We start from the raw sequence: 144,179 nt of genomic DNA on the forward strand, positions 1-144,179 counted from the left end.
ACCCAAGAGAAAGAGGATGCTGGATTTAAGACGACCCCGCCCAACCAATTTCTAATACCAAACAAGGGGGAGGGTGGGTGGGAGAGAGACTAGTATTGGATTCAGGTAAATACAGTATATTTCCCAAGACTTTATTCCCCCGCCCATGTCATCCACACAGCTGAGGGGCTTTGAGAGAGCCTTTTGGTTTAATAAATATAAAGGTAATTTGTCGGCAGGTTGGAGATAGTGGCAGAAACTTCTCTCAATAGAAAAGGTTTTCGATTACTTTCCTCCCGTTCACTCCCTGAAAACACAAACTTTCAGGGAGTGAACAGGCAGTTAACACGTTGCCCCTATCCAGAGAAAAATAGGCATGATCAATCCCAATGAAATTGTGTGAAACCAATGAAAATGTGGCTAAATCGGAGTCTGTGTGTCTGTATACAAAATTTCCTAAGGTTGCAATCCTTGAAACCAGTAGGACGGACTTCTGAGTAAACATGGCTAGGTTCGGCGTACGGAAGAGGTGTTCACTCCTGTTACTGTGTGTTGACTATGTTAGTGTGCCAATGTGAGCATAAACATGTTGGCTTGTTATGCCAAACTCTGTATAGGTAAGAAATTAGTTTAAAAGTAATTTAAATAATTTAAGAGGAAACGGGAATATACATCTTCAAGAAGTACTGTTTCGCCATGTTGGGACTTTCCCTATTCTGAACACAAGAAAGAGAAAACCTTGGAGAAGCCGCTGCTGTACTGAGCTAGATAGACCAATGGTCTGACTCAGTATATGGCAGCTTCCTATGTTCCTAAAGAAGGAAGGATCATACACAGATACGTCTCCGTTTTCTCTTGTGGGCAAATAACAGCTTCGGGGCAGGAGGAGTTAAATGGCGAAATCCCAGCGGGAGAAAAGGCGTCAATCCCCCTCGCAAACCCACGTAGAGGGAAAATAAAAACCCCTAACCTACAGGAAATCCGATCCTATTAATTTCGTTTTATCTTATCTACTAATTTATACGAGGGCAGCTGCTCGACTCGTTTGCAAGCAAATGCGGCCAAAATCGCAGGGGCTTCTCCCCAAAATACACAAGACAAAACAAGGCTGCAGTCCTTAAGATCCTGCGCGTTGTTAGTCTGGTTACTCTTGAGTAAACGGCATGAGAGCCGCTGTCTCAGTCGCTTGCAGCTCAATGTTCTGGACTCAGCTTTCTGTGGAAAGTGGTCTTTGGGGATGGGGCCGGAGCTCAGCCTACTTTGTACGCAGAAGGTCCCAGGTTCAAACCTTCATAGCATCTCCAGCTGGTATGGGAAAGACAAAGACTCCTGCCTGAAACCTTGGACATCAGCTGCTGTGTAGGAGGTAATACTAAGCTAGATCATCAAAATACAACCTTAAGTGTAGGAGGTAATACTAAGCTAGATCAACCAATGATCTGACTCGGAATAAGACAACTTTCTGTGTTCTCACCATACACTCCTAGAACCGTTTTTCCAAACACAGCAGGGTGAAAATGTCTAACCCAGCCTTCTACCTGCTCTGCTAGTTTTTTACCCACAGAGAGCGTTGGGGTGGTTTTTGTTTGTTTGTTTGGTTTTGGTTTTTAATGTAAGGAAGCGATCGAAATATTACATTCATTCTGCGGTAGTTTGAAGCGATACAGACACAGTCCATTTTTATCCTCTCAATCCCTTGCGAGTGTACCGGATTCGGGCGATTCGCCATCGTTCGGCCAAGTCCAGAAAGACTCTGCAAAGTTGCTGTTACTCTGATTCACCACGAAACGGCCGTCCTTTATACATCTTTTCCAAGGAACTCTGAATGTGCCAACTTTGATCACAGTATCACATCACCAACACGTTATTTTGTCACGATATTGGTTTTATGTAAATTGCTAGTCACCACGAAAATTTGAGAGTCATAGTTTTTAGTGAAGTAATCAGTAAAAATATGTATATATATATTTGAGCTCAAACTGGGCTCAAAATCTAAAAAGAAGCGCAAGGGAGACACCAGAAAATAGTTACCGGAGATAAATAGATCTTTAAGACGGTACTTGAACAGATACCATTAACAGCAATTACAGTTCATAACAGTCACCGGAGACATAGGGCTGGGGCTGATTTTTATGGACAGTTGCTCTTCCCCTGCTAAATAGAAGAAATCCAGCCCTTGAAAAGATGCCAGATCGCACAGACTGACTACAAACAAAGGCATGACAAAGTAGCAGGGAACAGCTGCAAAAAATACAAACTACCTGTAGCCAAAAAATTGGTGGGACCATAAAATTGAAAAAGTTGTCGAAAATGAAGATGCAAAAATATTATGGGACTTTCAACTACAAATATCTGCAACACAATACATCAGATATAACTGTAGTCGAGAAGAAAGAAAAACAAGTCAAAATAATCCACATAGCAATACCAGGGGACAGCAGAATAGAAGAAAAAGAAATAGAAAAAAATAACAAAAAACAAAGATCTACAAATTGAAATTGAAAGGCTGTGACAGAAGAAGACCAATAATCCCAGTAGTAATTGGTGCCCTAGGTGCAACTCCAAAACCACTTGAAGAGCACCTCAACACCATAGGGGCCACAGAAATCACCATCAGCCAATTACAAAGGACAACTTTACTGGGAACAGCCTATATTTTGTGACAATATCTATTATAATAACAACAATATTGATAATGAAATTCAGCCATCCCAGGTCCTTGGGAAGGACTCGATGTCTGGATAAAACAAACCAGTCAATAACACCTGTCTGACTGTGTAAACAAGATGATGATGATGATGATGATACAGGTTTATGGATTTCCAGTCTGCGAATCAAAAGCTTCTTGAATCTTGAACGGTCTGAATATATTCCCTGGTTTTTACTGTTAATTTAAAATATTTTAACGCAGCAGACATTTATTTATTTATTATTTATTTATTACTTCACTTCTTTAGGGCCCCTCTCACAATCAGGAAGGTTAGTGGCGAGAAGGAGGTTGCAGTAGAAGTTTGGGGATTCTAAACGGTGTGGTTAGAACTAGAGCGATGATGAGTGCAAATCACAAGGGCGTGCTCTCACGCCTGTGGCACACTAATAATCATCCCTTTCAAAAGTATAAGCTTGGAGTTTCCTCTGTCTTTCCGTTAGCAGATATAGTACGGATCCTTGTGCGGCAATCAGTGTTCCCTCTAATTTTTTTTCATCCAGACGTGAAATGAGTTTTGTTCCGGACAGCAGTGTCAAGGCAGTGTATGTGCACCTGCATTCCGGATGGGCCTTCCTGATTCCACGTGAGCGGGATCTAAAATCAACTGAGCAGGCATCAAAAAACGCAGGAGCTGCAATCCTATCTATGCCCAATGATTCTGGAGAAAGTACTATGGAAATAAGTGGGACTCCCCCGGGACATAGAAAGCTGCTTTTTAATGGTTGACAGACTATTACTCATGAAAGTTACTCATGAGTAGTCCCATTGAAATTAACAGGCTAAATTAGTCACGTGACTAGCCCTATTCAATTTACCATGTAAAGGTTCCAGCAACAGGCAGCTGCGCTCTGCAAGCATTTGACCGTGTACCGCACGTGGAATTGCAAAGGGCGTTAGTGATCGCCGAGTGAGCTCACATTTTAAGGTTGCACGCGGCGCCGGAGGGACTTCTCGCCTTTGCTGGGGGGAGTCGGGAGGCAGCCGTGCAACAGGTCAGTGAGTGGTCCGTAAGAGGCGTTTGGTTTCCTTCGTTCGCCTGTTAGAGGCAAGCTCAGCTGCAGTCTGTGTAGTCTTATGCACGCATCTGAGCGTTAAGTGCATGTCTGTGTAATCCTATGCACGCATCTGAGCGTTAAGCCCCTTAACATCTGTTTATTCCTGGATAAGCAATTGCCTGAGCGGCCATGTAACTCCAATCCCAGGCGTGCTTACTTGCAGGCATGGGATTACTTGGGAGTGAGCCCTGGAGCAATCGTGTTCGGATTGACTTGCAAACATTTACGCGCAAACGCTTTTGATTTGCGAACATTTACGTGCAAATGCTTTCTAGGCACCGGTTGCTGAGGGACTTTGTGTGGGACCTAAATTTAGTCCTCTTGTTTATTTCGAAGATTTAGACTCCTAACTCTCGAAAGCGATTTACGACTGCAAAGACCAGAAAATACCAGGCAAAAAGGTCCCGTTGATTTTGCCTATCTATAGGCCACTTTCGGGCTAAAATACGGAGCAGCCATTTTTAAAGGATCGTTGGGCGGAAGTGAGAGCACACCTCTCGCTAGAGGACTCGATGGTTTTGATAACTGCTGTGAGTAGGCACCAGCATGTTGCTGCTTCTTTTCCAACAAAAAGCGCCTGCAAAGGGAGGAGTCCCTGCTCTTTCTGATTTGATTTTAATTTTGTGTGGAAAACTTAAGGGTTTTGAGTTCTAAAACATTTAAAAACCACTCTGCAAACGCAAATTCCACAGGTGTTCAGTGTTCTACTTTTATCCCCAAGCCTGACCCCTTGCCAAGTGTTAGCTTATGACAACTCTAGATAGTGGACTCTTAGAAGTGGGGCTGAGGCTGATTTTGATTTCCAGTCACAATACCCCTCAGATTGCACTGTAGTGAAGATCAGTCTACTTAAGTGATCCCCACCCCCACCCTGCAAATCCTGTTATTAACTGCATGTAGAAATCTTGCCCTCTTGATTTGCTTGGATGGAATTGCATTGCACTTTTAAATTTATTTAAAAAAATTAAAAAGAGACTTAGTTATATAACCACATTTACCACACAAAATAGGCCCATGTTAGAAAGAACAAGGACTTGTCTCTCTGCTGACTGATGAAACATTTCCTTTTTGGATGGACACCTGCTGCCCAATCACACCTGTGGTTTAAAAACATACCCACCCTGGATTTCTCTATTAATTTCTATGGGCAGTTCTCACTTCTTCCCCAGGTCTACAGAAAACTGTGATTACAAATCTATGATTGCTGTGTGCTTACAAATTAAGCTAGTGATTACAAATCTTATGACTGCAGTGCAGCAGATTACAAAAAACTACTCAGCAGCTTTTGTTCTGCTGACTGTCTGTGGACACAAGGGTGTCCTTCCCATTGCTTCTGCAGTCCCAGGGCAACTTGCAAGCTCTCTGTGGGGGCTTGTTCTCTGGCCCTTGACTGGGGCCAGGCTTGGCTTTCCTTCGCTATCAGGAAGTCTTTCACATGGGGCTGTTAAAGCCCTTTGACTCTCGTTTCCTCTGGAATGGAGGTGTTGCGTTCACATATTGGCCAGATTTGCCTTGAAGTTCCTGCAAATTATCGGGGAGCTGTTCACACACTGCATGTTTTTCACTGCACGTTAAGGGTAGCTCGATTTATATCCGGGGTAAAAATATGCCCTATTTGCATCGGTTTTTGGGGACAACTTCAAGTTCACAGTAAACTCCCGGTAAAGCCTGCTGTATGTAAAAGTCCCAGGTAATTCTGGCCACTCTCATGCAGTGTTCCCTCTAGGTGTGCACGCGTTCACAAGTTTTTGGATGTCCGCTCAGTTAATTTTAGATCCTGCTCAGGTTGAATTAGGAAGGCCCCACTGAATGTATGTGCACACACACACACACACACACTGCTTTGATACTGCCACCCAGAACAAAACTCATTTCGCACACAGATGAAAACAATTAGAGAGAACACTGCTCTCGTGTCCATTGTTTTTACTTTTCTCGCCTTGAGATTAAGAGGAGTTCCCTACTCCCCTGCTTTTGTGACAGGCAGAGGAGGAAGCCGCTTAGTTTGAATATGGCCAAGAAAGGACCAGTATCTTCTTTCAGTGTCTTAGCTCTCCCTCTTTGGTTCTAAGCTGGTGTTTCTTGATTGCACTGAAAAGAACAATCTAGAATGGTGTGTATCCCCTTCTCTTCTCTCCTCCCCTTCTGCCCCCCCCTCTCTTTCCCTCTATCTATCCTTTCTTTTCCCACCTCCTCCCAACCAGCACAGCACTCAAAGACTGGTCAGGCTCAGGGCAGGGAGAAAGGATGGGGGTGGGGGGTGGGGAAAGATGTATGTAAAATACATAATGTCAAATAAACATTAAACAGAAAGAAAGAAAGAAAAATGTAGAAGAGACTGGGTTATTTTGCCGGTTGCATTTAAAAGATACAGATTCAAATGATATGCTGGGGACTTCAGGACTGAAATGACTGATTTTCATTTTTTCTTATCTAAAGGAAGAAGAGAGTCAAGAGGAGGAGATTAAAATGCCAGATAGAACCGAATACTATGTAAATGTGCACTAAATTTAGTCACTTTAAGAAAAGATATTTGTTTTGTTCTTTAAGAGATTACTATATTCTTTATATAGATTACTATGTAAGAGAGCCAGCATGGTGTAGTGGTTAGAGTGCTGGACTAGGACCGGGGAGACCTGAGTTCAAATCCCCATTCAGCCATGATTTTAGCTAGGTGACTCTGGGCCAGTCACTTCTCTCTCTGCCTAACCTACTTCACAGGGTTGTTGTGAGGAGAAACTTTAGTACACCACTCTGGTCTCCTTGGAGGAAGAGCGGGATATAAATGTAGAAATTATATATATTTCATCCAACATATTCAGGAGCCTTAGTTTCCAAAGTCTCTTCAGATACAAGTGTGGAAATTCTGTCTTGAAATGTTACCGCACTATTGTTACTGTATATTCCTGAATCCAAGACTAGGTCCCCCTGCCACTTTGATGTTATAAATATGGAATATTTAGGAACCGTAAATAACCTTCGGGCCACTCCTGGAAAGAATCCAAGTGCTTGGGCTCCTGGGTCAGTGGAAGAAGAAACATAAAGGATAGATAACATTACCTTTATATCCTGCCCTTTCTCCAGGAGCAACATACAGGATTCTTCTCCCCCCCCCGCCCCCCACATGCTTTCATCCTCAAAATGTTTGGCTGAGAGAGTGTGACTGGCTCAAGGTCACCAGTTTCATGGCTGAGTGAGAATTTGAACCCAGGCCTTCCTAGTCATAGTCACTCTTAGCAATGCAACACATTGAGGCTGTTCACACAGGCAGCCCTACCCAGGCTTGGGCACTCCTACCTGAGTAGAGCTGCTCCTGTGAACAGCCTCAATGTGTTACATTGCTAAGAGTGACTATGACTAGGAAGGCCTGGATTCAAATCCTGGTGCTGCGTTCCTGGGTAGCCTGGGATCTTTACCTGTCCTTTTGCCTGGGTAAAAGGCTCTGAACATACCCTGTTACCCAGGTACAGGGTCATGTGTATGCTCAGGCTGCAGACAAAGAGCTGGGTGCCTAGAGCGTCTGGCTTGAGAGGAAATCCCTCAAAGCACCACACTCCTCACACAGTTCGTTTGGGGATACCTGGAGGCTGGTCTTCATTTTCCCGGCCTCCGGGGGAATCTGCACTGCTCAGAGCAGCGCGGATTGTGTGGGCATGTAAGCCACATACCACACAGAAGATGACCTGGGGGGGAATGTAAGTTCAACCCAGCCTCCCCCTGCCCGTCCTCCCCACACCAGTGATGGTTGTGAGCTATGAATATAGTATCTCATCAAGACAAAAAAGGGTCAATCCCACCTTTCTAAAAAGGGCCAAAATTAATATGCAAGCCCACACTTGTAAAAATGGGTTAATTAACGATGCAGTGCAGGAGTTCCCCACACAAATGGGAGCTCCAGTGTACACATGAACTCCTACAGTATGCCAGTCATGTTCCTGTTAACGTATGATCGGGACAACTCCATATATTCGTGCCAACTGAGTGCTAAAACTCTGCCTGAGACTCTATCGGAAATAAATTTCACTGGAATCAGCTGAAGTTGGGTTGTGCAAATGTCATGATGTCCTTTGATTGACTGACTTTCATTTTTTCTTATCTAAAGGACGAAGAGAGTGAAGAGGAGGAGATTGAAATGCCAGATGGATCCGAACACTATGTAAATGTACACTAAATTTAGTCAATTTTAGAACAGATATTTGTTTTGTTCTTTAAGAGATTACTATATTTCATCCAACATATTCAGGAGCTTTAGTTTCCAAAGTCTCTTCAGATACAAGTGTGGACATTCTGTCTTGAAATGTTACCGCACTAATGTTACTGTATATTCCTGAATATATACTAGGTCCCCCCACCACTTTGATGTTATAAACTTGGTCCTTTGATGTTCTAAATATGGGCGGGGGTGTCATCTTAAATGTACAATCCTGTTCCTTTTGGGTAAATGCAGATATTAAATCTGTATTAAATCTCTATCTTTTTAAGGGAGTCACTTTAAATACAGAATCTTCTTTTTGGGTAAATACACTATATCTATGTTAGGCTTCATGTCTAGCTAATTGTCAACAATTGGTCTCGCTTTAAAAGTTGCAAATTTTTTTTGCAACCAGGATTTGTAAAGATATGGGTTGTTTAACCGAAGCTTAAGCTTGTTAATGCAGACATCAGAGGTAATGCTTATAACATTAAAAATACTGCTTTTAAGCACTCAGTTTCATATGTACTCTGCCAGAAACAGTGACTGAATACAAGGTGAGTGTGTGTATGTTGATTTACTCCCTAAATACTTTAGTGATGTATGCTTGTCTACTGATTCTTGTCCTCCTTTAACTTAGGATCACTTTGTATGTGTGTCTCACTTCCATGGGCATTGCTTTTGGGTAGGCAAGATTGGGTAGTACATACACACTCATGTGGGAAAACACAGAAGCTATTATCACGAGCAGCGAAAACCGGGCTAGGGAAGCCCAGCCTGGTTTCCCTGCGTGTGAAAGCCGCTGGGAGCTGTGCGGCTCTCAGCGGCAGCATGGGGGCAAGCCCTCTTAAGTAGCCTGCCGCTTAACCCGGGTTTTGGGCGTGAGTGCACCCCAAAACGAGGCTAAGTGGTGGGCACACTCGGGGGGTGGTGCTCCCATTAATATACCACACACTTGCACGGTGCATTATTGGGGCTCTGGGGGGTGGGATGCTACACAGCGGTACTTCCATGGGCCTGACCCCTGGAGCGCCTGAGCGAGGTGTGGGAGCGCTGCAGGGAAGCCACCACTCATTTGAGCAGGCAATCTGCCCGCCCAGAAACTAATAGAGGATTGTCTGCGGGGAAGGGGAGGTTAACCCTCCTTCCCTGCAGTTAGACCCAAAGTTCTCCTCACTGATAATGAGAAGAGCTTCGTAGAATATCTGTTGCTCTGTGTATACATCATTGGAAGTGTGGTCAGTTACGACTACTTCCCATGCATGTGTTTGCTTCACACATGATGTGTATGTTTCTTCATGAAAGCGATATTGGTATTAGAAGAGCCATTGTGTGAGGTGGTGTATTTATTTATTTATATCTATGTAGACAGCTTTGAGAACTTTGGTTGAAGAGTGGTATATTAATATTTGTTGTTGTAGTAGTGTAACCGACAAAGCCTCCTAGTACGTACTTTAGGAGCTCTAATGAAATGTTTGGGGTTGGCATTGTGGAGCCCATACTTAACTCAAAGGGAAGGTAGGCAAGTCATTTAAATATATGGTAGCATCCACCGTGGTACACAGAAGTGAGTTTTTGTGGTTGCAGCGCTCTACAAAGTTGTGCTGTGATGGGTAAAAGTGAAATCACCCAAATGCATGTTGCACAAGGAGTTTCCCACTTGCACATATTTGGGTTTGTACAAGAGGTTGTGCAGAAAGATTGCACTCAGGATGTGCACAAACAGTTTGTGCACTCCTCAGGGCAGTGGGGGTGGTGCCTTTAAAAGAGCAGGTAAGGAGATGGGGGTGGCGGGCAGAATAAAGGTTATGTAAATCTTGTTTCACTGCAGAACACTAAATCTGTAAACCCTTTATGGGAAATGTAATCTGTTAATAACTGAAGGCTAATCTTAAAGCAGCAGCAATATAGGAAGATGCTGAAAGGCATCATCTCATACTGCACGGGAGGAGGCAATGGTAAACCCCTCCTGTATTCTACCAAAGAAAACCACAAGGCTCTGTGGGCGCCAGGAGTCAACACTGACTGACTTGACGGCACACTAATCTTAAAGTGTTGCTTTTGCATTTTTTATTATAGCTTGAGTCCTTATTAAGTGAAACCTTTGAGGGGAAGGGCTTTGAGAAGATAGATGAAATGTTACAAGAGAGGGATATTTATCCACCTCAGAAGTACAGCAAACTACTACTAAACCAACTGGACAGAGTTCTAAAAAAGGCAAGAAGGAAACCTTCTGTTGTCTGTTCTCTTAAAATTCAAATCAGTTGCATTGTTTGCTTAGGCAGTAATCTATGTGGGGATTTTTTCCCCCTAGGAATTGGACAAAAATGAGTTTCCAAATGTTTCCTTGTTACTGAAGTGTATTCAGATGTACTGTAAAAGTGATCCTCAAGAAAGTGTAAGCTTGCTTCTTCAGCAAGGATTGATATCAAAGATAAGTATCCCTGTACATGTATGCCATGTAATTGATCTGCCAAACAATCTTCCTGCCATACAAACTGTAGTAATACTCTGTTAACAGACCAGACCTGGTTTGTTATGAAAACTTATTGAACTTGTCCTGTAGTCGAGAGGGAACCAAAACAATATTTTCTGCTTGCTTCAGCTGAGGATTGATTCTCAAGTCACTTTGACCTCACTGTGCTACTTGTGAGCAATCATTCCAGGTTTTATTTTTGCAGCATATGGTATGAGGTTCTACAGTCTGATAGTTGATACAAGCAATTCTTTTTTTCCACAGAGGTACACCTAGGTAATTTTGGAGTCTGAGCCAAAAGGCCTTTTGGGCCCCCGGCGCCCCACCCCACCAGATAAGCTGTAATGCACTAATTTTTTTTTATACCAGAACATGCTCAGGGAAAGCTGGACACTTTAAAAAAATTATTATTATTATTAGAAGAGATTGTGAATAAGTTACTTCCCATTGACTTGCAGAGAGATGCCACACTTTGCATGGACAATCCTGTCTCTTAAAGTTGCTGAATGCACTACTTGATACACCAGAATATGATCAGGGAAAGCTAGGATTTTATTGTATTTTTAGAAGGAATTCTGAGCAAGAAACTTCCCACTGACTTGTGCTGCACATACCACATTTTTGCATGGGGGAGAAACACAGTAAAGAAACTCTTTAGAAGGCAAGGGCAACAGGAGAGGAAAATACACTGGAGGTGGCAGGAACCAGCTTACAAGGCAGCAAATCTTCTTCCAAATCTTCTGGCTATATTGGGCAGGCCAGGCAGCACTGCAGCCACCCCTCACTGCCTTGCTGGCCGTCACTTGTGCAAGCCACTCAGCATTTGGAGGCCTCCCAGGCTAGCATTTGGAGGGCCCCTACAGGCATGTGGGGGACCTCTACCCGGAAGTCCAGTCCAAAGTGCACCACTGAATAAGCAGCATAAAGCCCACAGGCAAGCAGAAGGCTAGGTCTCTTCTCTCCCAGAGTACCTGGGAGCACTTACACAGTAACAGCTCAGTTTAACATTTGAAGTGATAGGGAGGAAAACCTTGATGGGGTGGGTTTAGGCCTAATATTGCCGATGCCTCCTAAATAGTAGTGTGCACGGAACCAGCACCCTTCGATCCGATGGTGGTAATGGGATAGTTTTATGCATGGGGGAGGGTGCTCTCCTCCCCACCCCCCGCCCAGCTGCACTTCCCCTTCTGGTGCTCTGTGTAAAAATAGTCTGATGGGGCATACCTCCTTTCTGCCCCATTGATCCCCGACTGGAAGTGGCCAGAAGTGGCCAGTGCGTGCACAATGCGGGTCTATGTGACGCCAGTCTATCGAACCAGTTTGGAGGCCTATAAAAGGGCCTCCGAACTGTTTTGTGCACATCCCTACTCCTAAATAATGGGGGAAAGCCAGAGACTTGGCTCCTTTCCAGATTGCAGGAAAACATAGGCGCTTTGAAGTATCCACACTATTTTCTCATTCCAGGCACTACTGTAGGCCTGCAGAGGCTGTTGTGCTCTGCTGTACTGACCACAAACCGTGTGCAGTTTTTGCTGTACCACCTGCTGGCTTGCAAACCCATCCCTTAAAGAGATTGGTTTGCAAGTGCTAGCCAGCAGATCCTCCTCTTCCTCAGTTACTATACAATGGCTGCAGTGGGTTCACCTAGTGACTCACTTCACCAGCCAGCTGCTTGGGGTGTATGGGAAAGGGAGGGTTAAAGGAGGGAATATCTCTTTTTTTACTTTGCTCTTCTCTTCTGCTGCAAAGAATTTGTCCTGAGCTGTGTTCCCTGTAATAAGGATTCCCAGATGTTCTTGACTATAACCTCCATCATCCCCAGCAAAAGGCCATTGGATCTGGGGATGGTGGATTGTAGTCAACATTATTTGGGAATCCCATGACTAGTGTTCCTGTAAAAGGGTCAAGACACATTAAATAATTGCCTTTTATTACTCTGTTGTGACTGTTTACAAAATTAGCTTTAAATATTCATTTTAATTTGCTTGTGTATTTTGTGTTTACATGGTCACTTGGTTTGAAAGGGCAAGAGAATTTCTGAGCGTGATAGAACCAAAAGAAAATAGATCCTTAGTACGTCTTGTTGAAGACTTCTTAGACACAGCATTGGTAAGTGCATGAAAACAAAGATGTGTTCACTCTATTGGATTTTATTGCGGTGATGAGCCACCCAAATCCCCAATAGCCAGCTTTTGACCTCTAAAAAGAATTCTGTAGACACCGAAGAATCCTCATAGGCCATGAAAGAGGCTAACTTATTGTGGCTGCACTGGTGTTTCTAGCAGCAAAGACATTGAAAGGGCATGTACTTATTCCTAAACATGCAGTGGAAATACAGCAAGAAGCTGTGAACAACTAGAGCTCCTTGTTGTGTACTCCTAAGCATACACATAGCAAAGAGAAGTATGGTGTGGTTCTTGGATGAATTAAGAGGATACTCCTTGTGTATTTATAACAACCTGGTTGGGGGCAGCTTTGCATACTACCGAAAGAGGAAATATGTGAGTTGTGCTTCCTCTTCTGGTGCCTCACAGCAATGTGGAAAACCATCCGGAGAATCTGTTCAGACGCAGTATTGTATCAGCCAAGGGCTGATGGGTACATATCCAGAGAGCCAGTGTGGTGTAGTGGTTAGCGTGCTGGACGAGGACCGGGGAGACCCGAGTTCAAATCCCCATTCAGCCATGATTTTAGCTAGGTGACTCTGGGCCAGTCACTTCTCTCTCAGCCTAACCTACTTCACAGGGTTGTTGTGAGGAGAAACACCGCTCTGGGCTCCTTGGAGGAAGAGTGGGATATAAAATGTAAATAATAATAATAATTAATATCCCACCAGCATGTTTGCCACTGAATGTCTAGGGCAGGGCAGCATTCCCCAACTGGTGTAGAGGAATGCTCTCTCAACTTGGAGAGAGTCAGCAGGGAGTTGAAGCTCCCCACTTTTTGAGGCAACTAACTCCCCTCCCTTATCACTTGGAGGGGTGGCTCCTTCTGTATCATGGGGTGAGTTGCCTCCAAAAGCAAGGAACATGCATCCCGACATTTGGAGGTGACTCACCTCATAATGCACCCAGAAGAACCTGTCCCTCCTGGTGCATAATAAATGATAATTGTAATGAAAAACTACAGCAGCTTTACTATTGCAAAAGGGGGAAAGGGATGTGTTTGTGTTGTGGGGGCAGTATGTCCCTATTTTTCTCTGTGTGTGTGTGCGCGCTCATGCGGGGAAACACTTATAGAGGACAGTGCACCAAATATTTGCAAGGACATCTCCATTAGCTTCCCATGTGGTTCAGTTGAAGACTGTCTGGTGAGTATTCATGCTGGTTTCACCAGGCCACACAGACATGCAGCACTACCACAGTAAATGTCCATGACATCTGGGTAACCTGTGTGAGAAGTGGGTGAGTGGGAATTGGCCCTAGGTCATAGCACCCAGTAGCTGTCTTTCACAAGTCTGTATGGAAAGGCAGACATATTATCTGAGATAATGAGGCTCTTCTCATGAGCAGGCTGGGCTGGGCTGCGCATGTGGAGCGTGGGGAGCCACACAGATCCTGGTGCTTTTAAGCCTGGCGCTTAGCTGAGGTTACGGGAGTGAAGGCTCCCTTAACCTGGCTGCCAGGATCATGCGTCTCCTTGGGCTGCATGGAAACACAGACATGCCTGTCTGATGGGGGAATCTCCCCATGAATTGTGCTTGGCATGCAGTGCGTTGTGGGATACCCGGAGGCCAGGATGGCCTCCGGAGCCCTGTGTTGCCTGGTGCAGTGCTGCTTGTCTGGGAGTACGGTCCATTCTCCCAGCAACATTTGAAGGATTGTCTGGGGGAAAGGTAAGGTTTTGTAGCTCCCCCCACCTTCCCTGTGTCACGAACAGTCGTGTGAATAGCTCCAGTGGATGTTAAATGCTTTGAATACTTGGAATGTATAAATAAGTAATATATTAATAATAATTCAGGATGTGTGAGTCTGCTTGAAATAGTTTCTAACAGTTTTATTGAAGAGCAACTTGTTCCATTGAGACTCAATGTATTATGGCTAAGTATAGTTTAAAATGTTATGTTTTTAGGGATGGTTGGTTGGTAAGGTAGCTTAATTAATTGGGCAGTGTTTTGTAAGTTCTACTTGTTTAATGTATGTGGTGTATTAACAGGATATCTCAATTTCACTCTTCCTTTTCCTCTCCCAACATCTTGCCTTCAGGCCATTGGCAAAAGCAATGCTGAAGGTCAGTCAAATACCCTTCTATATATGTAATGATTTAAAATAAAGTCGCTTTTGTGGCTGCTTAATGGGTCTGCTTTATAAATCTTGGACTTGTTTGTAGGCTGCCTTAAACTCTTGAGAAACGGGATAGAAATTAGGGCTGCATGTTTTAATTGGTCTTAATAATTAACTAAAGTTTTAGGGCCAAGTTGCACGTCATGTTGAATAATGCTACTTTGCTTTTGGAGTATTACAGTAGCAGGGATGGAAAACTATTATGGGGCTTCCTTCTACAGTCTCGCTCTTCAGTATCTCAAAAGGTGCACACATTTTGCTTATGTACAAATATTTTCATTTATTTAAAATGCATTTGGATCCTTTGCTTAACAGCCCTAGTAAAATTCAATAAATTAAATATCCTTTATTTTAAAAGAATATTATGGAAAGCAGATGTCTTGTGCAATCTTATTTAAAAAATTTCCAGATTGATTTAGATCAAATCATTGCGGGTTTGTAGGATAGCAGAGGCCAAAATACATGTTATGCTAATCGAGTGAGTGGCCCTGACATGCTTGCTTTTTGTTTGATAAATAGCAGCCACCTGGTGATGCAATCAAGACCGTGATGGAGAGTGAGGGTTTAACCTTTTGCTCTGCCATCTTATCCAATTCAGATTCCCCTACCTCCACAGCTGCTGTTCACTGATTTAAAAAAAAAACACCAAGCACAGGAGGCAAGTAATATAATTAAGGTGATATGCAGTTTGTCCTCTAGTGCTGTCCTGCAAACTCTAATTGGTTTGTGATCCACCCAAATCAAGCTAATTGTGTCATTCACCCAATGTGGCTGCTTGGAACAGGAGCCTTGTAGGGATGTTCAGGTCTTGGACAGGGAGGGAAGTTTCAGGAGGGGGAAAGGGCATCCCCCCCTTTCTCCTTCACAGTTCCATTGGAGCCTCTCTCTGTTGTGCTGTGTAGTTCTGGGGGTCAGTTTTCAGGCTGCTTGATCAGTGCTGTCTTCCCCTGCTCCCACTTCTTGTTCAAGGGAAGAAGCAATTGCTAGAATCCTTCTTGCCATATATGGGACATCTGGCTACTGAGTCACATGTGAACTGTGCTCTTCGTCAGGAGGTTAGTCTTGGACAAAGTGGTGTGTGTAGAGCAAATCCTAAGAACCTGTCCCCTAATTCTATGTAAAGTGCCATATATTTGTATGGTGCTGCAATATATTGATGACCTGATGCTTTTTTCTGCATTTCTTCCAAACACTGCAACAAAGGCACTGAGGACATTAAACACACTGTTGAACGATGTAACACGAGAGGAAAAAATTAAGTTGGCTGTGTCTGAAGAGATGCGTTTGCTTACGTAAGTGGGCTAGTGATATGAGATGTTTAGACGCCTCCCTCTTAATGCCCTCTCTGCTAGTGGGCTATGGGGAAGTTTTCTGTGCCTTGTCTTGTGTAGAATGTCTTGTTCCAGCCAGAAACTTGAGGTCCTGTTGGAAGTACCACCAAGGGGTGGTTAAACAGAAGGCTGCCTTATTTGCAGCAGCTGTTGCAAAACTTGGAGGAAAGTGTAATAGATTATGCCCGCTATTGATATTTCTCTGTGTAAACCACCCTGAGCCATTTTTGGAAGGGCGGTATAGAAATCGAATTAACAATAATAATAATGTGCTGATTCTTGTATGCAATCGCTATATTGCTCTATCTTTATGCATTTGGGGTTATAGATTTGTAGGACTGTTATGGCAATAACAAAGTTTACTGAGTTTGTAACATAAGGGGAAAGGATGTCATGGTTCTTGTGGCTCTGAACTGGGTGTTCCCCTCAACAGTTTACACAGATCAATATTGGCAGTTCATTCTATTTATGTTTTGTTTGATTTTTGATTTTAGCCCTAAACGTTAACTACTTATCTTGCAATTAACCAACACATACTTAATCCTAAATAATTTTTTTTTCTTTCTCAAGGCATAATGCTCACTAATGGGTTGTATTGTTTCAGGAAAGATCTCGCAAAATCAATTCTGGATGTTGGTGGTAAGACATACTTTCATAATTTACCCTAGGCAAATGTCCTGTCTGCCTTTGCCCTTCAGCTGCAATGTAGCAATAATACTGGCCTACGTTGTTGTTAATTTTTAGAAGATAATATATGTGAAATGCTTTGAGCATTTTGGAAAAACATCACACTTCTAGTATTCTAGAGAGAAATCTCAACTTTCAGTTTTCAAGGGGAAAGCTTCTAATACTGTTCATGGAAGTAAACATGGCCTAATTTATCTTAAAGCTTGTTAAAAATTCTGAGATTAGGGATCTGGGAAGTGCTTCCAATAGCCAGGGCAGTTTTCATTCTTCAGGGCTCCCCTGTCTGCATCCTTTGCTGCTAACAACCGCCCCAAGGCTTTGGAATGTGCTCTTTGCCAAAATGAAAACCTCTCCATCACTGACAGCTTTCAAAAAGACCCTCAAGACAGCTTTATTCATCCATGCTTTTAACTAGATTTGTAGAACTGTGGATTTGTCTTGAACATTTTAAACGTTTTAATTCCTGTTTTAAATATGCAACATTGGTTGTAAACTGCCTAGAGACATAAGTTTGGTGCCATATACTAAATAATATTTCATGTACTCCATTGTTCTTCTTTTTGTTGGTATTTCCATTTCATTTGAAATTACTGACATGCCAGAGTTTACAATGGGGATGGGGTTGTTTCTGACAATTTCTTCTTTCCTCTGTAGCAAACTATGCCTCCTGCAACTATATCCTTGAGGGTTCCCTGATGCTCAGGGAGATGGTTTCAGGAGGTATAGGAAGCTGTGGAGGAAAGGGGAGATAGCTGAAAACCACCCCTCCTCCCATCACACAACAGAAAATCTTGGTGCATCAATGTACAGTTAGTCTGGATGTTGGCTGCTGTTTGTAATTGGAACACTCTCAGTATTAAAGCATTTTTAGCTTTCTATTGTTTTGAGATCTTTCTTAGCCATAGTATTTATTTAAAAATTGTATCCTGCCCTTCCAGTGCGATACGACTTGGGGTGGCTTATACACAATACAACTAAGTATTACATGTTTTCCTGGTTTTTCCCCTCCTTTTGGAAGAACAGCATCTCCAAACACTCATGGCATTCAGATGTATAACCTAACTGCAATGTGATGTTATGAGAGCAAGCAGGCATGAGCTTCTTTCTGACTTGTGTTCACTCTTCCTCCTCCCATCTTGGAGGGTCTTAGTTTGCATAGAAGCACATACCATAGCTGGCCTGTTTGGATGAAACTGCAAACCACATGTTTTGGAGCAAATTGGGATTGGAAATAAAACAACGGTTTCATGTGGAAGAGGGAGCACATGATCCCAAGGCTCATTGTTGTAACACCAAACACTGATTTGGCATTGCATCTCAACATAGCCACTACCTAATAGACTTTGGCAAAGACTGATTAGAATAGAGCATTTCTTCGTCTAAACTTGCGGTGCTGCAAAGGAGTCTCTTAATGTCTGGGTGGTGGGGGAGTGTATGTCTTCAAACAAAAGACGTTAGAGTTCTTCTTTGTATCTCTCTTCTGCAGACTATGACATACAGGTTGCTATTGTGGAAGCCCTGTTCAGGATCATGCGGAAAAAGTGGCGAGACGATCTTGTTCACATTTGGTTTGAAGATCAACACCTTGCTAAGGCTTTCAAAGAAATCAAGGATGGAGATTTTGAGACAGTAAGAGCTCTTGTTCTCAGTGGCCAAACTCCTGAAAGCTTTCTACCAGAGTGTGTCATGATTGCCAAGCATAAAATGTATGACAACATTGGGAAGTGTATATTTAATGTTCCTGTCAGTTATTTTCTGCTGTTCATTGAATTACACATGCTAAAAGATTGTATTCATTGTGTTTTGAGTGGGGGGTGGGGGCAGGGAAATGTGTTGGTAACACCTGTGGTTAAGATATATAAATACTGAGATATAACATGTGCAGGTGATCTACAGTTCTGATTAGTGGTGGCCAGTCAGTAAGGGCAGGAGGGGCTGTGCCCCCCGCCCCCAAGAACAAACAAGCTAGTAAAAGATGAGGCTTACCAGCAGCCAAGGAAACCTTCAGAGAGGGAGTTTCATCCAGCCCCTCCCCCCCACCTATAAGCTTTTGTTTTGTTCTTACTGGCTAGAGCTGCTACTGAAGCTGTTCCAGCCAATCTGATTCTTAGGGGGCTCCTCTTAGCACTGCCCCCAGGAATCATGGGTAAAAATGCACTTCCTGGTTGCTTCATGGAGTATATTATAAATACATTTTTCCCTTCTTCCTAGGGGCAGTGCCAGGAGGAGCCCTCTAGGAACCAGATTGGTTGGGGCAGCTTGAGTAGAGCTGTAAGACCAAAAGAGGAAGTTTCAGGCAGGGAAGGAGGGGCTGGAGGAAGTGTCTTGCTCTGGAAGAACCTCTGGCTGCTGGCAGAGTCTGAACTTTTATTAGTTTGTGTCTTTTTGAGAGGGGAGGATGTAATTCCTGCTTCTGTTGCTCTTTCTGCCTTTTGTGTCTCTTTCAGGCTGGCTTTTCTGCTTTCTCCCTTTCTCCCTGCTTCTTGCCCTGGCTTTTCTGCTTTCTGCCTTCTTCCCCTACCCCCAAACTTCCATTTTCTGCTTTTTGCCCTGGCTTTTCTGCTTCCCCTCCCTTTCTGTTTTCCTCCATGCTGGCAGGCTTGGGTAAATACCCAAGCCTGCTGGTGTGGAGGAAAGCGGGGTGGGGTCCTGCCTCGGTGACCAAGTCCTTCCCTGCCCTCCCCCCATTCCAATGCCCAACAGCCACTACTGGTCTTATGATCTGTTGTACTAAGCTGAAACTTTCTGAAGACAATTTGCTTTATGTTTGTGCATTACCTTGGGTGGAGTGTGTGTTATAAATATCACAGACAAAATAACTCTTGCATTAATACAGGGACTGTCTTTTGAAAATTGTTTTCTTCTCTCCCTCGCCCACCCCCAAAGGATTGTAGGAATTTTCTTAATGAGCTAAATGAAAAACTTGGGGACAAAAGCAGGTAAGGTCTTGGCTTGTCCTGAAATTGCTCATTTGAAAGTGTGTAAATATCCAGAGACTGGAAAGTTCTGACTACAAATTATTATACTGAGCTTGTCCACAGAAGTAATGAGCTGCTAGAAGACCTCTAAACAGCTGTTTCTTTCCCAGTGGAGGTGAAGGGAAGGGCATACTAGGTGTCCAGGGTCTATAAACTTCACTTTGTAGCCCTTCCAGCCTCTTACATTATTTGTTCCTTTTTGGGCCAGGAATGCTACTCAAACCTCCAGGCATATGGGATTACATTTGAGTGTGCAGAGTTGCATCAGTTTACTCTAGAATGTTTAACTTGGATATATAGAGCCTGAACAAAGCTTAATGGGACACCAGGGTTTCCCTTTATGGGAGCACCTGAGTCCTCCCTATGCCATGCTCAAATTTTGCTTCTTTTGCAGAGTCTGTTCAATTCCATGTAAAGCTGCTCAGGCAGACATGAATGAGGTAACCCTTTTCCTCCATACAGTGTGAGATGGTTAGATGGTCTATTACATCTTCTAAATATATAACATTGCTTTATTGTGGCAGTTTGCCCCCTGTGCACTACCTTCTGAAGAATCAGCTGTACAGCAAAGCATTGGCAGAGTCTTATTTTAAATAGCAAGCTACTCCCAGGGACAAACTAAAGCACTGAGGTCATTCACAGAATCAAAACTTGTGTTCTACCTGGGTTGGGAGCTGTATGTGCTCCCAGTTTTTGGTTGTGTGGAAGCAAGGTAGGAGGAAAAGCTACCCAGGTTATCCTCCTCCTTGCTTCCACACAATCTGTTCTACCTAGGTTTTCCTCTTACCTTGCTTTCACACAACCGGAAATTGGGAGCACACACATCTCCCAAACCTGAGTAGAAGACAAGTTTTTGATAGTGTGAATGACCTCATTGTCTCTCTCACTGACCAAATAAAATTAGATATTCACAAGTAACTTCAATTCTTTAGATACTTTCTCTCTCTTAGCTTTGGCACTGAGGAAATATGTCAGCCTTAGTGAGAGCTTGCACAAGGGCACTGGCGTTGGAGGGTGCTTTAGAAATTTCTTGTTAAGAGCTCTTTAGAACTGTATCACAAGATGTGTGTGTCACTATTTATCATCAGGAGGAATGATTTGTATTGGAGAACAAAAGTCTTTAACCCTCCTCTTGCCCATTTCTCCAACTGGTGTCTGGAACCCTGTGGCCAATAAAACTGAGGCAGCCCTCCTGAAGGCACTTGGCAAGAGAGATAGTTGGAGCTTTACTAAACATAGCTGCAGTGTAATGTGTAGCTTGCCCTTGGGTTGTCTAATTGGTAAGCAGGATATTTACAGATTAGCATGCTGTTGTTTTTTGGAAACAAATGGAAAAGATTGATTTTAGTTCCTTGTCTTTGCAAGTTAAAGAAACCAGCTGATGACAAATTAGAGGAGTTCTGGATTAACTTCAATTTTGGAAGTGAGAGTGTGACCTTCTTCTTAGAAAGTTCAGAGGTAAAAGAAATCTTTGGTATAGCTAAGAGAAAAGCTATAATGGAAGGGAACATATTTGACTCTTATGTATTCCTTTCAGAGTGCTCTTTGGGATTCAGTGAGATTACCAAAGGAAGACATCAGCAGTTTCTATGTGGAAGGTAAGACACTGCAGTAGTCACTGGCTGACAATACCAAGCAGGGTTAAGACTAACATAACAGGAGTAGCACCTGTGGGAGACTTCGCAACAGAGCTCAGCCTAGTATGTTGCTGAGTAGGCAAACACGGGCAGGGTTTTTTAATTTTTTTGCTGCTTTCTACTTCCTCCAAAAGTACTCTTGGACTTGAGAAATATGTCCTTGAGGGCTGCCCTCTGGGACATATTTCTCAAGTCCAAGAGTACTTTTGGAGGAAGGAGAAAAAAGCAAAGCAAAACAAAAACAAAACCCCAACAAAACGCTACCCTCTCCCCTCTGCTTGTGTTAGCTTGCTCAGCAATACACTGGGCCGTGAGCTCTATTGCAGAGTCGTCTGTGGACATAAATCCTCTTAGGTACTTCTAACATTACTTGGAATGTCAGCAGTGTTAAATCATATTTACCCTCAAGAAAAACATATATTTAAATTGAGCTTTCATTATCTTTTGCCTGTGTTGCAGTTGTCAGGAAATTGATACTTGCTCTGTTAAGCCAGATAGGAAATAAGTTTCAGAGTTTCTAAAGTATCTTGTGAACCATGAGGAGTGGAGTCCAAAAGAACCTTTGTCTTGAACCTTTATCTTGAATCTAGCTCTTTCTAATTATCCATATTGGGTGACTCCTACAGTGACACTTGCAGAAGGTGTTTTGGTGGTAGCAATGTTCTGCACTGTTGCATAACTGCTAGTGGAAGTGGAAGAGCAGTTGTACAACTGCTAGTGGTGGAATCGGTTGTGAAAGAGAATGAAATATGTTCTGCAATATTGTTTCCTAATGCAAACAATATTCTGGAACAGAGGATCTGGATAGTGAGGCCTCAACAGTCATAAAAATGGGTTCGGGGCCTGCGCAGGACAGTTTCGGGTAGTATTGATTAGCTCCCCGCGACACCTTTTAACTGCCTCTGCACGAGCCATGCAGTACCTATACTGGCAGTTAGGCATCTGTTGCTCAGTTTCTTTCTGACCACTGACGCGTTCGGACCTCGGATACTTTGTTGATCCTCGGAAAGTAATTTGTTTAGCTCAGAATACGACCTTAGGACAGCCCACGACCATTCTTTGCTTACCCCTAAACGGAAAAGTATATATTTAGCTTTAACGGACAAACGGAGTAACCACGGAATGGCAACAACAAACGGCAAAGTCTAACATTTCCACCTCTGTCCCTTATTTGTCTATAAACTGTGACCCTGAACTGTGTACCAACTTCCCCTTATCACAACAAGGACAAGTGTTAACATATAGGAGAGGAAGCCAAGCAGCTGCTGGTTCCTTTGCCCATGAGTGCGCCTATGAAAGAGAAGCCTTGAGTTTAAGGCTAAACTCCCATCAACAGACGGCCATCAGCTTTGTCTCCTCTGCCTTGGAGAGGAACACTCCACTCTTTTCTAGACATACTCTGAAGAATAGGGCTGCACGGCTGAAGGTTTCCTTAATGGAGGGCGCGCTTCGCCCATGTACCTCGTCTTCCCTGCCGAGGGCTGCTCACACACAGTCTAAACCCTCGGTGTCTGTGTCCACCCTTCTGCCTTCGAGCACAGCTCGCAGTACCATGGGCACCTCCTTTAAGGCTTCGAAGTTGAGTCTATTTAAAGAGCCCTCGGTGCCGATGAGCAGCAGCCCGAAGCGCCGGTGCTCTTCGCCATCGACACACACGGCAGCGAAGAAGCATAAAGCTGCTTCGGCTACAAGGCATACTTCCCCATCGGGGCTGCAAACTGAACTGATGAGGGGCAGGGCGAAGTTATTGTCTCCTGCCCCAACCCCTTGGCAATCACCTTCCACCCCGAGCTCGATGCCGAGCGATGGAGCACCTACTCGACATTGGGAGGGTGCCGGCAAGGGGAGAGACTGGAACTCATTGAAAAAGAAAGAAAAAGGTGCTGCTTTGGCACGGAAGCCACCTTTGACATCGACAGCCCTTCCTCCATCGACTTCTGCTCGGAACCCAACCTTGATGTTGAAAGCTGCCTCTCCGTTAATGTCGAGAATCAATCAGAATGAGAATGAGCCATCTGCAGCAAGCGCTGAACAAGAAATCCTGGATGAAGAAATGCAGGTTGAGGTTACTCCAGCAGATGGAGGGATAGAGGTGGACCCTGATCTCCTGCTACTCCTTCAGTCTGGAAACACAACCCCTTCCACCTCTACTTTCCAGGAGTTTATTTCCCAGGGTTTAGATGTTGTTGTTGTTGATGATGATGATGATAGTGGTAGTCTCTTCCTCCTCCGAAGATACCTTCTCTCACTCCTGCTCAGAGGACACCAATTGGTTTATGTCCAGTGGGAGGCTGGGGTGATGCTGGCATCACTCTATCTCCTGAGGAATTTGTGTTATTTAGAGAGGCTAGGGAGACCCCATCTCCCAGACCTCTCTGTTGCTGTTACGACGCAGACTATACCGTGTGTCCTACCTCGCACTTCAATTTCAGTTCAGACTACCACTCCTTTAACTGACGTGCCCAAAGGCATAAATACTGCAGTTCAAACCTTAAATCCTCATCCAAGCAAGCCACCTGTGAGAGATTCCTCTGTGCAAGCCACGATCCCACTGACTTGCCCTATCAGAACAGTATCTATTCAGACCTCTTTGCCACCACTGTCAACACCTACCACCCAGAGGTTGCGTGTCAGTCATAAGGAGTCCTTCCCTTCGGAACCAACAGACTTGTCAGATGATGTACCTTCCTCCTCTGAAGAAGAGTACCCTTCTGACTCCTCGAGGGATGACCCCAAGGACGACTCAGATGACCAGCTACCACAAGACCCCAGTCCAGATGTTGTAGCTCTTCCTTCTGATTCACCTCCGGAAGAAAATCAGCAGATAGCAGAAATGGCTGAAGTGCTGGGTCTCGATCTCACTCAGAAAACAGAATTGGAAGACCCTGTATATAATTTCTTAAAGAAATCATCTGGCTCACAACCAGTTTATCTACCAATGCTCCCAGTGATTACAAAGGCAGCTAAATCAGCGTGGGAGACCTTGCAAACTTCAATGGCTACCTCAAAGCATCTGGAATCTCTTTACAGAATAGAAGAGCAAGGCAATGAATATCTGATTAAACACCCAGTGCCTAATTCACTGGTTATTGACTGTGCCTCTTCGGCAAAATCAGGGAGGAGCATACCACACCAGCAGACAAGGAGGGCAGGAAGCTTGATGTACTTGCTAGAAAACCACGACAGCTACTCACCAGCAATTGGCGAATGCCAAACACTTGGCAAAGTCTGAGTCACACACTCTCACGACTGTGGTGATGTTGCAACGCCATGCATGGCTGCAATCGACCACATTGATGCAGGATATGCGTGATCATATAGAGTCATTGCAATTTGGTGGGAAAGGACTGTTTGCAGAGCAAACAGATGATACTATGGAGCACTTAAAGAAATCAAAGATAACAGCCAAGACGTTCGCGGCGCAATGTTTTATTAATAATAAGCTTCAGCCATATCAGCAGAGACAAGGCTCCTACAGGAGGAATGAGCGAAGGGAGTATAAGAGACCCTTTAATCTCTACAATCATAGAAATTACACTTAAAGAACCAAGCCAGAACAGCAGGGACGCAACAAAGCTGCACAACAATCAAAGCAACATCTTTGATTGTCCCCTGAGTCCATAATTACTGGAACTAAAGCAACCAGAACAACCAGGATTATTTAATGGAACCACAAGGTACAACATTGCCTTGTTGCAAACCAGAAATGCCATGCCCAAGCATGGCAACACATAACATCAGATTGCTGGGTCCTGCGTATAATCAGGACGAATTATGCAATCGAATTCAAGACTCTTCCTCAGTTCAATGGGATAAAGTATACCCCAGAGACTCAGATGTTAGAGGAGGAAATCAAGGTTCTGTTCGGCAAGGAAGCGATATCACCAGTACCATGGGCTCATGCTCTGACAGGCTTCTATTCAAGGTACTTCCAGATATCCAAGAAGGATGGAGGCATTCGCCCAATTATGGATCTCAGGTGGCTGAACCTATATGTCAACGTGAGGAAATTTCGGATGCTGATGCTGCAAGCGATCCTACCTCTTCTTCACCAGGAGCAATGGATTGCAACGTTGGATTTGAAGGATGCCTACTTCCATGTCGGCATACAAGAATCTCACAGGAGATATTTGTGTTTCATGCTAGGCAGTCAGATTTTCCAATACAATGTACTGCCTTTTGGCCTAGTGACAGCTCCACTAGTCTCCACAAAGTGCATGGCTGTCAACATAGCCTACCTATGTATGCAAGGAATCTCGATATTTCCATTTCTTGACGACTGGCTTATTACAGGGAAGACCAGAGCGCAGTTGGATGGCCAGATTCGGACAGTGACTACACTACTACACGACCTGGGCATAAGGATAAACTGGGAGAAGTCTCACCTTACTCCCGCGAAGCACCTCAGATATATCTGTGCAGAACTGGACATGGTCTGCCAGAGGGCGTTCCTCCCACAAGACAGATTGACTTGAATAAAGGAGATGGTATTACACTTTCATGTCAATCCACAGCAACAGGTCAAATCAATCCAGGTTCTTATGAGCCTGATGGCCTCTTGTACCTCTACTGTTTGCTACGCAAAGCTTCGCATGAGGAAACTGCAGGTGTGGTACCTGAGTGTTTTCCACCCCAATGTGGATCCCCAGGGTCTTCCCCTTCAAATTTCTCACAGAATCCTGGACTCCTTGTTGTGGTGGACGAGAGATTCGAACATGCAGGTAGGGGTTCCATTTCAGACCCCGATACCCACTTGCACATTGACCACGGATGCTTCCGTGCTCGGATGGGGAGCTCATCTAGGAGAGCACAGGGCTCAAGGCTGATGGAACCAGTGAGAGACGAAACATCATATCAATTTCCTGGAGCTTCTGGCAGCATGCAAGGCACTGCAAGCCTTTCAGGACATCATTCAGGAGGGAGTACTACAACTTCAGATGGATAATACCACCGCTATCGCCTACATAAACAATCAAGGGTGGAATGGTGTCAAAACCATTGTGCCATCTAGGGCTCCAGGTGTGGAATTGCTGCATTGCAAGGTGCAAGCATGGTTGCTAGCTGTGTGTGTGTGTGTGTGTGTGTGTACTTAGTGGTCCAACTATCCACTCTTTTGCTTGCTATGAGAAAATAGTGGTTGCTTTTAGCAAGTAAATAAATGTCAGCTCTGTGCCCATTTCAGCTGCTGTAGTGGTCTTCACCCAGGCTGTAAAGTGATACCGTACTCATGAATCAGGAAAATGTTTGATGGTATTACAGCCGCACAGTTTTATGTTGTCTCATCTTTTTGAAGCTGTGTGTTAGCACTTTAAAGCTAGGAGATATAAAATTTCTAATTGGATCCAGCTAGGAAATTTTTTTTTAATATACCTATTTTTAATAATCAGGCAAACCTCACTATTTGCAGACCTGATGTCCTCAGTTCCGTGTATCTGTGGTCTGGTAATTGACACCTGACCTTGAGGTGGTGGTAATTTCTGCATATTTGCAGTATCAGGGTGGCAGAAAATGACCTCCGAAGTCATTTCCAACAATATTTTTCAGAAAAGAAGCTATTTTGTGGCTCATTAAAATAAAAACCAACCCCCCCACCATACATTATTTTTCATGAAAAAATTGGGGACTTTGTGGTGGTGGGGGGGTGCATTCCTGGACTGCTGGAGACCCATGAAGCATGGTAGGGCACTTCTCCCCCATTTTGGGGTGTGTGTTTCACCTATATTTGCCCATTTTTCCAGCCTCCAGGAACTGAACCCCCTGTTCCCATTGCCTTAATCCTGCATTATCCACAATTATAGTGGAGAATGGGACCCCTGCAGACAACTGGATCCAGCAGCAGTACGAAGATGTAATATACTTTTAAAATCTTGGTTCATCAGGATATGGATGCTAATGGTTACGGATAAAATTGCTTCAAGTCTCAAACTGGACCCACCAAAATATAACACTTATTAATCTTGTTCATAATTCTGATTGATTAAATGAAATATATGTCAGCAACCTGGCCACCCAGAAGGGAAGTCCAGGAAGATAGTCCACAATACAAACTGGGCTGCAGAAACGAAACACAGCTTGGAATAGTTCTCTATATCAGGCTCGGGCTGAAAGCTGTCGACATGAGGGTTGACAAACATTGTCTTCCAGCAGCTAACAGAAAGCTGTTGACGTGTTTTATAGTCCAAGCTGATAACTCTCGGCTGGCAGGGATTCAAGTCTTATCAGCCTTCTGCAAGAGGCGTTTACTCCTCCTGATAGTTTCCAGCTGTGCTTTTCGCCTTGTGACACGCCGTTGCTGTGGAGTCAGTGTGGGTTGCCCGCACAGCTCATCCTCTAGTCTGTCTGTCGCTGTCTCTGCTGCCTCAGACTGCTGTGCCTGCTCTGAAATACCAGCCAGACCCTCCTCAGCCGTCTCTTGGGAACTGACAGCTGGGCTCTGCCCCTCAGGCACCCCCTGCATCAGCTGGAAGGCTGTCGGCTTCCCCTTCCTCCTCGCTATCTGAGACCGAGGACATGACAATATATGTATGATAACTGAGAGATTCTTTTATAAGTGTAAATTTTAAAGGCTTTCTTAGGCAGGAATTTTACTAATTGACCTAATTGTTTGAGCATTCTGAAATATGTAAGATGCTTGTTTTCTTCCTTTTCTGAAATTTGAAACATGTTAAATGTTTGAATTACTGGTGATATCTGAAATCAATATTGTTAAATTTTATTTATTTAAAAGGATGAGATATATACCAGTGAGAGCACTATGGTGCTTGTTGCCTAGCTGGAAAGCAAATAATAGCATCCTTTCATTTGCTGCTTCTCCTAGTCACCATGGGAATGGACAAAAGACATAAGTGAAGTTTTGGAGGGGTGTGTGGGATGGGAGATCTTCAAAGAGAAGGCAGGCCAATTGACTAGGAGATAGAGGTGTCTTCTAAGAAATAGTTCATAAGTAGATGCAGTACCGTGTGTCCCTGTAATGGCATGCTTTAAGGTGTCCCAGGATACCTTATGGTGCTAGTTCACAGACTAACATTTTAATCTGTGGTTTGTTTTTTAAATTATGGTGATGATTCACTCATGCATGTAAGCTGCCACTGGTGCTGCAATCGTCATGTGATGTATTTATAAACTAGGCTTTTGTCTTCTGTATCAGGCTTCAGTTTTTCCATACCACAAGGGACATTGAAATCTTGCATCCTTTAAAACACTGCACATGCAAGGTCGTTCAAGCTATTCTAAAAAAGTGGCAGGTATTGGGAGCTGCTGGAAATATCTGTTTCTTTTTTTCTTATAAAGAGGAACAGGGAGAGAAGATTCTTAAAATGCTCATGAAGAACTCTGCTTCAATCAACAAAAAAGAAGCAACAAATATCAGAATTCACTTTGATAGCCATTTTGACATTTCAACTCCAGTTCGTAAAGCATTGGGGGAGGAAAAAATGATGGCAAGTATTTCTCTCTTCCCCTTCCCCACCTTTTAAAAATCTTTGTATTGAAGCTCTCCAAGAATTTGAGAATTCTCTGTGTCACTGGTATACTTTGTTTGAATATATCTAGAAATAGGTATTTTCCTTTTGTGTAACTCAACTAGTGGCTTATAATTTTTAGGAATAAACTTTCTTTACATACGCATGTTCAAATATAACTTTTATTTTGTTGATAGTAACTGAAAAACTTGCCTAGCCTTAACTGAATTGTAGTTATTGGTGCTGATGTAGGGTACTCCCATTGTCATATATTTCTATAAGGGTACCTGGACCCAGATATGAACAACTGATTATGCCCATTTACTTGGTTGTGTGTGTGTCTGTTAATAAGCAGTCTAATATGAATTCTCTTCACCTAAGTTCATGGGCATTAGTCCTCTTCCTTGGCTTGTTACAAAATCTGAACTTTTTCAAGCTTTTATCATAAGAAGTTGGTTTTCCTCGATTCAAGCCTGCTTTCTCAATAACTTAATTTGATAGATAATGTTGGACACAGATGATAACTGCAGTAGAGATCAGCCGCAGCAAAGTGGAAGAGGTGAGTGTCATTTGAATGTGGCAACACTAGGGTCCAGTGTGGACGTCATTATTCATGGTTAAGCTTAACCATGATGTGTTGCCTTAACTTTGGTTAAAATTCCAAACATACAGAGTGCCCATGGTTTAACCTGCTAAGCCTGGAGGGCATGTGTAGGAAAGTACCAGCAAGACTGGTTTATTGCCTTTTAAGCAGAGGGGAAACTAAAATATTTAATCATGGTGAATGCAAATCACTGTTTCCAACCATAGTTTCACATCTGACTTTTGTGGCCAGTTCCTTAACCATTGTTAGGTATTCAGATGTAGCACTTAACCATTCTTAAAAAAGAAAAATAAACCATGATTGAGCATTACATTTTCATGGGGCCTTTTTATTGTAGCTATAAGTAAAAGAATCCTATTTGGCAGATAGCAGTAGGAGTAAACCTAGTTTTTAGCCTTCCCAGCCAAGTTAATTTGTGGCTGATGGCTACTAATTGTAACTGTGTTTCATATACACATCATCAAGGCAGTTGACTCTTTAAAAGCTGAGTGTATTATGCTGTGCCTCTCTGGGCTAGCTAACACATGATGACTGCAACATTCAAATGATTTGCATATATAAATGAGCCATTAGAGGGAGTGTGTCCACATCACCTCAGAAACAGTGTGTTTCAGTTGAGCTGGTTCTCAAAACTTCATGATCTGCATATGAATGAGTGTAGTCAGGTGGTATACATACATGTTTACCACTGCCAACTGAGCAAAGAGGCACCTTTTAAAGTGGAAATTCTCTTGATTGAGCAGAGGGAGAGCAACTGGCCTCCGTTCCTCAGCACAGCAGTCTTCCTCCAGTGGCTGTTGCTGGTGTCTATCTTAGGTTCCTTTTTAGATTGTGAGCCCTTTGGGGATAGGGAGCCATTTTTATTTTAAATGAATAAATAAATAAGAGCTGCTCTGGGAACTTTTGTTGAAAAGGAGTACATAAATATTCATTGTATATTTGTCGTCTGTGTGAAGTGGCTCTAGGCCTCGTACTTTTAAGTATTTGTGGCTTGCACAAAGAAAGACAAGGAATTAGCTTGCTTGCACACTCTAGCCAGCAAACCTTTCATGTGAGGGGCTTCGTTGAGCCTGAGAGTTTTGAGGAGAAAGTGACAGAGTAAGGGAAATGGAGTAAGGGCATCCCAAAGAAGCCTATTCTTGCTTTCAGTTGCTTAGTGGTAGTTAACATTGATGTTTACTCCCCAGATTTGGCAAAGCAGTTGAGCATAGTACTCTCATAGTACTCTGCAACCACTTATGAAGATAAGAACAGCCCTGCTGAATCAGGCCCAAGGCCCATCTAGTCCAGATCCTGTTTCACACAGTGGCCCACTAGATGCCACTGGAAGCCTACAGGCAGGAGTTGAGGGCATGCCCTCTCTCCTGCTGTTACTCCCCTGCAACTGGTATTCAGAGGCATCCTGCCTTTGAGGCTGGAGGTGGCCTACAGCCCTCCAACTAGTAGCTGTTGATAGACCTCTCCTCCATGAAGTTATTCAAACCCCTCTTAAAGCCATCCAAGTTGTTGGCTGTCACCACATCCTGTGGCAGAGAATTCCACAAGCTGATTATGCGTGGTGTAAAAAAATACCTCAGTTTGTTGGTCCTATATTTCCCAGCAATCAATTTCATGGAATGACCCCTGCTTCTAGTGTTATGTGAGAGGGAGAAGAATTTTTCTCTGTCCACTGTCTCCACAAAAGCGTGATTTTATAGACCTCTATCATGTCTCCCCGCAGTCATCTTTATTTCTAAACTAAATAGCCCCAGATGTTGTAGCCTTGCCTCATAAGAAAGGTGCTCTAGGCCCCTGATCATCTTGGTTGCCCTCTTCTGCACCTTTTCCAGTTCTACACTGTCCTCTTTTTAGATGTGGTGACCAGAATGCACACAACCTGAACCATATCTTTGTCCCTGTCTCTCTGCATACTTCAGTGCCAACTGTCACAGAGCCACCACTTTAAAAAAGCTCTTCCTGTTCTCTTCCTTTTTGCCGACTTTATTTCACAACTGTGGTGGGCTTCCTCCATGCAACTCTGATTATGCTTTGGAATACTGAAGTGTGGAGGCCCCAGTTTTCAACTCTGGTTTTCATGACTAATGTCAGGAGAGGTAGGAGAGTGAGGTAGTATTGCAAGCTCTTCATGTTTCTGCTTCAAAACAGCTGGCATTCCAGGGACATTCCTTGATAGGGTTTGGTTCCCCATGTTTACAGGGAAATTAAATAAGGGGTAAGGTGAGATTGGTGGGTTCTGTGTTAAAATGTCATGCTTCATTTGTACTAAGAGCCATCTCTTTTCATGTGCATTAGGTCAATGGTACATTTAACATATGTTCTTGACGAGAGATATCTTTTTGTTTTTGCTAGGTACTGTGCTTATAAAACAGGCAATAGTACATGCCTTAGGAGTAGGTTTTCACCATGGAACTGAGCAATCAAGAGGGGCCATAGCAAGGGAGGTCAAAGAAGGTGGAAATAATAGCTGTAAGACTACCAATGTAGACTGCCTTGTGTGGGCCGGAAAAGAGAGTGGGAGGGAAGGGCATGAGAACAAGAACTGGGCACAGTGAGAGCAAAGACTAGGTAACAAATGGTGAGCTATCAGATATGTTAATGCTTGGGGACGGGGACAGGGACTTGGAGACTGTATATCATTGCTTGCATCCTAGACATGACTTAGAACAGGGGTTCCCAACCTGTGGTACCCAGATGTTGCTGAACTACGACTCTCATCATTCCCAAACACAATAAACTGTAGCTGAGGATGATGGGAATTGTAGTTCAGCAACATTTGGAGTATTGCAGGTTGGGAACCCTTGACACAGAATATTTGACAGCTGCTGTAGTGCCCTCAGGACAGCATAAAACTGCATGTCTGTTATGGCACTGCTGTGTAAGGCTGAGATTCTGGGACATGTCCCAGGATGCATGGCCAGCTGACATGGTGCTGACCAGGCCTCGTGGCCCTGCATGGAAGGGGAATGCATCCCCAAACACTCCCCTGTGGCTGCACATAGCAACGTTCTAGCGGTGAACATGTTCTCTTTTTGTTGGTTATATGATGGATATTTATATTTCATATATTTTTGTTTGTGATATTCTCACTGAGGAGGCCCTGATAAGTGTCCAAGAAATCCCAGGATGATGCTTCAGAATGGAGCATATTAATGCACTTATCTTGCAGAAATAAGCAGCCATGTGGAGGGGAGAGAAGATGCTGCGAGTGCAGATTCCTTATCGCAGCTGAGTGATCAGTCTGTTGTGATAATAGTAAGTATACTTGAGGTTTGGGGCAGACACGCCAGAAGGAGTTTTTACTGTTGCCCTGCTCTCTCCTTAATATAATTACTATTGTGGAAAATTAATGGGGGGGGGCGCAGATACTCTCTCAACCTCCTCAACCCATAAACAGGAGAGAGAAAATAATAGCTGTAAGACTGCTAACATAGGCAGATTTGTATGACAGGGGAAAGAAAGTGGGAGGGAAGGGCATAAGACGAAGAACTGGGCACTATGAGAGCAGAGACTAGGCAAATGGTAAGCTATCAGGTGTGTTAATGCTTGAAGTACAAAAATGTTTTCCCTCAAAATTATTTGCGGGGAAGGCTGGTGGGTGAGAATAAAAGCTGCAAACTCAGGGAAGGTTTTTCCGGGGGGCGGGGGAGGAAAATGTGGATGTTTGATTGTGCTACAATCAATTTATTTTTCCATCCAGCCTTGCCAGTGTCCATAAAAATGGCTAACCCACAGTAATTTTCACGAGCCCGTACTAGTTGTTTGTAGCCTAAATGGATACCACCACCAAATTTAGTAAAACTTCCCTCATCTGGTTACCTCCATGGAATTCTTACCGACTGCAAGTGACTGTTTACAAGTCCGTTCCCAGATGTAGCCTGGGAAAGTAGGCACCTTTTTAACTTCAGGTGTAGGCAAGTATTCTTTCCCCTCCCACCCCCAACCCTGATGGTGTTCATAAAAGTTGTGTAGCAGTGACAGTAATATGGGGTGTGTGTGTGTATTTTAAAAAAACACCTCTCTCTTTCTCAGAAAATGATTCCTCCTGCAGTTGCCACAGCCGCTAGAGACAGTCAACAGACAGAAAAGGAGCAGACTAGTCTTGGTCAAGGTCAGAATGGCTTTTCTAGTGCTGTGATTCTAATTGTACTTACTTAAAAGTAAGTTTGTATTTAAATCAACAGATTTCCTTCCAAGTAAACTTGTTTAGAATGCCTGTTTATTTTTTACATGACCCTTAATATTTTATAAACACTTTACTGGCTAATATACATCCTTTTTAAAAAAAATTCAAAGCTTCCACTGATGTAGCAGCAGTTACTATAGAGTATCCAACAAATTCATTGGACGTTCCTCAGCCGTTGAACATAGCAACTATGTCGAAAGCTTCTCCATTGAAAGAAGAGGATATAACTATGTAAGTGCTTTGTTTTTGTTGTGTTAAATCTCTCTGAAAAGGCAGCTTGATTATGTAAAAATCAAGTTGGAGGAAAGACATTTATTTCATAAGCTGGGGTAGACAACCTTGGCTTTCTAGCTGTTACTGAACTAAAACTCGCATCATCATCAAAATAAATTGTGACTGGGGAATTGAAGGCAAGAACAACTGGAAAGCCAAAGGTTGCCTCTCCCTGTCATAAGCTATACGACGAATGCGACAAATATTTATATACCATTTTTCAACAAAAGTTCCTAAAGTGGTTTACATATTTATAAATAAATAAAATGGCTCCCTGTCCCCAAAGGCTTGTGGTCTAGAAAAGAAACATGAGATAGACACCAGCAAGGGCCAGTTGCTCTCCCCCTGCTATATAAAGAGAATCACCACTTTAAAAAGGTGAGTGTTTCTTTGCTCAGCAGGGATATCTGCTGTGTAGCACCATTGTGCTTTTACTGCATGAACGTGTGCGAAAAGCCCAGTTTAGATGCTACTGTTCTTATCTGAGTACTGCCTAAAAGTCTCCACCCATTGCATGGTGCCTATGCACATGGGTGCCAATGCTGCCAGGAATATGCGGACACTTCTCTCCATGGTTGGAACAATCCACTGTGTAAAAAGTTTTTAAATGTTAGCCATTCTACATTGGGCAGGCCTTTTGATGTTGCTTGTACAGGGCCAGTGGTATCTAAGTGGCCTGTAGATGTTTAGAGCAAGAAAGAACTTTCGGTGGTCAATCGACCTGTCTTGTAGCAACACAAATCCTATGTAAATCATTAACCAGGGCAGGTAAGACGCTTACTTCATCAAGACTTAAAATTTTGCCTCTTCTCCCTCTTGACTTCATCAAGAGTTAAAATTTTGCCTCTTCTTCCTCCTCCACCCCTTGCAACTCCAGCGATGGCCAACCTGAGGTTCTCTGGCTGTTCTGAGGCTACAACTCCCATCCTCCTCAGCTGTGAACCGTTGTGGCTGAGGAAGATGGGAGTTCTCCAAGAACAGCTGGAGAGGCTCAGGTTGGCTACCCTTGTTCTGGCCTCTAGAACTACAGCTAGTTGCTAGGGATGTGCTCGAAGCATATTTCCAGGTGCTGAAACTGCTTGGAGCTGCCCCAGCTGGCAGGGCACTCAAGATGGCATCTGCACATGCTCACATGCCGTTTCCTGCTGGGAACAGGGACTTTCCTGTTCCTAAGCAAGTGCAGCCAGCAAACAGAGAGCCCGGCTGCTGCATAGAAACAGCGCTGCTCTGGGGCAGGGCAGGGTTGCAACAGAGGGGCATGTAAGACCTGCCTTCTTCCTTTTTAAAGTGCTCACTCTCCGCTGCCCCAGATGTGCATGAAACACTTTGTGCACATCCCTACTAGTTGTGCACATCCCTACTTTGTGCACATCTCTCCCAGCATACCCTGCTTCCAGAGTGTTATAAGAGCAAAGGGTATATCCATATCCTGCAGCCCTGAGCATCTGGACAGAATGTAGTTCTCTTGTACAGCTCCTGTTCATTTCAGGGAGGCAGGCATAGGCAAGCTTGCTTGTAGGTTGTGGCCCATGGTGGTGTTTGTGGGTTGGAAGGGGTTCGCCGTTTGATTTTTCTGTCTTTGCCACCAAATGAGTTGGTCTAGCACTGCTTCCAAAATGTTTCTGATTTGCACTAAATGTTTTCTGCATGTGGGCCAAAATGGACTACAATTGAAAATGGTTAGTGTTGGGCAGCATAAAACAATAACTAATATTCATTTATTAAATTTCTATAACGCCCCATCGAACAGCTCTGGGCAGTTTACAAAATATGACTGGTATGAACTGGTTATATTTAGGCTATAGTCTGTTCCACCTAATGGCGCAGCGGGGAAATGACTTGAATAGCAAGCCAGGGGTTGCCAGTTTGAATCCCCACTGGTAAACATCTACTTCGGGCAGCAACAATATAGGAAGATGCTGAAAGACATCATTTCATACTGCACAGTGTGGTGTAGTGGTTAGAGTGCTGGACTAGGATCGGGGAGACCCGAGTTCAAATCCCCATTCAGCCATGAGACTTGCTGGGTGACTCTGGGCCAGTCACTTCTCTTTCAGCCTAATCTACTTCACAGGGTTGTTGTGAAAGAGAAACTCAAGTATGTAGTACACCGCTCTGGGCTCCTTGGAGGAAGAGCGGGATATAAATGTAAAAAAAATTTAAAAAAATAATAAGCCACTCCTGTATTCTACCAAAGAGCCCTGTGGTTTTTCTCTGGTCAACAGGAGTTGACACTTTACCTGTGCCAACTGCTCCCTCTCCTGAGAGAGAGAGCATTTAGAAAAAGAAATAAATCCAGGGTGCTAAATCCAGTTCTACTTGTTGCAATTAGTATTGAATTTATTTTAGCCTCTTCTCAGTTTGATTCATCAAAAGAACAAATGATGTACTTGTGGTAACTGATGAACTTCTTACAATTTGTTTTCTGGGTAGTATACTCAATATTGGCTTGTAGTACTACTACCACTATATCTATCTATGTTTATATTTAAATTTATATTTATATACCGCTTTTCAACAAAAGTTCCCAAAACAATTTACATTGAGAAATAAAAATAAATAAAGATGCATCCCTATCCCCAAAGGGCTCACAATCTAAAAAGAAGCATGAGAGACACTAGCAACAGCCACTGGAAGGATGCTGTGCTGGGCATGGATAGGGCCAGTTGCTTTCCCCCACTCAATAAAGAGAATCACCAATTTGAATAGGTGCCTCTTTGCTCAGTCAGCAGGATATGTTAATAGTAACACCCGTTTTCCTGCAGTATTTGTTTTACAGGTAATAAGTTTGCTTTCCTTCAAATAAAACCTAAATCCTAAATATTCACTTGTAAATGTCAATGAGACCTTCAAAAAAGTTCTTATTTTTGCAGAGAACTGTTAATCAGTGGAACTCTCTTCCAAGCAGATGCATTTTGTATTGATTCAAACATTCTTGCCACTTTGAAATCTGGTTCTATTGGCCTTAGAATTCTGAAGAATCATTTTTATCCTGTTATTATCTTGTGTCCATAGTGTGCCAAGTGCGGAAGAAGAATCTGATCTCCAGGCTGTAGAAACACTCCTCTTGGAGGTATGCTTGAATTTGCATTCAATTACAGCATTGCCGACTTAGTTGTTTGGTTTTTTTGGATCTTATTTTTCAACCCTTCTTTTACTTGCAACCTTAGCAGGATTCATTCTCATATTCTGAGCTCACTTTCTTTTCTTTCTTGTGACCTGTCATGCTGTAAACATGCAAAGGAATTTGTGTGTGTGTGTGTTTCCTGAACACTTAAGCAATATTAATCCCTTTAAAAAACCAGGCCCACTTTTCCTTGGCAATTGGTTTCCTTTTCTAAAATGTGGCCATTGAGACAAATTCTTAAATGTGGCCATTTGACACTGTGTGTTAGATTTTATCCTGCTTTTTAATCTGCATTCCCAAAACAGGTTACAGTGTTGGTAAAAAGGAATAAATACACTTTAACTTCTGCTCTAGCCATCAGTATCTCTTATGCTGGGGACTGGGCTAGCTGCACTGGGCAGAGCTCTTGGGGCGGGGAGCCAGATGACCCTTGGTCTGTATTAGCCTGACTGATGGGGGGTGGGGCTGAATTGGGCTGGGTGAGATTGGGTGAGTGTAGGGTCATCTTCCCTGCAGACTTCAGCTGGTCTTGTACTGACTACCGTCCCTACCCCGGTCTTGCCTGCCACATGGTCTTGGACAGCAACAAAAAACTAGCCTGGAAAGCGGACTGGCAGGTTTGACCTCATCCAGAAAGATAGTATTTTTAAAGAGGAATATGGCCCATTATCTGAATAAGTTTGAAAATGCCAAGCAAGCTTCATTAATAAGGTAAACTAACAACATAGGGTTGTGCACGAATGGTTAAATAGCGAAATGGTCCACCATGAACCGGGCCGGTTTGACAGTGTTAATAAAACTATTTCGGGGTGCTGGCTAACACTCAACTCAGGCTTGGACTAGCATGGGAGAATCAATGTGACTTTGTGGAACAGTTCATCACAGTATCAATTTGTGCAAAGTTTTGGTTTGGAAAATGAAGAGCTGGAAATATGTGATTGCAGACCAGACTGGCCTTCAGGAAAGGTGGGCTGGTCCGAGATTGAACCTAATCTGGCCCGGTTCACAGTGGACCGGTTAGCGGATTTGAGCAGTTATTTGTATGTTAAAAGTTGTTTATCATAAAGGGGATAAAAAGCTTAGGGTGGCTGGAGGAGGGGGCAGTGAGAACAAGACACCTTTAAGAGTAAATGAGAAGGTGATGGCAGCTTACATGTATGGTACTACTCCTGGAAGCTGCAGCTGCAGTGGTACTTCCCCCCAGCAATCCGGCCATTTGGCGGTGGGGCTACCAGTGTGGCTGCTAATCTGGCATTCACTCAACTGGTCTCCATGCACTTCTAAAAGTGGCTTATATAAATAAACAAATGAGCTGGCTGAGTATTTAGCAACAAGGAACCACTGCAACCTGCCTTCTCCATCTAAGTGATGGATTGGGTGAGGAGAAGGCAGGAAATGGTGACAGCATCAACCACAGGAGCCCCTGTGGGAGGAAATCTTGCTGAGGGCCTCCCAAAACCTGGAGCAGTTGTGCATGAAAACCACTTTTTCCACGGCTGCTTGCTACTAGGTAGGCAGCTAGGACCACCCAGCATCCCTGGAGGATCAGGCTTGGCTTAGGGGTCTTTATAGAGGAACCAACCGATCAGCTGCTCTTCCGGAATTTGTAAACATGCTGCCCTCCATGTTTCTTTTCCAGGATGATGATGTAGAGAAGGAAATCGGAGCAGGGAATACAAACAAACAAGTAACAGAAGCAAAGTAAGATTGTGCTTTTATTTATATTTGTTTATTGCAGATGCTTGGATATCTTTGCTATGTGGTATTGTTGAAGACCCACTCAATGCCACTACTGGCTCAGGGGAAACTATATGGTGACCAAAGCCATAATGTTGTAGTGTGTTTGTGGAATAGTACTTTTTTTTGGCAGTACTTGAGAAACTTGAATTATCAGATGGGATGATGCTGTGTATGTAATGTTATTGGAGAGGCTGGGACACGATGACTTCTTCCAGTACTTTTTGAAATGGGATTTGGTGAGAGAATCTATTTCACGCATGTGTGTACTCAAGCAGAATTATTGTATCTATTAATATAACTTGCAAGGATCAGTGCTTATGTTACCATTTTGATATGGCAAAGGTGATTGTGAGAGAAGCTCACTCATGGTTCAATTAATTTAAACTCTATTCATGGTAAGAATTTTTGTATGTTGCATACTATATTTATTTTGTTATTTGGCACATTTCTGTACCATCCCATATACAAATCTTTGGGCGGTTTACAATTTAAAATGTAATAACTAGAACATTAACACAATTAAAATAAATTGTCCACATTGTGAGAGTAGGTATTTACCATATAGGGGAAATCCTCTAAAATCTACTGTGCCTGGGTGTAATTAATTGTAGCTTTTGTTGCAACAATTATGAAACTGGTATGCAGTGATCATATAGTGACATTATCACGCTAAATTATATCACTGGATATGGAAAAACTAATAAATCGCCAAGGCCAGATGGCATCCACCTGAAAGTCCTTAAACAACTCAAATGTGAAATTGCTGACCTCTTTGCAAAAATATATAAATTATCCTTACAATCAGGCTCTTTACCAGAGAACTGGAGAATAGCCAGTGTACACCAGTTTTCAAAAGGGATCCGGGGGGATCCTGGAAATTACAGGCCTGTTAACGTCTTTCTAGACAAATTGATAGAAAGCATTCACGAGGAAATAATAGTTAAACGTAGAGAAGAACAGGCCCTGCTGAAGGAGAAGCAGCATGGGTTCTGCAAAGATAAATCTTGCCTCACTAACGTTTTGGAGTTATTTTGAGAGTGTCAAGAGGCATGTGCATAAAGGCGATCCAGTTGACATAGTATTATTATTAATATTAATTACATTTATATCCCGCTCTTCCTCCAAGGAGCCCAGAGCAGTGCACTACATATTTAAGTTTCTCTTTCACAACAACCCTGTGAAGTAGGCTAGGCTGAGAGAGAAGTGACTGGCCCAGAGTCACCCAGCTAGTATACAAGGACTTGCAAAAAGCTTTTGACAAAATTCCTCATCAAAGACTTGAGAAAACTTAGCAGTCATGAGAAACGGGGACAGGTTCATGGGCGGATTGGTAACTGGTTGAAGGAAAGGAAACAGGGTAGGTATAAATTGACAGTTTTCACAATGGAGGGAAGTAAAAAGTGGGGTCCCCCAGGGATCTTTACTGGAACCAATGCTTTTTAATTCATTGATAAATGATCTAGAACTTGGGGTAAACAGTGAGGTGGCCAAATTTGTAGATTACAGGAACCTATTTAGGGTAGTGAAACCAAAAGAAATTGTGAGGAGCTCCAAAATGATCTCTCCAAACTGGGTGAGTGGGTGACAAAATGGCAAATGTGGTTCAGTGTTAGCAAGTGTAAAGTGAGGCATATTGGGGCAAAAAAAACCAACTGTACTTATACACTGATGACCAGGAGAGGGATCTTGGGGTTGAAAGTGTTAGCTCAGTGTGCAGCAGCTATGAAAAAGGCCAATTCCATGCTAGGGGTCATTAGGAAGGAGATTGAAAATAAAACTGCCAATATTATAATTTCCTTATACAAAACTATGGTGCGGCCACACCTGGAGTACTGCATACAGTTCTGGCCACTGTATCTTAAGAAGGACACTGTAGAACTAGAAAAGGTGCAGAAGTGGGCAACCAAGATGATCAGGGGCCTGCCGCACCTTCCTTATGAGGCAAGGCTACAGCATTGGGGACTCTTTTGTTTGGAAAGGAGGCAACTACATGGAGACTAGGGGTGTGCATGGAACCGGTTTGGAGGCCCTTTGGGCCTCTGAACTGATTCGAACAAGTGGCAGTTTGGCCGGTTTGAAGGCGGGGGGGGGCATACCTTTAAGGGCGGGGTAGGGTGCCCTTACCCGTCACGCTGCATTTCCCCAGCCGGCGCTCCATTCAAAAAGTGCCTGTCGGGGCGGCAGAGTACCTCCTTGCTGCCCCAGTGTCCTCCTCGGATGGAAGTACCTGGCGTGCACCGCCCCCCCCCTTTGAACCAGCTCCCACCAGTTCTGTGCACATTCCTACTGGAGACATGATAGAGGTCTATCATGCATGGTGTGGAGAGAGAGAGAAAGCTTTTCTCCGCCTCTCATAACAATAGAACCAGGGGTCATCCAATGAAATTTATTACCAAGAAATTTAGGACTGACAAAAGGAAGTACTTTTTCACATAATTCATTATCAGCTTGTGGAATTCTCTGCCACAGGATGTGGTAACTGCCAGCAGCCTGGATGGCTTTAAGAGGAGTTTAGATAAAATCATGGAGGACAGGCCATACAGGCAAGATGCTTCTAATATCAATTGCAAGAGAGTAACAGGAGAGAGGCTTTGCCCTCAGCTCTTGCCTGTGGGCTTTCCAGAGGCATCTGAGGGGCCACTGTGGGAAACAGGATGCTAGCCTAGATAGGCCTCGGGCCTGATCCAGCAGGTCTCTTCTTATGGTCTTACATAACACAATACTAATAAGTCTTGTTGCTTAGAATATTTATATGCTGTTCTTCATCAATCGGGTTTTGAAAACAGTTCACACAATGAACCCTTTCACATGACCATCAAAAAGAGGTTAGAAGGCAGTATACCAAGGAATTCATGGTCATGTGAACCCACGAAAATCCCCCCAACTTAGCTCAGCTGCTCTAACTTGTTCTTTACCCAGGTAGGATGAAAAGTGGGTGCTCTTAGCATGATGTTTTGGTTGTCTGTGTGCATTTGCCTTTGGTAGCAGGTCTCAGGAAGCAGCAGCCATGATTGTAATAGAGTGCTGTGGCTACAGGGGCTGGCATCTGTGAATGGGCTGCTCTGCGATGCACACTCTCTGATTCTTTGCTTGCAATGCCTTCAATAGGGCTGGTCCCACCTCCTGCCCTTTTGAGGCCAATCAGGGGGCAGCTCATGATGTAATGAGTTGCCAGTTTCCTGGCAGCACAATGCATGCTGGGATAGCTCTTTCAATCCTCAGAGGACCCAGCTTCCGATTTTCCATAATGGAAACTGCTGCTGCCTGGAGTCGTCTCTGTGTGGAGTTTGCAGACCAAAACAAAGGTTCTGCTTGTCTGTGGCTACCCGGGTAGGAGCTCTTTACCCCCCCCCCTGCAAATGACCCCCATATGATCATGTGAAAGGGCTCAACAGAAGGAAGAGACCTTTCCTATAGGGACTTGCAATCTAAAAAGAAACGCAAGGGCAACAGCCACATCACTAGGAGAGATGTTCCGTTTCATAGGGATAGTTGCTCTCCTCCTGCTGAAATATTGAAAACCACCACTTGAAAAGGTGCCTCTTTATCCAGTTAGCAGGAGAATGATGACTGAATTTGCTGGATAAGTGAAAGGAAAAGAATAGTACTTAAAATGCCAGTCTACAAGAATTCATAAGTGATCAGGAGAAAAATGGTTGTGTTGGAAAGTTGCAAGTACAACTTTATCTCCGAATTCCAATAGCTATGCAAATGCATTGTCCTATTTGCTATACTGAAGAGTGTTCCAAAGTTCAATTATTTGTAAATGCTTATTTTTTCAGGGAGGATGCATATGAATTTGAAAACTCATCTGACTCTGTGGCCCACGAGATGGTAAAACTCTTTGTTCGGGAAGATTTCCCCATATCATGTGCTTATTTTAAAAATCCCTATGTGCACTAGCAGCATGGTTGGGGAGCACTGCTGGGAAAGAGTGGGCTGTGCATGCCTCCCATATCCCTATCCATGAAATCTGCAATGTGTGGATGGGGATATGAGATGGGGATGAGGAGAAGCCCACTACTCTGCCAGCATGCACACCCATTGCTTGCATTAATGTTGGGGAAATGGGGGAAAGAGGATTCTGTGTATAGGCTCTGCAACTGGCACTCCACTGGATCAGGATGTGCTGTTGGGTAGAATGTGCTGGATCACTTTATTTACATCTCCTTTTGTTAATATCCTCAAATCATTATCAAATCAGTTTTATTAAGCTAGCCTTAAAACTGATGTCTGAGATTTCTTTTATTTTCATGATAGATAATAATATTGTACTCTTCCTAATAAGTAATATACATTTTCAGATAAACTAGAATCAATTTGATAGGTTATTTCTTTTTTGGATTTTGTAAGTTGTGGACATCTGACATTGCAAAGAAACAAAAATTCCAACTATTTTTTTTCCTGACAGTCCTTCTACATAAGTAGTCTTGATAGCCTCATAAATTAGAATTTAATTCATAGCTGAATATCAAAACACATCCTTGAAGACCCAGCAAGATAGTGAAAGGGCCTTAGATGTTTTCTAAGAATTTTCAAAAACATGTATCTGTTTTTCCATAATTTCCCCCAGATGCTTCTAGGAAAACGTTAAATCTTGCGTAACTTCCCAGATGTTTCCAAGCTTGCAAAGGGATTCAAATATATTTCTTCCCCACAAATTTTTGTTTAATGCATTGCAAAAACAAACAAGCAAACAAGCAAACCAGTTAGTGGGTTCCAGATAATGTTTTGATAGGAATATACTTGGAATCGCTGAGGTGAAATCGATTGAGGTAGCTTCTCAGTGGAAACACATTGAAGTTGCTTTTTATTTACTGTTGTATACCCATTTTAAAAAGATCTATGTGATCTGTCACATGATTGCAATAAGCAGAGCTAGTGACGCCCACTGGAAAGAGCTGAGCTTGGTCTTGTGGAATGCTTTCAGTCTGTCACTTTTCCTGTAAATCCATTGTAATTGTCTTGGTCTTGCTTCTTCAAGCCTTGTTTGGAAGAATTTTCGGTATAACTTACTTTCAGGTTTCTGAAATGAAGCAAAAAGTATTTGCCCAGAAGTCTTCTCTACACAGGTATAAGAACCTTATGTTGAATTTCTCTCAAACTTTGTATAGAGTTAATTATGAGATGCTTGCCATCATATAGGTGAGATACCACAAAATGAAAGGAAAAGGTTCCCCAGAAATGGAAGAATTTGTGAACGTACTGTATACTGCTGGCTTAAGGGTTCTCAATCTGAGACGCATGAGAGTAGTGGGAAAGGGGCTGAGGGTGAGGGAGAACACCACATTTTCATCTGTCTGTTGTATTTTTTCTATTCTGTGTTTCATTTGTTGTAAATTGCTCAGAGCCTCTAGATTGGGAGATCTAAAAATTTAAACTGAAACAATGCACAAATGTCACTCTTGAAAATAAGAGCAAAAGCCATTTGAATCTTTGGCCAGGAAAGTGGAGGGAAGAAAAGAGATAACTGAGAACTGGACCTTTTGAATTGCTGTTTGAACATCTTCTCTTTAGTGGAGGCGTCTTCAGACAGGACGTTCTTTAGAGTGTGCTTCATAATGGCTTAGGGATAGAGGTATATCGGTCATCCTTGACAGCATAGTTGCCACTTACAAACTTGCTATGGTGTGCGTACATCCATACAAGAAGCTGAAGGCCTTTAACGTCCAAATACACAGTACTGACGTGTTTTGCTCCTCCAGCCAATTTGAAACATGGGACACAAAAAACACAGTAAAAACTGTCTCACTGATCGGCTGAGAATCATATCCCATATGATGGTATTAACTTCCTAGTAATATATGTGGTAGCTACCCAAAGATGCTAATGGAAAAGGGGCTTCCTGTGAGTTTCTATTGTTGTGGGTTGTAATTTTTACCCCCAGATTAATTAGCAGAGCACTAAAGAAGCTACCCACTCCAGTTAGAGTAGTTTGCAGAGTTTAGTTGTTGCAGCTATTTAGAGAAGACACATGGAGATTCTTGTATAACTAAATGCTAAGTATTTATTGGTGAAGTACACTTTGGATAGGAAAGACCTAATCCTGATCTATAGAACTACATAATGAATAGGTAGGGAGAGAGCGAGATGTTTCCATCTGCTCTCTTAAGAGGAAAGGAAGTGGTTCTGACTCAACACAGGAAATACCTGTAGAATCATATCGGGTAGATATGATTCTTCATAGAATCATAGAGACAGTTAGAACAGTTAGGGAGACCCTTACTCATGATCTCTACTCCCAGTGCCCCTAGTGGTCATTAGGATAGTCGGTGCAAAAGGTTGATGCACTTGAACATCTATGTGCTTCTACATTGGTCTGCTGTTATCTCTTTAATTGGTGGTTTTGGATTGCATACAGGAGTTCTGAAAAAAGAAATGTGGAATTGAACAAGTCTGAGAGAAGGCTGGTAATGTGCCCATTTTAAAGTTCATTTATTATAGAAAGAGACTTTTAATAATGAGTGACGAGTGCACTTCAGACACAGACATTATGATGATTCATGGGAAAATTCATTCTTTCTTAGATGCTTTATCAACTGTGGGATTTAGATTCATTGCTTCTAGTACAGCATCCAAAATGGGACTTGTGGACCCAACTTGATCACTGGCATTTCTGCAAGTTCAAGATGCAGGCTGGGTTTAAAAAAAACCCCACAGGTGCACATGACATGCGCACGTGCACTTGCCACTTCCGGTTTTATGCTGACCAGGGCAGCAAGAGGGTATACAACTGCCCCACACCAGTGGTTTTTGAAGCAACGCTGGAGGGGGCAGCGCAGTGGGGGAAGTAAGGGCACCCACCCGTGCCTTAAAGCGACACCACCACCCCGCCCCGCAGTCAAACTGGTTCAAAAGTGGGATTTCCGAACTGGTTTGGCCTTCTAGGAATAGAACACCAAACTGGTTCATGCACATCCCTAGTTTCCCCACCTTGCCAAATCCTTCAGGCTACTTACGTACTTATCCTTCCAAAGCACCTGTATCTGGTTATCAGGAAGTGTCTGTACACACACCCCAAATGTCCTTAAAACATTCCTGGAGCCTGACTGCTAGCCTTCATAATGAATTGCCTCATGGTGATCAGTTTAGGCTCAACTCTGTTTTAGGGAATGCCACCAAACCTCCCCTGCCAGGAGGAAAATAAAACAGTATTTGTGTGGCCCACCTTCTTTTTAAAGTCTTCCAATTACAAGAACCATCTCTTCTCGGAAAGTAACCGTGAAACTGCAAGCACTGGTACAAGCGAGAGAAGCTGGATCCTTGACTCTCAAAAAAAATCTCTGCCGAAACCTAATGACTATTCTCGGAAAAGGCTGAAGGTCAAAAGCAATTTAAAAGGTAACATTGGTGTGTACTCTCTAGTATAATGTGGTTTTAAATTTACAACCTTTTTTTAAACAGGTGTCCAAGTAAATGGGAAATGCAGCCAGATCCTATGTTTGTTTGGAAATTAGCTCCATTGAGTTCAGTGGGGCTTACTCATTTTTTAAGGATGATAGAATTACAAACTCTCTGAGAGTCGAAGATGTAGGGTGACAGTTCAAGTTTTTAAGATAAAATTATGTCATGTGGCTGAGAACCAATAATTTTGAGATTCTCCACGCACTTAGTACCTGCAATTTCTGTTCTTCAGTCTGAATCAGATACATCATTTTCACTATATGAACTTATTTCACTTCTCATATTGCTAAATAGACGTCTAAACTTTGCTGCTTTGTGAAGCCATTGCTTCATTTTTTCGTCACCCATGTAGGCCCTAAATTTAAAAAACTTGTGTTATAGTGTTTGAAATTAGTTTTCGAAAAGACTATCTGAAACTCATGAAAGATGCCAAATCCTGTTTCAAGACCAACTTTTGCACTTCTGTTCTAATGCCACAAACACATGGCTAATAGATGGTATAGAATCTTGGCGGGAAGAGGGCTAATTGGAGGTTAACCACCCCCTGCCTCTCCAGATTCCTCTTTGCTTTGGGCTCTTGCTGTCACCATCTCCTTAATACCACCCCAGTGAGATTTGCGTGTCTCAGGACTCATTCACGAGGAATCAGCAGCCTCTGGACTTTGCATCCACACAGAGGGGAAGACACAGCTAATATCTCTTTGTGTTCAGAGTTTCAAGGGAAACTGCATGAGCAGTTTCAGCAATGACATCCCTCAGATTCACAGAGCTAGGGATGTAGTTGCTCGAAGGGAATTAACCCCATTGGTGGCTTAATTGATGGGTCACCCCAAAGAAAAGGGCTAGAAGAAAGGTCAAAATCTATTGACCCTAGCAAATTAGAGCGGGTAGTGTGAAAGGAAAGCAAAATGTCTGATTCCATGCATGGTTTTTTCAGGCAACACTCTAAGCAAACGGGGGAGGGTGTGCAGTGCAGCACAGGTGCCAGCATCAGTAATGCACAGTAAGTAAAAGATTGAGGTTGGTAGTGCACCTGCAGTACCAGGCACTGCTGTAGTGCCGAGCGGGCTTGTCATTCACCGGCCTGCTCTTCTAGTTAAACCACGCGGTCATTTAGCATATGATTTCTAGTTTGTTGTACTAACAGGTAAGTAAAGCTATTTTGTGTGTGCCCTATTCATAACTTCTGCTTGTTTTCCCCTTAGTATTGCCATTGTCTTCTCCAAGTAGTGTCAGTGATCATCGTGCAAAGAAAGTAAGCACATGCCGAATACAGACGATTTTTGACAGTATGGCTAGGGCAGTCAGATGTGTGGTAGTTGTGTACATGGGTGGTGAGCCTCTTCCAGTCACTCTGTCACTCTTGGAGTACTGCTGGATTCACTGTTGTCTGAAAGCCCAGGTTGTGGAGGGGGGCAAGAGTGCCTTTTGCAAACCATCCTGCAAGGAAGGAAGGCAGAGACCTTTCTTGCCAGACTTTCAGGCTGCTGGCCAACAGATGATGCCTTTTTGTATCCAAAAGACTAGACTGCTGTAATTAGTTTAGTTCAACGATACTGATTTTTAAATGTGTTCTCCATGGGGCTGCCTTTGGGTAGTGGTCCAGTGGTCTAACTCCTAGTGAGGGTGAGTTGCAGGGAGTTCCAGTGCCTGCCAGCTTTTTGTCTCTGATCTAGAAGCAATACAGTGTGCTGGTCTAGCACTTTGTCAGGGGTCCCTTGGCTTGGGTCACTGGATGTTTTGGATGACATCTCCCATAATCCCTAACCAGAGTGGCCAAAGGCCATGGGAGTTGGTCCAACATCATCATCTGGGGACCCAGGGTTGGGAACCTCTGACTTACAGTACTAGACCACATTTGGACTCTACTTAGAGGCAACTTGGAGATCACCACCTCCTTTATATTCCATAATACTCAAGATCAGCTAACAGTGCCTTCTTGATTATACTATCGATGTGTCAAATTGAAACATTGTGTACATGTAGAGAGGCATTATTGGTGGTTTTCTACATAACTATGGGATTCCTCTGAGAATTTTCTGTAAATGTTTTTAGATGTTCTTTGGGTTTTATACTTTGGGGTAGGCTAGTATGGGGAAGTGATTACTTTGGGATGCTGTACTTCATTAGCTCTTAGGTTTAACATTTTAATGTGCTACTCAATGTCTTGCTCTAGGAATTAAAAATATGTAGCTGCTTGGGATTCTCATAATGTGTTATGTAATGGCATGCATTCCAGATACAATATAAAACTCAACAGAGATTTGTAAAATAGTATTAGAGTACTCACTTAACTAGATTTTCTTTGCTACTTAAAATTGGGATGCCTCATAAGATGAATATGTTTGTTGCTCCTTAAGAGCATGGATTGGATACATGGCAATCTATTACCAGGAGTCTTTAGCATGAACTTGAAGTCTTCAGTTTTGTCTTCCAGGCTGGGAGCTCAGCGACGTACCGAGAAAAGACAAAAAGAAGAATGCTACTAAGCACAGAGATTCCTAACACTCCAACAGTACAACAATCTGGTATTGCTTCCTCCTCTTTGTCACATGTTGGACTAAGTATGTGGCCCCTCAAATATGCATCTTGCTCCTTCTGTCTTCTACTGAGGGTGGCAGGGGATAGTGGGGTTTCATTTAATGTGTTTAAAGCTTGTTTTGGAAAAGAAAAGAAAAGCCAAGGCCATAGATCACAAAGCATGAGTCAAGCCTCCAAAAGGCTACCTAGAGACACTCCATACCTGTCTTCAGTGCTTGCTACGAGCGTTGAAGGAATAGGTTTTCTTTATCCACTTAGACTGTTCATCTTATTTACATAAAGAGATGGCTTGAGCTTCATGATCTGATTCATTCCTTATGAGCCTCAAAGGAACTTTCACATGACTTAGAATACTTGCACTTTGTGCACATAGCGCCCAAGACACCCTGTCTGTCTGTCTGTGTACGTATGTTATGGGGGCCTTTCAACACCCCAGTCACCTAATGGCTCAGTGTAGAAATGACTTGACTATCAAGCCAGAGGTTGCCGGTTTGAATCACCATTGGTATGTTTCCCAGACTATGGGAAACACCTATATTGGGCAGCAGCAATATAGGAAGATGCTGAAAGGCATCATCTCAATTGTGCGGGAGATGGCAATGGTAAATCTCCTGTATTCTGCCACATGGAAAACCACATGGCTCTGTGGTCTCCAGGAGTTGACACCAACTCGACGACACACTTTGCTTTACCTTCAGCATCCCACAGTGAAAACGCATGGCATGAATCTCATGATGCTATGTGACCAGGCATGTGTGACTAGAAATGTTGGTGACCCTAAATGAATGGGGAGATGCTCTCTTTCATTGAATAGGTTGTATTGTACGGTGTGTGTGTCTTTAATGAATTTTGTGGTAAGCTGCCATGCGTTATTCATATATCGCCATGAAGAATGGTGATATATAAATACTTTAAAATTCCAAGCTCCCTCCCTCAAGAAGCTCCTCACTTTCCTTTTTGCCTGGAGATGATTCAGATGTGCAGCAATAGTATTTTGTGCAGTGCTTGGAGTTTACATAATGAAATATCATATATTTGGACAGCCTAACCTATTTGAACCATTGGGTACAATTGCAGTGAGTGACACACAGGGACACCTCAGTAGCATAGTTTGTGGAGATGTTGTCCACACCAACTCAAGATGGCATAAACCTTTGAGGCCTAAGTGGGCTAACTTGTGAACTCCTTAACTGATTTGAACCAAATTGGCTACAGCTGTAGGGACACATAGGGATGGCCTAATTAGGATGCCCTGATGGTGTGGGGTGTATGTGATGATGTCATTACTCCAATTCAAGATGGCAACCACGTGAACATCTGAGGTGCAAGCAGGCTAATTTGTGAACTGCCTAACCCATTTGAACCAAATTGGGTACAGTTGCAGTGAGTGACACACAGGGACACCTCAATGGCATAGTTTGTGCTGATGTCATCCACACCAGTTCAAGATGGTGGGCATGTAAACCTTTGACATGTAAGTGCACTTACTAGTGAAGCGCTTAACTGATTTGAACCAAAATTGTTACAGCTGAATGGACACATAGGGATGCCCCAACAGTGTAGTTTGTGATGTCACCCACCCCGATCCAAGATGGCAGATGCAGCTCTGATCTTCCATTATGAGGTTGTAGCTCACACCTTTCTCGTTCATTATACCCCAGCTAACTTGGCAAAGAGGCACCTTTTAATGTGGTGATTCTCTTTATTTAGCAGGGGGAGAGTAACTGGCCCTATCTACCCCTAGCACAGTACCTCCAGTGACTGTTGCTGGTGTCTGTCTTGTGGTGTTTTTTTTAAGATTGTGAGCCTTTTGGGGACAGGGATCCATCTTATTTATTTGTTATTTCTCTGTTTAAACCACCCTGAGCCATTTTTGGAAGGGCGGTATAGAAATCAAATAAATAAATAAATAAATAAATAAGCAAGCAAGCCTTTGAGGTGCAAGTGCACTAACTTGAGGACTATCTAACCAATTTGAACCAAATTTGGAATAGCTGTAGTGAGTGACACACAGAGACACCTCAATGGTGTAAGTTTGAAATGTCATCCACCCTGATCCAAGATGGCGGACAAATGAACATTTGAGGCGCAAGAGATCTAACTTGCCGACCTCGATTTGCACCAAACGTAATCCAAATGTAGAGAAAGTGAAAGGAAAGTGGGCTGATTAGTTCTTACTAGAACAACTTGTTTTACATAGCAGGGTGAGGAGGAGAGGAACAGCAGTGCTTGGAAAAGGGTACCTAAACAACTAGGGAGGATGGAGCTTATGGACAGAAATGTTTTAAAGGCTGTGAGAAAATGGGGTAGAAGCTTAGCTAGTAAATGGAGCTTGGAATCAAGGATGCAATGGCATACTTGTATCAGGAGGGAGGGAGGATCCTTGGTTACTGCTACAATTGCCTCCCACTTCCAGGGGCTTTGAAGGGGTATTGACTTTGGTTGGCAGCAAAGTCCTGTGTGTGTTTCACTTGCACTGGATTGGAGAGTTAACCTCTGTTGCTGGATGTAAAAATGTCTCATTTTCATTCAGGATCAGGGTGTCTTGGCCTATGTGTGTACTAAATGTTGACTATTAAAGTCATGTGGAAGTACTCTACAATTTATTGATAGTCCATGACTGAGGAGGAGTCTGAACAGTATGGAGCGGATGGTGAGAGGGGAAAAATCCACAGTAAAAATTGGAAATAGACTACAGGATAATAAAACAGTCGGATTAGGGAGTCGCCAGGAACAAGGAGAGGGGAGACCTAAGGCAAACAACTCAGTTTTATTTACCCAGATCTCTGGAGTCTATCTTCAGCTGCCTATAAGAAGAAAGAAGAGAGTGATTTTAGTGGCTAGGCCCTGAGCAAAAAGGAATGCTTCAAGGACCTTGAAGTTACATTTTAGAGTAGGGGTAGGATGCTGAAAGAGCTTTCCAAATTTTGGTCCTTTGTCCCCCGCCCCCGGTGAAACCATAAAAATGTGTCCTCCCACCATGTCTGCTTCCTTTTTATTAGATGCAATTCGTAATTTATTATCTTCTATCTATATAGTATGCTAAGGATGTATGTTGCAAGCCCCGCCCACACAGTGCTTTACCAATCGAAGGTAACAGTGCAGAAGCACCGTGGTGATTGGGCAGTGGGGGTTCCATGTGCAGATAGGGAGGAGGAGCCTGTGCTGGTTAAGGTTGGTTGGAATGCAACTATTACTGGACAGAAGATGTGTTTGCTTGTAGAGGAGAGAAGAATCTATATACATAAAAGGATAGTGGGCAGGAGTCGGTGAGAAGTGGGGTAGTGAGGGAGAAAAGAGCCCCTTCAAGATAAGGAGGCTGCCACTGTGCAAATAAGATGAGAAAAGATGAACAAGATCTGTTAACTCATGAAGGGAGAGAGAGAGAAAGTAATAATAATAAAAAGGTAGGGGAAGCAAGACAGGAGAAGAGCAAGCAGGGGAGGGGAAGAGAGAAGGAAGCACAAGGGACATGCCTGGTCCTATCAGCGGCCTGAGGGGAACAAGCGGCCATGGTGGCAACGGCGTCAGTGAGAAAGGGTCTGGTCAACCACTGCTGCTGCTCGGGACTATCAAGGCTATTGGCAGAGGGAGGCAGGCTGGTGGGTTAGGCAGGCGGGTGAGGGACGAGCCTGGGCCTGTCAGCGTCCTGAGGGGAACAAGCGGCCATTGCTGCAGTGGTGGCAGCGAGGAGGGGCCCTGTCAGCTGCTGCTGCTGCTGCTCCTGTGGGGAAGAACAGGAGTGGGGAGGTCTCTGGGGTTAGGGGGCTGCAGCTTGGCCAATCAGTGCCAGCAGTGCCGTAGCCACAATCAAGAGGGATGAGGGAGATAGAAGCAACGGGATGGCAGAGGAGGAGGAGGAGCGTGGCTCAGGTGAGGGTGGAGAAATCTCTGAGGTGAGGGGGCTGTGGCGGCGGGTTAGGGGAGCAGTTAAGTACTAGCGCACAGATCCTCTGCATGGGTTAAGCTAGTTGTTATTATTACTCTGTTATCTCAAAGAACCTGCAGTGTGTCTGATGAATAAATTGCTTTTTTTCAGATGGTTTGGAAATTGCAGATACCACTTTGCCATTAAGTGATGATTCTTCATCCGGTTACTCAGATGCCAACATAAGCAAGGTGCAGATCTATGTGTATGTTTGAGGGAGAGAGAATATATATGTACATGTATAATTACAATGAGATGGGGATATAACATGGCTTATATAACACTAACACACCTCTAGGCACTTACTTGTTATGCTATTTGCTCTGCCTAGAAATATGAAGCTGCATCTAGTACACTGCCTCTGGAGGATAAAGTCTCCACACCTAAGCGAAAGTTCTCAGGTAAGTCTCAACAAATATGAAGACACTTAAAAACACATGAAAACTTGAATAACCAACTTCTGTAGAGAGAGGAGTGGTGTACCTTTTTACCCCATATGTGCTTCTGAGGCCTGTGATATGAACACTTCTTATATCTCTCACTAACAAACCTGGGCTTTCTGCTTGATCTTGGAAAGGTTACAAAACTGTTTTGACAATTGCAATAAATGATTCTTTCTTCACATAATTTGGAACTTCTGTTGAAATCAGTGGACAGCATCCAGACTAAGGTTGTCCTTGCATTAGACTGTTTCATTCATGATGCAGCTACTTCTGCTGATTTTCCTTTCCCTGTGTGGCTCCTGAAGTATGGTCTGGAGGGTCTCCAGCCTTCAGGGGCATTTCAGGGAGCAGTGGAGGGAACAGCAAAAAACACTGCATGCATGGAACATTCTAATTCCAGAGAAGCATTTGTCTGGATGCTATCTACTGGGACTACTTCTCCTTACTCCAAGTATATACTGTAGAAGCCTTAAAAAAATCTACAATATCAATTGATTATGCATTTTTTATTTTTCTTAGACTTGTCAGCCAGTCTTGTCAGTCTGACTAAGAAACAATCAAAACTCACTGAGAGGAACCTAAGTAATGAACAGTCTCCTAGCATTCTTTTCGAGCCAAGAAAACTCTTTAATTCCACAGAGTTAGAAGAAGAGACACAGAAAGGTGATTAAACTAAACCCTGGTATACACTAGTATAAACATTCTGTAGCTTCTGTAAATAAATTGGAAACATCCATTTTCCAGTGCTTTCCCAATTTAGGCTTTGGTTGTTTTTTTAGTAGATCTAGCTTCTTACTGCTGTTGGCGCGCTTGCTTCTTTCTTAATGTAATCTGTCCTTGGTTTTGATTTAGTTTGTGACTTTCTTATGGATTGCCTTGAGAACTCTGTAGAAAGATGCTTAACAATGTTGTGAATAAAATATTGATCTTAGTGGCGATTGGGTATCATTCACAATGTTGGCTTTGTGCCTGCGCAGTGGAAGAACTGCGGAAGAACTTCAAGCTCCTCCATAGTGCTCTGAAGCACTGCCCTTCACACATGGAGTACGCTCAGTATCTTTGGCAGTAGAGCACTTTCCATCTCAGTTCCCTCTAAACTGCCATTGGGAACACTTCCTTTGAGATTTGCTTCTGATGCTTGGTTCCTGAAAGACACAACTTTTACAGTTTGATTATTATCCTTTCTGACCTTGGATTGTTTTCCTGGCTATTCTTTGCCTCATGTTCTGATCTCATCTCTATGAATTCAAAAAATAGTTTAAATGCTGTTCATCTTGCCACAGGACTCTCTCCTCTTCAGATAGGCAAGACCTCTGCCTGCTTTGCTTAAGGGAAGACCACAACTCATGCTCATGCTCTTGCAAAATTTGTCATTTTCAAAATAAACATGGAAGAGCAAGGAATTGCATTTGAGAGCAGCCCTTTACGAACAAAGCTTACACCTGCTGACCCGAATGCCCCGATGCCCTCTATTGTTGGCACCATCAACGGTGACACTATCAAAGTTGGGCTTGACTGCGAACGGCACTTCAGGTGTTACCAATCAAGCTACCTTCAAAAAAAACCCAAAGGTGTTTCTAAGGATGGCTGCTACAGCCATGAAAACATTGGGAGGAGGATAAAACATTGATGTCCAAATGCCAAAAGACCTTGTCTTCATCTTTGGCATTGGCATTGGCATTGACAGCTGTGGGTTTGAGCACCACAGTAAGCTCTACTCCTCTGCTCGTGAAAGTTCATCAACTATCCATGTCTCTTATGGTTTCAACCGCTATCACCAGCGGCTACATCAACATCGACGTCCCGCCACATGAGAACTTAGACACTTGCCTGTTGCCCATCTATTTCATTGTTGACAATGGTGATTAGAAGGCACATGCATCTCTACTACCTCTTCCTGCCCTTCCTTCTTCTGTCACGTGTCTTCTGCAAGGTCTTAGAACACAAAACCAAATGTAGAATACACCATAATGGCAGAGACAGCCTTGGTTTCCCCTCCTCTTACGACTATTTTGAGGCTATGGTCTCTCTAAGATAACCCAGAGGCCGACCTGGCTGCCGCATTCTGAACCAGCTGTAGTTACCAGACTACACACAAGGGCAGCTTCGCATAGAGCGCATTGCAGTAATCCAGTCCGGAGGTTACCAGCATACGTACCACTGTTCTGAGGTCGTTTATCTCAAGAAACTGACTCAGCTGGCATATCAGCCAGAGCTGATAGAAGGCTCTTCTGGACACTGACTCAACCTGGGAGACCAGGGAGAGGCTCGGATCCAGAAGCACCTCCAGACTGCATACGTGTTCCTTCCAGGGAAGTGTGACCCCATTCAGAACAGGCAGATCAAACTCATCTCCCGAGTTTCGACCCCACACAATAGACTCTTCATTACTTTCTGTGAGGAGAGCTGGTCTTGTGGTAGCAAGCATGACTTGTCACCTTAGCTAAGTAGGGTCCACCCTGGTTGCATATGAAAGGGAGACTTGAAGTGTGAGCACTGTAAGTTATTCCCCTCAGGGGATGGAGCTGCTCTGGGAAGAGCAGAAGGTTCCAAGTTCCCTCCCTGCCTTCTCCAAGATAGGGCTGAGAGAGATTCCTGCCTGCAACCTTGGAGAAGCTGCTGCCAGTCTGTGAAGACAGTACTGAGCTAGATAGACCAATGGTCTGACTCAGTATATGGCAGCTTCCTATGTTCCTGTTACTACGTTCCTTCGAAGGTGCCCACAAGGGCCAGCCTGTGTCTTGGCAAAGACTTTCTGAAGGGCTGGTCCAACTCACCTCCACCTGTTACGACAAACAAGGTGTGAAGTCTCCTAATACTATCCAAGCCCATTTAACTAGGGCTGTGGCCACCTCTGCTGCTCATTTTTTGGACATTGACTTTTCTGAAATAAGGAAAACCATGACCTGGTCTTCCAACATGCCCTTTGTAAACCACTCCTCTAGATATCAGCTCTGTGACTGAGGTGGATTTTGGCTGGGCTACACTAAAGTAAGTTCTGTAATTCCTCAACCTCAGACCCTCCTCCTTTTGTGGGGAGCTCGCTAATCACCCATGTTGTGAAGGATACCAGATCACCACTAAGATAAACATGTTGCCCACCTGCAACTTCTGATTTTTGGTGATACGGTATTATTCACAACACGCACCCAGACTCCCCGCTCCTTGCATGTACCTGTTAGACTTACCTGTTTAGTTCTGCAAAGTACTTTCTGCACAGGGGCCATTCAAGAACTGAGCTGGGAACTGAGCGTTCTGCTGCCGAAGATAGTGAGCACACTCTGTGTGTGAGGGGTGAAGCTTCAGAGTGCTATGAGGATCTTGAAACCTTTCTGTGGAGACTATTGCACAGGTGCAAAGCCCACATTGTAAATGATACCGGATCACCAGAAGATCAAACATTGCAGGTGAACAACCTGTCCTTTCATTGAGAAATCTGGTTCCTACTTCATCATCTTCCTTAAAGTAATTCCTTTAGAAGATTATTTCTGGGCATGAAGGGATGAATTATAGCATTGATTTATGATGTCTGCTCTTAATTTGGGAATAAAATGGAATTGCAAAGATGTGAACGACAGAAAAATTGCCCTGTCTATTTGCAATGTCCCAGCTGGAAGTAACACCATGGAATATGCATCTGAGTCTTTGTGGGTGCTCTCCATCTAATGTACATGCAGTTTTCCACTCTAAAGTGTAGCTAACTGGATTATGTATCAGTTAGTGATGTGCAAACATCGTTCTTGGCTCAGTTTGGAAAGGAGTCGCCAGTTATGCATGGTTTTTAGAGAACTCTTGCTATGAAGGGAAATTCCTGAGGGTTTTAAGTGAACTTAGGAGTTTGGTTGGTGGTTTTGCCTAGTGAACCCCGGAGGCAGTAAAATCGCCCTTTGGTGGGATGGGTTTTTTGGGGTGGGCAGTGTTTGCTTAACTTTGAACAATATCTGGTTTAGGATGTGGACTAATAATTGACTTCCTGTGTTCATATGAGTGATTCAGCCTTGAAACTAATCTGTCCTGGCACCCCTGGCCAAAATAGAGCTCAAATCAGATCTCCCCAGGTTTGATGTGAATCTATTCAATTTACCCTTAGTCATTGCATCATATCTCTCTGATCTGATCATTGTATCATATCTCTCTGAGTTGGGTGCCCACCCAACTAAGGGGGCACTTAGTTGATTTTTTTAGTTTTAAGTTGTTGTATTTTTCTGCCATAGGGAATAATGGGGATTTGAAGTGGCCCCATTATTCCATGTGGGTAGTGCCTAGGTACTCCAAAGTGGGTGAGGGGGTAGGGTGGTATGGGTGGTATGGGTGCCAACTACCACCCAAGCTGCAAGGCAGTGGGGTACTTGGGCAGTGGTCCCCCTAATTTTTTTCATCTCTGTGCAGAATGAGTTTTGTTCTGGGTGGCATTATTAAGACAGTGTGGGCACACATGCCTTCCTGATTCAACCTGAGTGGGATCTAAAATGAACTGAGCGGACATCCAAAAACTTGTGAGTGTGCGCACACCTTGGAGGGAACAGTGTAATTGGGTAACGTTTTGGGAATTTTTATATATTTCAGAATCTCTGGTGTTAAATAACTTTTTCTCAAAATAATCCCTATGTGGAAGTAATATAACCAATAATAAGTAATATAGTGAGCCAGCGTGGTGTAGTGGTTAGAGTGCTGGACTAGGACCGGGGAGACCTGAGTTCAAATCCCCATTCAGCCGTGATACTAGCTGGGTGACTCTGGGCCAGTCACTTCTTTCAGCCTAACCTACTTAACAGGGTTGTTGTGAGGAGAAACCTAAGTATGTAGTACACCGCTCTGGGCTCCTTGGAGGAAGAGCGGGATATAAAATGTAATCATCATCATCACCATCATCATCATCATCATCAATTAAAACTAAAAAATTCCTTTAAAAAAACCCAAACAGTTTGCCTGATCGCTTTGTGGTTTGAGTGGTAGGCAACACCCATAGTGCCTTGCCACCCAAACTGCCTTTCTGCCCCCTAGTCCGTTAAAATTGAATCTAAATCAATTTGAATTGAATCTGAATCGATTCTACCCTGATTTGAGGGCAGCAGATTCAAGTTCAAATTGAATCAGGCTGATTCGATTTGACTCTAATCGAACTGTAAAAACAGTTTATGCACATCCTTATGCTCCTGGGCTTTTTGCATGCTAGAAGTGGATGCTACAAACACAAGAATTGTAATTATAGCTCCATTCAGACGTTATTGAGTGCAGCAGTGCTCATGGTTACAGCTCCAAAAGTGGAGAGGAACATAGGAAATTTCCTTAAACCGAGTGGGACCATTGGTCTATCCAGCATAATATTGTCTACACAGACTGGCAGAGGCTTCTCCAAAGTCACAGGCAGGGGCCAGGGAGAGAGCATTGAACCTTCTGAATGCATGTATTCTGTGATGAAATGCAGATCTCCATCTTAACTCTAAAATGCCCTATACTTCCACTCCACCCTGAGTACTCTGAATGGGGGATGTTCCTCCCTTTTTATTACTGAATGAGGACAATCCTTATCTTTTGTCATTGAAGGGACAGAGCCATCAAGCTCTAGCCTTAACCCCTTTTTCACAATAGGTGACCAGCTCAAACCAGATCTACTTTTTAGCTATATAAGTTCAAACCCATTGAGGAGGAACCTCCAGTTTGGAGGGAAAGCCTCAACCCTGGATTGGCCTAAGACCAGCGTTACATCAGAGATGTGCTGGCTCTTTTCATTGGATCCCAGAGTTGTCCATCTCGGGAAGAGTGAGAAAGCCACTCCCCTCTTTAATTATTATAAAAAGTGACCCACCATTTTGTCACCAGTACAGTCATGAGTTTCCAATAACCAGGCACTATGTCACCAGCTGCTACTAGTATCCAGAAAGGGAGAAGCTGTAGAGATTAATGCTGTTAGCCAAGGACCTGCCTATTGCTGGACTAGGTAAAACTCAGTGCGAACTAGTTGTTGGGAATTCTCTCTGGTAAGAGAAACCCTTTTTCATTATAGAAGAGTGCACAGAGGCACAACACAGCGGAATTTAGTTAGGTATGCTGAGAGTAAAGTAACTTGGAGCCAGTTCATAGTTTCAAATCAATATGAGTGGTATCTATTAGAGAACTCCATTCTAGAAAGGAAAGTGAGGAGATTGAATCTCTAATCTATCCATCTAGCTGGGTGCAGATAGATTCTGCATCTCTGCACACATGGTGCAGGGGAGAGGAGCTTGCATGTTGCAAGGTTGAAGGAAGGGAAGAGAAAGGAGAGGAAGGAAGTGGCTGGAAGGAAGGAAGTCCCTAAGATTAGCAATCTACATATCAAAGGGATAATGTCAGAGCAGTAGAGGAGGGATGACCAATGTCTTGATCCTCTAGACCTCTGACTCACTAGTCTGTCCTCCTATGTCATTGAGACAAGAAACAGCGTATAGTCCTTCACTTCCAACACTAGTTAATTAATGTTTTGTACTTGCTTTTGAATTCTTGTGTGCCTTTCTTTCTTCAGCTGGTGGCAGCCTATCTCGAAGGAGCAGCATGCTCCTAAAACTAGAATCAGAGCAGTCTCTCTATTGAGGGTAGATCCCAGGAAAGCATAGAGTAGCCCTCGTCCTGTCACACATGCAGATGTTCTTCCACTGAGCTATGGCACCATCCCCTAAGAGGAATATCTTACAATGCTCACGTACGTAGGCTTGTATTCAAATGCAAACCAGGCCAGATCCTGCTTAGCAAAGGGGGACAACTCATGCTTGCTACTACAAGACCAGCTCTCCTCCCATAAGTCCCTCTCTGGTACTGTCACTCACCCCCTCTAGCTTGGATGCTTATGGTTACAGTGCTGTTTGTGTGAAGAGGGAAATGCTGTAAATGTGATGGCCAGGGCTTCTATGAGTGGCAGCCTGGATCACCGGGGGCTACTGCTCATGGAAGCACTTGCCATCAGGATTATGGTGCTTCCCTCTTCACACAAACCGTGCTGGAACTCTGAGCGGCCAGTTGGAGGGGGTGAATAGCAGCACCAGGATGGGACTTCCTCCTCACTTGTCAGGAGGTGTAACCATGAGTGCCGCTGCGTTCAGTAACGTCTGAATGTGGCTTATGTCATATTGCTGGGGATGATGTTCAAGTGACTAGGGATGATGTTCTAAACTGTCTGGAAAAACTGAAAGCTAACAAATCACCAGGGCCGGATGGCATCCATCCAAGAGTCCTCAAAGAACTCAAATGTGAAATTGCCGACCTCCTTGCTAAAATATTTAACTTATCCCTGAAATCGGGCTCTGTACCAGAGGACTGGAGAGTAGCAAATGTAACACCGATTTTCAAAAAGGGATCCAGGGGCGATCTGGGAAATTACAGGCCAGTTAGCCTAACGTCCGTTCCAGGCAAATTGATGGAAAGCATCCTCAAGGATAAAATAGTAAAGCACCTAGAAGAACAGGCCCTGCTGGGAGTGAGCCAGCATGGCTTCTGCAAAGGTAAATCTTGTCTCACCAACCTTTTGGACTTCTTTAAGAGTGTCAACAAGTATGTGGATCAAGGTGATCCAGTTGACATAGCCTACCTGGACTTCCAAAAAGCTTTTGACGAAGTTCCTCATCAAAGACTCCTGAGGAAACTTAGCTGTCATGGGATAAAGGGACAAGTACATATGTGGATTGCTAACTGGTTGAAAGACAGGAAACAGAGGGTAGGTATAAATAGAGAGTTTTCACAATGGAGGGAAGTCAGAAGTGGGCTCCCCCAGGGATCTGTACTGGGACCAGTGCTTTTTAATTTATTCATAAATGATCTAGAAGCAGGGGTAAGCAGCGATGTGGCCAAATTTGCAGATGATACCAAACTTTTCCGGGTAGTGAAATCCAAAACGGATTGTGAGCAGCTCCAAAAGGATCTCTCCAAACTGGGGGAGTGGGCGACAAAATGGCAAATGTGGTTCAATGTTAGCAAGTGTAAAGTGATGCACATTGGGACGAAAAACTCCAACTTCAAGTATATGCTGATGGGATCCGAGCTGTCGGTGACGGACCAGGAGAGGGATCTTGGGGTTGTGGTGGACAGCTCGTTGAAAGTGTCGACTCAATGTGCGGCAGCTGTGAAAAAGGCCAATTCCATGCTAGGGATCATTAGAAAGGGGATTGAAAATAAAACGGCTAACATTATAATGCCCTTATACAAAACTATGGTGCGACCACACTTGGAGTACTGCATACAATTCTGGTCACCACATCTTAAAAAGGACATTGTTGAACTGGAGAAGGTACAGAAGAGGGCAACCAAGATGATCAGGGGCCTAGAGCACCTTTCTTACGAGGCAAGACTACAACACCTGGGGCTTTTTAGTTTAGAAAAAAGACGACTGCGGGGAGACATGATAGAGGTCTATAAAATCATGCATGGCGTGGAGAAAGTGGAGAGAGAGAGATTCTTTTCCCTCTCACACAGCACTAGAACCAGGGGTCACTCCATGAAATTGCCAGGAGGTCTAGGACCAACAAACGGAAGTACTTTTTCACACAATGCGTGATCCACTTGTGGAACTCTCTGCCACAGGATGTGGTGACAGCCAACAATCTGGATGGCTTTAAGAGGGGTTTGGATGACTTCATGGAGGAGAGGTCTATCAATGGCTACTAGTCAGAGGGCTGTGGGCCACCTCCAGCCTCAAAGGCAGGGTGCCTCTGAGTGTAATGGCAGGAGAGAGGGCACGCCCTTAACTCCTGTCTGTGGCTTCCAGCAGCATCTGGTGGGCCACTGTGCGAAACAGGATGCTGGACTAGATGGGCCTTGGGCCTGATCCAGTAGGGCTGTTCTTATGTTCTTATGCTATTTGTACAGATGTTGCTCAAACTGAGGCAATAAACAGTGGGCACAGTCACTTTGTAGATGAATATTTCGAGACTCCTACAAAAACCTGTTTGGCAATATTTTCTCTAAAAGATTTTGTATACACCAAATCAGTTGGGTTTTTTTTAATGTTAAACTGAATGTCAGTTTCGTGACTTGTTGACTTCTGTGTTTGCATACCTGAAGAGCAAATGGCTGCATTACTGTGAGATGCTCTTTGAAGGCCTGTGCTTCTTTATTGCAGATCATGATGAAGAAGAATTGGAGGCGGATCTATTTGTCTCCAAAATCCTCACAGAAGACCCTGACGACTCAGGGTTCATGGCTGTGTTTGAGAACTTCATAGATGAATTGAAGCAGTCTTTTTGGGTAAAAATACATGTCTTGCTGCAATCAAATATTTTTGTACAGTGTGAATGCCTTCTTTCTAGACAGACTTAGCAATCCTTGTACAGTTAAATATTTTCATTGGTTGCAATATTTTTTCTTTCCTAATTGACTGATATTATGATTTAGTCTAGGTACAAGAAGTTGGAGATTTGCACACACAATATTATGTTGGCACCTGAACACAATATGTCTGCATTATTGAACTGGATACATCAGTGCCGGTAAGTGAAGCCCATCAAATGTAATACAAGTGTAGCATTGTTTCTTCCATAATGGTAGCTGAGGCTGGTGTGCTTATTGACTTGTATTTGTCATCATCACTGATGATTCATAAGAGAAGATATATTCAGCATTGTGTAGTGGATAGAGTGTTGGACTAGGACCATGGAGACATGAGTTGAAATTGCCACTCAGCCATGGAACTCACTGGATGATTCTGGGCCTGTAACTTAACCCATGTTCTGGGTTCTTTGGAGGAAAAGTTGATAAGAGTTGAAACAAAAAATTCAGTCGTAAAAAGAACTTGCCAGTTTAAGACCAGAGTTAAGCCTATCTCAATATGGCTCAAGCTCTACAAAGCCAGGAAATTTGAACTTATGGCTGATGCCTTGCGCCACATGATCAGTAATGACCTTGTGCAGTGTCACAAATGGTGCTCACTTACAACTTGTCCTCTAGGCTCCCACACTTTTCCTTGGTCTTTGAAGCCTAAATCAAGATGGGGAGGATGGAGTGCCTGGCATCAGCAGAGCTGCCCCACTTTATCCTAGTCCTGTATTGCCTTAAGAAGCATCTGTATTGCTAGAGGAATTCTCCTGTGAATTGATTCATGACCGTTTGTTGTTCACTAGCTTGCAGGACGGGTTCAACAATTGGGAGGGGGCCCTCATCTAGCACCCTTCCTCTTCCTTAACTTGACTCAACAGAAATGAGGTTTTATGATGCACTCTAGTAAAAGCTGGATGGCAGATCATCCTGAGCTTGCCCCAAGCTGAGAGAGAGAGAGATCGGGGGGGTGTGGGTGTGGCAGGGGCGGTTATCGGGTGCTTCTCTGTCACCTGCTTGCCTCTCTTCTGTCAGGGACTATAGACTTAGAAGATGGCCCCATAGTCTATAGAAGATGCTAGTCACTAATGTCTTCTGTAGTCTCTGGTCCCTTTCAGTTCTGTTTTTAAAGCTTCAGCTGGCACACAGAGCACCAGAGGAGGAAGAGGCTGCTTTGGCAAATGAAGGGGGTCACATGGTGCCCCAGCCAGAGAAGCTTACCTGGGCACTCCAGGGGCTGAGATCATTGCCCAGCTTCCCCTGCTGAATGATGTGAGAGTTCAAGTTTCTTACTCTGAATCTGGGAATGTAACAGAATGGGATTTTCCTGTTGCAGTACAGTAAGGCAGGAGGTTGCCTGTTGTTGTTGTTCTTGGGCTATAGTTCCCATCATCCCCAGCCATAGTGGGGATGTTGTGTTTGTGTGTGTTTCTGTATGTGTTGTGTGGTCGCATTTGTGGTTGCCTGTGTTTCTCTCTGTGCATGCATTTTCAAAACAATTCCATCCACCCCCCAAACCATTTGTACTTCTCCCCCAGAGTGTTCTTACATCCCACCCGGCTTCCCCCACCTGTATGTTCCATGCCCTGCCCCATTCTCTAAGAGTTCATATTCAGTCACTAACAGAATAGGCACTGCACCTGCAATTGAACCCAGTGGCTGGCTTTACCTGCCAGACTGCTGGCAAAACTTGTCAGCATTCTGGCGTCATTATTGGAACAGTCACATTCTGAATAACTTGGCCAGCACTTGCTTCCCATAGGCTTTAATGGGGCAGGAAAACCTTAATAACATTTGAACCACTGCTCCAAACATCACCAAACAATTAAAGGACACTCCTCCTAGTCAAGCCTGACAGAGTACATTGGTTATTTTCACCAAAATTGGAAAGAAATGTATGTTTGCTATTATAAAGTTTGGAGAAAAAAGGACCATGTCCATTTTCAGCACTTTTAACTTGCTGTAGCTGCGGCAATTTTCATCATATCTCCTTGAAATTCAGCATATATGTAGACTTCCATCAAGTAGTTCTCACACACGCCAAGTTTCAAGTTATTAGCTCTACAGTTGCCATATTCATAAGCAATATAATTTTGAGGCTTCTAATGGCAGAACTTTTTTTTTTTTTTGCTACTCGCTTTAACTAAAGGGCACAGGCGTATCTGGGGAGGGGCAACCAAGGCACTTGCCCATGACCCCACCACCCACAAAATTTAATTGTTTTTAACCTCCCCTTTGGGCACCGCCAGGTGGGCCCGCTGCTCACCACCGCCACCCGCGGCCAGTATCTCCTGTCCGGCTCCAGGCATTGGTGCACACACCCCCCACCTCGCTCAGCAGCAACGCACTTGCGAGATCTCAGAGTCCAGGCGGGGGTGGAGGGCCAGCGTGCATGCCCTGACCAGGTGGGTTGTGAGGCAGGGGAGAGAGAGAGAGAGAGAGACTAGCAGCAATTGCTGGGCACGCGAGCTCTTCGTGTGCTTTGCAGTGCTACCGTTTTTGTTGTTCCCGACTGTTTCTGGTTCTGCCCATGAGCCACCACTGCCTGCCCAGCATTCTCTTGATTCTTACTCCCCGCCCCCCAGTCCCAACAAAAAGTAAGTAAACTGCTCTCAGTGAATGAATTAGAACGGATTAGAAAACCTTAAGTGAATGACAGGGAAAGGAAAGAGGCAGCATCTACTCTGAAGCAGGTATTCTCTTGAAGTCAGTGGGGGGAGGTCCTCTCTTATAGCTCAGTCTTATGCATGTTTACTTAGAAGTAAAGTCTCTGTGTTCAACGGGGCTTACTCTGTGCAGACTCAAAAATCCCTTAACGTGGATTCCTCAAAGGTAGTGTGGGCTGGGCTAAGCTTCTTGTGGCAATCAAAGAACAAAAAAGCAAGTGGGCGGCAGAGAGACTGGAGAGCCTTTCCCTTTTCCTAACCTTGGGTTGCGGGCCGGCGCACCCTGGCGACGAGCCCAACATTGCCCTGATGCGCGTGTGTGCGCTCTCTCTCTCTCTGTGCCTATTTGTAAACCCACCGCTAAAACAAAACAAAATACCCCCTTGAGTGAGCAAGGCAGTCACAGAGATTGAGAGAGACACACCGAGAATGGGGGCACTCACAAGGCGCCTTCCCCTTCTGACGAGTGGAGCAGAGCAGGCACCACACGTGCCGAGTTGCTGCTTATCCCGGCGGCAATTTCACTAGCAAAGGGAGGGAAGGGAAAAGTTTATTTGAAAACTCTCCCCTTCAGGGGCGTAGCAAGGTTGGAGTGGGCCCATGGTAGTTCCAGGTCTTAAGACTCACATCACTTTTGGAGGATGAATACAACTGAAGGAAGCCCCGGCAGGTGCGTGGCTGGGGGAGTCAGTCATGTGACTTGCCTCGGGGGGGGGCAAGGCAGTGGGGCCCCAGACAACTGTCTCCCCTGGCCCTATTATAGTTACGCCCCTGCTCCCCTTGCAGTTTCCCGGTCACACCGTTTCTCCTCTCCTCCCCGCCCCGCCCCCGGTGTGTGTGTTGAGCTGCCTGATTTCACTGACTTTGGTCTCTCTCAAGCTGTATCCTGAGGGACTAAAATAAAAAGAACGAGGGCTCGCCAACGGGGTGGGGGGTGGAGGGGAGGGGGATTTTTTTCTTCTCCAGGCAGCGTTGTTCCAACCTGAATGTGTTTGTTTCTATGGCTACGGGATGGGAGGCTGATTCCTCAAGTGTTCGAAAAGGGAGGGGTGTGTGGCTAAGAGTGGGGAGTTCCCGCTTTTGGTCTCCTGACACATGAAGCCTTAGATTTGGGAGCTCAGCTGAGAGGGAAAGGCTGTTTCCTGGGAAGTGGGTTCTTCTTAAAACCTGTGTGTATTTAGTTGTGCTCAGTCGATTCACTTCCTTCAGAATAAATCATTTAGGATTAATAAATATCTGCCAGGGGGAAATAAACAAATCACAGCTCAGTCCTCCTTGGGGTTTTAGGTTGGATTTCTCGTCCCCAGTCCACACATCTTGAAAGCAGTTGGAGTACTTTTCATACTGTTTTGCCTTGGGATGGGCTCCTCCTGCAACTTCCCAATAGGTAGTTCAAGTTGGATTTCTCTATTACTGCATACTCATGCCGGAAATGTTCCACCAATTAGTGTTTACCTGCCACGCAGTTCTTAAAAGGTATATGAAAAGCAAAGAAAGGGTAAGAATCCTAAGTGCAAGGCAGCACAATAGTGAGGGAAATTTAAAAAATGATATTTTGTTTAGTCTTGAAAGTTTATTGAAACAGTGTTTCTCCTAATAACTGCACAGCCGTCATCTGGTATTTTATATGTATTCCATCTATATTATATGTGACAAACTTTGGTCCCTAGATGTTGGACTACAACTCCCATCATCCCCAGCAATGGTAAAATGCCACTGGTTGGGGATGATGGGATTTGTAGTCCAACATCATCAGGGGACCTTGTCTATAGGTGTTTGGTATTGCACCTAAAAGTATACTTACTGATTCCTGACTACATTATAGTTAGGAACATGGGAAGCTGTCATATGCTGAGTCAGACCATTGGTCCATAAGCCTCGGGTCGCCACTGAGTTAGAGGTTTGGATAAGGAGCGGGTTGTTGGGCCAGGAAGAGCAGGTTACACACATGGAGGGAAGTTGTTGTTGCCCTACTGTATAAATGCATATTCAGCGGGCCAGTGAGTCTGTCTAGCTAAGCATGAACTTTAAAACGAGACACAGCAAGGCACAATGGATTTCTTTTCTCTATACATGATTTCCTTCCCTGCTGGGAAACCTTACAGTTTATAGTCCAGGTGATTTCTTTCATTACCAGAATTGTTGCACTTCATCTGTGCTTCTTGAGGTCCCCAAGTAACTACACATTTTAAGTGCATCCTTGATTCTGATGCCCTTAGCTTTTGCTTACTAAATAGCAGCTTTGTATTTTTGAGCTAATATTATGGTAAAAGACAAGTTTTCTGAAAGATGTGTGTCAGATGTTTGGATGGTGGTGGTGGTGGTGCAATTTCAGTGCTTGCCCTAGGTGCCATTTTCCCTAGTTACACCCCTGCTAAAGGGGCACTCCCATGCCCCTTTAATAAACCAACACCACTGCTCACTTGTGGCCAAGTTGGTCAACTTTTGGTAGAGAGGGGTTGCTGCTTCTTGAATGCACCTTTTTGTAAATATATAGTCCAAGAAACATGTCCTATTGAAGTGGTGATGTTTGTAGTAAAGTAAAAGGATATGATCCAGCCAATGTGATTTACTTCTCCAGTTCTCAACAAAGGTTTTCTGTATTTCCAACCTTTCCAAAGGCTTTTCCACCTTTTTATTTTTAAAAACTAAAACAGCATATTGCAGAGGATTCTGAGGGATCTTCTAGGCTGTGCACACGAGACCTCTTTGGACATTCAAAAAAAAGCTTCCCTCTACTCACGTACAGCATCTCAAGAGTGTGTCCAGAAACCCTGCCCTGGCCCTGCTGTGCTCAAAAAACTTCACTGCCCTGCACTCTCCACGTTTACAGTCTTTGTCTGGTGCTTCACGTGTGATATGTCTGTGACTGGAAGGCTGGGATGCCCAGTGTCCCTTCTTTGGAAGGTCAGAAGAGGGCTACTGTGTATGCAGGGCACTGACCAGGTGCTGAGCCTTGCCAATGACTTGGCATGAATTGAACATAAAATCTAGAACACCCCTAATTCGTCTCTCTTGCTGTACATTTCTAAGGAAGATGAGTAGTTGTAATCAAATTAACTGATTAATCCACTATCTACTGATCTTGTCAGGGTTTTCCTCATGAGAAACTTTGAAGGGAACCCCAGTTCCCACTAACACTGTTTGAAAACTGGTAGGTAAGTTGTGATCAGGCTGGTTTCAAGGCAACTGGTCTCAAGTTTAACCAACATAGACATGGGGAACATAAGAACAGCCCTGCTGGATCAGGCCCAAGGCCTATCTAGTCCAGCATTCTGTTTCCCACAGTGGCTCACCAGAGGCCTCTGGGGAGCCCACAGGCAAGAGATAAAAGCATGCTCTCTCTCCTGCTGTTGCTCCCCTGCAACTGGTATTCAGAGGCATCTTGCTTCTGAGGTTGCAGGTGCCCTATAGCCACCAGACTAGTAACCATTAATAGACCTGTCCTCCATGAATTGGTCTAGGCCCCTTCTAAAGCTATGACAGATGGGGCCGAAGTTGGTGACATATGTGATGGAATCCACGCTTGTACCAGTAGACAGGTGTCAAGTATTACTTTTTCTGAAAGAATGAAATTATTTTTGTTTTTCTGTATCAGGCTGAATGAACTGGAAAACTTCCGCCAGATTGTTGTCCAGCAGCTTGACAGCCTTGAGAAGAGAACTCACTTCCTCTTGAGCCTCGAGAAGGATACAGTGGTGTGTACACTTTCATTTTGTCTGGTGTCTGCAGATGAATTTAATGCTTTAACTTCTTACTCACGTTGAGAACATCATTTCAGGAATTTTGGGCTAAACAATCCACCAAACTGAACAGTAAACTGAATGCTTTTTGCAGTCAACAAAAGCAGAGGTATTCATCTTCTTGCTTGTCCAGCATGTCACGTTTCATATTTTTCTTGCACACTTCCCCCTGTAGCCTGGGTTCCAAGGGTTTTCTGTCTTTTGTGTACTGAATCACTACTGAGGGTGTCTTCAGGTGGCATGGGTTATAAGTAGTTGCAGTTGCCTAGATATTACGGACATCGAGCCTTTCTTTTCACATGATCATAAAATTTTGTGTGTACTGGAGGAAGAGGTAAATGAGGAAGTGGAGCTCTTTCAAGAATGTTTTCCCCCTCCTAAGTAAGTAGGAAATAGGTCCCCAAGGTAGCAGAGCAACTGCATAATATGTGAATGCACATTTCTAATAGGAGGTGTTCATGAAATCACTTGTGTTTGCATATATTGGTAATACAGGAGAACCTCACTATTCGCAGATCCAGCATCCGCGATCAGGTAACTGACACTCAACCTCTGTATACATAGGGGGGAACCAGCAAAAATGGGATTAAACTTGTGTATCCGCGAGTCGGGGTAGCCATAGATTACCTTGGAGGTAATTTCCAGCTGCCATTTTGAGTGTGGGAGCCATTTTATGGCTCTTTCTTTCTTTTTTAAACTGGCAACACACGCACCCCTGGCAATTTCTGCCAAATTTTGGCAAATTTTCAACTGAGGGGTGCATCCTTGGACTCGATGTCCGGTGGAGCCTTGTAGGGCACTTTATTTGGCCCATTTTCTCAGTTTGGGGGTGATTATTGGGCAGTTTTTTCAAGTCCAGGAACCTAAGCCCTGTTATCCACGGTTTCATTATTTGTGCCCCCCCCCCCGAATGGAATCCCTGCGGATAACAAGGTTCTCCTGTCCTCGTACTCTGCCTTCTATCCACTGGCATCCACAAGGCAACTTGTAACACAGTTGCAAGAGCCATAATATAAACAGCCAGCACAAAACCTATAACCTGAAAAACCCATAGAATGTCCCCATGTTCATCTTTGTTCTTGGTCATTATTTGATGCTAAAGTGCTCCTTTACTTTCTCTTGGTTGGAGTGAGAGAAAGAAAGCACCCAGCAGCTGGTGAACACAACACAGGCTGGGAATGGGCAAGGGGCTGCACATCCCCTGCCCTTCCCAATGCTGGCCACACCCCCTGTATTGGTGTGCATCTGACACTGATGCAGGGGGCATGGCCAACATGGTGAAGAGGGGATGCAGGGCCATTTCTCCACTTCCAACTGGTGCTTCAGCTTCATTCACTGGCTGGGTGCCGACAGGGAGGAGGGAAGGGACACCCTGTGGAATGGCCGAGGGGATGCTGTGGTGGCCCCCAGGCCCCGCAAGCCCAGGGACATCTCCTCCCCTTGCCTTGTCCAGTGGTGGCTACATCACTGATAGCAGTACTTGGGTAGCAGGAGGCAAATAGCAAATGCCACAAAGCAACATAGTTCTTCGACGTGGTCTCTGTGCTTTACACGAATGGGCTTTGCGCCTGCGCAGAGACCACATCAGAGCTTCCAAGCTAGAGTTCTAACTTTTTTGGCAGTAACCCCGCTCCCACGGTATATAGGCGGCTGCGTGGGCTTCCTTCTTCAGTCTTTCTTCATCCGTGATAGAAGACACATTGTTGAGCACTCCTTGCTAGATCGCGCTGTTAAGTATCTACCCTTGCCAGTTTTTACTCTATATTTTGTTTAGTATTCCCCTTCATTAGCTTTCTTATTTTGTCCCTGGTAACCGCCCCCCCCCCCTTCAGAGTTTCTTTGGATTTCGCCGTTCTGTCATGGCCTTCGGGCCCGGCGTGCTGCCATTTCCTTGGTCCTTCACCGGCCTATGGCCAAGACTACAAACTTTAAGCAGCGTGGTCGCTGCAGATCTAAGATCCCCTCGACCGACGGCCACAAACTTTGCCTTTTTTCTTGGGCGAGGCCCATAAGGTTGGCTCTTGCCCTCACTGTGCTGCCTTTACCAAACAGGCATGCAGGAATCAAGCATCCTGACTTCATTCTTAGCTTTGGGAACAAGCCTTCAAGTGTTCGGGCTCAGACAAACCACCTACTATGCGGGCCTCTTTGAGCGCTTCTCCCTTGGCCCGGGGCTTACAGCCAGTTTCCTCCCCACTGGGGATCTCAGTGAACACACCAAAGGCTAATGTACTGGTCGATCCCATGACTCGGGCTTCGACCTCGGTACTGAAGAATTCTGTGGCAGTGTCAGTCTCGACAGTGGCACTCACTGAACCCTGCTCCGTCCAACCGGCCAAGAAAAAAAAGAGAAAGAAGGCCCGTCATGCTCCGGCGGAGCCCCCTAAGAAAAAGCATAGATCGACGTACGATACCGATCCCTTATGCTCCAGACGGAGACTATTCTAGATGCTGAGGTGGCTTATGCATCTAGTCCCCACGATCCCGTTTACGAATCCGAGCAGGATTCTGAACCCGAGGCTCTTCCACCAGAATAGCCCTGTCGATGGTCTAATCGAGAACTTGAGGCAGCCCTCGATGAGCACTATGCCAGTCAGGTTGAGGACGAGGTGGACTGTTTTTATGCCCACCAGGAGCTTCACCAACACCGCTGAACCCAGGCAGCTACTGAGCCGCCCCTTTGATGTTCTACCTCACTCTGGCAGTCTACCTCAGTACTGGCATCGGTACCGAACCCTTGCTCGGAGGCTACACTTCTTCCTGCTCCTTCTCCACCCCAAACCATGTCTCTGCTACTGCTGCGGGTTCCACCAAGGAGTTCTCCCATGCAGGCAGCCACGGCTATGATCACCCCGGATTCTAGACCACCTCCTACTCGGCTTTGAATCCGATCCCTCCCTCCTCCGATCTCGAGCAACTCCTCAGATTCATCTTTGGATGAAGAGGGACCAGAGTCCTCAATTTCAGACAAGATATCGTTGGGCAATTTGCCCCCTACACTCATGGAACCAAGGCCTAGCTCTCCTTCGGAAGATTTCTGAATATACACTGACTTTTTCTCCCGTATGGCTATCTCCCTGGGAATTCAGCTTTCCCAAGGGGATAAGTCAGAGCCAGATCCTCTCTTCCAATTGATTGAAGATTATGCCCGTCCTTCGGTCTCGCTTCCTTTGAATCTCTCCATCCTCAAGGTCACCAAGGCCTCTTGGTCAAAACCTTCCTCCCATCCCCCAACATCGAAGAAACTTGATTCCTTCTATAGGGTGCATGCTTCCGCTGACCAGGATGACTCCTTTCTGAAACAGCACCCTTCTACTGACTCCATTGTAGTAGAGTCCTCATTCTCCAAGTTCCGTGGATATACCTCTTCCACCCCACCCAACAAAGAGGGGAAGAAACTGGACACATTTGGGAGGCATTTGTATTCGATTTCATCTTTATTGACCAGAATTGCAAACTATCAGGCTTACTACACCAGATAGCAGTCTTTTCTGTGGGACCATGTTGCCCCCTTCCTGGACCACTTGCCTGAGGAACAACAAGGTCCAGCAAAAGTTTTCCTCTGTGAAGCCACGCAGGTCTCAAAACAGGAACTTCACGCAATTCATCACTTAATAGAAGGTGCCTCTAAGGTGATGGCATCCTCAGTCGCTCTTCGCCGCCACGCCTGGCTCAGATCTTCCGGACTGACGCCCGATGCTAGATCCAGAGTGGAAAATCTTCCCTTTGATGGTTCTTCCCTATTTGGAGAAAAGACTGATGATACCCTTCAGAAAGTGCAGAAACTTCATAACACGGAGTTTCTATGGGGCTCCAACAATCCTCAACCCGGCCTTATAGGCCCCAGAAATGACAGCAACAGCCATACTCCTCTAAACACCAGTACTACCAACCACAAGACAGGTCCTTTCATTCTACCAGGTATCAACCTTACAGAAAGCACTCCAACTTCACCAGCTCCAAGCAGCAGCAGCGCTCTAAGGGGTCCCAGCCCCAAACTAAGAGACAGTGACTTGAAAACCCCTCCCAGATGGGGCACCAGGCTCTCCCCCATCATCTCCACCTGGGAAAATATCACCACTGATTCCTGGGCTCTTACCATCGTGAGGGTCAGATATGCTATAAAGTTTGCATCCACCCCACCATACAATCCTCCTGCACTCCCCATACCGGCCATACTGGCTCTCCTTGCGGAAGTCAACTCTCTACTCACAAAATCTGCAATAGAACTGGTTCACAACCCACAATCCCCGGGTTTCTATTCCTGGTACTTCACGGTACCCAAGCCGGACAGCTCCCTCCGTCCCATCCTGGATCTTCGGGAGCTGAACTCCTATGTCATATACTGGAGGTTTCGTATGGTCACCATTCCCACCTTCATCTCCCTCTTGCGCAGGAACCAATGGTTTGTCTCAATAGACCTCAGGGATGCCTACTATCATATCACCATCAGACCTCAGCACTGTCGTTTCCTCTGTTTTCAGATAGCAGACACCACTTACCAGTTCTGTGCCCTCCCCTTCGGGCTGGCATCCGCTCCACTTGTGTTCACCAAGTGCATGGCTCCAGTGGTGGTGGCCCTGCAACAACAGAATGTTCAAATTTTTCCATACTAGATGACTAGCTCGTGGTAGCCGACAACCCACAATCCCTGTTGCGGGATCTCCGCATGGTCATCGACCTCCTTTCCAACCTGGGGCTCCAGGTGAATTACAAGAGGTTGAAACTCAGCCCTTCCAGAACCATAGACTGAACGCCATTCAGTCAAAGATTTCCCTGCCTCAGCGCAGGATCCAGGCTATCCTGGATCTGTCATTCCACCTCCTCTACCACCTGTGTCAATCTGCACGTACATTCCAGCGCCTGCTGGGCCACATGGCCTCCACCACCTACGTCCTCCCTCATACTCGTCTGCGTGCCAGGACTCTTCAACACTGGTTCCTCTCCGTATTTTCCCCACATGAAGCTTCCCTCACCTGCACCCTTATGATCCCGCCTCAAGTCCTACATTCCCTCCTGTGGTGGATGGACCTTGCCAACCTCAGCGTTGGCTCAGCTGTCCAGCCTCCTCGTCATACCCTTCTACTCACTACAGATGTATCCATGGAAGGCTGGGGTGCCCACGCCAACAACCACAACATCCATGGCACCTGGTCCCCGGCCGAAGCCACTCACCATATCAACTACTTTGAACTGCTGGCCATCTTCAAGGCTCTAAGAACTTTTCTCCCTCTGATACGAGACTCTCACGTTCTGGTCCAAACGGACAATACTACTGCCAAGGCCTACCTGAACAGGCAAGGCGGCACCTCCTCCAGCCCCCTCCTATTCCTAGCCATGGAAATGTGGTTCTGGTGCATTCGCCACGGCATCAGCCCCCTGGCGGTCCATATTCAGGGCCAGGACAATTTCACGGCGGACAGGTTGAGCAGGACTCACTCAACGTCCCACAAATTGCAGCTACATTCTCCCACGCTCTGCTCCCTCTTCCGCCGCTGGTTCCTCCCAGAAATAGACCTCTTCGCATCAGAGACGATTGTGCAATGTTGCTCCAGGTCCAGGATTGGGCCCAACTCCCTCTGGGACGCGTTTCTATGTACTGGGCGGAACTTCTGGTCTACGCCTTTCCCTCTATTCCTCTACTTCCTCGAGTTCTTCAGAAAATCTCCCAGGACCGACCGCACTGCATACTCATTGCCCCGTGGTGGCCCAGGAGGCCCTGGTTTCTCCGCCTCTCCAGTCATCAATACCTCTGCCTGCCACACAACCCTTGCCTCCTCTCCCTGCAGAATGGTCGCCTCCTCCATCCAGACCTACATCTACATCTCACGGCTTGGCACATAGTCCCAACCTGCCCGTAGACCTACAGAGAATAGTTAATGTTTCACATAAACCTACTGCCCTTGTCTCCTATTCCCATAAATGGACACGTTTTCAGAACTTTCTAGAAAACAGGAACATTCCCTTACACTCTGTCTCTGTAGAACATGTTTGTTCATACCTACTATTCCTCAAGGAGGCTGGACTGAAGATGCCTTCTTTGTGAGTTCATCTTGCAGCCATAGTGGCTAACTCTCCACCGTCTACGCTGTCGTGGTTCCAACACCCCACGGCCAAGCGTTTTCTGAAAGGCCTCACCCACTTTTACCCGGACCCGCCAGTCATGGCACCTGCATGGGACCTGACCTTGGTGCTCTCCTCTCTCATGCCCCCTCCCTTCGAACCCATGGCCATGATTTCTCTGGACCTCCTTTCCTGTAAGGTGGTCTTCCTTATGGCTATGACTTCCGCCAGGCGGGTCAGTGGACTCAGAGCACTGAGAGTTGAACCTCCTTAACTGGTTTTCCATAGAGAGAAGGTCGTCCTCAGACCAGACATTGCCTTCCTCCTGAAGGTAGTTACGTCCTTTCATCGCTCCCAACCGATCTCCTTACCTGCATTCTTCTCTGAACCATCATCTGGGGCTGAACGACGTCTCCACACCCTTGACGTTTGTAGAGCATTCGCCTTCTACATAGACCAAACCTCTGCTCTCTGCACCTCTACCTCTCTCTTTGTGCTTCACTCTGGACCCAACAGAGGCAAGCAGGCCTCTGCACAGACCATATCCAGATGGGTGGTTTGCTCCATCACTTTAGCGTACCAGCTCTCCAAGAAGCTTCTCCCACCCTCCATCAAAGCACACTCAACAAGGGCGGTCGCGGCTTCCACTGCTTTTGACAGGTCCATTCCTTTGGACGTCATCTGCCAGTCGGCTAGGTGGGCATCAAGACACTCATTCGTACAACACTACACCCTAGATGTCCAAGCCAGAAAAGACACGGAGTTTGGCAAGGCGGTGTTACAGTCCATCTTTGCCTGATCCCTCCTCCAGGTTAGCATGGCACGGGTGCAGCTTGTTATGCGCCTATTCGTGTAAAGCACAGAGACCACGTTGAAGAATGACAGGTTGCTTACCTGTAACTTGGGTTCTTCTAGTGGTCATCTGTGTTCTTACATGCCCTCCCATCCTCCCCTCTTTTAATGTCTTTTCTGCTAGTCTTTCAGATTGGCGGACTCAGAAGACTGAAGAGGGAAGCCCGCGCAGCCACCTATATACTGTGGGGATGGGGTTACCACCAAAAAAGTTAGAACTCTAGCTTGGAAGCTCCGATGTGGTCTCTGCGCAGGTGAAAAGCCCATTCGTGTAAGAGCACAAATGACCACTAGAAGAACCCAAGTTACAGGTAAGCAACCTGTCGTTCCTTGCACCAGGTAAAGAAATAATCCAGTTAAATTATGGTTTTCTTTTCCTTTAAATCTTCCTTGAAATGGTGGATACCTTTCCCCCATCCCCATGCATAACTCGTGCATGCTTTTCTTGGGGTGGTGGTGGGATTAAGCAGTGGATGAGTAGTCTCTGTGCACATGTTGCCTGCAGTGTTGAGCTCTCTTTCTCTTCCCTGCCCCAGTTATAGGAGAACGGAATATTGTATTTGGAAGATAATGCAGTTTATATGTGCCCGAGATGAATATTGTTGCTGTATTGCAATGAATGCACCATTGAGAGACCTTAAAGGCCAAGTTGAAGACAGATCATCCTGGAGAGAATCTATCTATATGGTCGCTAAGAGTTGACACCAACTTGATGGCACTTAATCAATCAATCAATCAATCAATCAAATTGTAGATAGTGACTGGAGGAAAGTCTGTAGTCTTAAAATATAAAAATAATCCATAAAGATATGGCTTCTTATAAGCATGTTCCGTTTTACACCATTAAGTTTTTGGAATGTGTTACATATCGGAGTGGATTAGATGAAAATAGCAGTGACAAAATGCTAAGTGGTCCTGTAGTGCTTTACATTTTGTAAGTGATTTGGGCTTTGAGCAAGAAATCATGGGACGCTGTCTTGATTTCATGCCTAGCTCTTCCAGGACCTCATTATTTGCTAGAACTCTTATAACTTCAAGCAGGGTCAAGGAACATGCTCTAATCAGCACCAATATTGCCATAGAGCTCAGGATCATTCAGTTTCTTTGTTTCCTGAAGATCCAGCAGGGAAGGATTAGGGCCAGTTTTCAAATGTGGCAGCTACTACCTGGAGGTCACCAAAAAGTACTCATCCAGGAGGCAGATTTGAAAGGCCCATCATACTGGCCCACTGACTTGCACTGGCCACATGCCCAGGCATTAGCTATGCTAATGTACAGGTGCTGTGCACATATGGGTCTGGCAGGGCGTGACACTGTGTCCACAACCAGTGTCATCAGGCAGCCCTAGAAAGAGCCACTGATTTCTGTCTGTTCCCTGTTCTTCCCTTCTTCTGCTGTGGCTATCACTTTGGCTTACTGGAGGGACTTGAGTGAACAAATATAATTGTTTCTACTTTGCCTTCTTTTTACAGGATACTGTCTATGGACTCAGTGCCAGATGAAACCTGGAATCTCAAGGATACAGTTAAAAATGAAAATTGCTAAGCAAATTCACATACTGTACATTATAAATCACATTTCAGGTGTGAATCTGGGAAACACAAGGACAAACTAAGGCTTCCATTGACCTGGCAAGGCAATAGTCCTTAATCTAATGTATCAACATGGCTTTAATTATTGTCTCTTCAGGTCTCTCTGTTGTGCCCGTTGCATTGCTCCCAAATTCATGAAACATTTAAATCTTGTGAAAGTGAGTACTTGTGTTTAACTACTCTCGCTAGTCACCCAAGGTGACCAGGAATTATGTTCAAGCAAGAGAAACTTTTTGTAGGCAAGAGAAACTTCTTGTGTGTTAAAAAGCCAGCAATGTTTGCAAGGCACGGCAAGTAAACAGCACCTATCCTTACCCCCCACGTTGGCTGACTTCATTCTTCCTTTTTCTTTTTGTGCCTGTGATTTTCCTCTCTGACCGCTGGGGGGTGCACATTAATTTGACCTGCTTTAGCTTCCTTCATTAGTTTCCGCTTTTCACTGCTTTTCACTGTATGTTGCTTTGCTGATTCCAGACAACTTTCAAGTGCTCTCCTTGTAAAATGTTAAAAACGAAGCAAACACAAGAGTGGAGAGGTGCGGAGGGTTGAAGGAGACACTGCAGTGAATGAACTGTGTTAAATAGAGACTGTACCCTGAAGTGTGCAGGTGGCTACCATTGGATTAAAATACTGCCTCAAAAGTTGTCAGTGTGAAACCCCTTGCTTAAGGCATCCATGCTTAGCTTAGAACAAGCTTATTGAGAAAGATCTATCTTTTAGGATTCATCTTGAAGGGGGAGGGAATATACACCATTGTGGGGTGGTTAGAGTGGCACACTAGCTTCATGTGCATTAACTTAAGGCTGCAGTCCTGTGCACACTTACATCAGAGTAAACCCCACTGAATTCAGTGGGGCTTAACTTAACATGAATAGGATTGCACTGGTATAGTAGACATAATATAGTAAACATGAATAGGATTGTACTGATGATGACGACGATGAAGATTTATATACTACTTTTCAACAAAAGTTCCCAAAGTGGTTAACATAGAGCAGGCCTGCTCAGCTTTGGTTCTCCAGCAGATGTTGGCCTATCACTCCCATAATCCTGGGCTATGGGCTACTGTGGCTAGGGATTATGGGAGTTGTAGTCCAAAAACAGCTGTGGGGCCTAAGTTGAGCAGGCCTGACATAGAGAAACAAAAACAAATAAAGATGACTCCCTGTCCCCAAAGGGTTCACAGTCTAAAACAAAACATAAGATAGACACCAGCAACAGCCACTGGAGGGATGCTGTGCTGGGGCTGGATAGAGCCAGGTGCTCTTCCCCTGCTGAATAAAGAGAATCACCGATTTTAAAAACTGCCTCTTTGCCCAGTGAGCAGATAATGGATAGAGTTTTTTAGTACTAAGATAGATACAAACCTTACATGTTCTTGTGTGCATGATTGTACCTGTGTTCACTTTAAAAGTGAATCTGGGTTGTGGTCCCTCAAATTCATGCTGCACATAGGAAGTGTACAGTACTGCTGTACCTGTGTTCAACATAGAGTGAAAAACTGTGCCTGTGTACACAGTACACTCCTACAAGTGTGGAACATACTGAGGCTATTCATATGGATTGTTGAAAATTGGGCTAGCCTCCGCTAGCCCAATTTTCTACAATCGTGAGAACCCCCAGGCTCAGCTGCGAACCTGGGGGTTCTTGAGCGGGTAACCCGCTCAAGTAGCCCGCCCCTAAAACCGGGTTTGCCAAGCAAGCGCTCCACAAACCTGTTTTTTAATCGTATCCATGGCACAGCTCCACGGCATGGTTACTCATGAGTAGACCCCCGGGGGGAGGCTGAAAATGGCTCGGGGGTCTCCCCAGTATGCCCTGTGCGCTCGCGCAGAGCATACTGGTGCTTCTGGGGCCGAACTCCCCAGCCCCCACTGGCTCTGTCACGGAGCCGGCAATCGTGTGGGCAGCTGATCAGGCCGCCCAGGGCTCCCGCCCTGCTCATGTGCGGGGAGAGCAGGCTTAGCCCGCTCTCCCCGCTCACTCTCACTGAGCATGAGACTTGGCTCAATGTGTAAATAGGGCTACCATCAAACTGGTATTATGTGTTAGGTTGATGCACTTAATATTTAAAAGTAGTTCTTACCAACCCCTTATGAATGGGCTTGTCTTCCTGTTTTCTAAGTCCTACCTTTACATTTAAACAGAAGAGTAAGGTGATAAGACTTGGGAAACAGGAGGATAAGTTTACATTTAAACAAGTAGTTGTAAATAGAATGAAAGGAAGCTACTATCCACTTTCAACAACGAAGTCACATTAAGGGTTTTGGATAAAGTCCATTTGATCACTGTTCTTGGAAATTGGACTCATTTGTCCACTGATTTTTTAAAATATGGTTTTAAAGGGGAAGTGCTTGTGTTTGTGTCACTACCATCTGTTTTAACGATAGTGAATTGTAACAAAGACCCCTGAAAGGATACACTAGGACCCCATCCTATATGCTGTGAATTTGGTTAGTCCTGTACTGTGAAATGTTTTTGAGATACATGACTACTGTTCATGTGCACACACAGTGAGCTCATAAGCTTTCTTCCCTTTGGAAAGGAGGCTAGCAATGAAATTGTTTTCCCCAGCTTCTAACTTTTAGACTGTAAAGTTTAAATATAAGCTCAGAAACAGATTTTTTTCTTCTTCCCACAGTTTGGAAAAGATGTAGACCACAAGGAAGAAATTAGCAAGGTTATCGTGCTTCCAACTGACTAAAATTAGTTTAAGCAAACCTGAAAAATGTGTCTGAATCACTTCTAAAATACCTCCAATCCAAATGCCTCCAATCCATAGCTACTAAGCAATTCTCTGTTGTACTACTCAGTGCCACTAAAAAGCATTAAGTGATGCTTTCCTTGTTCACAAGAGGGTAGTATTGAGGAGGAAGACTTCTGAAATATATAGAGAAATACCTTAGTTTACATTGGGTATAATGATTTATTTCCATCCTTATACCTACCAATTGTTAGATATTTTGTAAACCAAATTAAATATAGTTTACTCTAATAACTACTGCTAACTAGTTATTAGTAGTTAATAATACTAATAACTAGTAAAGTTTTGCATGTATGGTTTTTGTTTGTATTTAATAGGTTTAATACTGACACTTAGCTTCCCTAGATGGAGAAAATGTTTATTTATTTATTAAATTTATATACCGCCCTTCCAAAAATGGCTCCAAAAATATTAACAGATTACCCTTAATATTTCAAAATTGTATTTTCAGGTGTTCTGTCTCAAGAGTGGTGCTTGCTTCCATTTAAGGCAACAACTCATCCATTCACTCTTGAAATATATATCATAACTGGAAGGAATTCTTCAGAGTAGTTGGGATACTTCAAGCCTGTAGCCTCTGAAATAGGCAACAGCAACTATATCTGGGCTTCTGGAGCCAGATAACCATACTTCCTGAGTGGGTAGCAAATACAGTATATACAGCTAGCCTTGATTATTCAGGAGTCTTTGGTGTGTGTATCCATCTCTTTGGCTGGGGTTGGGAGGAGGAACAGCATGAAAGTTTAGAGGACTTTTTTCTCTTGCAAGTGCAGATTTTACTCAGCATTGTCCAAGTTGCAGCTTTGCTTTACCTGTTCCTAGTACCCAATATTTCTCCCTCTCTCACAACACTAGAACCAGGGGTCATCCCATGAAATGGAAGGTTGGGAGATTTAGGACCTTGTCTTGCAGTTCTATCTAGGTATTGCCCAAATACCTGTTGGGATAAAATGCGGTATATACATGTGCAATATACAGAATATATATCCTGTGGAATATATCAACTACTGTGCAACATACCAAAAACAAACTAGAATCTTCATTTGGGAAAAAGTGAAAAACTCTGTTGATTAGCATTTTCAAAGCTTATTTCAGTGGCAGAAACGGAAGACAGACTGTAAAATGGATTTATTGTCAATGATAAACAATACAGGAAAATTACTTTTAAAAGTCCTGGGTTTTTTCAAAATAGCAATATTTTGACTATAACTTCTATAAATTCAGAGACCACACCAGATCCCCATTTTATCAAATGTTTGAGTCTAAGCATATTTTGTCAGCCCTTTGAAAGATTAAGGCAATGTACTTTTTTTTTTAACAACATAAGCTTCCAAAAAAAAAAAAAAAAGAGGCAGTCAAGAGTTTAAATATGTTGCTCTAGAGTGACTCTCAATAGTGAAGGTTCTAAGCCCCTCAAAAGGGTCATGAATATCTTTCATGATGGAGTCCCGCCCCCTTCCATTCAAAAGTTTGCAGAATCTATTTGGTCTAATTGTCCTCTCTTTTACATTTGTTTTAATTTCATGCTGGTCGTTGACCGAAATAAAGAGAGTGATTGATTATTTGGTCTAAAATGTGTCATTCACATTTCAATTCAAAATTCAAACTGCTTGTCCCAATTGCCAAGTGTTGGAAATCACATGGAATCATGTTTTCTGAAGACTTCTAAAGAGGGTGGGGGAAGAAAAATTAAACTGCCACTACAATTTAAGAAATTTACATGTTTTCAGATTGTCTGAATGGATCCCATTATTTAATCTGGCCATGACTGAGCCTTTTGGGTAGATTGTTTCCATCATAAGATGCTGGTGAAAAAACATACATAGGGATGGTAAATTCAAGTGGATTTTATTTGAAATACCCACAAGTAAGAATTTATAGTCACTTCAAGGATCTTTGCTGCAAAACATGGTCACTTGCATTTGGAAGAAGAAAAATGTGCTTTTAGACTGTATTTGGAAACCTGGTATTGATTGTAAGAGTTGGTGGTTATTGCTTGTCTGAATCCATCCTGACAGAACCTCCTTTCTGCTTTACTTAGAATACTGTTTCAGATCTCAGAGTTTTACACCAAATAAGGACTTTTTTCCTTGAACTTCCTGTCAGTGATAACACGCTACTGTTATAAAATCATGCTGCAAGTATATTTGCAATCTGATTCTTTCCAGCCAGGTTTTTCCATAGGTACATCTCATTGATTATGAATAAATGAACCTGAACGAATGAATAAATGATGTCTGAATGAATTATCTTGAATTACTGGCCCTGCAAGCATTTTCTGCTTGCTGTGACATTGTATAAAGTATCTCTCTGCACAAGTTCTAAATGTGGATGGCCTCAAGTTGAGCATGTGGATGGCATTGGGCTTACATTGCTGTTTACCCTGAACATGGGAGCTCCATTTCACCCGGTGTCCTCATTGGCTGATCTTCACTGCACCAGCAGGAGCACGGTAGTGGCATGGGACTTAATGCTTGTGAGATGGCAAACTTTATCTTCACCTTCTGCTGCCATAGGATAACAAAGCTGAGCTGTATTGGTGGCAGCACTAGCAACAACCCTTTCTTGGTGGTAATGTCACTCTTAGTAACCTGGTTAGCTGAACTGTAGTCTGTTGCCGACAGCAGTGACTTGTGAATAAAAACTGGAGCAAACCAAATGCCAATCTCCAGGGCAGTAAGGAGGTACTATGGGTTGTGGGCTGGGGTGAAGGGTGGAGATGGTATCTCAAGTAAGTCTGCTTCAGCTCTGTCTTCTACCAACACCCAAACATGCATCTTTGTCCCAGAGCAAAAAAGGGCAAGCCTTCTGCCCTAGGGATTATCCTGAGAAGTAAAGGCTGTTCTTAGCAGTGAAAAAGTGATCTGGCTTCTCTCTTCTTAAACGTCACCCCCCTCTTAATTCCATAGAGCCTCATCTGTACACATTCACATAATGAGAACATCTCTCTTTAAACAACAATCTTATTTTCCATATTTACCAATATAGAGCAGGGCTGTACAATCTGGCCGTACAGCTACTGTTGGTCTGCAACTCCCATCATCCCTGACTATTGGCCAGTGTGACAAGGGATGATAGGAGCTGTAGTCCAGCAGCTCAAGGGTTAGAGTTTTGCAGCCCTGATACATAGCTTATCAAGGTTCATCTAGCAAATCTTGTATTCTACAGTTACACAAATTGACAACCCCCCTGCTTTTCTGTTAAGGAAGTTAAAAGATGAGAAGGGCAAAAGCCAGCAACAAGGCTGCAACAGGTTCTGTCATATTCACCACTGTGTTCAGCTAAGAACACCCCTACTGGATCAGGCCCACGGCCCATCTAGTCCAGCATCCTGTTTCACACAGTGGCCCACCAGATGCCTCTGAGGGAAGCCCACAGGCAAGAGCTGAGGTCATGCCTGCTCTCCTGCTGCTACTTCCCTGCAACTGGTTTGTTGCAGTTGTTTACTGAGAGATGAGTTGTCGATTATGTGTATTGGTCTTTAAACTAGCCCAGTTTTAAATGAGGCACAAAAACCATGGTTCAGATGTCACAGGAGCCAATGAGGCCTTTCTCACGATCAGAGAAAGGGCTCCAAAGGGACAAGGGAAGGAAGCCTTGCAATGCTTACCTCTCCCCCAGACAATTCGCTCTCCCTTGCAATCCCTGGGTAGATCACTCCCCCAGATGGCTGCCTCTTGATGGCAGCAGGGGATTTCTGGGGCCGGGAGGCCCCTGGAACTTCCATAACATGGGGAGCCTCCCAAAGCCAGGTGGAGGCTACTCGTGCCTAGGTGCCATGCGGCACAGGCACACGATCCATTAGCCCGGGTTTCGGGCATACTTGTGCCCTAAACCCTGGCTAACAGCAGGGGCACCTAACAGGGTTTGCCGCCATGCTCTGGCGGTTCACATGCGCTGGCAAAACGGGGCTGGGCTTTCCTAGCTCAGTTTTGCCTGCAGGTGTGTTTAGCCCCAATGCTGACTGGGTGCCTCCATTGGCACTAGCTTAGATTTAAAAATCTATTTCACATCAGGCCTTTATTTACAGCTCTGCTGTGTGCTAAAACTGAGGCTATGGCCACTTCTTCTAAAACTGGTTTTTAAGTCCCACAAAGGCAGCCACAAAACTTTTTGGGCACACAAATTACACTCTTCATAGAAATCTGTCCAATCCATTAAAGGATTAAAGGATGAAGTAAGAAAAAGGCCTTCTACTGCAGCCTTAACATAGGGTAGGTTCACATTAGGGATGGGCATGGAACCACGGTGGGGCGGTTCAAAGGTGGCAGGGGTGCTGCTTTAAGGATGGGGGAGGGTGCACTTACACCTCCCCGCTGCTTCACACACACAAATGCCCCGCTTGCCGGTAAAAACCTTTGGGATGGCAATGTCCTTCCCAGCCGCACCTTCCTCCTCCTCGACCGGAAGTGGCCAGAAGCTGTGGGCGCGGTGGGCTCACCCAGTACTTTTGGCTACTTCCAGCCAAGGAGATTAGGGATGTATTCTGCTGCCCAAAGGTTTGTACCAGCAATGAGTGGGGGGGAAAGAGCGGGAGGGAGTAAGTGCACCCTCCCCCGGTGTTTGAACCTGTTCGGAGGCCTGTAAAAGGGCCTCCAAACAGGTTTGTGTACATCCCTAGTCTGAATCTGTATCAGATTCAAACTCCCACTGGGTGGCTCGGTTTGGGCTTAAATGTACCTGGTCCTGCTGTTAAGCGGGCTTGATTGCCACACTTGTAAAGGGGAATCGGGCAAGGATTTCCCACTGAGAGTAAAGGGCTGCAGATGGGGAAGGTGGGCAGGGGGAAAGTCCCGCATTTTTCCTCTTTAAAAACAGCCACTGTGTGTGGCGGGATGAGGCAGTGGGCACAGCAGCTGTGAGATGAGGGTGGCAAGAGCGCCTCCCAGCTCCCCTCCTGCTGCCCGAATGACAGATCAAGCTGGTTGGCAGCCAGCTTTGGGCCTGTCTGCACATGCCGCCCACCCTGCAGTAGCAGTGTGCCCGAACCGGTCCGGCGGCCATTCCAAAGAATGGCCGAACTGCCGGACCAGTCCGGCCCTGCCTGGTTCGGGTCCGGGTGGGGGGTATGCCTTTAAGGGCGGGAGGGCTTGCTTAGCCCTCCCGCCTCCTTGCCCCCGCCAGCGCCCGTATTGAACAGTATAGGGGCGCTGGAAACCAGCCGCCCCCCGCCGCCGCCGCCGCCGCGGCGAAATAACCCCCAAAGTCAGCCAGCCAGCCAGCCCTCCCTCCCTCCCAGCTAGCTGCCCTCCCACCCACCCGCTCGCTCACCCGCTCGAATACTGGATAAAAAACGAGAGGAGCTCCGGTACAGAGCTCCTCTCGTTCGGAAGGCCTCCTGAAGAATGGCGGCTTGCGCGCGCGCGCATGCGCGTGCCGCAAAGCACGTCGTTCTCCGGAAGCCCGGTCTACCCGCCGGGAAAGGGCCGGGTAGACCGGGCCTCCGATCGCCGGAGGCCCGGTCTACCCAGCGATCGGAGGCCCGGTCTACCCGGCCCTTTCCCAGCGGGTAGACCGGGCCTCCGATCGCTGAGTAGACCGGGCCTGCAATCGCCGGAGGCCAGGTCTACTCAGCGATCGGAGGCCCGGTCTACCCGGCCCTTTCCCGGCGGGTAGACCGGGCCTACGGAGAACGGCGTGCTTTGCGGCTGCGCGCATGCGCACGTGCGCAAGCCGCCATTCTTAGGAGGCCTTCCGAACGAGAGGAGCTCTGTGCCGGAGCTCCTCTCGTTTTTTATCCAGTATTCGAGCGGGTGAGCGAGCGGGTGGGTGGGTGGGAGGGCAGCTAGCTGGGAGGAAGGGAGGGCTGGCTGGCTGGCTGGCTGACCTTGGGGGTTATTTCGCCGCGGCGGCGGCGGCGGCGGGGGGGGGGGCGGCTGGTTTCCAGCGCCCCTATACTGTTCAATACGGGCGCTGGCGGGGGCAAGGAGGCGGGAGGGCTAAGCAAGCCCTCCCCGCCCTAGAAACAAGGCCCCCCTTCGGTGCCGGTCCGGACTTCTCCGGACCGTGCACATCACTACCCTGCAGCGGCATTTTTTTTTTAAGGAAACCTTTCCCTCCCCTGCCCTGCAGCCCTTTACTCACAAAGGGGAATCCTTGCCAGATTCCCCTTTACATGGCCCTTGAGGTGGCTCGCCACCGGACTGAGCCCCCCCCCCCACGTTCGGCTCAAGGGGCGAGCCTTTGAGCCCAGCTGGCTTGAGCATAAACCAGCTCAAGGTCATGCTAGCTGGCACATCCCTAGTTCACAAGATTGCCTGCAAGAATCCGTTTGCATGTTGGTAAAACCTCAGGACACCAGTGCATGTGCTCCTAGCAGGCAGGACATCTGAACCTACTGAGGTACAGTCGCTGCACTACGTTACAGACATCTGCTCAACATGGGACAGCTCTGAATGTGCATTTGGTTGCTAGTGGTCAAAAGTTCCGATTCTGTTCCGAGTACAAACTACTATGCATTTGAAGCTGGCCAGAGAGTGTTGGTAACGCAGCATGGAAACCGCACCCAGGCAGCTTCAGATGTTGCTCCTGCTGGGAGCACTTGCTCTCGTGTCTGGACGTTACTAGCTTGCTTGCAGTGTGTCAATCGAACCCACCCACCCATAAGAGACACACTTTTTCCAACACAGTATAACACATGGGCCAAGTAGCTTATACTCTGAATACAATCTGAACTTTTGAACATTTGCAACAAAATGTTACCACTCGTCCCCAGGAAAAATCCCATCAGCATTCTGCCTATGATAAAGATTACAAAACGGGGTTTTGCTTTGTCTGGGTGAAAGGGAGAGTGTTCGCTGCTGCCCTTGCCATTTTGACAGTGATCTTTATTACAGTATTAACTACTTCTACAGTGTTAATTTGATCAGTGATGAGTTAAACGGTGGGGAGTAAGAACTGAGTGAAGGCTTGTACTACAGCTGCGTATGGTCAACTCAGTCTTTTTTCTTCGGTAGAAAAAAAAGCTTGGGAAAGAGATTGTATACTACAATGTGAAATTAAAATGTGTTATAGTATTATTGTGCTTTTTTATTATTCAAAGCACCATTAGCTGCAATTAAGTACTCTTTATGGAACCCATTCTTGATTTTTGTCACCAGAGGGACCTCTTTCTTATCTGTTCTTGAAGGTCTTTTCTGATATGTCTGAAACAAAAAACAAAACAAATTAGGACTGTCCCCAGAATATAGTTCAAAAAACATACAAGACATATATCAGATGCATCTTTAACAAATTGTTTCTTTACAGATAATGTGTTTGTCAGTTTTTAATCTAAAGACTTCTGTAGACCTTATCCTCCCTGTAAAATGCCAAATCCTTAAGGTGCCCTTGTGTTTGGAACACTGTATGTAGGGGACAAGAAGAGTTAATTAAGAGTTAAGTTAATTTAAGGGAGACTGCTGTGGTAATATCCCTACATCCTAAGATTCCTTCTGCCACCCCATAGAATTGTGGGGCACTTATCTTAATTTGCTTTAGGCAACAGCCATGTCAAAAGCAACAAACTTAGAGTACAATACTACATTTTGGGATTCCATACCAGGCACTAATTCTGATGCAGTTTTACCCATGTTTTTCTTCTTAAATTTACTTCTGCATATAAAGTTTGTTTTGGTGCCTTTCAAGAAAGATGCTTTGGCAAGGTAGAGACAGAAGCTGCCTTAATAATAAATATTAACAGCTTTGCTAGCCACCCCATAACAAATTATCTGGATAGCTCACTCAAACAGAAAATATACAATTAACACAAAACAAAATACAGAAACATTAAATCTTTTTTCGAAAACTGTTTTAATGCCTTGTTAGAGACTATTTGCTTTGAAAGGTGGTATATAAAATTTTCGAATCTATTATCTTTTGAAGAGCTGGTTGGTTTGTGTGGGAAAAAGTCATACTTCCCAGTTACCTACAGATATCAAATTTTGCATGAACAATCCTGCCCCTGAAGTGAGCTGAATGCACTACTTCTTACACTGCAATATACTCAGGGAAAGGTTTAAATGTTTTTTGAAGAAATTCTGAATATAATCTAATTTATTCAACCTATTTTTAATGCTCAATCAGATCAGTAATTCCAAAATCCCATGCCCAAGAGAAACAAGATATTTTGCAGATTCAAATTTACCATTTATGGTGGTAATTCCATAAAATGAATGCTTGAAGTTGAAATCCTACAAATTTCAAACTGCTTTTACTTCCCTTTCGCAAGCACATTACTATATTATTACATATATTTAATTCTTGAACTTTACTATCAGTGTAATCTAAGCAAAATGACTTTGCCTGGTCAACAATAGGCCTCACCTACTAGTAATAAATATTCCCAGACATAGAGATGGGATCACACCACTCTACCTCCATCTGTTTCAGACTAATATAAGACTATTAACATTGAGTGCACACTTTTAGGAGTTTATCTTGTGTAGGCCATAAGATAACATTTCTGTGGTTTTTAGCATCCTTTCGTTTCACTGGACTTCTAGATAGGGATTCCTAATGGATAGTGAGTGAGATCATTCACACAACTGTGTTCTACCTGCATTTGGGAGCTGTGTTTGCTCCCAGTCTTCAGTTGTGTGAAGATTCCTTGCTTATATGTACAATCACTTCTATGCAAGTTTCCCTCCTACCTTGCTTCTAAAGTAAAACTAAAGTTGTGCCATACAGTTGGTGTTGATTCCTGGCGACCAAAGAGCCCCGTGGTTGTCTTTGGTAGAATACAGGAGGGGTTTACCATTGCCATCTCCCATGCAGTATGAGATGATGCTTTTCAGCATCTTCCTATATCACTGCTGCTCAATGTAGGTGTTTCCCATAGTCTGGGAAGCATATCAGCGGTGATGCGAACTGGCAACCTCTGGCTTGCTAGTCAGGTCATTTCCCCACTGCACAACTGAAAATTGGGAGTACACACAACTCCCAAACCTAGGTAGAACACAGTTGTTGGTTGTGTGAATGACCTCAGTTCCCTTTACCCACATTTGTGGAGTTAAGTACCTACTGAAACAGAACTATTTTAGCTACATCAGCTGAAAGAGCTACTGAGCCATGCAACACATCTAGAGCTCTTAACGCCCCCCCCCCCCTCGGCCCCTCCCGGCCTACATTGTTCCACATACTCAACCAGCAGTTTATTTCCCCATGTGATTGTTTTACAAGCTTTTGATGAAGAGTTCCTTTTCAGCAAAATATTGAAAAGGAAAGTAGGTCAATTTTCATCTGACCCTCTGTCTTGGGGCTTTTCCATTGGCACTGAGTCCCATGTTACTCTTCACTTCCCCACATCTTTTCCCTAACCCGTGTGTGGTTGCAGCACTTCCAGAATCAATTGCTGTTGTGCACACAATCAATAGAGTGAACCCCCACAATGTATGCAGTTCAACATCAAAGTCTAATGTTATCTTTTTAAAGGAAAAGGGATGCTACTCTCACGAGCTTTCTGTATAAAATGATGGTTTTGTGCACTTTAAAAAAAAAAAAGCACAATGATACTGCTTAGTGAACCATTATCAATCTGGTTCAAAAGCTAATGAAGCAGAACTTACCTGACTTTGTTTATTTAGCCCTGGAACATATTCTGAGAGTGGACTTTTATCTCTATGCAGAAGTCCCTCAAGCTGATGTGGTTTTTCCCTCCCAAAGCATCTTTATTCTAACATACACATTCATTCATTTGTACTGAGATTTTGCTATAGCATAACTATGAGCCATCAAGAGCACAGGGGCCAGGAGTGCAGGCTGGTTTTCAGGCTAGCTGTGGTGGTAAAAGGGATTGGGGGGGGGGGCGGCTAAAGATTGATTTGATGAGCTGATTATCTGCTGGTAGAAAAGTCATGCTACATTAGACACATTTGCTCTAAGTCACCAAGAAAGATCTGCACATGCAAGCAGTTTCCACGCACAGAGCTCTTCCACTGGCATGGTGATGAATTCGAATTCATCAGTTGAAGTGAGTCAATTGCCCTCTCTTGAGGTGGCAAAGGATGCACATTCTCTACCTCTCATGGAAGTGGAAGACAAGTGGGGAGCTTGCAACACAGCCTCGAGTCTAAACATTGCAGAATTGGACACTCAATAGGAAACCTTATCACACTGCAGTGAGTGCTGCATAATTGCTGATGGCATGACTATAGTTCCTTTGGCTGTACATCAGTGCACATCAAGTTCAACTGAATGAGCAATCTGAGTAAGGCACTTAGGTTTTGGTTTTTTTAAAAAAACTACATAGGGAAAAATCCCTGCTTCCGACTTCATTAAAGCTGAAAGTGCCATGTTTCAAAGCATTAAGTAACTAAGGGCCAAATCAGATGTGACAGGAACAATCACGTTCATTTTGTGTGCATCTGCCCTATTCACATATCAAGCGAGAGTGGTGGTGGGGGGGTCTAGTTTTTAACACCAAAAGGCAGAGGAAGGGAGCTCCCTTTCCCCCTTCTCCATACTGCCTCCTTTGCACCATTGTCTCATGAAGTATTTTTCCAGGCTAGCCTGAGAGAGGAGTGCCTGAAGTGACAGATCACAGGGAAATAAGACAGGGAAGGGTTTAGATCACATCACCCACACCATATTTTGAAGTAAAGGGTAGACCCTCTCCCCATAAGAACAGAGTATTGCTGGATCAAGCTAAGGCTTATCTAATCCAGCATCATGTCTCCGCCAGCAAGTAGCCAAATGCCTCTGGGAAGCCTACAAGCAGGAGATGAAGGCATGCCCCCATCTCCTGTCATTGCTTCCCTGCAATGGTACACAAAGGCATTCTGCTTTTGAACCTAATAGCATATAGACATCAATAGGTTTGTTCTCCATGAATTTTTTTACTTTCCTTTTAAGCTAGTAGGCATCACCATATCTTGTCGCAGAGCATTCCGTAGATTAATTGACAGTCACAAGGTGTGGTGATGGTCAGTAGCTTAAATGGCTAGCCAGAAACATCAATCATGGCTGCCTGCTGGTTTGGCCCTAAATACAGGCTAGAGTCTCATATTGATTGTGATGTGGGGTAAACCATGTCTTTTTGGACTGATTCACACATGAATAGTTCTTAGTTGATGATTGACAAGATCAGGCAATGGCTTGCATGTGTGAATGGGCTATCATCGATACAGCATCAGTGACAGAACTTCATATAGCTTCAGTTACTGTGCTTGTTCCATGTCATCAAGTGTACAGTAATCTAAGCCAGAGAAATCAAGTGATGTACATTCATGTGTGAGACAGTTCTTAAAATGTGTTATGAATGATATCTATACTCATCAGATGGTTGCTGTAGTAAGTTCGTTGCTTACTACAGCAATGACAGCATTAGCCTTTATATGGTACATAAAATGAAACGTCCACCAAGACAAAATTGCGTGTGAGAACTGAGGCACAGATTCTCAGATTTTGGATAACCTGCATTTGATAGGCTTCACCAATGGAAAAAGAATCTTAACAAATCACAACAGGTTAAACTGAAGGCATGTCACCCGCAGATCTATGTCAGCATCACAGGTAAGCATGAGTTTAAAATAACACACCTAGTCTCCTCCTGACCAACTTACCTGAATATAAAAGTTAACAAACAAAATGACCAGTGTGGCCATGTATGAGGACTGGAAGATGAGGCAGCCAAATGGAAATCCACATGGTTTCACAACTGCACTAAGCGTGTGTGTAATGGTGAGCAAAAACTGGATCTGTAGATGAAAGAAAGGCCATATGATGTCTCATTTTCAATATTAGTTTTTGCCCAGTAGGGAATTCACTGTCTCCTCTCACATTTGATAATTTTGTTTCATCTGCTACTTCTGCTTTACTGCTATTCACACATTTCAGTTCAGATTATAAATGAATATTAGAATGACAGGATTTTTTTATCCCAGAGAGATGTCAGACAGAAATGTTAGAAAATATGAATAATATAATCTGACTTGACATATGAAGCCAAATGTGAAGCCAGTGTGGTGTAGTGGTAAGAGTGTTGTACTAGGACAGGGGAGACCCAAGTTTAAATCCCCGCTCAGGCCGTGAACTTCACTGGAGGACTTGGGGTCAGTTATTTATTTCTCAGTCTAACCTACCTCACAGGTAGCTCAGATTGTTGTGAGGATAAATATAACCATGTACACTATTCTGGGCTCTTTGGAGAAATATAAAATAAACTAGCTGGGCCGGGCGCAGAGCATCTGTGCCTCTGGCCAGCCCAGCCACCTCTGCTGCCTGTTTTGCCTCACCGGCGTGGCTGGCCGGCCCGCTTCTTCTCCCCCTGCCAATTCTGCCCCCCCTAGCTGGTGCTTTCTGGATGGTGGCATGGCCAAAATGCCATCCCGCCACCTCTGCTTGCCCACTCCAGGCAGCAGCCGCTGCCTCCTACTCCCAGTGGCTGGGAGTAGCCATCAACAGCAGGGTTCCAAACTACTTGGCATGGTGCTGCCTTATAGCATCAACAACTTCCAGGGTTGTTGTGAGGATAAAATAGAATAATCTCCTTTATCTACCTATACTGCTGACCATGAGTACACCTCCAACCATCTCTGTGTCTTCACAGAGTCAAACATGAACATAACCTTATTGAACAGACTACATAATATTCTCTCCCAGTATGCAACTCTCTCTTTTTCTCTTCCAATCTCCACTTCCTCTTCTTAATGCGACAGTTACACTTTCTACATAATATAACACTATAATTTTATTTCAGTGGTGGCCCAAGATTGCAGTGCACCTGAGGCAGAGTGCCAAATGCTGCCTCCCCAATGTACCTCCTCTTTGTTCTGTTCTTTTTACAGTGACTGAAGTGGGCACCACTTCACATCCTCCACCACCTCCTCTGCAGAAAAGAAATGAAAAGGAAGCAGTGGAAGAGAAAGTGATGAAAGAGCAATAGAGTACAGGAGATGTTCAACAGAGAGACTACTGTACTCTATGGAAAGATGAGTAGAGTACTTGATGAGTCTCCTGTACGCCATTGCCCTTTCACCACTTCCTCTTCTGCTTCCTTCCCCTTTTTATTACTAGCCTAGCAAAGGTACAGCTGGGAGGTAGAGGGGTGTGAGCTGGGCTAGGAGAAAGTGGCAGTAGTGGAGGACCATCTCAGAATAGCTCCTTGCTGAGTGATGGCACAGGGAAGAGCTGTTGTGATGACAGTGAGTGGCAAGCAGCAGAGGAAGCCAGGTCAGGTGGTAGGGGACATCTTGCTACCCTGCTGGAACTTCAAAAATCTGCTGTTCTGGACAGCCACTTCTCCTTGCCTCCTAGAAGAACCAGTCCTGTGGTATTTATGGATGATACTGATATATATTTAAAGTGTTAGCTCCTTGTGCAATCTGTATATTGTAAAGCAGTATATACGTATTTCAATAATTAATAAACTGATATTAGGACAATATACTCTCCACCCCGAAATTCTCTGGAGGAAGAGTGGGATAAAAATATAATGCTTCTTACATTAGTACATCTTTTAAAAATGACTCGTGAAGTGACCTATGCATAGATGCTTGATAAAGGAAGTTAAATCATTTGCCATAATAATGTGTTCCCCTCCTCCACAACCTAGCTTGCTTTCTTGTCTTCATTTCAAAGTGGCTTGTTCTCAGAATTCCAGCTTGGCTCACTAAAGATTTAAGAACATAAGAACAGCCCTACTAGATCAGGCCCAAGGCCCATCTAGTCCAGCATCCTGTTTCACACAGTGGCCTACCAGATGCCTCTGGGGAACCCACAGACAAGAGGTGAGAGCATGCCCTCTCTCCTGCTGTTGCTTCCCTGCAACTGCTATTGAGAGGCATCTTACTTCGGAGGCTGGAGGTGGCCCACAGTCACCAGACTAGTAGCCATTGATAGACCTGTCCTCCATTTGTGTGTGTGTGTGTTTAAATTGTGATTAAATCATAATGAACAAGAATATAAACATACCAGTTGTGCCTGAGTGAGGTATTTCTTCCACCACAGATATTTGTGCATGGATGGAGTGACAGACAATCCATAGTAGGAGTACATGAGAACGTGGATAAAACTATTCAAGGTGGGTCCAAAGAAACCTGTGAGAATTGAACATGTTAGTGTTACAGTAGATTTGCAAAAACGTTGACTGACAGCCAAATTTGTTCATGAGCAGTCCCACTGAAATTAATGAGACCAGTTAGTCATGAGTAACTTGCTCCATTCATGTCAATGGGACTACTCATGAGTAAATTAACCTGGCTGTCAGCTATTGTTTTTGTGAGAATTTTGTGGGGTTTATCTTAATCAAAGGTCAAGATGGCAACTGAAAGGAGCATTGGTTTCACTTACTGGGAAAGCCTTCTGGTTGCTGAAGCCAGGGACATCTCATTGGGTTATCCTTCTCAGGAGCTCCAAGCCAGAACAGGATTTGATTGGTAAAGAGATAAGCCACGCCTACCCTAGCCCGAGGAGGCTAACCCCTGCCCAGTTCTTTCAGGCCGAGTAGGCGTAAGCAGATATGCACCCTAGAAAAAAGGAGTTAGCAGAGAAAATTGGAGCAATAGGAGGGAAATGTGAGAGACATTGTGACCCAGGTAGTGGTGGCTCTAATCCACGTTGAACAGATTGGTCAGAGCGCCAACCTGGGTGGGCCGAGATGTCTCTGGCTTCAGCAACCAGAAGAAGCCTTCATGGTAAGTGAAACCAATGCTCCTTTCTCGGTTGCTGTAAGCCAGGGACATCTCATTGGGACACACCACAGCTTACCAATATGGGTGGGAGTGGTCTGACCCACTGTCGAGGCAGGATTTGTTGTAACACCCGCCTTCCAAAGGAGGTGTGGGAGGATGCATAGTCATCGATTTTGCAGTGTTTTGTGAACGCTGAAGACGATGCCCATGTGGCGGCCTTGCAAATCTCATTGACTGAAGCGTTCGTAAAGAAGGCTGCTGAAGTTGCTGCTGCCCTTGTGGAGTGGGCCAGGATAGAGGCAGGAGGCCGGAGATGCTGACTCTCATACGCCATTGCGATGCAAGCTTTTGTCCATCTTGCTATGGTAGTGGAGGTCACAGCCGAGCCCATGGAGCAGGGATGAAATGAGACAAACATGGCATCAGATACTTGGAAAGAGGCTGAACGTTTAATGTAGACCTTTAAACAATGACGTACATTCAACTTGTGCCACTGATTCTCGCTAGGATGTGATGGGTGAGGGCAGAAGTATGGCAAGAACACTCCTAAGATAAATGAAAGGTGGATGCTACCTTCAGTCGAACGAAGGGGTCAGAGATCAAGCGGACAGCATCCTCGAGAAAAATGCAATGAGATTTGTCTATAGATACAGCCCGTAGTTCCGATACTCTCCTGGCAGACGTAATTGCCACAAGGAAGGTCAGCTTGAATGAGAGGATCCTAATGGGAACGGTCCATATAGGTTTGAAAGGCTGTGACTGCAGGGCACGAAGAAGTATATGCAGGTTCCAGGAGGGGAATCTGTGCAATGTTGGAGGAGATAGAAGTGAGGCGCCCCTGAGGAAATGACAGAGGTGAGAGTGGGCTTGAGAGATCTGTGAGGTTCTGCCTGATAGTAGAGGTAGCAATGATGCTGCCTCTCTTTTTAAGGTGTTAGGTCAGAGGCCTTTCTCCAGTCCGTCTTGAAGGAATCTTAGAAGGTGATGAATCGATGTGGAGGCTCGAGGGATAGAGTGCCAGGTCAGCCATTGCAGGAACATTCTCCAGGTATAATGGTACACTCTTTCAGTAGAGGCCTGGCAAGATGCTAGCATGGTATTTAGAACCGCACCAGAGAAACCCTTCTGGTGGAGGAGCTACCGCTCAGTCTCCAGGCAGCAAGACGTAACCAGGCCGGGTTGGGATGTAGAAGTGGACCTTGTGAGATCAGATTGCGAATCAGTGGGAGTTCCCATGGGGGAGAGACCGCTAGGTAGAGCAGTTCCGGAAACCAGGGACGTCGGGATGGAGGTGCCATCCATAGAATGGAGCTATAAGGATGACTTCTGCTTGCAGGAGTTGTATTCTGCGCAGAACTCTCACCAGGAGAGGAGTTGGGGGGAAGGTGTAAAGGAGCCCTTCCGGCCGCTGAACTGACATGGCATCGACTGCTGATGCCCCCAGGCAGGGGAACCTTGTTTCGAAATTTGGAAGTTTTGCATTGGACGGGGTAGCAAAGAGGTCCAGAACTGGTACTCCCATGCACTCCATGATCTGATTGAAGATGTTGGGGTGTAGGCTCCACTCCCCAGGGGTGACATCCTTGTGACTGAGCGAGTCTGTCACCACGTTCAGCTCCCCTTTGACATGATGGGTGATAACGGATTCCAGGTGGTCCTCTGCCCAGGACATGAGAAGTGTTACCTCTTGATGCAGGGACCGGGATCGGGTCCCCCCCGTTTGCTGATGTAGGCTTTGGCCGCTATGTTGTCGGTCTTCACCAGCACGTGCGTTGAGCGAAGGACCAACTAAAAAGCCAGAAAGGCTAGCCGGATGGCCCAAAGCTCCCTCCAATTGATGCTGTGTACTCTCTCCTGGGGGGACCACAGGCCTTGAGCAGAGTTGTGTAAGCAGTGGGCTCCCCAGCCTCTGTTGCTTGCGTCGGTGGATAGAATGATCCTGGGAGGATCCAGGAAAGGTTTGCCGTGAAGGAGACTGTCGGTCCTCAACCACCACCGGAGAGAGGCTATGGTCTGAGTCAGGAGTCTCAGTGCGATCTTGGACTTCTGGGCTATCGCCTGCTGGTGAGGAAGTAGGAACCACTGGAGGTCACGAAGATGGAATCGGGCCAATGGGACGGAGTCTATAGCAGCCACCATCAGACCCAAGAGCTTTGCTAGAGTGCTGAGAGGAGTCGTTGGGGTCAATCAGACCAGTTTGACCTCTGACTGTAATGTGAGCATGCGGTCCGGGGGCAAGAACAGAGAGGCTGCCTCCATGTCTATGATGACCCTTAGATGTCGCAGTTGGTGAGAGGGGCTCAGCTGGCTCTTTTCGTGATTTACCAGAAAACCGTGGAGGTCCAGGGTTGCCATTGTGGTCTGGAGGTCCGCTCAAGCCTCTTGCAAGGAGTGTAACTGTAGAAGTAAGTCGTCGAGGTACGCAAAGAGCCGCACCCCTCGCATGCGGAGGTGTGCCACGAATGGAGCTAGGACTTTTGTGAAGACGCGAGCAGTGGAGGACCGACTGAAGGGAAGTGCTGCATACTGGAAATGCCACCCTGCGTACTTGAAGCAAAGGTATCTCCTGCTGTCCAGGTGGATTGGGACATGGAGATATTCTTCCTTTAGGTCTATGGATGTCAGGAGATCGTGGTGGTGGAGTGCCTCCGATATAGATTGTAGAGTCTCCATGCGGAAGCGATCTCGGCGTACTGCTCTGTTTAGTTGTTTCAAGTCTAGTACCATTCTTCTTGTGCCATCCTTTTTTGGCACTGTAAAGAGAATAGAATAAACCCCTCTGCCCTCCTCCAGAGTGGGTACCGGTTCTATCGCTCTGATGTCCAGCAGGTGTTGTATGGCCTGAAGCATCAGGAAATGTTTTGTGAAGGTCTTGGAGTCGATAGGAACCTGTAGGTGGGAAGAGAGTGAAATTCTATTCTGTAGCCATGTCTGATGACGTTTAGGACCCAGTCGTCTGTGGTTGAGGCTTCCCAGGCATGGAGAAACATGGACAAATACCCCCCATGCCAGGTAGGCCTGGCGTCATTGCTGTTTCGGGGAGGAATCCTCTGCCTCTGCATCGGACCACGCCCTCCTCATCTGGTATGTTGTCTGAATCAGGGTCGGGGCGCTGAGGGTCTAGCAGGGGCTCCTGGTCATGGTCCAAGGCCTCAGATAAATGAGGGTCCACATTTATGGGAAGTGAGGAGAGGGGCTCCGTATGCTTTTTCTTAGCCTTAGCCTTTTTAGGAGCAGGGGTCATGGAGGCACTAGAAGAGGAGTCTGGGCTGGGGGACCTCTGCCTGGACTTGAATTTGGTCTTTTTTGATTTAGGTTTCTTAGGTGGTCTAACTTGGTAAATAGTGTTGATTATGGCATTTTAAAACCACACCTGCCATTCTGGGGGAATCAGCCTGGGTAGGTAGATGGCTGTGCTCTGACTGGCGGCAGCAGCAGCAGCCCCACTGGACGCTGGGCCCGAGGGGGCAGTAGACTATTTTGAGCTACAGTATGCCTGGCCCCCCTTGTCCCTGCCCCCCGCCCACCCCCCGGTGAGAGGTACTTGCGGTTGTGAGGTCTTGGGAAGAAGCCACCATTTCTGCCTGTTGCAGGCATTCTGCTTGCAGTGAGATGGTCCGAATTTCCTGGGATGTTGGTGGCGGATTAGCCAGGGAGCATCTCTGGAAGTGTATCTCCTCCGTTTCCTGGAGGGGTTGGAGCCCTTCCCTGCAGCGGACTGCCATGAAGCGCGTCTCGCGGCCTGGCAGCGGGAGACGTGTGGGGTCTTCAGAGGCGTGTGGCGAGGGAGGCTGGATAGCGGCCGACGCCGATGCTAATGCTGCGGGGGCTTCAGGCGGCTGAGAAGTGGCCAAAGTGCTGCCTGTGTTGCGGTGGCGAAGCAGTCGGGCAGCTGGGAAGCAGCCGAAACAGCTGCCGGTGGCGTGGCAGAAGAGCAGGTGGGCGGCTGAGAGGCGGCCATTTTTGCTGGCGGTTGGGCTTTGAGGGCCGTAAGCCGGCCATGTAGGGTCCAAAGTCCCGGGTCTGGGTCCCAAGTCCTTCTGCCTGGTTCCCCTGGGGACCAAAACTATCTTCCTTTCCCGCGGGGGCTGCTCCATGCAATAGGGGAGGATCAGGGGGAGGAAGGAGGGTAGGGAGAAGGAGGAAAGCGCAAGCCGTTTTTGTTGTTGTTGTTAAGGTTGAAAGGAGGAAGGCTAGAGAAAGGATTGAAGACTGTAAGGTTTTTGGGGGGTAAGAAGTAAGGGGAAAAAAGAGAAAAAATGCCCAGGGTGCAAGAGAGGGTGAAAAAAGCTGCTTGGAGCTGCCGAGAACAGAAAGAACTGGGAAGGGGTTATCCCCCTCGGGCTAGGGTAGGCGTGGCTTATCTCTTTACCAATCAAATCCTGTCCTGCCTTGGAGCTCCTGAGAGGGATAACCCAATGAGATGTCCCTGGCTTACAGCAACCGAGAAAGGTGCCTGCCCAGTTTTGAGGTCTGAAACTAACCTAATATTATCAGCTATTATTTTGCCCCTTAAGTATACGTAAGATAAACCTCAGCTTCCCCACAAATGGTAAAGATTGGCACTCAAATCTATGAAAGTAGCCTAGGTATGTTGTTTTATTACACATTGCAGCTATGTATACACCCCAGCACCAAACACTCACTTTGTCCACAAGGTATCCAGTTCATGACGCACCACCAGATGTTAAACATAGAGGCATGATGATAAACATGAAGGAAAGTAATTTGACTGTTTTTCTTCCGCAGCACAAAGAAAACAGTGTCAGCAAATTCAATGACTTTGGAAAAGTAATACCACCATAGCACCTTGGCCACCTGCAAGAACATGACAGATAAATTAATATCTGTTCTTGAGGGAACATGTTTTGCTATCCTTGAAGAATCTTTTAGCCAAGCAAAAACCACATTTAACATTTGACTGTTGACTGAAATGAATGGGATGTTCCTCAAAGTTGTGTATTATTTCCTGATTGTGTACATGCTTATTCAGAAGAAAGTCTCCGTTTCACATCAGGCTTCCTCCCAAGTCAGTGTGGACAGTACTTCAGCCTTAGTATCTAGTGTGGTCTTGCAGCCTGAAGCTAAACACGTGCCTTTGGAGGTAAAGCCCACTAATTTGATTGGAATCTAATTCTAAGCAAGTGAATTTAGAGTTCCAGCCTTAGCAAATGAATCTAGTTAGTATGGAATGAAGGCTTTCCAAGCAGCTGTTGTTTACAAAGGTCCTCTCTTCTAAATTTCCTTAACAAGACTTCTAAATTACTCTTCAGTAGTACCATCTAGCAGCTATGCAGTTCATGCTGGGCTTTGCAATAGGATATCAAATGCCAAAATTGGATAATGAAGAGAGCAGAATTTATAAAATTCATTGAATATGTTTACATATAGCCCTGGGCACTATAGGTTATGGAACAATTTTTACACCTGGTGGGAGTAACTGCAATGTACTCCGTTGACAAAGTAGATGCTTATTACAAATGGCTGCTGCTTATATTGGATACATGGTGTGTGCATTGCCTACATTATCCATCTGTTCTACTGGACAACATCAATTCAAATCAGTTTCCATCCATTCAGTCAGTAAGCATGCACTGCCAAGTGTTAAAGTTTCTTGCTCTTTGGTATGACATACACCCTCCAACATTTCCTAGATAAAAACAGGGCCACTCTTGCATATGAATGACTGGAGTTAGGGGCAGAGTCAACACAATAGACTCAAATGTGCCATAAGAAGAAAATGGGAATTGAAAGTGTATGAAAGCAGATGACAAGCCACAGGCTACAAGGCAAGTCAAATAATACAAGATAAATATACTCACTATACTGCATTTAGAAGACATTGGTTCCATTTTACAGATGCAGAACGCTGAGGCACAGCAGTAACTTTCCCAAGATTAGTCAGTGCATATGGTAGAGAATTCTTAGCAGCTAAGTAATGATAATGAATTATCATTATCTGATAATTCTCTGAGCATACACAGAAAGTGTGGAGGAGAAAGTTGCCATTGCTCGGCCATAAAGGAAACTTCATGACTGAGCACTGCAGCCTTCTCCTAACACACACACACACACACACACACACACACACACACACACACACACAGAGGTTCAAACTGTTTTTTATTTACAGACATATGGAGAATGCCTTTCACTTACCACTAAGCAATTATGAGCTCTTTCCTCCCCACACATTTAGAATTAAGAAGGAAGGATTACAGAATGATGGCATTTTCCCTGTAGAGATTAAAGCCCCAGCATATCTCTCTTTTGAGATTAAGCAGTGACTCTACTTCTGTTGCCAGCAAACTGCAGCCAGAGAACGCATACATGCTATTCTCTTCCATGGAATGATCCACTCCTAGTTTTCCTCTCACTTCCCTTCCAGCAGCTCTGCACAAGAATTGGTTCTTTTTGCACAGCTCTCCTCCCACTTCTTTTTTATGGGCAAGCTCTCCCTCCCTAGTTGATGCCAAGACTTACCAGAGTTCAACCCAAAGGACCATTTTCAGTTCCAGGGCTAAATTCTGGAATATATGAATACTAGTATATCTGAGCATATGCAGAGTATCTTAGTCCCTTACAACTGAACTCTCCTGTCTCCCCACCTATTTAGAATTCTAAGGACACACTTAGGCCAGTGGTATCAGTATAAAGGTTGAGTCCACAACCCTTTCCTTTCACACAAAAATCTACTCCTGGTTTCTTCTCTCTCTGCATACCCGACCATCACTTTTCTAGCAACCCAGTTCACAAAATAAATATGTGTTCTCTTTAATTACCAGCACAGTGGAAGAAGGCACTTTCTCCTTTTAAAAAAAGTTAAACAGTGAGAGATGTAGCTTATCAATAAGTTATGGGAGTGGGTGTTGGGCTGAATTAAGTATTTCCCTTGCCCCTACCTCCTCATGCACTCCATCCCTCGCCCCTACCTATGATTCCATCTCAACAAATATGAAGTATCACAATCACAAATTGTACAACAAAGAGATGAACATGAGAAAAACAAAACTGAACCAAAGAAAAACCAAGTGGACCAATTTTAAGAAGCATGTGTAGGTTAATCAAGAGTATGGTGATAAAGCTCTAACTTTTTCCTGAAAGCTACATAAAGGCAACAATGAAAAAGAATTGTGCGGCAAGAATACTCCATCTTTTAAAGTTCTTGACTTGCTATTTGGTCTTACCCGGATGTCAGCTTCTCCTGCACTGGTCAGGTTCTGACACTGTAAATTATAACCTCCTTCCCAAGTGGCAAGAATTAGCTGGAGAAAAAACACATTCTATTACTCTGATATAAATTTACATTGTAATTGCTAATTAGTACATCCACTCAGGATTTTGATGCATAGTTCTTGGCTCAAAACACAGCAGTAAAACAAATTCATATTATTATAAACAAAATGCCAAGTGAACATGTTGCCAGGCAGCCTCTCCTCTCTGCTAACTCTGGTTTCCTGTGAAGCAAAGCTGAGTTGTGCATAGACAAGCATTTGGAGCCAGGTGGGAAGTTGGGCCTCTGTTCGAATCACATAGTTGCATCATGCAAATCTTGAACCAGTGCAGATGCTGTTGGAGATGGAGTTCCAGTGCACTGACCTTCTGCATTGACTATCCTAACGACCACGAGGGGCATTGGGTGTAGAGGGAGTTAGTGAGGGTCTGTTTACCTGTCCCTGCTTGCCTCTACTCTATGACCCCTGCCTTGACTCAGGTTCTGGTCTTGTGGTAGCAAGAATGACTTGTCCCCTTCAGTGTTCTCTCTAATTTTTTTTCAACTGTGTGTGGAATGAGTTTTCTTCTGGGCGGCAGTATCAAGGCAGTGTGTGTGTGCACGTATATTCAGAGTGGGACCTTCCTGATTAAACCTGAGAGGGATCCAAAATCAATTGAACAGATATCAAAAAACATGTGAGAGTGCACACATGCGCATACCTTAGAGGAAACACTAGTCCCCTTAGCTAAGCATGGTCTACCCTGGCTACATATGAATGGGAGACTTGATGTGTGAGCACTATAAGATATTCCCCTTAGGAGATGGAGACACTCTGGGAAGAGCAGAAGGTTCTAAGTTGCCTCCCTGGCATCTCCAAGATAGGACTGAGAAAGATTCCTGCCTGCAACCTTGGAGAAGCCGCTGCCAGTCTGGGTAGACAATACTGAGCTAGATGGACCAATGGTCTGACTCAGTATATGGCAGCTTCCTATGTTCCTATGACTCCTCAGGTACTTCCTGTGCTGAGTCAGTCCTCTTCTTTTCCTCTTAGAGAGTAGATCGAAACTTCTCTCTCTCTCGCTACCTACCTATCCATTATGCAGCTAATAGATAGGACTAAGTCTTTCCTATCCAAGATGTACTTCACCAATAAACCTATTTAGTTTTAGATTGCACAACAATCTCCATGTGTGTTCTTTATATAACTGCAACAACTAAACTCTGTACTCTACTCTGTAACTGGAGTGAGTAGCTTCCTTTTGGTGCTTTGCTAAATAATTACAAACCCCAACAGATGCACCCCACCCTGAACTCTCTCAATCCATAATGAAGCCACAGAAAAAGGTCTTGAAGGCCAAAGACTACCCCTGAGAAGTAGGGAAGAACACACCTGGGAATTAGGGATGCACACGAAACAGATTTCATGTTTTATTTTGAGCTTTAAACAAAATGCAGATGGCCAAAAATTTTCGTTGAAACAGCAGATGACCCTGGCGGTTTCAACAGAACAAACTCAAAACATTTTGAGTGTTTCAGCCATAGGGAACAATGAAGAAACTTGAAACACCCCATTGTTTTCCATGGGTAGATCCCCATCGGATCCTAAAGGGCTTTGGGGAAAATGTTAAAAATTTGTTTAAAATCACCCTCTTGCCCATTTCTTTTGTGGGTTAAGTGGTAGGTAGTGGCACAGCAGGGAAATACTTGACTAACAAGCAGAAGGTTGCCAGTTTGAATCCTCGCTGGTACTATATTGAGCAGCAGCAATATAGGAAGCTGCTGAAAGGCATCATCTCATACTGTATGGGAAGAGGCAATAGTAAACCCCTCCTGTATTCTACCAAAAGAAAACCACAGTCCTCTGTGGGCGCCAGGAGTCAAAATCGACTTGATGGCACACTTTACCTTTAGCACCCATCATGCCTTACCACACAACCCACTTTGGTGTCCCTAGGAGCTACCCATGGGGAACAATTGGGTGTTTCGAGTTTTCCCATTGTTCCCCATGACCAGAACAAGCTGAACTCACAGAGTGCACAATTTTATAATGCTGCCTTATAAAACACTGCAGAAGCACACAGTAAAAGGGAATCTGTCCCTCCCAACATAGAATACACATTTCAAACACAGTCCAAAAATGGCCAATAATAATAATCAGTGACCCAGAATCCACTGCCAGCCACAGGGCTTGTGCTGCAGTAACATCACTGGCACATGTCGCTCTCTCACAAACAATTATGACTCCTTGTGTTCTTTCCTAGCATTACAACAGCTGCGACAGCAGCACCCTTAGCATAGCCATAATCTCAATTAGCGCAACTTCAGCCACATTTTGACTGAGTACACCTTGCAATGCAGATTGCAGAACAGACCAGAACAGTGAGTGCACCACAAGTTAGTCTCAAGGCCAGACATGGAGCTCATCACAGAAATCACCAAGAAATATTAGACACACACAGAGCTGCCACTGTCCTTTCCTCACCACAACACTATCTCACACACAAAACAAACCACAACTCAAGGAAAGAGGGCACCTAAGTTCTGCCTTTGTCGATCTCAGATCTAGCAAAAACAGATAGTTATAGCAGCAGTAGCTCAGCATATTATACACAGTGCTGAGAAAAGCAAACCACAAAATCAACCCTTCCTTGATGCCTTCCTAATCTCCTGATGTATCCTCTTCAAGAGAGGCACAAAGGCTCTCTCTGCCCTCCAATCCTTTTGAATACATTTTGAAATTCCCTCCAAAAGTGTTTTCCCTCCCTACTGCCTCCCCCCACACACAGTTGCTCCTTCCTTCATAACATTAGGGTGCTCCACACAGACATCTTGTCTCTGTCTAGGCTGTGATTTGTTTGTTCTACACACTTGTAAATTCAATTTTGAACAAATTCCCCCCAAGTTAGTCCAAAAGTACAAGAGTGCACTCCTATACTCACATTACATATATGTGAGCAAGTGTGGCAACAAACAAATGTCTCATTCAGATTATTGAATTCACAAAGTCAGCTCTACAATGCAGCACTTCTCTGGCCCCCAAACGAGCCTGAGGCTGAAAAGAGCTGCTTTCTCCATACTTGTTGGGGGACACGACCAAGGGCTTCTTCATGTTAGTGCCATGGGAAATGCTTTCCATGGCTTGTTCCCACGCCTCCTTGGTAATGCTTGGAAATCTTTTCAAGAACCACTTCAGTAGTACCAATTGCATAGGTGATGACTTGATGAGAAGGATCTGGGTCATTGGCCCTACTCAACCAGGCTTCCACAGAGGTGTAGCTTCCACTGCCATAATGCATGAAAGGGCCCCAGTCAAGAGCTAAAGCAAATAGTGAACCAATGTAAAGTTAGGCACATTTACATTTTAACTCCAGCTTTGAAAATTCCAATATCTGAGTGGATTTTTTCCCCTTTGGCAGATACTCAAATATAAATATGTATCTCTTAAAACTGCTATCTCAAATTGTTTTCATGTTAAATATAAGCCTGAAGTTTCTCAAGTGGGCAAGTATGTTATACACTCAACCAACCTCAAGAAATAAGATGGTTTAATTAGCAGGTATTAGAAAAAAAGGATTTCAAAATCATGAAATAGCAAGACATTCAGCAGTAACAAAATGACAGGAATCAACAAGAATTTTGAGTGCATGCTTAACAGTATGGGGGTTGGGGAGCAACTATATTAACGTGTGAATTAGCAAACATAAATTGGCTTGAAATTTCTATCCGTTCATCTCCAATCTAGTCCAGCCCTCGCTTTACAAGCATGTTTCAAATTATTCCCAGTAGGCATATTGCTAACCTATTTTGATTGCCACTGGTCTAGAGGTCCTTGCATGTAGAAGTGGGCTGAGTGTATGCTATTGCATGAAAGAATCCCTATATTGAACAGATGGTTGTTGGCACTCTCAATTTTGTTTTGTTTTTCCCTGCCCAGAGCCCCTTTACATGTGCAAAGAAATGGAAAGGCTATTTTTGCATGGAAGCCTCTTTCTATATTCAGACTGGACTGAAGGACTAGGGCAAAAATATTCCTTTGTAAACTCAGGTATCTTGGATGACAGTGGACAGCCCCGTAGTAGTTGTGGGATGGAGAAAGAGATCGGAAGGTGGTTTGAAAGGCAGCAAAATAATTCCCTTCACCTTAGTAGAATGCTGGTGATACTTAGAAAAAAAATATGTCAGGGGATCACAAAGTTTTAGTTGAGAGAGAGAGAGAGAGAGAGAAGATCACACCAGTCTGAAATCTGTCTGCTTTTGCAACACTGTCTTGTTGTTTGTACCATACACGCTCATTTTCTATGCCATACTAATATATAACACTGTAATCTCTGTTCATACAGAGATTACAGGAGTTTGTAAAAATGATGTGTTTGTAAAAAAAACCCACCACGTGTGAACAGATAGTATAGAGGGGTGGCAGGGGGGGTGGAAATTAATGTACACCATGAGCACTGCTCTCTCACATTACCTTTAACTGTCTGGGGAAAGAAAACATACAATAGCCTGTCTTCCACCCAATATCACATTATTGCACACTACTGTTGAGACTTAGCATAGAAGTCTCAAAATAACATTCAGAATGCTGGCCTTGATCTATAATGCCCTAAATCCTGGACTTACCATACTGCAGTGACCACTTCCCCCCCACCACCATATATCAATAAATCTCTAAGAAAACCAAGGAAGCCCCTTCACTATACCATCCATTTATCAAGTTTGTACAACAGATGCATGAAGAAGTGGTTAGTGGCCATCCCACTTTAAAAAAAAACAAAAACCTCCCTTTCTTCAAGCAAACGCTTGCTGAGGCACTGTAAAACTCTTGGAAGCTGGGGGCATAGCCAGGTTCTTGGTGCTGTCAATTGTGCTTACAATCATTTCCATCTTTCATCAGCTTTTTAGCTGCTGTTCTGGAAGTGCAATTTATGAACTTCAGTAGGTAATGGCATGACAAGTATAACTGAGCACGGTACTTATTCTGCTGCCAGAGCTGTAACTGATCTTGCCCATTAGTAATTCCTTACTCTGGCTATTTGCCTGCACAGCCCTTTACTTGTCCTTTCCTTGGACTCACAGGGCAAATTTCCTTATTCAGTGGTGTGCTGAGCTTAAGTTTTAGGGAGGGGAGAAAGATTTGGAGGGTGGGGTGGCAGAAAGAGTTCTAAAATATTTCAGGGTCTTTTAATAAAACAAAGAGGTGACCTCCAGCATTTTTTTCTCCCTTAACATCCTGCCATTTTGGAGACATATTTGCTTTTTAAAAGCCACAAATATTCAGTTGTTGTTGTTTTTATTATTTGGGAAAGTCCTACAGCTTCTCTTTCAGGATTTAGAAGTGAAATGGACTCTTTTCCTTTAGAAAAAAGTCTGAGGACCAAATGACTACAGTAAATACACCATTGGCTCTTGAGTGAGATTATTTTCCCCTAAACAGCAGCCACAGAAGGATCTGGCTTGGCCCATGGAGGGAAGAGATGATTTATTCTTCCTCCCTGCTGCCTTCTAATCTAGATCCACCACCACAACCCACCCACCCCCCACACCCAGCCAATTGCTGTCATTTGGACCATGGCAGGGGAAAGGGTCATATCTTCTCCTCCCTCCATGGCTGCTATTTAGGGGGAGAAAGAACAAAAATGAAAGAACCAATTATGTGCTTAATATAACTTGGTAGTTTTCCCTTGGATGATGTTCCAACTTAGATGAATAGTGAAGGGCAGGTGAAAAAAGCAGCAAGCACTGCAGCTTTGGCAGTGCCATCCATTTGAATGGAAGCTGCACAGGGACAAAGATGGGGCAGGCAAGATTGTGTCAACTTTTAGGAATTGTAATGCCACTGTACTGATCTAAGGATCAGTTGATGGAGTGGGTCATTATCTGACACTCTCGCTCTAAATATGAAATGTCAAATGCCTGCAGTCAAAATAATCCGGAGAGTATTGCTGTCAGATGAATGTGGGAGAGGCAGATGGCAAGAGCAACTTGACGGTTGCATATTGACAAATACACTTGTAGGAAACTGAAGGAGCACAGATTTCTCATTCACTAGAGTAGTCTGCATATCATTTGTCTTGCTTGCGGAGTGGTGCAGAGGTCATGAAGGCAGGCAAGGAGATGGGAGGGGGGTATGTCTAGAAAATACAGCTGGCAGGCCCTATTCAAAGTCTCGATGAAGCTGAAATCTTAAAGGTTTAATAAGCCAAAGAGCTTATTTTCCTGTTTGTTATATCCCATCATACACTTCCATGCTAAGATTTGCCTTCTGTGGTGGTAAAGCATTTCAGAATATTTCCTGAGAGGGGGGAATGGACAAACAATTCTTCACTTCTAAATTATCCATCCATAACTTTCATTGGGATTATTCACGTTACAAGATGTTAATCAGATAAGTGGTTCAGGCATAGCTTTTGCAACAAGAGGGAAAAGTCATGCGGTAGTGAGTCAGTTAAAAGTTCCTGATATTTCTGCAGATGCACTTGCAATGTACAATGCAGAGTACTTAGCAGCTGATCTGAGACCTGCAGCACTATGGAACTATTAGCGTCAAGACGATCTGTGGCCTGTAAAGCTATGGAGCTGTTAGAAGTCAGTCGGACTTGAAGCAGAGGTAAACTCTTTCAGGATGCAGAATGAAGCAAAAATACGCTCCTTCATTCTGCAATGTACTCTCCTGCCCAGATTTTAGCACAGGTCCTTTTTGTGCTTCCCTGACTTGGCCTGTCTATAAATACTTCCAGGTCGGAGACTTGTATTTGTCTGTACTGCTCTGTTGTTTCATTCTGTGCTTGCCTTTTTTCTCGTCTACTTGCCTACTCTTCTTCCCATTGTTTCTTTGTATCTCTGCTCAAGCCTCTCGGGATAGAGTCCTCAGCTCTGACCTTGACCCTTTGTGGTGTTTTTGGTTAATCCATTCCTTGATCCAGGCCAGCTTTTGAATGGGACTTTAGTTACTTGTATTCCAGTCCTGGAGTAGAGGTGGGGCTAACAAAACAGCCAACAGAAAGAGCACTGAAAAGTAGGCTGCACTTGCCTCTCTGTACGTAATATCTATTTCATGAAACTATTGTTATTCCTGATTTCACTCCACTGCCTTGTCCTTGCATACCACGACTCTTTCCCTTGGATTCTACACCCTTTTCTCTGTAGTTTGCTTGCCAGTGCTGCAGGGATCTACTTGCGAATTTCCAGCAAGGTCCTCTGGTGAGACTTTGACTCAGTGCTGGTCCTGATACTACCAGGACTTTTATTTTCAACTCACACCCAAATGCCTGAAATACCTATGGCCCATTGCTAACAAGACCCAGCTGCACATGAATGATAGCAATTGGACTCAATTTTGAACTCATCAACAAATATATTTGGAGCTGCAAACTAAAAGTCCAGTCCTAAATATCTGTGCTGTCATATCTGCCTCAGCAGCAGCCAGTGGATACATTGCCAGGAGTGGTGGGAGGCACCTTTAACTGTAAATTAGTAGGTGCTTATCTCCCCTCCCGCCACACCTGAAAGCTGTTCAGAGCAGCAGTGCACCACCACTCAGCTGATGGAGGCCACTTGCATGGCCAGCAAACGGCCTCCATGCATGTTCAGAGGCCAGATGGGTGGTGGAGCTGATCCTTCTCTGCAGCAGGTGCTGGGTGCCGCACCGCTGCTCTCAAATGTTTTCAGGTGTGGTGGGAGGAGATATAAGCATCTACTAGTTTACAGCTGAAAGTGCATCCTGCCGCCCTCCTGGGGGCACATGCACCAGCCACCACTGAGCTACCTGTGAGAAGCTATCGTAATATCCCAGCGACATTAGGGCGTTATGCTGGTCAAAGACCGAAATAAAGACTATGCTATGCCACATTAGGGCAACATCTCCTCTTATGTTTGCCACTGTAGCTGACAGCATGCATGCAATGTTGCAGCATAAGTCATGTTAGTTGGGTACATGTGGTACAGTCTCCTGGGTAACTGAATACTATGTAATTCTGCTTAACAGCAAAATATCCTGATATTTCATTTTAGTGGGTAGTGGGAATACATTCACTCAGATGGCCTTATTAACAAGCGTCCATTGTAATACGAGTAAATGCTCTCCATTCTAAGATTTGAGTATAATCAGACACAACTCATAATGACAGCTTTGTTAGAGGCATCTAACTCTTGCTGTTTGAATATGTGTGAGAAAGAGAGCAAGAGCGTGAGAGCGTGCACTAGTAATTTGAGAAGTCAATTCTGAAGTCAACTTATGCCATCCAGTATTGCTGCTCTTTCTATAACGTAAGAACAACATCAAAGTAATTATTGCTGTTTAATTAATGCAGCTCTGATCTTCCATTATGAGGTTATAGCTCACACCTTTCTTGTTCATTATACCCCTGCTAACTTGGCAAAGAGGCACCTTTTACCATGGTGATTCTCTTTATTTAGCAGGGGGAGAGTAACTGGCCCTATCCACCCGCAGCACAGTACCTCCAGTGACTGTTGCTGGTGTCTATCTCATGTTTCTTTTTAGATTGTGAGCCCTTTGGGGACTGGGATCCATCCTATTGATTTATTATTTCTCTGTGTAAACCACCCTGAGCCATTTTGGAAGGGGGGTATAGAAATCGAATAAATAATACTAATAATAAATTATTATTATCCTATAATACTAGATGAGAGAAGTGAACTGCAGGATATTAGTACTGGTAGTGTTCTATGAGTGTTATTTTCTCAGAAAGATTGGTTGTTTTTATTGTCCTAGTAGAGTAGCTCAACAACAAAACACTTTTCATGACCCCCATGTGAGGTATTTTGTATTTCTGTGAACTGTGACATGGTAAAGCAGCTTGAGGCAATTACTTGAGATTAAGGCAGGGAGAGAGTATTAGGGTTTCAGCTGCTCTCTATGAAAAGGTTTCCCACTCCACAGATTCTCAATTGTCTACTGTTTTTTTCTGGTGGGGCTCCTTTGCCTTTAACAGCTGCATGACTGGCAAGAATTCAGCAGGCGAAGCTTTTCCTGGCACAGAGATATACTTCACCTGGGCGTTTTTCGCTCAGTAGGCATTACTGCAAGTTCAAAGTTGCCCCCCCAAAAAAACCCAACACAAAAAGTGGATTTTTTTTTTTACCCCAGATATAAACCAGGCTATACTCTAAGGTGCAATGAAAAACCTGAATCATGTGTAAAGTGCTCCCTGGTAGCTTGCAGGGACTTAGGGCCGATATGTGAATGCACACCCTCCATTACAGAGGAGATGTGAGGTAAAAGCCCAGGGAGAAAAACGCCCAGGTGAATTTGTATCTGTAACTGTTAAAGGCACATGAATCCTGCTGGAGAAAAGAATGATAATCCACTTCCAGATTCCCTCTCCAGCATAGTCAGTCCTCCTCATTTTCTGCATTGGCTACTCTAAACCCAGAAGAGTCTCTTTTTGAATCATACAGTAAGTTAGCATTAATATAGGTTTTATATATGGCAATCTGGAATAAGCTTCTTTTCCAACCATTCTTCACATTAAAGAATATTGAACTAGTAATGGCAGTATAATATTGGGCAACATAATTGTAAAACTGAAGTGGGGTTATATACTTTTAATGCATGTACTTCCTGGCTTAAAAGAAGGGCCTGGAAAAGGCAGCTGAAACAGCAACAGGCCAAAAATAGCCACAGCAAGGCAGTATGAACTTAAGTAGTCCTCTAAGACCCATCATGACAAGTGCACATAGTCCATGTACCAAGTACACACATAGGAACCCACACCAAGAAGAAAACTGTACATGCAGCAGAGGCAGATGTCAATCAGTGCTAGTGCTGGTTGGTATAGGTGGATCGTGCTTGCAGGGAGGGCAGTAAACGGGCCTCAGGTGAGACTCATTCTCACTCCTCTAGCCCAGTCCTGGCTACCTTGCTCTTCTTCTCTGTGGCTGGATGCAGTGTTAACCCCTTGCACCCGGGCTGGTCATTTGCCATTCAGATGCTGATGATGTGCATCTGTATCATGCCCCATGGAACTTGGTGGAAATTAGGAGTGTGCATGAAACCAGCAGCTATGGTTCACTTCGAATTCAAACTGAATTCAAACTGAATCACCTGGTCCATGAAGCTGTTCGTTAGAACAAACTGTGATTCCATTCATGCTTTTGAACCGGTTCCACCCGGTTCAAGTGCTTTGCTTGTAAAAGGGAATCCTGAAAGGATTCTGCTTTAAAAGTGTGTGTGGGGGGGTCCCTACAGCATTCCCTGTGACAGGGTTTTCCAGATGATGTTGACTACAATTCCCATAATCCTCAGCCAAAAGGCATTGTAGCTGGGGATGCTGGGTGTTGTAGTCAACAGCATCTGGGAATCCCTGTTACAGGGAACACTGGTTCCCTACCTGAAAAGGGACTCAGAGGGACAGGCAAGAGGACACCTTACCCAGTGGCAGCGGTGGTGGCACCCCGGTGGTGGTGGTGGCTGGTCCAGTACTGGCCTCTGCGCATACATGGAGGTCACACAAATGGCCTCTGCACATGTGTGAAGGCCAGAACTGGGTGGCCTGCTGGCCCGCAGTGTGGAGGGAGGGAGCACAGGCAGGGCCAAGATGGGCCGCTGCCATCAGGGAGGCACCACCACAACCACAGCGGGTATGATGCCCTCTTGCCCAGCCCTGAACCACCTTTTAGGTAGGGAATCCCCCTTTGCTTGTAAATGTGGAATCTTTACTGTGTTCCCCTTTACAAGCAGTACACTCAAACTGGTCGAACTGGGCCAAACCAGTTCAATCTGAACCGGGCCCGGTTTGGTTCGAACTCGGACCGGCCCCCTTTTTTTGGTGGGGCGGTCCAGTTTGAGCCGGGGTTTGAACAGGTTCTGCACATCCCTAGTGGAAATGTCTGCTGATGCCTATCCACACTGGATCCGGCCATTACTCAGGCAGAGCAGCATTACTAGAGTTGTGTCTGGGGGCAAGGGTAGGGAGATTTTTCTTGGCATCGCCTCCTCTTTTATAGCTGCTTCCCTCATACAAACAAAGAAAACGTAAGTAGATTTAACTAAAGATTTATTCAGCAAAAACTCCATTTTTTCCTCCTCCTTTCCCTCTCTTTTCCTTTCTGACTCCGCCCCCTACACTCTCTACAAGAACCCCACTGGGACAAACCTCTCAACAACACAGCACAAAGGATTACTAGATGGAATAAAACATCTCCTCTGCTCTGTAATTTCATCGGTTCTGAGGTTTGCTTCAGACTTTTGGTTAAGGAATAAGCAGAGCATTTATTTTAATTTTGTAAAGAATAAACCCTGATCCCTCGGTTCTGAGGTTTGCTTCAGAGCTGGGGAGAAAGCTTTGCTTCTTTTCAACTAAGTTAGGAGAGACTTGTAGTCAGCAGCAGAGCAAGCCTACAAGCCAAAGAAGAGAAAGATGAGGTACTGAATTTCTACTTTGTTCAAGAAGTTAAGAGAAGTCAGCAGAATTCGTGCTTCACTGCAGCCCTGCCTTCTATGTAGGTTGCCTATTTTTAGATGATCTTCAAAGAGCCACAGTTTAATCCATGGTTTTAGATAGATTGCTGAGATATAATGCAGGCAGTACTTAAAGACTGCAGTTGAGTTCTTGTGCCCCTGAGACCTCAAAAACTTGAATATAGCTGAAGAATTACTATCTAAAATGTGGTGGCCATCAGTTCCACATGCAGATGTGAGAAATGTCCAAAATTATGGAGTTACATTAGTAAATGTTGCTAAGGTCCATTAGGTAATTGTTTACATTCATTGATCTATATATATATATACTGGGCATGCAACAACTACATGGAGAATTTCCCCTTGAGATTGTCAAGAGCTGTTGCATTTGAGACATTTGCCACAAGATATATATATCTATTGATGGGGATGCAACCGGATTAGTAGGGTCAGAATGAGAGAGGCTGTGTGTGTGTCACTGGGCATTCTGGCAAGGACAGAGGGCCAGGAGCAGTTCTCCCAGCAACATGGCAAGAGGATTTATTGCAGCCTACCATGGGAACTGAATTATTGTTGTCTTAAAATAAATAAATAACTGATTTAGTTAAATAGGAAGTTCTGCACCTGATCATGTGTAAAGGCTGGAGAGAGGGAGGCTAGGTTTTTGGTTTGTTTGTTTTTTGCGCAAAGATGTGTATGGACCTCCTCCATGGAAGAAATACAGCTAGAGAACAATCTGGAGCAGAAAAACAGCCAGTGAGGGAAAGTAAACACCTAGGTGACTGGGCAAAGAGGCACTTTTTAAAGTGCCACACTTCTTATTCAGCAAGGCAAGAGCAACTGTCTGCATTCAAGCACAGCATTCATCTAGTGGTTGTTAACTGGTGTCTCTTGTGTTTCCTTTTGGATTGCAAGCCCCTTTGGGAACTTTCCTCTAATTGTTTTGCTGTATTGACTGTTTTATGCACTTTTTGTTGGTTGAAAAAATGTATATAAATATTCTGAATAGATAATAAACTGTACTGCAACTGAAAACTCACCTCTATAAGCATGTAAAATGAAAGGATTGTGACTCCAAGGTTATATACAATAAGGAGACCCCTGAGTGACAAAGCAGGCCTGTTCTTCATAAATGTGGTCCCCAGCCATATAAAGAGCAGATATGCAACAGTGAGGGACAAAGTGGGTAGGTAAGAATCCAGCATGAACCATCCTCTGACTCTGGGATCTGAAGAAACAAAACCAAACCCCAAGGAATTAGAGCCTTTCAATATTTATTGTTCATTACAATACAGTATTTCTTGTTCATCACCTAATGGGTCACCATCAACTCCAGTAAAACCTGCACCATCTCTCATAATGATCTTCTACCTTTCCATATGAGATCTGCCAACCCATTAAAGAACTTCTCAATTACTAATTATCTGAGTAATCTAATTATTTAACAAATTAATCAATTGAAACACATTTGCACATAACTAAAAGTCAACTGAAGCAATATAGTGTAGCATATAGTGAATATATTATATTGAAGGAAGTGTAAGCATTTTTAAAGCTACCACTCATTATTAGAAAGGCCATCTTTAGCATTGTATTGTTCATTCTCTATTATAGTAATATGCCATCCAGAACCAAAACAGTCCTCCTCCTAAACAAGTGTCTTTTTCATTTGCAGTGCCATTGACTACTATTTGCCTTCACTGGTTATATAGATGCTGGGAAAATCTAGACATTTTCTGGTTGCTGCAGAGTACAAAAAGCTATCTTTTTCAGGAGAGCTGAATTAGAGCATGGATGTGGGAAAGACATGCAGGAGTCTCATTTAGTCATAAATATGTCACTCTGTCTTAAAATACCATTCTTCAACTGTTGGCTATCCAGTTCCTTCTGACATACTGATGTCATTCAAACAATCAAAAACTATGTTCTACCTGGGTTTGGGAGCTATGTGTGCTCCCAATTTTCAGTTGTGTTGAAACAAGGTAAGAGGAAAACCTGAGCAGCAGTGATTGTGTGTAAGCAAGATAGGAGGAAAACCTGGGCAGAAGTGATTGTGTTATTGCTGAGAGGAGAAGATACCACATTTAACACTGCACCTACTGCATCACAGATTTCCAAAAAACCTGGACATTTTAGAAAAGACTTGTAGAGAGAAAAGAGAGTAGTGTATGGAAACCAGGCTGTAAGATCATCTTCTGATTGTAGGAAACTGTCTGGGCCCTCTCATTCTGGCTTTGGTGCCTCCTCAAGACGCTGCACACATAATTCCAAGCTTTTATGTGCAGATATTAGGACCTGCTTTTCAAAAATATCAAACCTGAAATTCTTAGCATGTATAATATTGCATCAGACATTTGATTTAATACTTTCATTGCAAACCCTCAGACACTGCATTGTGTTACCAATGTTTAATTAAAATGCATAGTCACAAGGTGGTAGAGATGCTTCCTTAATCAGCACTGTTCTTGTTGAGGAGTGTGAGGAGAAACTGACTCTTTAACTGACCAAGAGAGACCTATTAACATAACTCCTCATGCCTCTAGTGGCCAAAAGAAGTTATTGCGGTGCTAAGAGCAATGCTTCAGAATTCTCATTTCTAAGAGTTCACACAGTATACCAAGGATACCCAAATACTGCACCTGGAAAGCTGACATTCTGTATTCTGGACTTTTAATATCAGCACATTTCCTTATTAATCAGCAACTTGCAAGGGTTATTTTGTCTCTGATATTTGTGGTGCTGCTATGACATTTGCTATGAATTGCAGTTCTTTTTCTTATTGTTTTCCACCTGCCTCCACTGGTTGCATAGGTTTCCAACTTAGAACATGTCTATGTACATTATTCTGAAATAACCACACCTCTGACCATGCTCTTGTTTGCACAAATCATGAGTTAATCAGGGGTGGTGGCAATGTGAAAACCAGGAAAAGAACCTGTAGACAGGTAGATCTAGACTATGTTTTCATTTCAGGAAAAGCAATGAGGTAAACAACAGCTTGTATGCAGAGGTGATCAGAAGCTAGTTAAGCAAACACACAGTGCCCTTATGGTGTACCCTAATGTGGTGGACAAGATCCAGTTGATGCATCTAGGATTCCTATACCTTTGTAAATAAACATTTTTTGATTCATAACAACAATACTGAACCACACTGGAGAAGATGAGTAGATTCAATCATAGGTGCAGAATATGGGTATAGTGTTTAATGGTGACAGGGAAGTTTTCAAAAAAATATTTTAAAATGTGGGTTGAGTCCTCTTCTCAGAATGCTATCAAGGGAGTCAGGAGTACTGCTTCACTTCTTAATTTTTTTGAAAAGGGGATACAAGGGTTCATATCTGCATGGTAGCTCTGCCACCTGTCCTGGAAGGAAGCCCTGCTCCTTAATCCTAAGCATGTGGGGTCAGGATGCAGTAGCTCAGTGGTGAGGGAAAGTCACTCATAATATTTTCTCCAAGCTGTCTCAAAAGGAGGAGGACGGTCACAGGTAGGAGGGAAAGCTGCTAAACATACATGGGTAAGGGAAAAGGGAAGATTTCAAAACCAAGATTCCATCCCTCAGCACAAACACACACACACACAGTACACCACCCACAGAAAGGCTACTTAGTAATACTGGATTAAGGTGACCTTTCAAGGGGAGGTACAAGAAACCATAACAGGCTATCATGCCTTGTTATTCCTCCTCGTGCACCTCCTTCCACCATACTTGTCATCCAGAACAATCTATATTGAGCTTGTCTGCCGCTGTTGCTTCCACAGTTCCACTTTCCGTTTAGCTCTTGCTTCTGCGGTTGCACAGCAGCAGATGGGAACAGATGACATGAAATAATCCATCTCTTGTTGAACTGGAACAGAATCCAGTATGGAAGAACAACACGACATCAACACAACTCTGTCCTGTCCACTAAGTGAACAGCAGCCCCACACACTTGGTTTCCACCAGGATCCCTCCTCCTTTGCCATGGCTGGTCCTGATAACTGCAAAGCTGAATAGACCTTTAGGACAGTTGTGAGTGAGGCTGCTGAGCAACTGTTTTGGTGAAAAGCACCCATAGCACACTTCAAAAGAAAAACTGAAATAATTTCTTACACATTTTTAAAACCCCTATGTATAAGTAAGAGGAGAAAACAAAAGCTTGGTGCCTTGCATTACAAAAAGATCTACCCAAACTATCATATGAGAACTAAATGGAACCCCCCATGTTTAAAGGCAATATACCTCTGTGTACCAAATACTGAGGACAAACAACAGGGGAGGATTGCTCTCTTCATTATAAACTTGTGTGTATTTCCCAGATGTATCTAGATGGCCACTGCTACAAACAGAATGCTGCAGATCAGGCATCCCCAAACTGCGGCCCTCCAGATGTTGCTGAACTACAACTCCCAGCATCCCTAGACACAATTTTTTGTCGCTGGGTATGCTGGAAGTTGTAGTTCAGCAACATCTGGAGGGTCGTAGTTTGGGGATGCCTGCTGTAGATGGATCCAATCCAGGAAGGTAATTATAAAGTTCACATCTGTAACTTTGTTTAAGCTATATTAGTTACTCTAAAAGGCAGCAAGAACACAAACTTCTCAATATCACCTTTCTTTCACTGGAAGTAGCAGCTTCTTTCTTTCAAGCAAGCTTTCCTTTCCAATGAGCAAATTGGCACAGGTAGCATTCATTTTACTAAAGTGCCTTTAGAGGACTCCTGAGGATTATAGTACTTACTATATGGCTTTTATTAGCCACAATGCACAATAGCTCCAGCTGCATTTAGAACAAATAAAGAGATTTCTTAAAAATCAGTTTTTGGAAAGCAGAAGGTGGCACTATCTTCCTCTGTTTTAAGGGCTGATTTCCAAGTATCTTCAAGGGACATGGTCACATAAAGAAATCCAAATGTCCATATATTTTCCCCTTTAAGCGAGTTTGTAGCCCTTATGCTTAAAAACAGATGGGTAATAACTGGAGTTGCTGAATAAGGTTTCCAGTGGTCAGGAGTGGAGCTTCAATGTCTCACATAGTTTGTTTGGGGTTGGTTGGTGGTTTTTTTGTTTTGTTTTTTGTTTTTGGCCTCTTCCCATGACTAGCAAAACATAATAAATCATGCCGGTGGGGGGGGGGGGAGAAGGCAAAATTCAGAACCAATTATGCAAAGCAAGATATATCATGCACACTTGTATAATGTATGCAGATTGCAGAGCTTTTACTGGTGTGGAATGTGAATTAGCCTTAACGCATAATTTTGATTGTGGTTATTGTTGCCATTTGTTATTAGTACAGAGTGCACATAATTTTCGTTAGAACACTGAAGTATCAACTGACTTTGGAGATATCAATCCTTTCCCCAGTTCTTTGCATGCCTCTTGATGTTGGAAGTTAAAGGACTTTGCGCTGTCTCTTTGCCTCAGACAGTGGAGGACAGACTAGTAAGTCAGAGGGCTAGAGGGTCAAGACATTGGTCATCACTTCTCCACTGCTCTGATGCTATCCCTTTGATGTGTAGATTGCTAATCTCAGAGACTTCCTTCCTTCCTCTCTTCCTACCTGGCCCGCCTACCTTGCAACATGGCAAGCTTCTCTCCCTGCACCATATGTGCAGAGAGGATGCAGAATCCATCTGCATCCAGCTAGATAGATAGATTAGAGATCCTAAATCCTCACTTTCCTATCTAGAATGGAATTCCTTAATAAATGCCTTTTATATTGATTTGAAACTATGAATTGGCTCCAAGTTACTTTACTCTCAGCACACACGCATGCTTAGCTAATCCGCTGTGTTGTGCCTCTGTGCACTCTGCTATAATGAGAAAAAGGGATTCTCTCACCACAGAGAATTTCCAACACTTGATAGACTCTGAGGTTGAGGCACTGCTGTGGTCTCCCAAAATGTAGAAGCAAGGGGCATCCACACTAAGTTAGCTACGATCAGGGGCTGAGCTATAGTTGGATGAACGGGTTCAAAGAACCCGGGCCGTGCCCAATCAGGAGCCGCCATTCGCGGCCCTGACATGCCCCCCCGCGTCTGATGTCAGACGCGGGGGCGGTAGTTTAGCTCCCGAGTGGGGGCCGCGCGGCGCCTTCGGGAGCTAAACAAAGGCTGGCGCTGCATTCACAGGCAGGGAAGAGTCGCTCCTGCAAAGACAGGGAAGAGTCGCTCCTGGCTGGCGCTGCAAACGCAGCGCCAGCCTAACTAGCTCCTGAAGGGGCCGCGTGGCCACTTCAGGAGCTAAGACTGGTGCTGCATTCGCAATGCAGCCCAGAAGCGGCTCTTCCCTGCAGGGAAGAGCCGCTCCTGGACTGTGTTGCAAACGCAGCACCAGCCTTAGTTTAACTGCCGAAGAGGCCGCACGGCCCCTTCAGCAGTTAAGCTGCTTCTCCCGAACGGAGCCTCAAGGCTCCATTCGGGAGCCAGACCATGCCCGTTCGGGAGCCAGGGGGCGGGTCTATCGGGGCGCCCGCCGCGGCCGCACATGGGCTGCCGGCGGGCTAGCTACGCCCCTGGCTACGATGAAGCCTCTTTGAAATTAAAGGGGCCTAAGTTAGTTGTGACTAACTTGTATCATTGATTTCAATGGTATGAATACAAATACAATGAATATTTGTGAATACGCTTTTCAATAAAAGTTCCCAAAGCGATGTACATAGATATAATGAATGCATAAAATGGCTCCCTGCCCCCAAATAGCTCACAATTTTAAAAAGAAACAAAACTGGAGTGATGCTGTGCTGGGGATGGATAGGGACAGTTGCTCTCCCCTTGCTAAATAAAGATAATCACCACTTTTAAAAGGTGCCTCCTTTGTTCATTTACTAGGGAAATGGTGCTTTATCATGACTAACTAGTCCAGTTTCTGCTCACTGCTGGTGGAAGCCTGATAAGAATGTATTTGTGGTTTGGAGGGGCTGATCGAAATTATGAAACTCCAGTGAGCACACCAGGTTTGGGGAGTAACAGACTGAACAAGATCTGGGGTACTATCACTAGAAGGGAATGTTTGACAACATGGTGTGAAATTAGTTCACCTTCAGCAGAACAAGTGCCAACCTCAACTATCTGAAAGCACTATAAAATACCTAAATCACAGCAAAATTCAAGCAACTGGCTAAGAATTACAGAAGATGGAAATGATTCTATTGATTACATATAAGAGCAGCAGTAGTAGTCAACTATTGTTTTCTGGGCTTTCACTTGATCACTGCCTTTTAAAATTTAAGACTTAAATGTTGCTGGGAGCATTGATGCAGCAAAGCAGACGAAGAAGTGTCTTCTAAATAAAATGCAAGCATGAGGTCCCAGAAAACATTATTATGAAAACTTAATTATCCATAATGAGGATTTTTTGTAGCAGTCTGCTTATACAGGTGGCCCTCATTCACCGGGGTTCCGTTCTTGCCTATAGGCACAAATACAGAAACCTTACCTGTTAAGAATCTAGTGATCTGATTTCTAACAACAACAACAAAAGCTCCCCCCCCCGCCGCCGCCAAAAAAGCAAGGGAGGCAGAAATAAGAGGAGAAAAGCACTGTACCTTATTCTCCAGCAATGCCCCCCAAACCACAAAAACAAATGTTTATTTATTTATTTATTCATTCATTTGTTTATTTTTAAAAGAGCCACAAAATGTCTCTCCACTCTGAAATGGCAGCTGGAAATGACATCAAAAGTCATCTGGGTCATTTCTGGCCACTCAAACCTGCGGATAGGCAAATTTCGTCTATTTTTCTACCCGCTGATAAAGAAAGGGATCTCTAAGACCCAACTGTGGATATGCGAAACAGTGATCTGCGAATCTGCAGATAACAAGGGCCACCTGCACTTTTACAAAACTAAGTAAGCTGAACACATTCACATATCACAAAGCAGGCAAGAGATGGGGGCTCCTCCCATTCATATCACAAACATTTTAAATTTTCTTCCATGGGGTGTTCCTGAAAAGCTCAGGCTTAAAATGCTTTATTGGTGAGCTGGTGATCTTTCTGACCAGCCTATTAGAGTATTGGATTACTCTAGAGATGATGCAATCTGTGGACCATTGCCACACATGAAAGTAATAGGAGAAGGGAACTTAATTGGGTTAGTTTACTGATAGCTTTTATATCCATGTGCTTAAAAAATACAGACTACAGTGGTTAATTTGAATATGCAAGTATAGCCCCATGGATTTGCAGTGTTGCTGTCACATATTCAGCTGAGAGTTATCCAAATAATTGTCAGTAACAGTAGTATATTGTTTTCCCAAAAAAGCATTTATTTTCTAGTTCAGCTGCCATGCTACAGTAGCCCTAAAACAGGGCTAATGCAGATTGCATTAAGTGTTCTCCTCTATCTCTCTTGCATGCAATGCGTTCACATTAAAGAGATGTCAGAGTCTCTCACAATCAAAATACAGAGCTTCTGAACTGAAGGAAGATTTGTGCTTGGGTCAGTGGCTCGGATATAATAGAAATTGGGAGCATTTAACAACCATTCATTGCAGCTAGTGGAATTTCTGAAGATGGACTGTGACAGCGTGGCTGGGGCGAAGATCAGGGAAGGATCTGTCAGAGTTACAATTATGGCCTAATGATTTTGGAAACTACAGTGCTTGGAGGGCTCAAATGGACAAAACTGTGGAAAGAAGCTGTAGTGTACTGTGGGTGGGTGGAAATTTCCCTTTCCTGACTCAGGCCCGGTTAATGCTTAACCCACTGACCAGTCTGAGCCAGCTCTGCAGCACGAGGGATGGCTCTAGTGCTGAGTCATCCCTTTCCTGTGCTCTGAGAAGCAGACTGGTTGGATTAAAACTTCTTTAATTTTCAAGACCCAAAAGTTAAGAAAAAGATTCTGGTAAACCCAGAAGTTCTGGCAGGTTAATCTCGCTGCCACCTGATCTCTCTTAAACAACACATATTTATATACCACTTTTCAACAAAAGTTTCTAAAGTGGTTTACACAGAGAAATAATAAATAAATAACATGGAAGGGCTACTCTTAATGGGAACTGGAGTGATCAAAGATCCCCGTCCCCCTGTTCCTCCTCTTGTTAACAAGCAAAAATAAAGAAAAACCTTTCCCTCCTGTGCATTTTGCCTGTACATGGAGTTAATTATTAATTGGCCAAACTCTATTTGAGGAGTGTTCTTCTGCACCAGAGAAATTCCCCTTCCCCCCTGCTGGGTTAATAACCAACCCTCTGAGGCTTGTAAAAAGAACAGAGGAAAACGCTTTTTTTCAGTTACTACAGACTGGTTCTGTCTGAGGCTTTTAGCTTTTTAGAAACACTTAAAAATACTTAGCTGGTTACAAGAATGCTTCAAAAGTGCATAGGTTGTTCGGGGGTGGCACACATGGAAATCTTAGTTACTCAGTTGCAAAGAACAGATATTGAGGAATATGCAAGAATGCTTCAAAAATGCATAGGTTGTTCGGGGGTGGCACACATGGAAATCTTAGTTACTCAGTTGCAAAGAACAGATATTGAGGAATATGCAAGAATGCTTCAAAAGTGCATAGGTTGTTTGGGGGTGGCACACATGGAAATCTTAGTTACTCAGTTGCAAAGAACAGATATTGAGGAATATGAGCCCCTGGTGGCGCAGTGGTAAAACTGCTGCCCTGTAACCAGAAGGTTACAAGTTCGATCCTGACCAGGGGCTCAAGGTTGACTCAGCCTTCCATCCTTCCGAGGTCGGTAAAATGAGTACCCAGAATGTTGGGGGGCAATATGCTAAATCATTGTAAACCGCTTAGAGAGCTTCCAGCTATAGAGCGGTATATAAATGTAAGTGCTATTGCTATTGCTATAATATGCAAAGCAACACACAGAAAGAAATACAAATTCCTGATGCAAAGTCTGACTAAACTATTAATTAGTTTGACTATTAATTAGATACTGTTTTAATAGTTTGATGATTTTTAATAGTTTTAACATTTTATATTTTAAATTGTAGTAATATTTTAAGCTTTTTGTTAGTTTTTATTGTTTTGTTGTAAACTGCCCAGAGACTTGCATTCTGGGTGGTATACAAATATGTTAAATACAGAAACAAACAAACAAACTTTTCCTTACACTAAATTCCTGAAGTCATAAGACCTGGCTTCTTCCCTTGAACTCACCCAACTCCTGATGAGAATCAAGTCTCCTGAAGATCTCTCACCCTGAAAGACTATCCTACAGCATCTGCCATGAAGAAGCCAACCTCATGCTCATCCGCACTCTCTGCACAGACTTCCTTTCTTCTTCCCAGAATTCCCCCCTGCAGTTCTCATGTCCCATCTACCTGGTGGACTGATTGGTCAAGCCCCGGAAGTTACCAGCCTGTCAGTCAGGACAGAAGCTCACTTCCTGTTACCCCTCCAGAGGGAGGAGAGACTGGTCACTACACAAGCTGACACTGTTGTAGTATAATGGTCAAGAGAATATGCCTGAATATGTGTCAAACTAAAATTAGACAGAGCGTCAAACTGGCCATCTGGCAGAAACCTAGTGTAGACACCCATACATTTTCATTTTTAAAAATTGAAAATTCTACCTTAATTCAATAAAATTCAACTTCTATCCAACTTCCATGGCTTCTATCCTATCCAGCCATATATATCACTGGCTGACACGCTGAGCAGTCTTATGCTGGTGTTTCTGATTAATCTACACTGCTTAAGGAAGTATATACAGGCAAACCTTGGCATTTGTGGACTCACCATCCATGGTTTCGTGTATCTGTGGTCGGGTAATTGGCATCCAGCCTTGGTATATGTGATTAAAACCAGCACACAAAGGATAAATACCTGCATATCAGCAGGTTGGAGGTGGGCAGAAATGACCTCTGAGGTAATTTCCGCCCGCCATTTTGTGACTAGGAGTCATTTTGTGGCTCTTTGTTTAAAAAAGCTTTTAAAACCACAATTTTTCATGAAAAAAAAGGATTTTAGCACTTTGGGGGGGACACTGATGGAGCGCTGGAGACCCACAGGCCATGGTAGGGCACTTTATTCCCCCCCGCATTTTGGCCCATTTTTGCTTTGGTTTCCCAGCCTCCAGGAACCTAACCCCCTACGACACCATAGACCTAATGACTTGGTATTTGTGGTTTCCTTATTTGTGGTAATGGTGGGGAACAGAACCCCTGTGAATACTGAGGTTTTTCTGTATAAAAGAGAGATTAGAAGGGCTGATGTCATGACACACAACAGTAGCCATTAGCAAATCAGTCTCTTCTGACCAGTGGCATTGGTGTTCTGGCACTGAACTCAGTTAGACTGTATGGGAATGGAGGCCCTGGAGTATCTTGGAAATTCCAAAGGGTCACATATTGTCCCTAGGTCTTACATTTGACAGACCTGAAACAATCATTGCAAATTTCAGCGCAGTCATGAACTCAGTAAGTGGCCCTAGGAAAAACGACTATGGGCCTTACAACATTTAATGCTAAAAACAGCACCATGCTTGCACCTTTCTTGTATATATTTTTAAAAGCAGCTTGGGGAGTAGAGGGATAATGCAGATTGGGACTGCTGCATGGGGTGTTTTAACTCTTCCCCTGTGCTGCAAGCCACACTTGCATTTATACACACACCTCAAAGCTGCTGAAGCGATCCCCACGATCGTGTAAGGATGGTACCCTCTTCTGCGGGGAGGAAGACCAAAAGTGCTTACCTCCCTGCAGACAATCGCAGCCAGGGCTCTGGGTGGGCAGATTGGCGGCACAGACAAGTGGTGGCTCTCTTGCCGTCTGCCTGCACCTCGCTCGGCAGCTCCACGGGTCCGGTGAAAGGAAGTGCCGCCATGTGGCGCCTCTCCCCCCAGAGCCCCAGTAATGCACCACGCAAGTACATGGTGCATTTCTGGGATCCCCTCTCCCTGCGTGTGTCCGCTGCGGCTGCAAGCAGCCATGGCAGACACGCGATCCGTCAACCCATTTTGAGAGCGGGCTCGCACCCCAAAGCCAGATTAAGCGGCAGGCTCCGTAAACGGGCTTGCTGCCGAGCCCCCACTGGGAACGGCATGGCTCCCGTTGGAGCACACAAGCAGCAGAATCCGGGCTGGGTTTCTGCTGCTCGTGAGAACAGCTTCGCTGTTTGCCTCAGGTGGGAAGCTGTCTATTTGTAATATGGGGATAACAATGGGTTAGTTTGTTATAAGGAGTTGATACATATTAAATACTTTGAGCAATTCAAAAAGCACTATGAGATACTCATTATTTTTATTAGGCCTTTGTTGAGAAGGTGCTCCTTCTGAAGCCCAGGAACTCTTTCTAAAACTATAGCATGTGTCATAATCTCAGTACCAAAATACAAATTACCTTTAAAAAAAATAATCTTGTTATCTTTGTTTTGAGAGAATACAGTGGATGTTTCTGTTTTACAAAACTCTCCAAACCGAAAAATTTTAAGACCCAAATTTTGCACCTGGGATACACTAGATGAAACAACAATTTGCTTGTACCTTATTTGTTCTGAATGCTTCATTTTATTTCCACAGTATATTTGAGAGATCTTGTGCAGCATCTGGAAATGTTGTCCAAATATTTATTTATGTATTTGCACTGAACTATACAAATAAGTTTGGGAGTAACAGTATATTAGAGGCACTAAATATGTGAAGTCAGAATAATGAAGACTGGAAGAAGGGTAGGGAAGCCAGCCACAATTATTTAATGAAATACTATCCCTCACCCCTTGATCATTATAAGTCATACTTTTTGGTTCATATTCCTAAGTATACAGAACTTCACCTCAGAATACTCTCTGTTACCAAGGACAATTAGATTTGTTATTATTCTGAACACAATATTTAAATATGTCAGGAATATCTCAGCTTAGAAAAGATATTTCAGATTTTGGACATTTCTCAATCAGCTATGGTATTTATGTCGCATGCACAGCCATACAAATTCCTCAGTGTCCTGGTTATGTTATGTTTATGGTTTATGTTAAGTCACTAGGGGTTTGGAAGTTCCAAGAAAAGCATACTTACCTCTAGCTCCAAACATATAGTCCACAAACTCATTTACTTCTTGGTCAAAAGCCTTTAGGTGCTCCTAAAGCAAAGAAAAAGAAACCAAAGTGTCAAATGTGCTTGCTCCTAATTTGCAGATACATACAGTCATGATAGCTAAATAGAACCCCCATGTTCAGAAGCAGAATACCTCTCAAGCCCTGATGTTGGGGACATACTACAGGGGGGACTGTCACCTCCATGCCCAGCTTGTGTGCAGAAAGGCATCAGACTGATCATGTTTGCTAAAAATAATGCTGAACAAGATGGGCCCTTGATCCAGCACAACCCTTCCCATGTACTTAATGGAAATGGAAGACTGGCAGTGATTATTTTCTGCAAAAGAGTTTCAAAGGATCTTCTAACAACCATCCTTAACAGCTGAGCATTATGAACATGGAGAAATATAAATATTGTTTACAGCTGAACACTATGAACACTGTCGCAGCCAAAACAGCTGAACACTATGAACACTATCTCATGGAAGAATATAAGTATTGTTTTGGCAAATGAAAATCACAAGTGGTTAGCCACCGAATCTGCATTAATGTGGTGATGATGGTACTGGGCCACCACATTAGAAGATGTGGTAACACAGTGGCTTCCTAAACTGCTATGCAACACAAAAATGGACACTGGGTGGAGCATAGCAAGATGGAGACAGAACTAAAGATTACTGGATTGCACCTCCTACAGAAACCTTTCAGCTGTCACAGTATCAGTTGTTTGCACACAATCCTAAGTATTTGGTGTAATTCAGTAACTTGTTATAATAGCAGAAGGTATTTGTTTCACTTAGGACACCAGCAATGTTCTCTCTAATTTTTTTCATCTGTATGAGGAATGAGTTTTGTTCCGAGTGGCAGTATCAAGGCAGTGTATGCGCACATGTGTTCAGTGTGCGCCTTCCTGATTCAACCTGAGTGGGATCTAAAATTAACTGAGCAGACATCAAAAAACTTGTGAGCAGGTGCAAGCCTTAGAGAGAACACTGGGCACCTGCACAGCAAGCTGTTATGTGAGCTGATTGTTCAACTACATATAACTATAGGTTCAGGATGTCTTGAGGAAGAGTCATCTTTGAACTTTTAAGTTACAGAGGGCATACATATTTCCATGCATTAAAAATGAACTATATATCCTGCTCTTTCCCCACCAAAAACGGGGATGCCCAGAGCAATCTCAGTTGGAAGCCTACTCTGTGAAGAGCAGATGGAGCTTGAGCAGGTGAGCAAGCTTTTCTAAACAGAATAACATCTAGCCTTCCCCCCCTTCAAACTAACTAAAAGGAGGAGAGGGGATTCTGAGGGGCTGGTTTCTCTTTAAGGGATAAGTCCTATTCTCTCTCTGTGTGTTATTTGCCAGGGCTAGCAAACTCCAGTGTTTTTGTTTGTCCCTGCCTGAAGAGGGTGGAGTCAGCTAGGGCTGGGGGAGGCCCCACATTCCTTTGACATTCCTTTGACCCACATCCTGTGTCTCAGTTGGAAGCCTACTCTCTATATAAGAGGTGAAGGCCCGAGAGCATAGTGAACAGAGCATAGTGAGCAGGGATAGCAAACAGAATGTCGGAGAACATTTTGCAGGAGTTTAGTGGGAAGTGTGTGAGGGAGCCTGGAACAAGCCCCTGTGATCACAAGGAGCCTGGTGGAGAAGAAAGTCAGCAGGGGAGGGGGCACTTCCAGGTGTATTGCACAGAGTGTCACATGTATGACTATTTGCCCCATGGGCAGAAGTCATGGGTGTGTGCTCAGTGCAAGGAGTTCCTGGCTCTCAGGGAACAAATTTGTTCCCTTGAGACCAAGGTGGTGAATCTGGAGATGCTCAGAGAGACAGTGAGGCATGTGGACGAGATCTTCAGGGATGTGGTAGAGGCATCCCACTCCAGGGTTCATAGCTTCTCTGCTGTCAGGGAGAATGAAGGTCTTCGGCAAGGAGGACATCGGCCTGAGGAAGAAGGAAATGCTCATTTAGAAGGGACCCCTTCCATGGATAATCAGCCCATATCGTCTCGCACAGGGGATACTCCTGCGGGGGGTAGGGGCCTCCTTGTAGAGGGTGATTAGATCATTAGAGGTATAGAGAGATGAGTTTGTGACCCACGTGTTGACCGCACGGTGATTTCCCTGCCTGGTGTGAAGGTTGTGGACATCATGCAGCATCTAGGTAGGCTCTCAGGCAGTGCTGAAGAGGAGACAGCTGTCATGGTGCACGTCAGCACCAACGATGAGGGGAAATATAGTCAGGAGGTCCTGGAAGCCAAATTTAGGCTGATAGGTAGCGTATTGAAGTCCAGGACCCCCAAGGTAGCATTCTCAGAAATGCTACCTGTTCCATATGCAGGTACAGTGAGACAGACAGAGCTGAGGGGTTTCAATGCGTGGATGAGACGTTGGTGTCGGGAGGAGGGGTTTAGATTTGTTAGGCACTGGGATTCATTTTGGGGCAAGTAAGGCCTGTACAAAAGGGACGGTCTGCACTTGAACCAAGATGGAACCAGACTGTTGGCACTTAAAATAAAAAAAGGTTGAAGAGCAGTTTTTAAAATGACGCCTGGGGAATAGTCGACAGTTGCTGGGCAGTATCCAGTTCGGCAAATGCCATCCTTTAAAGTGCAAGGGGGCAAAGGATTCAGATAAAACAGAAGGGGACATAGCAGAACCACGTAAAGAGCAGACAGAAGGCTGTGCCAGCTGGTCAAAGAGTCAAAAGAAAGATAGCATACACCAGGTGAGAGATTCAGCGTATAGGTACTTAGCCAATGCCAGAAGCCTCCGAGCCAAGATGGGTCAGCTGGAGTGTTTGGTTGCTAATGCAGAAATAGATATAGTGGGCATAACAGAAACGTGGTGGAACAGTGAGAACTGGTGGGACACTGTTAACCCTGGCTATAGACTCTATAGAAAGGACAGGGAGGGGCACCTTGGAGGTGGAGAAGCACTGTATGTTAAAGAAGGGATAGAATCTAACAAGCTAGAAAATCTAGGAGGACTGGCGTCCTCCACAGAAACCTTGTGGGTGACAATACAAGGCTTGAAAGCAAACGTGCTACTGGGGAAATGCTATCGCCCTCCTGATCAAAACACTGACAGTGACTGAGAGCTGCAGGAGGAAATCAGGGAGGCGTCAAGGAGAGGCAGGGTTGTAATAATGGGTGACTTCAATTACCCACACATAGACTGGGTAAATCCACAGTTGGGTAATAACAGAGAGGTCAAATTTCTAGATACGCTGAATGACTGTCCCCTAGAACAGTTGGTCTTGGAACCAACCAGAGAGAAGGTGACCTTGGACTTAATCCTGAGTGGCACCCAGGACCTGGTCCATGATGTCAGTGTTATCGACCCTTTAGTGATCATAGTGCGATCAAATTCAGCATACATGGAGGGAGATAATCACCAAGGAAATTCAATGCAGACATTTTGAATTTCAGAAAAGGAAACTTCTCCAAAATGAGGAATATGGTGAAAAGAAAGCTGAAAGGGCATATCAGGAGAGTCACTTCACTCCAGAATGCATGGAGTTTACTCAAAACCACATTACTAGAAGCCCAGTTAGATTGTATACCTAAAAGGATGAAAGGTACCAGGAGGATGCCAGCATGGCTAACAGGTACTATCAAGGAAGCCATAAAAGGGAAGATGACATCCTTCCAAAATTGGAAGGTCTGTCCAAATGAAGAGAACAGAAAGGGACACAAACTCTGGCAAAAGAAATGCAAGGTGACAATAAGGAAGACAAAAGGAGAGTCCGAGGAATATTTAGCTAAAAGTATCAAGGGGGATAACAAAAACTTCTTTAAATACATCAGAAGCAGGAAACCTGCCAGGGAGGCGGTTGGACCATTAGACAATTAGGGAGTGAAAGGAATTATTAAGGAGGATATGGAGATTGCAAAGAAGCTAAATGAGTTCTTTGTGTCTGTCTTCATGGCAGAAGATACTGAGTATATACCTGTTCCAGAACCAGGCTTTTTAAGGATGGAGGCTAAAGAACTGAGTCACATAGAAGTGACAAGAGATGATGTTCTAAACTGTCTGGAAAAACTAAAAACTAACAAATGGCCAGGGCTGGATGGTATCCATCCAAGAGTCCTCAAAGAACTCAAATATGAAATTGCTGGCCTCCTTGCTAAAATATATAACTTCTGCCTGCAATCAGGCTCTGTACCAGAGGACTGGAAAGTAGCCAATGTAACACCGATTTTCAAAAAGGGATCCAGGGGTGATTTGGGAAATTACAGGCCGGTTAGCTTAACGTCTGTTCCAAGCAAATTGATGGAAAGCATCCTCAAGGATAAAATTGTAAAGCACATAGAAAAGCAGGCCCTGCTGCTGGGAGAGAACAAGCATGGCTCCTGCAAAGAGAAATCTTGCCTCACAAATCTTTTGGATTTCTTTGAGGGCGTCAAAAGGTGTGTGGATCAAGGTGATCCAGTTAACACAGTATACCTGGACTTCCAAAAAGCTTTCAACGAAGTTCCTCATCAAAGACTCCTGAGGAAACTTAGCAGTCATGAGATAAGAGGACAAGTACATGTGTGGATTGCTAACTGGTTGAAAGATAGGAAACAGAGGATAGGTATAAATGGAGTTTTTTCACAATGGAGGGAAGTAAGATGTGGGGTCCCCCAGAGATCTGTACTGGGACTGGTGCTTTTTAATTTATTCATAAATGATCTAGAAGTAGGGGTAAGCAGTGACATGGCCAGATTTGCAGATGATACCAAACTCTTTTGGGTAGTGAAATCCAAAACGGATTGTGAGGAGCTCCAAAAGGATCTCTCCAGACAGGGGAGTGGGCGACAAAATGGCAAATGCGGTTCAATGTTAGCAAGTGTAAAGTGATGCACATTGGGACGAAAAACCCAAACTTCAAGAATACATTGATGGGATCTGAGCTGTCTGTGACTGACCAGGAGAGGGATCTTGGGGTCGTGGTGGACAGCTCGTTGAAAGTGTCGACTCAATGTGCAGCAGCTGTGAAAAAGGCCAATTCCATGCTAGGGATCATTAGGAAGGGGATTGAACATAAAACGGCTAATATTATAATGCCCATATACAAAACTATTGTGCGACCACACCTGGAGTACTGCATACAATTCTGGTCACCACATCTAAAAAAGGACATTGTAGAACTGGAAAAGGTGCAGAAGAGGGCAACCAAGATGATCAGGGGCCTAGAGCACCTTTCTTATGAGGCAAGGCTACAACACCTGGGGCTATTTAGTTTAGAAAAAAGACGACGGCGGGGAGACATGATAGAGGTCTATAAAATCATGCATGGTGTGGATAAAGTGGATAGAGAGAAATTCTTCTCCCTCTTGCATAACACTAGAACCAGGGGTCATCCCATGAAATTGATTGCCAGAAAATCTAGGACCAACAAACAGAAGTACTTTCCCCCACAACGCATAATCAACTTGTGGAATTCTCTGCCACAAGATGTGGTGACAGCCAACAACCTGGATGGCTTTAAAAGGGGTTTGGATAACTTCATGGAGGAGAGGTCTATCAATGGCTACTAGTTGGAGGACTATAAGCCACCTCCAGCCGCAAAGGCAGGATGCCTCTGAGTACCAGTTGCAGGGGAGTAACAGCACGAGAGAGGGCATGCCCTCAACTCCTGCCTGTGGCTTCCAGCAGTATCTGGTGGGCCACTGTGTGAAACAGGATGCTGGACTAGATGGGCCTTGGGCCTGTCTGATCCAGCAGGGCTGTTCTTATGTTAAAACAATAAAACAAAATTAAAGTATCAATAACAACTAAGGAAAAAAAGGCAGTGAATTAAATAACTGTAGAACATCGGAGTAACACCAAGATTAAAATGCCTGCCGAAGCAAGTAAGTCTTCAGGCATTGGCAGAATGCAGGTAGAGAGTGAATCTCATCTCCTGTGGCAGTGAGTTCCTCTTAGTATCATCACAGGAAAAGGTCCTCTCCTGTGTCACGACCAATCAGACATCTGAAGGCAGAGGCACAAGCGGGTATCACCAGATGATTTAGAGGAGAAGCAAATACATAAGGGATTCAGAATTCATATTCTGCAGAGCATGCATCCATACAAATTTCATTTGAACCATTGGCAAAATCTGCATACACAAAAGCAAAGGTAGGATAGATGTTCCTAAGAAATAAATGCAGTTAAAGATGTGGAATTTGGTTGAAAAATGGGTAAGCATTAAAGACCATTTGACAGAAGTGGCCATTGCATGGTCTGTTATATTTTGGACTACTATATGTTTTCAAGTTTTCTTTACTGAACTTTATTTGTTACCATTCAGTGTTATGGCTTGGATCTTATTGTCCTTATGAGCTGCTATATACTCTAAAGGCTTCAAGATTGTTGAGACTGCATGGAAGATTTGTAAAACCTTATTTGATTGATTGATTAATTGATTGATTAAGCGTCGTCAAATCAGTGTCGACTCTTAGTGACCACACAGATAGATTCTCTCCAGGATGATCCGTCTTCAGCTTGGCCTTTACGGTCTCTCAGTGGTGCATTCATTGCTGTCAGAATCAAGTCCATACACCTTGCTGCTGGCCGTCCTCTTCTTCTCTTTCCTTCAACTTTTCCCAGCATTATGACCTTCTCAAGGGAGCTGGGTTTTTGCATAATGTGTCTGAAGTATGATAGTTTGAGCCTGGTCATTTGTGCCTCGAGTGAAAATTCTGGATTGATTTGTTCTAAAAGGCAGAAGCTATCCACCACTTCAATGTCTTCATTATCAATTCTGAGGCTGGTTGCTGTACCTGTTGTCATTAGTTTAGTCTTCTTGACATTTAGTCATAGTCCCATTTTTTCAATGTGCTCCTTGACTTTCATTACTAGAGCTTGCAGATCATCTGCATTCTCAGCTATCAGAGTGGTGTCATCAGCGTAGAGCAGGTCATTGATGTTTCTTACTCCAACTTTAAAACCATGCTCATCTTCTTGCAATCCAGCTTCTCAGTATATGTTCAGCATATAACTTGAATAAATATGGAGAAAGTATACAGCTTTGTCTTACTCCTTTGCCGATGTCTGGAACCAGTCTGTTTCACCATGTTCCATCTGGACTCTGGCTTCTTGTCCCATGTATAGGTTTCTCATGAGAACAATGGGATGTTCTGGGACACCCATTTTCCTAAGGACATTCTACAACTTGACATGGTCAACACAACTGAAGGCTTTTCTGTAGTCAATAAAGCACATATTGATTTTTCTGGTATTCTTTGTCTTTCCCAATTATCCAGCGTGCATCAGCAATGATGTCTCTTGTTCCTCTACCTTTTCTGAAACCAGCTTGAACATCCAGCATTTCCTTTTCCACGTAGGGCTCTAATTAGGGATGTGCACGGAACTGCTGCTGGGTGATTCAAAGCCAGTGGGGGTGCCTCTTTAAGGGCACTTACGCCTCCCGCCGCTTTTCCCCTGCCGGCACCGGTATTTTCAGTAGCCCGTTGGGGTGGCAGCGTACCTCCCTGCTGCCCCATTGCTCTTCTTTTCCGGATATTACCGGAAGTTGCAACGCACCTGCAAGAGGCAGCATAGCAGGACTTGGGGGGACTAACAGTTCTAATTCTTTGACAATCCTTTCCTCAGATAGTTGAATCCCAAGATGAGAAGGTCCTGGTGGCACAAAAAAGGAGGGAGGTTTGAAAGGAATAATCGATGTCATACAAGATTCTGTCTGGTTCTGGAAAAATGTTTCAACTCAAATGTCCTAATGAGTTTGAAAAGGTCCAAATGTATCTGTACAAGATCATGTTCAGGAGTTGGGACATATGATAGCCCTCTTTCTAAAATCTGTTGTTCTTCAAATGTCAGTGTTCTGTTTGATAAATAAATCACTATACTCTCCTTCTGGTCCTCTGGTGGAATTCTGAGTTTGTATTTCTCTGTTTCCCCCCTTTGGATATGAGTATGCTCTGTAAGTCCCAAGCGAGACAGTTCTAGGTTGTTGAAGCTGTGTCTGAGCCTGGTCAGTGGCTTTAGATTAGTCTTTAACTGATGGCAGCCTACTTCAAAGGAGTGGCATTGCTCCAAGGGCATAGCCACTATTGTGCGAAAGCATTCAAATAACCCAGGCCACCAATGGTAGGGGCCACTGAAGCCCCCAGGGCCGTGTGGCTCGGACTCCAGAAGAGCCCTGAATGAACCCTCCCCCTGCCCATGTCTGGGCTACTGGGAGCCCCAAGCAATTGCTTGCCCATCCTTTTCAGACAGTGTTTGCTGCCTGAAAGCATCTATTCCCATTTATCTCCCTCCAGAGAGGAAGCAAAAGGGAGAATAGATGCTTTCAGGCAGCAAGCGCTGCCTGAAATGACAGGGAAGGGCTCGCTCGGCAAAGGGGGCGTGGCCTCAAGCTCCGAAGAGAATATTGAATTCTTTTTAGTATTCTTTGGCTTTCTCAATTATCCAGTGTGCATCAGCAATAATGTCTCTTGGTCCTCGATCTTTTCTGAAACCAGCTTGAACATCCAGCATCTCCTTTCCTCATAAGGCTCTAATCTGCGTTGGATGTTCCTGAGCATTATTTTGCAATATTTCTGTTCAAGAGAAACACCATTGTCCAGAGTTTTAATAGGACCTTTAAAAAAAAAAAAAACTTTGTACAGAAATCCTTTGTACTTGGCTTATAACATATGGGAAATAAAAGTATAAAAGCTACTTGCATTTATGATTAGGTTATGTAAGCAGTGTTTACACAATGCAGGCACAATGTCATTATTAAAATTAATTCTAGTGTTGGTGGGTAAATCTATGCAGGCACCCAAGGCTGAATTTTAATGAGTATAAGTGACATATTGATTCCTCAATATGCTTGGATGGAAGGCATGGAATGCAACAAGGGGGGAAATGTATCACTTTCATATAAATGACTATTTCATAACTACATGAAATCACGCTTATAGAATCCAAGAGAAAGAGTTCTGGTATGCAAGGGCAAGGCAGTGAAGTAGAATCAGGAATATGAATAGTTTAATGAAATAAATAATATGTACAGAGACGCAGCAGGGAAATGCTTGACTAACAAGCAGAAGTTTGCTGATTCGAATCCCTGCTGGCATGTTTCCCAGACTATGGGAAACTTCTATATCAGGCAGCAGCGATATAGGAAGATGCTGAAAGGCATCATCTCATACTGTGTGGGAGAAGGCAATGGTAAACCCCTCCTGTATTCTACCAAAGAAAACCACAGGGCTCTGTGGGCGCCAGGAGTTGAAATCGACTTGACGGCGCACTTTACCTCTACTTACAGAGAGGCATGTGCAGACTGGTTTTCTGTGTTCTTGCTGCTCACTTGTTCTTGTTAGCCCCACCTCTACCCCAGGACTGGAATACAGGTAACTAAAGTCCCATTCAAAAGCTTGCCTGGATCAAGGAATGCGTTAACCAAAAACACCACAATGCTCTTTCTTGACAGCATGTAGGGAATGTAGCTTCTCCTGCCTTCATCCTTATTGACGGATGGAATCTGATGTAATATCTGCATACGAAATAGCAGGAGGAGGACTAGGGATCCAGTACCTTCAATCCTGTACCTCCTTATTTAGACATAAGCCCCGTGGAATACAGTGGAGTGTCATCTGAATCAGTATGCATAAGACAGAGCTGCAGGGCATGTTCTCTTACTTCTTTATGTTGCAGGCACTTTGACATGCACAGTCCCATCAAAACTAAAGCCTGCTTTTCCTGCTGAGATTTTAACACATGACAGGCCCTCACTGTGCACTTTTTGAATGGTGGTATTTGAAGCGTATATACATCTCTTTTTAAAAATTTCATATTTGGCCTTCAGATCCCCACATAGTGTTGGTGTGCTACATGCACGATCAGAGGTGGTGCTAGGTTGCTGAGGGCCCTGGGGCAAAGGCCAGCAGTGGACTCCCCACCGCCACGGTGCTCCAGCCACCCCACCCCACCCCGCATGACATTCTGCCTCCGATCCATCCTTGCTCCACTTTGGCCTCCAGTGTTCCAACTCACCCCACTCCAATTTACCTGACTGAGGAGAGAGGGGGATGCGGTGATGGACTGGGTGGTGGCAGCAACGGTCCAGGGGGCAGCTGCTACCTTTTACCTTCCTTCCCTTGCCTCGCCTCAGGGTGAGCTTCTCCTCCTCACCCTGCTGCATTCATTCCCTTTCCCTTCCCACTTCCCTGAAGCTGCTTCATTCTCAGCCATTCACTGAGGGGGAGAAGCTTCCACCAAGCCCCTTAGCAGTGGGTCCTCCCCCTCCTGTGATGAATGGGCCTTCCTCCCAGAGTCCCCTGCATCCCTGCTGGCTTCACCCACCTGCTCCCAATCTGCAAATGTCAACATCCCCCCACTGGCAGATGGGGAGGTGTGTGGGAGAAGGCAGTCAGACTGTGAGATACTGGTGGGCTCGGCTGCTTGTGAGAACAGCGTTATTATTTAACAGCAGAACTCCCTCTCACAGGACTGAACATATATGGAGATATGCAGGCTAGAAAAAAGAAAGGAATATGTCTCAAGAAAGATAAACAAACATTTAAAAATACTGATTGGATTCCCCAACCCCACCCCTGCCAAGCACCCAGCTCAAAATCTGAGAGGTTAAAATCAAACTATTCTGTACTTGGTTGTACTTTTAGAGTTTTCCTGAAACGTAATATATTTTTAAGAGGCAGATCTTTTTTGCCTGTGTTCTGTTCACCAATGCAGATTCTTCACCAGTCACCATTCTGACTTCTTCTGAAACTTACATACTCTGAATGTCATATTCTGTAGACAGAATAAAGAGTATGGTGTTATAATGTTCCATTTGTGTCAAAATGTTTGTGATTATTTAAGTCTGAAATAAATATGATTTGTTAATCTTTTACCTTGGAACATTTCCAGATTTCTAAAGCTTTTGGGAAAGATTCTTAAACTAAAATCTTTCCTTTATATTGGAAAGCCTAAGGACCAAACTACACATCATGCAAACATGTATATGATGAACCCTAACAGTAACTTCTTTTAAGGAAAAGCAGCTTTAAGAGGAGATTATTTGGTGCTGATCCTCTGCAACTTCTCCCCCATCTGGTTTTCCCTCTGCAGGGAACATGTTTGCAAATATAAACATGGCCAGGAATGCCACAGTACAAGAAGGAGGCTGTGGATTGCATGGGAAAGTAGTGGACAGTGGAAGGTTTGCTCACCCCCTCCACTGCTTCTCCACTCCAAAACGTCAATAGCAGCTTTTCCCTAAGAAAAGCCACTGTTCGGGCTTAAATACGTGCATTGGCCCCGACACTTTATATTTGACTGGAAGCAGTACAGCCATACAGACCAGAAAAATAATTTTGCAAGACACAGCTTGTCCATGTCAAGAGGAAATCTATATAAACAGAATTTAATTATTCATTTAAGTCCAACTTTTATCTGTATCACAAGGCTTTTACTAACAAAATTCTAACCTATTTTGCAGAGTGTTCTATCAGCAAAACTAGGGAGAGGGCTGGCACACATATGCCCTTTTTTAGTTATCTTTAAAAGTCACCCTCCCAGTTTGTGGAGGAGATAGGAGTGTACCAGTGATGAGGCATTGGCCGGCCATATACCCGCAGGCACCTGCATATGAAGTACATGCATGCAATGGGCAGAGCTAAACACAGAGAGGATTCCTCCAGCCTCATTCTGTGTAATGCACAGATAAGCTCTCATTCATCTTTGCAGTAACTCTGTTACAGTAGATCACTCTTATTTTCATTTTACAGTTGGGGAATTCAGGTAGACTAGCAGCATCGTAATAAGACAGGAATCTGACCATCAGTCTCCCAAATCTAACACATTTGATTGGACAAGAAGCGATCTGGGCTCAGGCTACTGTGTAAATTTCATTAGGATGCCTCCACAGGGGTCACACTTTTTTTTTAATTGCATATGAATTCTCTCCTTTGGAATTCAGGAAGCACCACACCCTTAGACAAGATACTGGGTGTTGTGAAGTTGTGCCCCCGTGCCATCTTTAGCCTACCGCTCTGGGCTCCTTGGAGGAAGAGCGGGATATTAAATGTAATAAACAAACAAACGAACACTTTCCTTAAGAAAAGTAAGCTTATGAGATCACCCAGCATTCTGTGTTTTTGTCCGTGTGTCCCCCACTATCAACTTTGCAATGCCTGGATCAATATGAACCAAATTGGGTACAGTTGTAGTGAGTGACACAAAGGGATACCTCAATGGCATAGTTTGTGATGATGTCATCCATCTCATTTCAAGATGGCAGATGAATAAACATTTGAGGTACAAGTGGGCTAACTTGCAGTTGCCATGTTCATCTGCAGTTGTTACTGGCTTGTCGGTGGCTACTCGAGGACCAGATTTCTTGGTTGCCACCCCGAGACTCTGTAATGTGCTCCCTGCTGAAAAAAGAGCCTACCCATCTCTGACAACTTTTTAAAAGGCAGTTAAGACACACTTGTTCACCCAAGCTTTTAATTAGATACTAAGGCTGTTCCCATGACCAGCCTAACTCAGCCTGAGGCAGCCCAGCCTGGATTAGGCTGGTGGTGAGAAGTGATGGGATCCACCCAACCCTCTTAACAAACCCGGCTGCTAGGCAATGTTAAGTATGTGCTTGCACCTTAACCCAGCTGCCAGGTATCTGAGTTCAGCCCGAGGAGACACAGAGACAGGAGCATAGAGTGCCCATCTGACAGGGGAATCCCTCAGTACAACACTTGTGCTGCATGTTGCATTGTGGGATGCACAGAAGCTGGAACAACAAGTTCTGGCCCCAGATCCCTTCACCCTGCTCCATACTTCACAGAGCTGTATGGAGCAGGGCTGCCCATCTGGGAGCACAGAGCACGCTCCCACTACCTTCGCCGCCATTGTCTGTGTGGAAGGTAATGTTTACCCTGCCTTCCCCACTTCTACCTGCCCACTCACAATGGCAATCATGAGAATCGCCTCACTGTTTTAATAGTTTTTAACATTGTTTTAAATTTTCAATTATTGCAATGTTTTAACCTTTTTATTTTGTTTTGTTTGTATTGTTTTATTGTAAGCCACCCAGACATATAAGTTTTGGGCAGTATACAAATATGTCAAATAGAATAACTAACTAAATAAATAACTTGTGATTCACATAACCGATTTGAACCAAATGGGACACATGGAGACACATCAAGGGTGTAATTTGTGATGATGTCATCAACCCCAATTCAAGATGGTGGGCATGTAAATGTTTAAGGCTGAAGTGGGCTAACTTGTAAGGATAGTAATTATCAATTATATTATAGTGAAAGGAAAGTAGGAAGATTAGTTCTTACCAGAACAACTTGTTTTTCTTGGGAGCACTTTGATTTAGAACACTGACCACCCCTGAACTAGATGGTTGGAAGGGACCCAAAAGCCTATGATTATATAAGATTGTTCCCTTTACTTGCTCACTATGAGGTGGCATTTTTGTTTCCTGGCCTTGTTTTGCTTCCAAATCCCAAATATAATTGCAAGACTCTAATTTCAGCTTAAAGAAATTGTGTGTGTTTGTTCTTTTCCATTAGCACTTATTCGCTTAGTTTTGCTGCCTTTAATTCCTTCCCAGTTGGTGCTTATGAACTAGGTGAACTTATGAATCACCTAGTAATACACATTGGCCCAATGTTTTATTAATGATGGGAATGCACCTGGGAAGCTTAGATGGAAGGTTGCAGAAGGGTATAAACAGATATCAGTTGCACTACAAAAAAGAGTTGAGTACACCATCTCTATCTTGCAGATGTGGGAAGATTTTTTTAAAAGTGACATCAGCCAGAAATAAAACAAAAACTTTGCCTCCTTCAGCCCAACTACAGTCCTAGCATTGTAGCTGCTTATTTAAAAAGAGACATAAAAACAAGTGCAAGGACTTGTGTGAGTCTTTAATTTTATTCTTATTAAAATATTGTTGTTAAATGTATCCACGCTGCAGTGATGTTACTGGCCTGTTTTTTAAGTTGAAATAAAGTGGTTCAGTCATATCACACTCAAAATCTGATTTAAATCTAGCCTCTTTTGGAAAATGTTAAATTTACAGTTTCAGTATGTTCCGAATCTACCCACTTACTAGAGTTACAAAATTAGCCTGCTGGAGAGCAGATCAATTAAATCCATGGAAAAGTAATCCTACTCTATTCTACCTACTTCATAGTAGAACATCAGCTTAACTTGTAATTAAAGATTTACCTGGGGAGTATCTTAAGACATAGCATGGTCATTCTCAGGAAAATGGCCCTCAATCATTATTTTTCTCCAATAAGTAGCCCCTGGTTTCTAAAAGCATGATAATTTCAAGCTTTCCAGTGTCTCTATAAATCTGAGATGGCACTGGGTTGAAACCGGAAAATAGAGGGATTACTAGAAGGATCAAACGGTTGAATAGTCTATATTTGTTCTCCTATTGCCCAAAGGTGGTTTTTTTTTTGTTTTTTGTTTACTTTACAATTTATAAATTGTGGGTTTTTAACTTTTAAAAACACACACCCAGGATGGTAAACAAAACATTTAAAACTACCTAAAAATTGGGCCCTTAGTCCAATCCTATGACTGGCTCAATATATGAACACTTACACACATGGACAAATTTGTTGGTACCCTTACAGCTTGTTGAAAAAGTGTTTTATGCCTCCTGAAAAGCGGTTAAAATGAAGAGTAATTGTTATGTATACCTGCATGCCTTTGGTATGTCATCGAGTGAAGCAAAGCAAGTGTGAAAAGAGATAAAGTATTGCTTATTCTACAAAGATGTTCTAAAGTGGCCTGGACACATTTGTTGGTACCCCTAGAAAAGATCATAAATAATTGGATTAGAGTGATTTTTCAAATTAGCTGTTTTCTTTAATTAGTATCACACGTCTCCAATTGTGCAATCAGTCATTCAGCCTATTCAAATGGAGAAAAGTAGTCACTCTGCTGTTTGGTATCATTGTGTGTCCCACAATGAACATCAGAGAAAGCAAAGGGGAGAGTTGTCTGGGGAGATCAGAAAGAAAATTATAGACAAGCATATTAAAGGCAAAGGCTATAAGACCATCTCCAAGCAGTCTGATGTTCCTGTGACAACAGTTGCAAATATTATTAAGAAGTTCAAGGTCCATGGGACTGTAGCCAACCTCCCTGGATGCGGCCGCAAGAGGAAAACTGACCCTAGAATGGGCAGAAGGATAGTGAGAATGGTAGACAAAAAGCCAAGGACAACTTCCAAAGAGATACAAGCTGAACTCCAAGGTCAAGGTCCATCACTGTCTGATCGCACCATCTGTTGCTTTTTGAGTGACAGTGGGCTCAATGGGAGAAGACCCAGGAGGACTCCACTGTTGAAAGAAAAACATAAAAGAGCCAGACTGGAATTTGCTAAAATGCATATTGACTAGCCAGAATGTTTCTGGGAGAATGTCCTTTGGGCAGATGAGACAAAACTGGAGCTTTTTGGCAAGTCACATCAGCTCTATGTCCACAGACGAAAAAATGAAGCTTTCAAAGAAAAGAACACTATACCTACTGTGAAACATGGAGGAGGCTCGGTTATGTTTTGGGGCTGCTTTGCTGCATCTGGCAAAGGGTGCCTTGAGTCTGTGCAGGGAACAATGAAATGACAACCCCACCTTGGGGTTGTCTTTAAACGAAAGGCGGTATATAAATGCAACAATAAATAAAAATAAAAATAAAATAAATAAATCTCAAGACTAAAGACATTCTGGAGCAAGTCAGAAAGCTCTTTCTCAGTCACAGTTCATGGATCCTCCAACAAGATAATGACCCAAAACACACAGCTAAAAGCACCCAAGAATGTCTAAGAACAAAACATTGGACTATTCTGAAGTAGCCATCTATGAGCCCTGATTTGAATCCTATCAAATATCTATGGAAAGAACTGAAACATGCAGTCTGGAGAAGGCACCCTTCCAGCCTGACACAGCTGGAGCAGTTTGCTCAGGAAGAGTGGGCCAAGTGTTGACAGGTGCAGAAGTCTCACTGAGAGCTACAGGAATCGCTTGTTTGCAGTAATTGCCTCTAAAGGTTGTGCAACAAAATATTATGTGAAGGGTCCCCTCATTTTTGTCCATGCCATTTTCATTTGTGTTATTATTTGAAATATTCGGTTGCATCAAAACTCTAACGCAAAGTCTAATTTTGTTAAATGTGGAATAAGCAATGATGGATGCCAATTACTTTTGTCGGTTTCAAGTTATTTCAGAGACAATTGTGGGTTCTTCTTTTTTCGTGGAAGGGTACCTACACATTTGTCCACATGTGCAGGATGGACCACATGAACAGCTGTAACTAGCTGCTGCTTTTACTGTTTGTTAATTGCTTTGTAGTTCTATTTAATTGTTCTTTCCTGATGGTTTTGAGGACATGGTTGCTGTTGTTATTGAATGTTTCTTCAGGGGCGACCGTGGCAGAGAATGTGGCACATGTTTTAAAAAGAGATAAATAACACGAGCCACACTGCAGTGAGCGACAAGGCCATCTGGAAGCCGGGGAAACGATCGTGTATCCCAGCCTCCAGAAATCCCACAATGCACTGTGCAAGGAGCACAGCAGGGGTGTAGCTAAGGGAGAGGGGCTGTGTTTGCCCCTTTCTCTGGTGGCCCCTCAGAATGAGGGAGATAATGATGACAATAGGGAGGGGTGGAGCTGGGGGCCCCAGGTTCTTTGAATCCATCCGCTCAATTATAGGTACACCCCTGGAGCACAGTGCATTGGGGGATTTTCCTGTTGCTGGACACTCTAGCTGCCCGGTTCTATGAATGCTTGGGCTGCAGGCAGTGCATATGACTGGGGTAGAAGGGTGCACTTGCTCCCTTCTACCTCAATATAAGCCCAGGGGAAACGTCCAGGCTACCCCAGTGAAGAGCACCAGGATTGGTCCCGATCACGGCGCTCCACATGAGCTGTGCAAACCCTGGTAGAACTGCTTGTGTGAATGGGCTCAATATGTGGCTAAGTGGTTGTGTGAATAGGCCTTATAGACCTAGCAATCTCTGGATGTGGAGAGGTATATGTTCTGTTCATCTCCAGACATTAACATTTAATGAGATGCAGTACATATGCACTTCAAAACTGGCATAGATTCCTACACTTCCCACATGAAGTATGGGCGCCTGTACTGATGCAAGTATAACCAAGTGTTTCCAAGCAGCTGAGCTCATTAACAACACTGAACTGGCTAATAGCATATTAATACAACATTTACAACAACACTGAACTGGCAAATGGCAGCAGTGATGCTTAAAAACATTTTCATTTCACAAAAAGAGCAGAGAGAAAAATATGAAAGGAAAACTATCTAGTCAATGTGATGCAGAGTAATTACCCATTTAAAAGCTGTAAACAGTACTAATCAGGTTAACTGGATTTGGTACATAGGAAAGTCTGCTCTCTGATAGACACGTTTTGTAAAAAGATACACAAAATTGATGAAGTGCTTTGTGCACAAACATTGCAGGGACACACACAGATGATCCTCCAAAAGGGAAATCTAAATTGCACAAGGAAGATTTAGCCAAATGGTAGAATGATGGAGAAGGGAGAAAGAGACTACAACAAGCGTCTGAATCAGATATTTGCAACCATTCAGCATTAGGGCTCTTGCCCTTCCTTTCCCATTCAGCAACTGATCAGTGCTATTCAGCACTTTCAAAAAGTGTCCACAAGATTCTTAAGATGGACAGCATGTGTGCTTAGAACCTGAGAGCAACTCAGCATCTGAGGCAGCTGTCCTAACTCTATTTTTGCTACTGAATTATTTTTTTAATTTTTTTTTTACATTTTATATCTTGCTGTCCCTTTAAGGAGCCCAGAGTGGTGTGCTAGATACTTAAGTTTCTCCTCACAACAACCCTGTGAAGTAGGCTAGGCTGAGAAAGCAGTGACTGGCCCAGAGTCACCCAGCTAGTTTCATGGCTGAATGGGGATTTGAACTCGGGTCTCCCCGGTCCTAGTCCAGCACTCTAACCACTACACCACACTGGCTGTAGGGAAAGTAGGGACG

General features: G+C 44.2%; 2 protein-coding genes across 18 annotated transcripts in view; one reads left to right on the top strand and one right to left on the bottom strand.

The window, feature by feature from the left end:
* Positions 1-3,541: 3,541 nt before the first annotated feature.
* SYCP2L (synaptonemal complex protein 2 like) lies at positions 3,542-77,547 on the top strand. Of its 15 annotated transcripts, none has more exons than XM_053247589.1 (38): positions 3,542-3,681; positions 4,081-4,274; positions 6,184-6,237; positions 7,847-7,906; positions 10,016-10,153; positions 10,251-10,370; positions 12,417-12,521; positions 14,618-14,642; positions 15,665-15,750; positions 15,899-15,987; positions 16,631-16,665; positions 18,200-18,342; positions 19,600-19,652; positions 20,086-20,131; positions 21,057-21,149; positions 21,229-21,289; positions 28,619-28,767; positions 29,290-29,347; positions 32,559-32,644; positions 33,422-33,500; positions 33,686-33,806; positions 36,864-36,921; positions 38,615-38,676; positions 42,498-42,549; positions 43,738-43,787; positions 45,077-45,125; positions 45,825-46,056; positions 47,325-47,374; positions 48,557-48,683; positions 52,700-52,779; positions 52,920-52,989; positions 53,551-53,694; positions 62,120-62,244; positions 62,392-62,486; positions 68,575-68,674; positions 68,758-68,828; positions 69,215-69,253; positions 77,107-77,547. In XM_053247589.1, the coding sequence occupies exons 2-38, from the start codon at positions 4,257-4,259 to the stop codon at positions 77,177-77,179; spliced, it is 3,096 nt and encodes a 1,031-aa protein (XP_053103564.1). In that variant the 5' UTR covers positions 3,542-3,681; positions 4,081-4,256; the 3' UTR covers positions 77,180-77,547. The 15 variants fall into 15 exon arrangements, with proteins under 15 accessions (XP_053103564.1, XP_053103566.1, XP_053103570.1 ...); XM_053247591.1 differs by having other exon boundaries at positions 48,557-48,647; XM_053247595.1 differs by having other exon boundaries at positions 45,897-46,056.
* A 9,447-nt stretch (positions 77,548-86,994) lies between these two features.
* Positions 86,995-144,179, bottom strand: part of ELOVL2 (ELOVL fatty acid elongase 2) — a 72,773-nt gene continuing 15,588 nt past the window's right edge. The window contains exons 2-9 of one of the 3 annotated variants that reach the window (XM_053249492.1): positions 133,721-133,816; positions 126,186-126,249; positions 114,275-114,462; positions 101,787-101,864; positions 99,246-99,417; positions 93,881-94,005; positions 91,531-91,665; positions 86,995-87,135 (exon numbers count right to left, since the gene is read on the bottom strand). In XM_053249492.1, the coding sequence (XP_053105467.1) occupies positions 87,007-87,135; positions 91,531-91,665; positions 93,881-94,005; positions 99,246-99,417; positions 101,787-101,864; positions 114,275-114,462; positions 126,186-126,201 (843 nt within the window). In that variant the 5' untranslated portion in view covers positions 126,202-126,249; positions 133,721-133,816 and the 3' untranslated portion in view covers positions 86,995-87,006. Of the gene's footprint in view, positions 87,136-91,530; positions 91,666-93,880; positions 94,006-99,245; positions 99,418-101,786; positions 101,865-114,274; positions 114,463-125,654; positions 125,717-126,185; positions 126,250-133,720; positions 133,817-144,179 lie in introns of all 3 variants that reach the window. The other 2 variants (XM_053249493.1, XM_053249491.1) reach the window with 2 other exon arrangements.

This window comes from Hemicordylus capensis, chromosome 4 (genome assembly GCF_027244095.1).
Source record: "Hemicordylus capensis ecotype Gifberg chromosome 4, rHemCap1.1.pri, whole genome shotgun sequence".
Classification (NCBI taxonomy): Eukaryota; Metazoa; Chordata; class Lepidosauria; order Squamata; family Cordylidae; genus Hemicordylus; species Hemicordylus capensis.

What these genes read in the sequence shown, in the direction of transcription:
- SYCP2L (XM_053247589.1), top strand. An exon ending in TGGCAAAAGCAATGCTGAAG is followed by an intron (nt 14,643 to 15,664) that starts GTCAGTCAAATA and finishes TTCTTGTTCAAG; the next exon opens with GGAAGAAGCAATTGCTAGAA. An exon ending in AACTGGATACATCAGTGCCG is followed by an intron (nt 62,487 to 68,574) that starts GTAAGTGAAGCC and finishes TTTCTGTATCAG; the next exon opens with GCTGAATGAACTGGAAAACT.